General features: G+C 44.8%; 1 protein-coding gene across 1 annotated transcript; it reads right to left on the bottom strand.

Moving 5' to 3' along the window:
• Positions 1-35,352: 35,352 nt before the first annotated feature.
• Positions 35,353-135,230, bottom strand: NUFIP2 (nuclear FMR1 interacting protein 2). The gene is made up of 4 exons (XM_082246245.1): positions 134,876-135,230; positions 68,362-70,050; positions 39,273-39,305; positions 35,353-37,254 (listed from the first exon to the last, which is right to left on the bottom strand). The coding sequence occupies exons 1-4, from the start codon at positions 135,069-135,071 to the stop codon at positions 37,202-37,204; spliced, it is 1,971 nt and encodes a 656-aa protein (XP_082102371.1). The 5' UTR covers positions 135,072-135,230; the 3' UTR covers positions 35,353-37,201.
• Between the last annotated feature and the right edge of the window lie 8,949 nt (positions 135,231-144,179).

The raw sequence follows: 144,179 nt of genomic DNA, 5'->3' as shown, positions 1-144,179 counted from the left end.
ATCTCTTATGGTTACAACCATCAGATCGAAAACATATTACTAATCCAATTACCAAGCATTCTCTCTCTTTATGGGATAGACTAAAGACTAATTATAATTTACAGTCTACACACAATCCACTACAATCTTTTCTGAGAAATCCAGCCTTTTATCCGGCTTGGGAATTCCCAAATTCATTTCGGGCATGGTCTAGGTCAGGCCTGTCAAGGCTATTTAATCTGGTCTCTAGCTCTTCTATCTTAAGTTTTCCTGAACTTTGTGAATCACATCATTTACCACATTCAGAACTTTTTCGATATCTCCAAATTAAAAATTTCTATACCCCATTTATAACAAATGGTACCATTCTGAATCAGCTCTCTCAATTTGAGCGTATCCGTATCAACAACCCACACTCCAGAGGTCTAATTTCTAGCCTATATTCTCAATTGCTTAACAATCCAGACGTAGATACACCAAGCTATGTCAGGAAATGGGAAACAGACCTTGGCCGTACACTTAACCAATCAGAATGGTCTGAAATCTGGTCTGTAACGAAATCTTCTTCAAATATTATCGCAATTGAATCATCATACAAAAGGTTCTTTCACGATGGTACTTGGTACCAGCTAGAATAGCCAAGTTCACACCAAACTATCCGGCCTTTTGTTTTAGAGGTTGTATGGAAATAGGTACACATGTTCATATATGGTGGAATTGCTCAATTGCTACAGTTTTTTGGAAAGAAATATTCTCTCTAGCATCTAAAATGTTTGAAATAGATATTACTCCAGATCCGGTGATTGCCATTTTGAATTTAAAACCTGCATGCCTGACACGAAAACAATTCAAATTATTCCTTCAGCTTCTTAATGCCGCTAAACAAACCATAGCCAAAGCTTGGAAGACTACAACCTTGAATCTTGTAGAAATTAAACATAGGATGAATAATGCAGTATTACATGCAAAAATGGAAGCCATGGATTGCGATAAATTTAGTACTTTTATAAGCATTTGGGACCCTTGGATTAAACATGGCCTATCACCGGGTTTTGAGGAACAGGTTCTGAATGCTTGGTAGTTAAGACTTATATTTTATTTACTTTGTATTAACCTTTGTGGTACAAGTTCTATTCTCGATGCCCTCCCCTTTACTCACTTTACCCTACCCACACCCTGCTGACTTCTTACTTTTCCCTTTTTTCCCCCCCCTCAGCCATGTTCTGAATACCTTCTCAAAATCTTAATATCTCAGAATATCATATTAATAATTCTACCTTTTTCTTTTGTTCCTTCCTTTTGTGCAAATTTCACTATACAGTTTAACATTGATAACACTTCTGTAACAATAACAGTATTTCTACTTCTGTTTTGTAACTTGCTTTATGGCTGTTTTATAAAACTCAATAAAAGTATTGAACGAGAAAAGAACTCTCTGAGGATCTGAAAAAAAAAGAATTGTTGCTCTAGATGGCCTAGGCTATAAGAATATTACCAAGACCCTGAAAATGAGCTGCAGCACGGTGGCCAAGACCATACAGCGGTTTAACTGGACATGTTTCAGGAAGTAAGGCAGAGTCCAGTAAGTAAGGCAGAAGTAATGGATACGTTTTTTTTTTAATCAGCTATGAAGACAATGAGGCTCGGCACTTGTGATGTGTACTATGAGGAGCTATAATTGGTGCATCCATCTGCCCCTATCTACATCTCCTGCTGTATATATGGCCTGTCCTATTGGTGCCTGATATAAGGATTGATTATTGCGGATTGCATCACCTTGTGTCTATTGATCATATGGTCTACCCATTATTTTGGGGGCCCCCTATTTCTGGTAAGCAGCCATGTTTTTACATCCCACTCACGGGTGCTCTTTCCGATTTCCATCCATGCTGAGAAAAGGCCTCCTATCCATCATATCTCTGCTGAGACTTGTGGTTCATTCACCAAGTATTGCACTATTTGATGTTTTTGAGGAATTCTTTTTTTCTCCACTGACTATTTTTCCTTGAATGGTCATTACTGTATTTGTGGTGATTTCTGGACTTTATTAATATTGATTTAACTCAGAGTCACACATCTTTTATATATTTTGTATCTCAGGTCACATCACTTTGCACATCATGTTTTAATGTTAGCGCTACACATTGTACACCATTTGTGACTGATTTTGTCTATAGATCAGTGTATTGCAGCTTTCTATTCATTTATCACTTTATTCTTTTCCTTTCTATTAAATTATCACTTTATTATATCCTCACTAACTATCTCTACCGTGAGCCAACTTGTAGAGAAAGGAAAAGGTAAGTCACACTGCATACATAAAGAAATTACAGGACTAACTATCTCAACAGTTGAGCGAGAAGACCCTCCTAACAAGGGCGACCTTCTCAGTCCCTTCCCTGACTCCTCTGCTCCTCAGTATCCTGACCCGCCGAGTCTACTTCTCCCCCTCTTCCGGGAAATCTGCACCCTACCACTGACTACCTAGGCAGAGTTCTTATAGAAGTTAGGCACAGCATCTCCCTGCTGTCTCTCAGAACACTTCTTGTTAGGAAACAGGGCAAACCACTGGAGCCTGAGTGGCCTGCAATCCTGCAGAGTCAGGGAAATATGAAAAGGGGTCTTCCAGGGCACCCCCCACCAAATCTTTTGGACATAGTGGACGTAGTGTGCATAGTCTTTGGCACAGTATTTGTAATCCACAGAGATCCTGGCCCGATGGCCCAAGGGATCTTATAAATAGAACCATACTTCACTTTTAATAACTTGCATAACTTCAGAATTATATTTTGTCAGTTCCTTGGTCAGTTGTGAGGGCTAGCCAGCCGTGATTACATAGCCTTGAATAGCGAAATTGCAAAGAAATTTTCTCTTCCTTCTTTTTTTATCAAATGTAATACTCTGGGTGAGGGAACCTAACATAGGCACCCTGATTGTCTTTTACTCGGACAGACCAAGCATTGTGCCTTGACGGCCTTGAACCTCTCCTTCAGGTCAGCTTCTGGTGAGTCCCTATAGGGCTTGGGAATGAAGAGAAAGTCCCAGATGGCTTCATCACACCAAACGTCCCTCTGCTTTTCAATAAGTAGCATGACCTCTCTGGAAGCATAAGGATAGTCATATCTGTATCCTAACGCTACCTTGCGCTGTATCCACTTCTGCATTCTGGACAACTGGGGGAGGGTCTTTCTGTTGCCTCTCCCTGGCAGAGAAAAAGGGGTTTCCAGGAATCCAACACAGGTGGACCGCTCAAGGTGAGGTATGACTCCGCCATCCAGACAGGTACTAAATCATAAAGAAAATGTGACCGCACTCCGGTAGTTAAAATCAAAAATTAGAGTATATTTATTCTTCATCACAGGCATAAATACAAGACTGGTAAAACATGGGACAGGTAATAGGTTGATGCGTTTCACGACAAAACAAGTCGCTTACTCATAACCAATTACCAGTTTCTTCGTCCCTCCCTGGACCTTTCTCCGTTAAGCAGTTGCAGATTTTGTATACTGACACAATTTTCCTCCCTGCTTTCCAATGCCTGATAGAGTACATATCATAGTCAAGGTGGAAGGTTCCCATCATTTTACAGAACTGACTGGAACACTTGCGTTGCCCAGGGCAACCTTTCATGTGCACTTCAATCTTCATCCCACTCTCCCTACCTCCCGCAGATCTGGTCTCACACTTAGCTTGAGATTTGAAGAAAAGTTCTGGGCACAAAAATTGAGATTTTCTACTTTTTCTTTGGCCGTTGCCAGGGGCAACGACCCAGTAACCGATGGCGAAATCCCAGACAAGCCTCCAACTGTAGCAGGATTCCCAGCACTGAGACAAGAAACAGTCCGGCATCTTTGGTTTTGTATTTATTTAGGAACTTGGATGGGAGAAGGGAATGAGTGGGATACTCCTCTGGTTCAACAATATAAAATGGAATAGGACACTGAGAAAAATGCCTCTTGGCACTGACTAAATGCCGGTCAACGCCTGTTGGTGCTACTTAGTTCTGATTTTCTGCCTGTGAACTTGAACTGACTTCTGACACTCTCCAGTGATACAAAAGTCCTTTGCACTGCTCCCTTTAGGCCTCCCGCTGAGGTAGCTTAACTGTGAACACTGCTGTAACTCTCCGGGGCCCACACTGGCACCCCCTTTGCTCTTCAGGGCTTAAATTCAGGCACCTGATTTCTAATCTTCTACACAGGCTAGCTGGCTTCTGGATCCCTCTGACCTTCTGGAGTGGTCCTCTATCCTAGGCAGACCCCGGGGCAGTTTACAGTACTCAAGACACTACTTTCTTGGAAACTCCAGCCCCCACAGCTCCGCTTGGTCCTCATCACACTGGATTCCTCTCTACAGCTCAGCTCAACCCTCTGTCCTCTTAGGCCAGCCGCCTAGGTCACCCATTCCACGCTGACAGGAGTAGAAACAGCCATCATCTCCCTCCTGGGACTCTGCTTCCCGCCACAGACAATCTGTCATGTGCTCTCCTCAGACTTATACCCCTTCCCAGGATGCCTTGCGGCAGATTCTGCCCTCTCTGGTATAGATACAAGCCTTGGTGTGCTATAGTTTCCTCCACTGTCCAATAAGAACCCTCATTGGATGCAGTGGGGAAACTGCCTAGCCCAACAGTCACACCTGAGGACCCATGACAGCCTAGCTAAATAATTGTACCCTGCTGATAAGCAGACAAGGTCTCCCCTATAGGTTACCTAGCACCTACCTAGGAGGGTGCTACACAATGCTGAAAAATTGCCACTCTGGGACCAATTTGGACATTTTAACTTGGGGCGTACTCACTTTTGTCGCCAGCGGTTTAGTCATTAATGGCTGTGTGTTGAGTTATTTTGAGGGGACAGCAAATTTACACTGTTATACAAGCTGTCCACTCACTACTTTACATTGTAGCAAAGTGTCATTTCTTCAGTGTTGTCACATGAAAAGATATAATAAAATATTTAAAAAAACGTGAAGGGTGTACTCACTTTTGTTAGATACTGTATATACACATGATCATATGATCAAGGTGATGTAAATAATGATAGTGTGCACTTTGTGTTAACATACATACATACATGGGGGCAGTCATATTCACCTATTACATCAACAGGGTAACACAAGGGTTGTGCTTTACTACTACTTCTCACAAAAAAAGTCTTTCAATTCAGCCAACGCTTTGAAAACAATGAGTTGTGTGACTCATGTACTTAAACAGTTGTAAAGCAGAGTAATAGAAGTTGCCAGTCAACTCAGCTTCTAACGGTTGATTTACAGCAGGGCTCTCAAAACTTTCTAAATAAAGGGCTGTTTTTTTGACCATTAGACTTGAGGGGGGCCAGACTGCGGCCAGCAGGAGTGGACATTTTCTTTGCATCAGTGGGAGTAAACATCAGCACATTTCTTATTAGAGAGAGGAACAGTGCCCCATCGGTGGTATTATTGGGAGGAATGGTGCCCCATCGTTGGTATCATTGGGAGGAATGTCTACATTTAAATCCAAACTAAACTCCCAAAATGTAATAGGCTCCATGTACACGGGACGCTGGAAATGGCCGTTTAGGAGCAGTTGGGCGTTTTTTTCAGAAGCCCCTGAACCCATCTACATTTTATCTTATCTGTCCATGTACACCAGGTCGTTTACAGTCATTTGCAGGCAGTTGCGTTCAGGGACTTTTTTTAGAACGCAATTATTTGCGTTCGAACGTGTGTTTCCCGGTGTTTCAAACGCACAAACGCGTCTGAACGCGTCCGAACGCGATGACCCGCGTTTAGCGTTCGCGTTTTTCCATTTTAAAGGGGAATAATTTTTTTGACCTCTAGGAACGGTTCTAAACGCAAACGCCCCTAAACGCCCGCTAAACGCGGGTACAAACGCGTCTGAACGGACGTTTCAAACGTCCTAAAAATTCCAGCATTCAAAGGGACTTTTAACAACGTCCCGTGTACATGGAGCCTTAATGTCACAGCTGCTTACCTCTGTCTTTAGTTGTAGCTAAAGAAGAGAGTGCTTACCATAGCTAAATCTTAAATACAAGAGGTGTGGTGTGCAGACCTCTTTCTACACTAATTTATAAAAATAAAGACGCCCAAAAGAGGACTTTTGGCTGTCGGGTGACTTCATCATCCCTCGCCTAAAAAAAGCAAATCGAAATCTAAGAGCATTAGTTATCAGCAGATAAAAATGCAAGTTTTCCTGTCTAGGTTTCAGACAGAGGCACAATGGGCGCTGTAGAACATGGCGGCAGAGGCTAGGTGCGGGACTGTATTTGAGTGCTACTTTTTTACAAGTACATACAGTATGTACACATTCAGTATTTGTGTGCATGTACTAAATCAATATTTGTGTATGTACAGTATATACTGATTCTGTACATACAAATTCTGATTCCATACATACATACATACATACAGGGGTTGGACAGAATTATGGAAACAAGTACGGTAAAATAACAAAAAAGTTACCCAACATGGTGTTGGGACTGCTTTTGGCATCCAAGATGAATTCTCCTGGGAATTGACAAATATTGGATGGTTAATACTGGAATCTGATAGCACTCTTCGTGCAAAAACCTGGTCACAATTCTGCACAATGTCATTTTTAGGCTTAGATGGTTGTGGCCTGGACTTCCACTTTACTGATTGTTAAACCTTTCATAAGGACTCACCAACCCGCACCCCTAAAACACACACGCACTGGTGTGCGATGCAAAGGGGCAGTGAAAGATGGTGTGATGCATTGTTTCAACACATTTCACAGGTTTACTTTTTTTTTTTTTTTTTTACTTTATTGAAGGACTTGATGCTCTCCAACACTAGCGGCCTTTACTGGATGGACCAGTGTCTTTATTCTACCTTACCAACTATGAACCATGAAGTGTCACATAATGACACCTAGTCGATGCACCAAAGCATATTGCAGTGTGGTGACATACTAAATTTCTTATGCAGCACACAGCAACATGAAGATGTGAACGGGACATTGAAAACAATTGTTTGCATAGTGCCCAATGCAGATCGACACTGCTCAATAGACACAGCGTGAACACGGCCTTAGACCAGCCATAAGCGGTTTGAATTTCAGCCGGTTCAGCAAGAACTGTTGGTGTTCATGGGGAAATCCTACAACTTTTCTTACTAGAACCTGTGATGCAGGAAAGAAATTTGCACTGTCTAATGGCCTGCCTTAGCGTAGTACCTATATATCAAAATTTTACATCTTCTGACACACATTCTTCAGCAGAACTTTTACCAACTAAGTAGTGAATAATGTGGGATATTTCTCGTCAGTTCAGTTGAAGAAATATAGACTTCAATCGAAAAAAGTTTTTTTTTGAAGGGGTGTTTATACACTGTTAAAAAAATAAAATAAAGGAACACTTTGAAAACACATCAGATATCAATGGGGAAAAATATAATGCTGGATATCTATATTGATATGGACTAGGTAATGTGTTAGGAACAAAAGAATGCCACATCGTTTGATGGGAATGAAAATGATCAACTTACATAAGGCTGAATTCAAAGCCACCCTGAAAATCAAAGTGAAAAAATTATGCAATAGGCTAGTCCATTTTACTGAAATTTCATTGCAGCAACTCAAAATGGTACTGAGTAGTTTGTTGTATGGCCCCTACGTGTGTGTACGCATGCCTGACAACATCAGGCATTTCCTAATGAGACGATGGATGGTGTCCTGGGGTATTTTCCTCCCAGACCGGGACCAGGGCATCACTGAGCTCCTGAACAGACTGAGGTGCAAACTGGCAGTGTCGGATAGACCAAAACATAATGTTCCAGAGATGTTCTATTGGATTTAGATATGGACAGTGTGGGGGCAATCCAATAGTATCAATTCCCTCATCCTGCAGGACCTGGCGGCATACTCTCGCCACATGAGGCCAGGCATTGTCATGCACCAGGAGGAACCCAGGACCCACTGCACCAGCATAGGGCCAGACGATGGGTCCAAGGATTTCATCCCGATACCTAATGGCAGTCAGGGTGCCATTGCCTAGCCTGTAGAGGTCTATGCATCCCTCCATGTATATGCCTCCCCAGACCCTCACTGACCCCCCTCCAAGCTTTTCTTTCTGAACGATGTTACAGCAACGTTCTCCACAGCTTCTCCAGAGCCTTTCACGTCTGTCACATGTGCTCAGGGTGAACCTGCTCTCATCTTTGATAAGCACATGGCACCAGTGGTGAACCTTCCAATTCTGGTGTTTAATGGTAAATGCCACTGGAGCTCCGTGGTGCCAGGCAGTGAGCACAGGGTCCACTAAAAAATGTCAGGCCACCCTTATGAAGTCTGTTTCTGATTGTTTGGTCAGAGACAGTAACACCAGTGGCCTGCTGGAGGTCATTTTGTAGCGCTCTGGCAGTCCTCATCCTGTTTCCCTTGCACAAAGGAGCAGATAGCAGTCCTGCTGATGGGTTAAGGACCTTCTACAGCCCTGTCCAGCTCTCTTACAGTATCTGCCTGTCTCCTCTCAAATCTCCTCCATGCTCTTGCGCCGATGCTGGGAGACACAGCAAACCTTCTGGCAATGGCACATATTGATGTGCCTTCCTGGCGTTGGGCTGCCTGTGCAACCTCTATAGGGTTCAGGTATTATCTCATGCTACCAGTACTGACACTGACCCTAGCCAAATGCAAAACTAGTGAAAAACAGTCAGAAAAGAGGAGTAGGGGGGAATAAAAATATCAGTGCCTGCACCTGTAAAACCATTACTGTTTGGAGTTTGTCTCATTGTTGCCCACCTAGTGCACCTGTTGGTAATTTCATTAACATAAAAGCAGCTGAAACTGACAACCCCCACTGCTGCTGCTTAACTGGTCAGATTAATATGCCAGGAGTTTATTGATTCGATGCTATACTCTGATTAAAAAGTGTTCCTTTAAATTTTTTTTGAGCAGTGTAGTTATTTCACATAAGGTAATGCAGGCCTCGACAAAACCCGGGCGCCAGGTCCCATTTGCGACTAGAATTAGCGACCTGGCGCCTGGGATGCCCTGCAGAAGGTTTCCTGTAATTTTTGCACGGACTTCCGGGCCGTCCGAAAATTGAGGCCCCGGCTTTTCGGCCTACTTGAGATGAGAGGCATCCAATGGGAACTGGCGCCCTCTTGTGGTGGCTGGGAGTAATGACTGTTGTAATTACTGTTTCCACTGCCTGTTTGTTCACAATGCCATCTCCCTGTCCAGTTAGTTACCTTTGACAGGGAGTGTGGTTATTTATTATTAATTTAATTTATTTTTTAAATGTAAAAACTAAATAATATTTTTTTCTTTTTTTTTTATTAAAAAAAATAAAATATATATTTTTGTTACAATTATTATTAAAAAAATAATAAAAAAAAATATAAATATATATATATTATAATATCTTTTTTTTTTTTTTTTTCCTCATCGCCATGCCACAGCCGAAGGCCCCTTTCACACGGGCTGTCTGATCAGGTCCGCCTGTCAGTTTTTCAGGCAGACCTGATCGGACCCTTCATTCTCGTCTATGGAGCAGTAATCTGCAGCCATCTGATTCTGTCCGCCAAAAGCAGACGGATGGTGGTTTTATTTTCTATCTTTGTAATACGTGTAATAAAATCTATATATTTTCATACTCAAGTCCTGGTTCTTGCCATTGAAAGTCCCAATCCTCAGGGGTTATTTTTTGTTCCATATTCATTAGGGATGTTGGCAAGATTCCAGGTTTAAAACACAGAATCCGAATTTATCTTTTCTTTTATTTTCTATCCATCCCGTGGATCGGATCAGATGGCATCGGATGGAAAGAGACAGTCTGTTTTCATCCAATTGCGCTATAGAGGAGAGTGGCGTTCTAGTCGTATTTATGTGTAAATTTAGTATCCGTTTTATTAAATAAAGCTTGGTTGTTAGTTTAAAAAAAAAAAAAAAACTGGCTCCTAACTTTTTTAGCTGGCTCCTAGATTTCAGGAAAATTTGTCAAGCCCTGAGGTAATGTATGCCTTTCCTGAACTCTTGAAAATACCTTATCTTTGCTGACCTCTTTTAAATTGTTGTTTTGAACAAATGTGAAGTGCTTTCTAAGCAAATTGCACAAGGTTTTTCTCCAGAGTCCGCTGAACCTTGTAACTCACTGTTGGGACAATGAGGAAGGGGAAAAACAGCGGAAATGAATGGCACAGTTTAGACATGAAAACAATGGAAAGATTTAGGATACTTTGATATATTAACCCCTTTGTGACTTGCCAATAAAAACACAGTTTATGCATCAGAGGTATGTCTATTATATGCTGGGGATACCAATCTGTTATGAGGGTTTTAAGATAAAAACACTAGCAGTAAAATACTTCAAAAACATTACAGGACTAATTGGTCTCAACTCCCGGGGCACAGGAAAGCATACACTAGACCATTCAGGATTATGCAGACATTGTACTACTTAATGGTTCACCATTAACGTGAAAGTCTTCCAAAAATGCCGATTTAGAGTCCTGACCGAGATTGAATTCAGTTTTGAAGGAAGGTCTCAACTTCAGGCTTATTCCCCATCCTGGAGCTAACCTCTGCCCACTTACTAACCCCATGCACCATTAAAGTGCCTTGCTGGCCAGTCAGCGCTCACATACAAATGTGTGATGACATATTGCAATAGGGATAGTTATGGCATTTTTCCACTGCAAGTACCGGCTCGGCTCCACTCCACTCGGCACTGCTTGGCCCAGCTCAGTTTGCTTTTCCACTGCGTGGTATGAGTCGACACGTTTCAGCACTGTATAGGCTCTACTTGACTCGATTTGCTTTTCCACTAAAGTAGTAAGTGGGTGGGATTACGATTCTCTTACCAATCAGTGGCTAGTAGTGACAAACAATCAAGGCTGCATGCAAAGGATTGTGGGATATGATATAGGTACAGCCCGCTTGGAACCCCAACCGAGGTGGTACTGTTTAAGCGAGCCGTACCATGGAGTGGAAAAGCGTCGCTGTACCGAACCATTCTAACACGTACCATGCGGTACCACGCAGTGGAAAAGCACCAAACCGAGCCATACCATGCAGTGGAAAAGCGCCTATAGACTACTGCTGCTGCAGTCACTTAGGCCAGCATGACTGTTTATTTAACAGTCCCTCACTGAAAAGGTTTGCTTTTGAGAAATCACAAAGCTGCAGGTTTCTTTTTACACTCAAAATCTTGTGTTCAGAGCCTTGAGATTAGGGGGAAAACCATTACCTACCTTTAAGGTAAACTATAACGCGTTGGGGGCAATATAATTTTTTTTTATTCTATAGGGGTTTTTTTTTTTTTTTTTTTTAGTATATTGTACGATTTCAGCATATACAAGCTTTACTTGGCACAGGGCTTCGGGAGCACTATGCTTACAATTTTTTTTTTTTTTTAACTCCAAAGCAGACAAAAAATAAAACATTCCAATTTTATAAACCGTGATGACATTTTCTGAAATCCATCGCAGCAGTGAGAGTATTTTATACAACAGTGGTTGCCAACCTTGGCCCTCAGGGACCACAAAACTCAAAATTTTGAATCCTGCGTACCACTACCATGAATTTTATATGCCTTATACACACCCAATGTTCTGGCTCTCTGCCCATCATCACACTACTGCTTTACACAGACTCATTGGATCTCACCTTCTTATCCAGCCATGTTCTCAAGCTCTGTGGTCAGCTCTGCCATTGGAAACTCCCTCCTCCTTTACCTCCTGCTCTCTTTACTACTCCCAGTGCCTCCCGCTGAGTTCAGAGCAGGAACTACAGAGGAGGCATCAGGTATCAAGGTGCGCTGACAGTATTGACTGTCAGCATACATTGAGAACAACCCAGGAAACAACATTGTGCAGTAAACATCCACCAGAATGTTGATTTGGGGCAGAACCACCAAAATATGTTCTCACAGGCCACTGGTTGGTGACCGCTCCTATACTAAATGTACAGTACACCCATAAGAATGTAATTTATGTTACTCTGCAGATCAGCTTGCTTGCACTCACTGCTTTTCTGTAATCCAGCATTGATTGCATGATTGCATAACAGATTTTTTTTTTACCACTTCACTTTATTCCCTGGTTTACATTTAATACCTTATCTGCAAAAAAAAAAAAAAACATTTACAATAGTTAAGCGGTTACAGGTCTTCATTTCTTCAGAATTGTTATTTTCAGTTTAGCTAGTCCTACCTAAAATTTGTCTTGGAATGGTTTTGAAAAATTAAGCTGATGAGGTTCTTGGCAGGGCTTGCAAACAAAATATAGAGCTCAGGATAGACGTTGCGAGAATGACAGGAGGTGCAACTGTACCATTTAGTCAGGACTGCGTATTCTCCTTAAAAAAGAAAAAAAAAAAAAAACAGCATGCCATAACAAGGAGATGATCCTTATAATTAGGTCATATGGCTGGAGTTTCAGCCTAAAATAGAACTAAAGTGAAAAATTAACATTTATTTTAGGGTGATAGAGCAAGATTTTTTGTGTCGGATTTCACCCCAGCACGCATGCGGGGGGGGGGGGGGGGGGTGACTGAAGGGGATGATGTTGAACCAAGAAGAATTGCCAGAAAACATGGTAGCAATGGTGCAAAAGTGAACATGTGGACCTGTCAGTGACGGTCCGAAGACTAGGAAGCAATTTCAAATTGCAACTGAACCACTAGGAGTTTATGTAACAATATCAAACCACACATGTAGCAAAAAAGGTAAATCAAATTTATTAGATTTACTTAGTTCACCCCAATTAAGCATTGAAATGAAAAATCTATGGAAACATAAGTCTTAGGTTGCCAATGTAAAAACGCAAATATACAAACTATAAAATGTAATGTTACCTTCTCACTTCAAACACCTCACCACCACCCCCCCCCCCCCCCCCAAAAAAAAAAAGGGAGCACATACTGTCCAGCAATGCCTACATCATTAAAATAAAAAAAAGGCTACCCAACATTATCAAGTAGTAGAGGGTCAACATCATGCATGCTTAAAGAGCAATGTAGAAACATACCAGGGTCAGGATTGCATTTGCACATGCTTGTAGAGGATCACTTAAGAGAATTATGGTGTAATGTAAATGGGGATGTATTTGCTACGCAACTTTACTAGATTCAAATTAAATACGTGCATGTTTCCTTCAGGTTTAAGTCTTAATCCACAGCTTGACCGCCCTTCAAAAGGCTTTGAAACCAGCCTTATCACATTAAGAGAAGGCAAGCATTCGTGCTATACTCCAACCTGGAGAACTGGGAAGACTGGTCAATAAAAACGGGGTAGTGTGTACTTCAACCTATGTTTACAATAGTAAACACACTAAGTGCCCCCCTAAGCAAGCATTCTACGTACCCAAACATGCCCATCACCATAATGCATGTACCCTTGCCACCACACACACAGTGAACAGGACACAAATGAGAAGGCAGCTCGGCTAAGACCCACTGCCACAAAAACGTAGTCATTAAGTGCTTTGGGGACACCCGCAAAACCCAGTGCACCACTTTTTTTTTTAAACTAAAGTTTGCCTATAAAAAGTCTGCCATCTGAACGTCAGGTGCTTTATTTTTTGCCCAACTTGTGAACTTGGTCCTAAAGAAAATATTCAGGATTATACAAACATCTATTTTGCTACTTTGGAAACTGCAGGTGGGGGTAGGGGTAAACAATAAGGCTCAATGTGAATGAGCCAATTTAGAACTTAATGTTGTTTTGTCCTTGACACTTAGATGAGTGTAACCTCTTTAAATTATCATGCCTTTTTACAGGTGTTTATCTGCATAAATGCAGCATTGGAGTAACCTAAGAGACTAAGTTATAAAGACAAAGTAAAGGCTTTTCATTATGTTGCACTTTGCCTGATTTCACCTATGAATCATGAATACAGCAGCATAAATTTTCCATTAAAATTTTGCTTTAAAAAAAAAAAAAAGATTTAATAATGCAACTAAATAAAAACCGTCCAAACCTGTTCACAAAAACATGTACCTGTCAAAAGCAATAAGAAAATAGCAATATATACATTTTAACAATATAGTCTGTCATCACCCTCTGCTTTGAGATCACTGTTGGATAGAACCAGGATTTAAAATGAATTTCTTTTTAATTTTCACTAGTATAAAAAGGCAGAATATTTAAAACTTTACACAGCAATGCGTTGGGGAAAATATGTAGGAAAAGGTTTGGAGGCCAGCAGGACCTTTGACCATCTGTAAGATACAAGAATGATGACCCCAAATTAGTCTATGGACTTCGATTTTTGGATATGGAAGTAAACTGCAAGACACACACGACAAAGTCAGGGTTATAACTGTTGTAACAGTAACTGCAACAGGACTCAAGGGGGTTGATTTAAAGACAAAGACTGAACTTTGCATGTGCAGTTGCACTCAATTTGAATGTGGTGAAGTTTCACTTTGAAAAGAACATCCAATCCGGTGCAAGGAAAACAAAAAAAACTAACCGTTTTGCTTGAACATGATTGGATGATGGAAATCAGCAGAGTATTACCACAATCATTAAGCTTGGGGGAAAGTCAGTGCAACTGCATTTGCCAAGTAAATGGTCTACCTTTAGTAAAACAAGCCAGTGGTGTGGGATGGCATCTAAAGCAGGATATAGCAAAAACAATTACCTTGTGTCCAGCTGGTTAGCCAGAATGTTTTTATCCAAAACTGCAGTTTAGGCAGTTATAACTGGCAGAGCTATAACGGAAATGTACATTGGGAGAAAAGGATCTGCCATTGCTGACTGTATCAAAAGTAGTTACCTTGCTCTCTGCAGCTTTGATACTTTGAGTCACTGACCTGCAAAGTCTGAACTACCTACATACATGCTCCATTTTATTGTAACCATATATTCTCACTACAGATTTCCTTTAAAGTAGAAATGAGGAGAGTTCACATTCGTACAGAGAACTTTAAGAATGTTTGCAAGTCTCAACCTAAAAAGAACATAAACCTCTGGCACCTGTGCTACAGACGTGGATGACTGTTTAATCCCCCCCCAAAAAGTGATAAAATTAGAAGCGATTGTCTCATGTATAGCTGCATGCCTTTGTTACCACACAGGTCAAAAGAAAGAGTAAAAATAAGACATTTTTACTTACTCTACAAAAATATTTTAAAATTGCCTGGGCAAATTTGTTGGTACCCCTGGAAGTGTTTATAAAGCCCCGTACACACGCACCGATTGTCGGCCGTCTTTTGTCCGGTGCTGTCCTGTCGGTTGAAAAGTGCTAAAGACTGCACACGAATTTTGTCGGCCAACAACAGCCGACTGCAGAAGTGATGTCATGTGATGGTTAACTTTCCGTGTGTTTTCTCTTCTCTGAGCATGCCCAGTCTTGCTCATTGCTGTTTGTCGGCCGAATTCTGTACTGACTGAGGAACAATCGGCCGTTCTGGTGTTGGCCAATAAAAATTTTAAAGCCTGCACACCAGATTCTGTTCGGCCGAAAAGTCGCAGTCGGTTGTCGGAAGCATCATACTAACAAGCTGACAATCGACCATTCTGATCAGCAGGGGATTTGTGAGCAGATCTCCTGCTTATCAGAGCTGAATGAGACAAATTCCACATCCACGCCCAACAGACACAGGCAGATCCCAGTCAACTCTATGGGTGGCGACCATAAACAGACTGCTGATCGATTACACCAGGCTACCTCTAATTGGGCTTACAAAAACGGAAGAGGACCGCTTTTTCAGACTTGGACAAACTCAGAGGCAGACGGATGTAAATTAACATCCCCCTGTCCATAGGGCTCCATGGACCTTCCGATCAGGTCCACCTAATAGGCGAACCTATCAGAATGCACGTATGAAAGGGACCTCTTTTGTTAATTAGGATCACAAATATTTTCAGTGTTCTAGTTAGTCAAGTCAACCTATGTAAATGGAGAAAAATAGTCACAATTGTTTGTTCAGTGTGATGCACACAATGGTACAACAGACTAGAGAAAGCACAGGAAAGTTGTCCAAGGAAAATCAGAAATAAAATTAAATTATAGACCTGAATGTCAAAGGTAAATAAGACCTGCTTGATGTTCCTCTGTCTACAGTTGCAAATAAATGGATTTTTGTAAAATCTTACCGTAAAATCCTTTTCTCTTAGCTCATCGACAGACGTAGTCCTCGGTGATACACCACCTTCGGGTTATGTTACCTCCGCAGGAGCAGGACTAGACAGGAAATTAAAAAGCTCTGGCCACACCCTAGGGGCAGTCCCAGAGGGTATATCCTCTCTCTCTCTGCCTCAGCAAATCAGTTATGTGAAAAAGCAGTGCTTAGAGAATTTAACCCAACCCAACTCCAAAACAGAGGGGCGGGGACTACGTCTGTCGATGAGCTAAGAGAAAAGGATTTTACGGTAAGATTTTACAAAAATCCATTTTTCTCTAGCGCTCATCGACAGACGTAGTCCTCGGTGATACACCACCTTCGGGACGTCCCAGAGCAGTATCACAACTGAGGGGTGGGAAAATGGAAATCAATCCCAATCTAGAAGGCCCAACCGGTGCCAACTAGAAGTTTACAATGCTCATCCTTAATGATGAGACTCAACCAAAAAAAGAGAAAACAATTTTTTTTTTTTTTTTTTCAAACAGAAAAAAACCCTCGAGGTAGACCACCGGTCTCCTCAAATTGCGGCCTGCAAAACCTTGCGGCCAAATGAGGCATCCGCCGATGCCGTCACATCAATTTTATAGAATTTTGTAAAGGTATGTACCGACGACCAGGTGGCCGCCTTACATACCTGGACCACTGACGCCTGATGGCGAAAGGCCCAGGAAGTACTGAGCGCTCGAGTGGAGTGCGCCCTAACAGGGAACGGAGGACTCTGACCCTTAATAGAATAAGCCTGTACCACCGTTTGTCTAATCCATTTGGCAATGGTCGCGGCAGATGCAGGCAAACCCTTTCTGGGGCCATTCGTGATCACAAAAAGTGAATCCGTCTTACGGAATGATTCCGTAGCTTTCAGGTATACCCTGATTGCCCGAACCACATCTAAGGAATGCAACGCATGTTCCCAATGATGCTTGGGCTGAGGACACAAGGAAGGTAGTACAATATCTTCATTCAGATGAAAATCTGAAACCACCTTGGGAAGAAAAGATGGCTTAGGATGAAGTACTACCTTATCCCTATGAATCACTAGGTATGGTGACTGGCATGATAATGCAGCCAGTTCTGACACCCTGCGAGCAGAAGTAATAGCCACCAAGAAGGCCACCTTCTGGGATAGAGTAAGCAAGGGAATCTCCCTGATGTTTTCAAAGGGAGGTTTCTGTAGAACCGACAAAACCAAATTAAGGTCCCAGGGCGGTAAGGGCGCGCGGACTGGAGGAGCCAGGTGCCGCACCCCCTGGATGAAATTCCGCACCAAGGATTTGATAGCTAAAGGCTTCTGAAAGAAGATTGCTAATGCTGAAACTTGACCCTTGATGGTGCTCAAGGCTAGCTTCTGCTCAACCCCTTGTTGCAAAAAGGCCAATATTCGAGTCACCGAATAGGTACGTGGAGGAAATCCTAAAGATTCGCACCACGCAATATAAGTCTTCCATGTGTGATAATAGACTTTGCTGGAAGTCGCTTTCCTTGCTTTAATAAGGGTAGGAATGACTGAAGTAGACAAACCTCTGTCCTTCAGTACTTGGGTCTCAATGGCCAGGCCATTAAAACCAGCGACTGTAAAGCACGAAGGTAAATTGGTCCTTGAGACCACAGACACTCCCTGAGACGAAGTTCCCACGGAACGTCTGCGACTAACATGTCCAAGTCGGCCAGGCCGGCTTGAGGAGGCCAGCCTAGAATTTCTAGGACCACTGGCGCTGATTGGATCTGAACCAGGCGTCCCTAGAGGTATCTGGCCCCGACCATCCGAGAAAGTCTGGTCGTTTTCTGTTCCCACACATTTATCAGATACCTGATTGCTATCAGGAAGGGTGATCTTTTCTGGTTGAACCTCAGGGACCGAAGTCACCCGACTAGAGGCTACTTGGCCTATCTGGTCAACCAGATCAGATTCCTGTGAGGTATCGGGACTAATCTTAGGAAAAGGTAAAGAAAAAGATCTTTTCAGGGAACGGTAACTACCGCTTCCTGTGGTACTTAAATGTTGGAAGGGAAGAATCGCACCGGTAGTAGTGGTTGATGCTCGATCTAATGTCCTGAATACCGGTGAAAACGTCCCCCCACCCTGAAACCGGGTGGGGGCGCACCTTCAGGCTGTGTACTCCTTTGCTTCGGGTTTGGCTGGGTTGGTCCCCTTCTTGAACCCTCCTGGAGGAGTCTTGCCTTTCCCGCTAGTACCAGCCGGGCGCCCTTAATGGGCGGTAAAGAAAGGTCCTCGCTTGTTGCGAGGTCCCTTAGCTTTTGCAGCCTGTGGCAAAAAAGTGCTCTTGCCCCCAGTGGCATCCTTAATGATTTCATCTAGGTTGGCTCCAAATAGACGATTCCCCTGAAAGGGGAGATTGGTCAAGGTCTTTTTGGAACCTAGGTCAGCTGACCAGCATTTTAACCACAGCACACGTCTGAGGATCACTGCTAACTTAGATGCATGCCCTAATAGGGGAGTAGTGTCCAAGGCTGCGTCACAGATAAACCGTAGCCCTTGTATGATCTGTTCCATCAAATCAGATGTCTCCTGGGGAATATCTTTTCCCCTAAGATCTTGGCGTACCATTTTCGCCCATTCCGTAAGTGTCTGGGAAACTAGACCAATAACGATTACTGGTCTAAATGCTGACCCTATCAGAGAAAAGATAGTGCGGGACTCTGCTTCTATCTTTCGATCCACCGGATCCTTAAAGGACGAAGTGTCCTCCACTGGAATAACCGTGGCTTTATTCAGCCTGGAAATAGGCGGATCCACGACTGGTGGTACCGTCCATTTCTTAATGATGGATTCCTCAAACGGATAGCGTCTAGCAATACGCTTGGAAATAGTAAAGGTACGTTTAGAATGCTCCCATTCTCCTTTAATCTGATTACCAAAACATTTAGGTACAGGAAAGCCTTCGCCGCCGTGACCATCTCTGAATCTGAGTCAGAGGTGTCAGATGGTATAGGGGTAGGTGGGGGTCGCTTCCTAGACCCCCGTCCCTGACAGGCCGCCTCCACCCGAGCCACCATAGACTCCAAAATTGCTGTAAATGACTCTATACTCTGTGCACCGGCGGGTCCCGAGGCCCCCTCGAGGGAAACAGGTGGGGGAATATGTGTGGCAGGGTCCATAATAACTCCAGTTACTTCCTGGATAATATAATTCAAAAGTAAAGAAAAAAACTTTTTTTTTTTTTTTTTTACTTTTCTGACCCCCAGCGCCACAAAAAGCCCCTTAGTGTTACCTGCTTAGGGATCCCTATCGATCGAGAGAGAGAGAGATAGACCCCCAGGCTCACCACTTGATGCTCAGAGTTAAACTGCAACAGCTTACAGCGCTGTCTCGACAAACAGGAAGTCTCTTGGCTGGCTGCCCAGGAAGAAAGGAGGCGGCTCCGCCCCTCTGCACGCCTTCCGGCGCCTCCCCCAAGCTCCACGAGGTGTAGGATCACCTCAAACATGGCCGCCCCCATGCTGGAGACACGAGGCTACGCCAAAATGGCGGCCCGTGCGATCCAGCAAAAAAAATGGCGGCGGCTAAACTGAATAGCGGTGTGCTGCAGGGCACACAACACTCTCTCTGCATGGGGATATGGCGTGGTTGGCGGTACCGGCCCTGGCGGACCGCGTGGCCGTTCGGGAGGCCTGCTATAGCTGGAGATCTGATTTGGAAGGCAGTCTACATGTCCGTGGCTTCTGACTGGTAGGTAGCTTATACTTAACCCATAAGATTCCCAGAATGCCACAGATTACATCTTTAAAACATGTATACAATAGATTGTTAGCTCCCAAGCCAAGCCTCCTGGCTTTTGCACACATAAATCACACTCAAAGTAGGAGGATTTGTGACATGTTATAGGATAGAAAGGACTCTCTTACCATACAGAGAGGGGCCCGCGTTCACCACAAAACCCGTCAGGGAAAAAGGGGGAACATACTACTCACCATACCGGAACCAGGCGGGCACCAACTCCTGACAGTACCCCTCTCCACCGGGGCGGGAGGGCTGTCGACCGATACGGACGCCGTGACTCATGGTCTTTGGCGTTTCGGCGAGACGTTTAACTCGCGTGGACAGTCCTTTAATGGGACTTTGTCGCGGCCGACCCAGCGCGGAGCTATGGCCTGCACGCGCTCGTAGGCTGAACTGGGGTGACCACCGGATCTCAACATCCAGCCCGTCGCCCAGTTCAGCTTTCTTGCTTGAAGATCTCACAGGAACACTGGAGAAAAAAGCTGTCTAAAAAATCTTTTTAAGAAAAAAATCTTGCCAGGACCTAAGATCCCAGCAAGGTGTCTAGGTCCTTACTCCTAACTAGACAGAAAATAACTGATTTGCTGAGGCAGAGAGAGAGAGGATATACCCTCTGGGACTGCCCCTAGGGTGTGGCCAGAGCTTTTTAATTTCCTGTCTGGTCCTGCTCCTGCGGAGGTAACATAACCCGAAGGTGGTGTATCACCGAGGACTACGTCTGTCGATGAGCGCTAGAGAAAATGGGATTAGGACTTACCGTAAAATCCATTTCTCTGATGTTCGTTGACGTGTCCTGACACAGCGCCTGATTCTTAACCATTGGGTTACACTGCCCCCTACAGGAGTAGGACACTAGGGAGATAAAAGCTTGACTATGCCTACATGCAGTCCCAGGGGAATACACCCACTCTCAGCTATAGGCACTCAGTTTTGTTATAAGTAGTGTCAGAAGAAAGCCAACTCCACAGAGGGGTGGGTGCTGTGTCTGTCAATGAACATCAGAGAAATTGATTTTATGGTCAAAAATCCCATTTTCTCTTTCGTTCATTGACGGACACAGCGCCTGATTCTTCTTAACCACTGGGACATCCCAAAGCAGTGTTTAACATGGAGGGGTGGAAAAAACGTCAGAAAAAAATTTCCAAGGCTAAACCATAGCCAACCAGGTAACAGAGCTCAACCATAAAAAAACTGAAGCTCACTTGAAAAACAATACATCCTCAAAGAGGACCAGGTCCTCTAAACAGCAGCCAGCAGAACCTTGCAGCCAAAAGAATTATCCGCAGATGCCAACACTACCACTTTACAAAAGTACTTTGTAAAAGTGTGCACTGACGACCAGGTGGACGCCTTGCAAAACCTGCATCACTGACGCTTAAAGAAAGAAAGCCCAAGAGACACTAAGCACCCTAGTAGAGAGTGCCTATCCAGGGAAAGGATGAACCTGACCCCTGACACCATCGTCTATGTGATCCATATGGAAATGGTCATAGAATTGGACAACCCTTTGTGAGGTCTGTCCGGGAGCTCAAATAGAGAGTCTGACTTTCTAAAAGACTCCGTAGCCGCCAGGCTCACCCTATTTGCCTGGACCACATCCAAGACATGCAAGGCAATTTCCTTCAGATGTTTAGGTCTGGAACACAGGGAAGGCAACACAATGTCTTCATTCGAATGACAGTCAGAGAACACCTTAGGAAGGAATGACGGACAGAGGCAAAGCGCCACCTTATCCTTGTGAAGCACCATAAAGGTGGACAGGATAACGCCGTCAGTTCCGACACCCTGCATGCCGAGGTGATAAGCCACCAAATAAGGCCACCTTCTGGGGCAACGCAAGCAGGGAAACCTCCTGAATATTTTCAAAGAGAAGCTTCAGTAGAGCTGAAAGCACCACATTAGGATTCCTGGGTGGCAACCGAGCCTGCACTGAAGGAACCAAAATGTCAGACACCCTGAAGAAAAAAAAAAGTACACACCAGGAAGTGTGTGGCCAAAAAAAATGCCAGCACCAGGGCCAACACTCCTGTGAACACCCGAGGTGCGGAGTGGAGACCAAAGATCAGCTTTACAAACTGATAATGCTCCTTGACCATGGCAAAATGGAGGAAGCGCTGGCATCCAGCACATATTAGAATGTGCAGGTAGGCGTCCTTGATGTCGAAAGGGAGCAGAAATCCCCCTGATGTAGGGACACCACTACCATGTGAATGGACTCCATGTGGAACTTCTGTACTCGCACAAAGCAGTTTAGCGCCTTGAGGTCCAGAATTGAACGTACCTTGTCTTCCTTCCTGGGGACTGTAAAGAGGTTTGAGTAAAAAAAACCCTTGAAAATGTCGGAAGTCGGAACAGGAACAATCCCCCTTTGAAATAACTCTTGAACTGCCCCAAAGAGATCCCGTAAGTGATCTAGGGACAAGTGCAGGTTGGAAGTGAAAAAAACCTTTACAGAGGAGAAGACCAAACTCGTAGCCTGACCAAATAACTTCGTGGACCCACTTGACCTGTACCAGGGAGGTCAATGGATCCAGAAACCACCTAAGACGTCCCCCCCACTTCAGATACCGGTGAAGGTGCCCATTCATGCAGAGGCAGCCTTGTCTGCAGGTCTGGAAGAGCCCACTCATGGCTTGCCAGACCAGGACCTCTGGTGGAGGCCGACTTTTGATCCCTAATCTTGAGACCCTGAAAGACAAAGAGGCCGCTTAGGAGCCGAGGAGAATGGCCCACGTCTACGACAGGGCTCCTTGCCCTTGGTAGCCTGCAGAAGAGTAGAATACTCTTCCCCCTGTAAGACCCTTAACGATGTCATCCATGGAAGTCAGCAGAGTTTCACCAAAATCATCAAGTCCCCCCCCCCCCCAGATAAGGCACTTTGAAGTCTAGCCCGAAGACCAGCATTTCAGCCAGACAATATGCCGAAGGACCACTGCTGATACAGACAGCCTAGAAATCAAAGAAAATTGCATCAAAAGAGGCATCACAGAAACTGTAGCACCTGGACCAACAACTTCACTAGCTCCGCAAAGACAGGGGGAAGCCATATTCCCTTCAGGTCCCAGCGTTAAAAGCTTAGCTCACTCGTCAGAGTTCGCAACATCAGGGCAATAGTAATTAATCGGCCCAATTGCCGAACCAGCCACAGTGCACATATGGTGGGCCAGAGCATTCGCCCTCTTATTAGCCGGACCTTTAAAAGTTGGGACTTCTCAACTGGGATGAAGGTAACTCAAATTTGACCTGGAAACCGTCGGAGTCCACTACAGGTGGGACTGTCCACCTTTTACGCAGTAAATCTTTATAAAGATACCCAGCAAGCAAAAAAACACCTAGTAACCACTGCGATTTAAACAACCACACTATTTATGACAATGTTGTCAAGGTAAGCGGAAAGAGGAACACCCTCACCGCTTTGGAGGGCCTGTGGGTGCCAAAAGGAACTAGATGGGGCATCAGCCGCACCTCCATTTTTAAAAGTTTCACACACTGACACAAACCGTGCATCCACCAGCGCCTATTTAAGCGTGGCTAGAGAAGCAGAGGAATCATCCTGACTATCTGAGCACTCCGAATGTGTGGACGCAGACCCAGTTGTGTCGCTATATACGGAGCTCAGCCCGAAAACAATCAGGGGAGGCCGACTACGAACTCGCAAAGGGGACGCCAGCAAAGGGTCCAAAAATGGACCACCTATTGAACCCCGCAAAAAATAAAAAGCGGATTGCCCTCCATAGAGGACATAATTAGGACACAGCCCCCCTTAAAAGAGGGCAGCCCGTCACAGCGGACAGTGTACCCTTGCTAATGCCCCACGCAATAATGGCAGCAAGACTGTCATTAAAAATTAGGCGCCCCCACAGCGCCACCCGGTCCAAGAGAGGTGCGAAGCTGACAATATGGCCCAGCAGGCCCCGGTCCAAATGTTTGTGGGGGCCCAGCCGCAATTGCCCGGATCCTCAGCCCGTCAGATGCCCAAAGGAAGAGTGGGGGCTTCAGCTACACGCACTGGGGCTGCCCCCCAACAGCGGTGCCCAACTCGACTGCATGGCCCAGTAGGCCGCAGCCTAAATTTTTGAGGGTGCCTGGCCGCCAGCCCCAGCAGAGCCGACGAGTAGACCGCAAAGTTGCGGCAAAATTTTTGGCCAAATCCCGCCGCGTCAGGATGGCAGGGAACCCTGGCCAACCCTCCGCTGAGCACCAGGAAAACCAGGTCAGCAGCAACTCCAACCAGCCCTGCTTTAGAGCATGCGGCAAAGCCAGCTCATCACCTCACCTGGGAGGGGAGGGTGGGGGGCCAAAGGAGCCACAGTAACCAAAATTAGAGGGACTGGGGGGGAAAGGAGGGGAACCCGGGGGTCTGACCATCCCAGGGAGGGCCCACCACCACCCCAAAACCCTCCAGGGGTAAAGGGGGGGACAGCTACTTACCATAATAGGAACAGGACACCTCTCGATCGTAATTTGGGTGCTGCTGGCCAGAAAGAACAAAATAAAAGTGAAAAAAAAATCCACTTAAAATCAAAAAATTGCCAGGACCCCAACAAGGAACTAGGTTGAGTTCCTTCCCAACAAGGAACTAGGTCCTTACTCCTGACTAGGCAGATAAAAAAGTGCCTATAGCAGAGAGTGGATGTATACCCCTTGGGACTGCTCATGGGCGTGGTCAAACTTTCTGCAGTCTAGTGTCCTACTCCTGTAGGGGGCATTATAACCCAAAGGTTAAGAAGAATCAGAAGCTGTGTCCATCAATAAACAAAAGAGAAATTTTAAAAAGATCCATTGGAGTATATCAAACTTCGACAGACATTGTTGGAAGGGAAAAACTGACCCCAAATAAAACAGAAGGATAGTATGAACGGTAATCAAAGAGCCAAGGAAAATTTCCAAAAAGATACAAGCTGACTTGCAAGGTACATTAGCGTTGGATTGTACCAGCTTTCACTTTTTGAGTGACAGTGGACTCAAAAGGAAGGAAACCCCGGAGCACAGATGAAAAAAGATGTCTTTAAAGACTGGAACACAGTATCTACTGTATTGTAAACATCATAAGAGACTATGTTTTGGGGCTGCTTTGCTAGCTGGTATGGGGTGTGCCTTGAATCTGTGCAAGGCACAATGAAATTTCAAAACTATAAAAAGGAATTCTGGGGGGAAAATATACTACGCAGTGTTAGAAAGCTCTGCCTCAGTCAGAAATCAAGAGTCCCTCAAAAGGATATGACCCAAAACACATTCTAAAAGCATTTAGTAATGGCTAACAACAAAACAGAACTATTTGGAAAAGACCTTCAGCACTGGTTCAGCGTTGAAATCACGTTACTTCAATAGGATTTCAAAGCCGCACATCAGTGCGATTTGCGACTTAATTTAACAAAAATCTATACAAGTTGCAATGAATTCAGTAAAAAACTAGTGCAGGAAACTTTTTCATTATAGCTGCGACATGAGCCATTGGTTGCATTGTCAGAAATGCGGTGCAACTTGTCATGCGATTTGGAACTGTCAAATCACACCGAAGTGAACGAGGGCTCAAAGAGCCTTGATCTGAATCTTATCAAACTTCTATGAAGAGAGTTTAGGCATGCAGTCTGGAGAAGGCACCATTCAAACATGAGACAGTTGAAGCCCTTTTTAAAAAGAAGAGTGGGCCAAACTGTTGGCAGGTGCAGATATCCCCCTAAAAGCTACAGGCAACACTTGTTCACAGAGATCGTGCAACAAAAGAATTAGGTTAAGGGTCCCATCATTTTAGTACATACAATTTTTTATTTGCCCTTTTTTATATATATATATATATATATATATATATATATATATATATATATATATATATATATATATATATATATATATATATATATATACACACACACACACTTTTTTAATCAAATATCAAAAGCAAATGTCAGATTTTCTTAAGTATGGAAAAAAAACGAATGATGGATTCCAATTATTTTTGTCAGTTTGAGGTTTTGAAAATTTTCAAGTTTTTTTTTTTTGTCGGAAGGGTACCCACCAATTTGTCCATTGCTGTAAATGCACAGTTTAAATGCATACAGTATGTACAGTACATTGTACCTGCCAAAGGCTTTCTGCTCTTCCAGGCCTGAGATTTACATAGCCCTAGACAATAAAGTTTCACTGGTGACCAAAACTTCTCTACTGCAGTTAGGCAACACAGCTATGTCACCTCCTTGCCCTCAGCCTGCGATTGGACAGCAAAGTAGCAGCAGCAGCAGACTGGAAGATAATTATGTGATGTAGATACCGTATATTTTTTTTTAAAATAAATATAGAGACTTTGTCATTTTTCTAATCTGGCTAAAGTTTACCGTAGCTTTAAAATCAGAACATTAAAAAGCCCAGGCGTACAAAAGTTAGCCTAAACATCAAAGTGTATTACCACGTGAACATTGACATTTTTTGGGGAAATTCAAAAAAGTGTGATATTGGAACCTGCTTAACTCAGACTGGTCAAACTGCCACACAGTGCAGCAGTAAGGATGGGTATATACGGTACACATGCAGCCACTATATGGTGCATTTATTGCAGAGCAAATTATTAAAATTACGTTTTTTTTTTTGCTGTGCCCTATTCCTATTTAACAACTTGAGCTCCGGAAGGTTTTACTTTTACTTCATGACCAGATAATGTATTGCTATTCAGCACTGTGCTACTATTACTGGCCATTGCACGGTCATGCAACCCTGTACCAAAATGACATTTTTATCTTTTTCACACAAATAGAGCTTTCTTCTGGTGCCATTTGATCATTACCACTTTTAAATTTTTCTGCCAAACGAAAAAAAGACCAAACATTTTTTAAACCCCCCTGATATTTTCTACTGGGTTATAAAAACATATCCAATAATTAAAAAATCAAAGTCAAAATGTATTCTGCGTCTTTGAAAAACAAAAAAAAAAAAGTTAGTATAATAATTGGTTTGTGCAAAATTTATAGTGTCTACAAACTATGGTATATATACTGGACTTTACACATATATGACACCATACTAGTATTGATGGTGAACAGAAACTTTGTGAACTGTGATCATGTGGCGGGCAATCTGGTGTTAGCTGAGGTACACTAACAAACTGACATCAATAGTGACACTAATACAGTGATCAGTGCTAATACTGTACTCGGTCACTGTAATGACAACACGGGCTGGAAAGGGTTAACATTTATGGGCAATTAGGGGTTAACTATGAGCCTAACAATGTGTAATTTGTTCGGCTTTTACTTTACTATCTGTTTTCCCCCCAGATCGGCATTAAGAAGGAACGCCGCAATGTACAGGTACATTGCCCAGCCTGGCGCCTGCTCGTAGTACTGCTACTGTAGGCAGGTGGCAAGTAGTTAAATTAATAAGGACCTCAAACTATAAACCTTTCTGCCACCAGAAACTAACCAACAAAAAGGAGTGAAGATCAGTGGCACAGTCAACAACTGGGCCTTTGAAGATTTGCACAGTTCGTGGGTTTCCAATCCATTCACAAACTTGTCATACATGTCAAACTATTGTCATAGGTGTCAAAACTATGTCACTGAAACACAAAATTTCATAGGTGTATTATGAAATACTTTACAAAGTTCACATCCTCAGTGGAAATAAGGTCCTTGGAGAGAAAGAAAAAAAAAAAAAAAAAAAAAAACACGTTACATTTTTTTCAGCCACAATATGGAAAACAATCTTGAATCCGCTGCAGAGAAATGTTTTATTAACAAGTTATTGATTTAGAACATAATACTGAACAGTATGTATTAACAGTGATGTACATGCCTTATTTCAACCAATAAAAACTAGAGAAGTCTCCACACAGCCTTACAGCAGAGTGATCCCTCTGTTGCACATTATAGTTTTTAAATTGCACAAACAATAAAACATTTCCTGCAATTAAAGGCCCAGTAACAACAAAATGTAGAACACCAACTTCTTATCAAATAAAACATAGTATAAAAACAATAAAAAGGGTAAAATTGAGAATAATTAGCAAAACAATCTATTTTCTACTCAATCATATCTCCCCGATTAAACAGAAAAAAAATATAGATTATGTGACGTATGTAAAAACCAAAAATAGGGACGTATGTTCCATTTGATTAGCAGGTGACCAATTTTTGTATTACTGGCCTTTAAAAGAACCACTAAACCTAGAATACAAGTTGTCTTACAGACCAATTAAGAATTTGCATTCATTTTCATATTTCTGAAGATTTTAGGAACTTAGAACATATTTTTTATTTCTAGGTACATCTTAAAATCCACACAAGAAGGTGAAGTAGAACCTAACACTCCATTGACACCTGTTATACCCATCCTATGGACCTGGATTCACTTCAATAGACAAACTACACACTTTCACACTGTCACTGTTCCCTTTAGTTCAGCTTTAGAACCGTTTTGCATGTATACATCAACCTCCATTCCCCAAAGAACTTAACGGGAGGTGTCATTGCGTTGCAGACAACCACTGCCATCTCCACAGGATAGACATAACGAATATCAAGTCCTAAATGCTTGACGCCAGGGCACACGGAACCTAACAGTCTGGGCATACTGTGTCTGCACTGGAGTTGCCATCAGCAAGGTTACACAGGGAATAAACCTTGGCCAACTGTGAATAGAAGACTGATTGAATCCAGTGGTGACTGAGAAATAACTTTTATAGAGCCTGTGTGGATTTCACTCTGACTAAAACTTGTTGAATAACCACGTCCTGTCTGCAGTACAATGAACCCACAAGCAGCAATGTTAACCTTGTAATGCAAGAACACAAACCCCAAATAAAATTAAGGCTATCACATGGCACATTAGCAGCGAATAGTTTGCTGCGTTCAGAGGCAGTTTAATGCTATGTGCTAGAACTGCATACAATCTGGCCGATTACATGCAACCAGTTTGTTACAGTCAAAACTTCATAGAAAAGTCGACCCTGAAAACACACTTTGCTTCCAGGGTCAGTTGGAGACTATTACTCAAATGAGCAGTAGTGCCGACCATTGGTTTGTACAAATCTGACAGCCGCAGCTGTTTGCAAGGTGAGTATAGGTAGCGTTTACCACTGCCAGCAGGGATTTACTGAAAAAGTGGAAACTCCGGTGATCTGCTTCCTCCCCTCCCCCCCTCCGGTGCCCCATTTGGCCTCTTTCAGGGGGGAATGGGTACCTGTTTTTGACAGGTACCCTTCCCCACTTCCTGGGAGACTGCGCCGTGGCGTTGTCCCTCAGAAGTTCGGCCTCCTCCTTTTTCCACCGCTGCTGGGCCAATTAAAAAGCACAGCACGCTTTGCGCATGCACAGTAGGGAACCAGCAGTGAAGCCGAATGGCTTCACTGCCGGATTCCATTACCCTGGATGGCGGCGGCGGCACCGAGAGCCGATACGTAAATGGGCTTCGGGTGCCGACATCGCCGGCTCCCTGGACAGGTAAGTTCTACTATTTAAAAGAAAAAATACTGTAGCTGCTGACTTAATTTTTTTTAAGGGGGGGCGGAACTCCTCTTCATCTTCTCTGCCTCCTCCCCTCTCATACAATTGAAAACATATATACAAGTGCATCTCATAAAATAAGATTATCAAAAAGTTAATTTATTTAAGTAATTCAATTTGAAAAGTGAAACTCATTTTATATAGATACATCACAGAGGGATACATTTCAAGCATTTCTTTCTTTTAATTTTGAGGATTATGGCTTACAGCTAGTGAAAACTCAAAATTGAGTTTCTCAGAAAATTAGATTGTACATAAAGATCAAAAAAAAAAAAAATTAATACAGAAATGTTGGCTTACTTAAAAGTATGTCGTCAATGTACAGTATAGCATGCACTCAATACTTGGTCGGGGATCCATTTGCATGAATTTCTGCATAAATGCTGTGTGGCATGGAGACAATCAGCCTGTGGCACTGCTGAGGTGTTATGGAAGCATATATGAAGAAATTGTTTGCACACCAAAGGATCCAATAAAGAAGAAATGTCTTTATTCACATGAGTGGTACAAGGTACAGCAGCGTAGGAAAATACTACGTTCTTGTTCACTACACGGTTCACTGGTAGTGAACAAGCACGTAGTATCCGTGTGAAACGCATATACGTTTTCCTACCCTGCTGTACCTTGTGCCACTCATGTCTTCATTGGATCCTTTTGTGGTGTGCGACCAATTTCTTCATATATGCTTTTCCCGGGGACAAGCCGAGGTTCAGCACCCACTTTGGATTGTGGATATTGACTGGCCTGAGCAGCGTTCTTCCTCTTAACATTTTAGAGGTGTTATAGAAGCCCAGGTTTCTTTGATAGCAGAGTTCAGCTCATCTGCATTGTTGGGTCTGGGGTCTCATCTGCCTCTTGACAATACCTCACAAATTCTCTATGGGGTTTATGTCAGGCAAGTTTGCTGGCCAATCAAGCACAGTGATACCATGATCATTAAACCAGGTATAGGTACCTTTTGGCAGTGTGGGCAGGTGCCAAATCCTGCTGGAAAATTAAATCAGCATCTCCATAAAACTGGTCAGCAGAGGAAAGCAAGAAATGCTCTAGAATTTCCTGGTAGAGGGCTGCACTGACTTTGGACTTCATAAAACACGGTGGACCAACACCAGCAGATGACACGGCTCCCCAAATCATCACTGACTGTGGAAAATTTTTCATTTCATTTGGAAATCAAGGTCCCAGAGGCTGGAGGAATAGTGGAGAGGCACAGAATCCAAGTTGTATGAGGTCCAGGGTGATTGAGGAAGCCATGTCATCTAGTGGTGTTGGTCCACTGTGTTTTATCAAGTCTAAAGTCAGCGCAGCCCTCTACCAGGAAATTCTAGAGCACTCCAGGCTCCCCTCTGCTGACCAGCTTTATGAAGATGCCGATTTCATTTTCCAATACTTGCCACCTGCCCACACTGCCAAAAGTACCAATACCTGGTTCAATGCTCATTGTATCACCGTGCTGCTCTAAACCTCAAAGAATCTGTGGGGTATTATCTAGAGCCTTGGTCCTCAACCCTGGTCCTCAGGGCCCACTAACACAGTGGTTCTCAAATCCGGTCCTCGGGACCCACCAACAGGCCAGGTTTGCAAGATAACTAAATTACATCACAGGTGATCTCATTTGCTTCTCAGTGATTGCAGTATTCTAGTCTGCATCCCCCAAGGTAATACTTAAAATCTGGCCTGTTAGTGGGTCCCGAGGACCGGATTTGAGAACCACTGCACTAACAGGCCAGGTTTGAAAGATAACTGAAATACATCCCAGGTGATATAATTTGCTGCTCAGTGATTGCAGAACTCTAGTCTGCATCTCCCCAAGGTAATACCTAAAATCTGGCCTGTTAGTGGGCCCTGAGGACCAGAGTTGAGGACCACTGATCTAGAGGAAGAAGAGACACCAAACCCAACAATGCAAATGAGCTGAAAGCCGCTATTGAAGAAACCTGGGCTTCCATAACACCACAGCAGTGCCAGCGTCCGATCCCCTCCATGCCAGGCCACATTAATATCATAATCCATGCAAAAGGAGCCCAAGTATTGAGTGCATACTATAATGTACATGGACATACTTATCAGTAAACCAACATGTCTATTAAAAATCCTTTTTTTATTGGTCTTACCGAATATTCAAATTTTCTGAAATACTGAATTTTGGGTTTTCACTAGCTAAGCCATAATCCTCAAAATTAGAAGAAAAATGCTTGAAATATAGCACACTGTGTGTAATGCATCTATACAAAATATGTGAATTTTATTTTTTGAATTGAATTACTGAAATAAATTAACTTTTTGATGATATTCTAATTTTATGATGCACACCTTTTCATATTTGCATGGATGAACTTCCTAGATCCTTACCCATGCGCAGATCATTGCAGGTCTGTCAGCCTATGGTTACTGGCAGAAAAGCAAAGTGGTCTGCGTATGCGCAAAGGGATGCACAGCATGTCTGCATATGCGTTGGGATATCATTCCAAAATGTTTAATTTACAGAAACTATTGTAAGGGACTAAAATACAATTTGAACTAGGTAAGGCAAAGATCCTCTCCCTATAGAACTGGTTATGAAAGAAATAACTGTGCTGCTATGCTCAGCCCTTTTGCAATGCCAATTGCTTGGCTAGCATGCTTCCACAATGTTAAAAAAAAAAAAAAAAAAAAAGGACCACCAGCCATTGCTATTCCGCTCTTTGAAGGGCAATCCACTGCAGATTAATTTTGAGGGGGTGGCAAGCATTAATGCATGGGAAAGCTTCATTTATCCAGTGAGCTACAGACTTATAACCATTTTGCAGCTTGTAAAGATGGAGCCCCTGACTTGCACACACTTTAATCAGTCACTTACCCAAAAAATTATGCAAGTCAGAGGTTACAACATTAGGTCTGTTCCAGGTTAGCTGGGGAATGGTCACAGCTCATTAAAATTAGACTAGAGCTAAGCACTCCAGGCCTGTACAACAGCAAACATTTTGCTGAAATGCAAAGGTAGACCGCACTCAAGGCCCATTTACACTGTTGTGGTGTATGGATGTACGTTATGGTGTAGGTCAACATGCTGCGTTAAGGCAACCCATTTATTTTAATGGAAACGCACCAAAAAAGTTGCATATGCCATTTCTGGCAGTACACATCGGATTGCAAGTGCATGGAGTTGCCAATTGTTTTAAATGCCATTCCGAATGAATGGCACTGCACAAAACGCAAGTAATGTTTGTTGATGCTCGTTACTACAACATAATATTGTGAATGGGCCCTCATGGGGAAGAATGCTAAAATAAACCTAGGTGGAGGGAGGTGTGCCCCTTCATTCGTTTATTCAAAATGTCAAGCATTTTTACCTCTAGACCCTGCAGGAGTGATGGCACTCTATGGACACTGCATCAGAAAGCTTTTCAGGAATTTGGATTGGAAATGTTTTACATTAGGATAAGGTGTTAGGTGCTGCCAACACCCAGAGGGTTGTGCCTGGGACCACTGTGAAGAGTGCTTCGCTGGATTGGGAGCAGAGATGCTTCTGAGCCCCTATGCATACAATAAGCTTTTGCACCTGGAAATTTGTTTTAATTTATGAATCATACTTTTACATTTTTTATCTTGTCCCTCTAACAAGTATTTTAGGTTTAGTGGCTGACATATGTTTGATTCCCAAAATTTCAGTATGATGTATGAGACCATAAATATACAGACTATGTTGCAGACAAGACAAAGTAAAATGTCATTGTTTCATATGGCAGAGCTAAAACTAGCTTTAGTATGTTGCCAAAAAAGAAACATTGATAAACATTTGTCGCCATTTACAGGCACTGTGTATTTGAGCATTAAGATTTTGTCCCACTTCAAGGACTTAAAAAAAAAAAATAAGATAAAAAGATAAATTAAAAACGTATAGGCAACCTAAAAACTTGTTTTAACTGGTGAGCAGATGCTTTGAATTTCACCCAACCAGCTTTACACTTGTTGCATAAACTGGTGTTTCTACTAAACCAGAACAAAATAAATGCAACTAAAACATAGTGAAAGAAACAAGGCACAGGTACAGTACTGTTATCAAACACTAAGAGTTCTGTGCATGTTTCCTGTGCCAAAATAAATAACCGAAAACTTAAATTCTAAGCGTCTAAAACAAAAAATGTTGGAGGTGAATTGAGCAAGCAACATTTACAATGAAATGTTTCTCGGTGACAAATGCTTGCCATGAGCAATGTGCAGCCGTGGCAGCAAACCTTTTTGTTTTTAAAGTGTAACACCATCTTTTATTACACTAGTGACACATTTTATACTACAAGGCAGGCCAGTATTAGAATAAACCTTGTGAAATTCTATTATTTAACAGTTTGGTTCCTTTATCCCTTTATGCACTGTTAAAGTGGACCTTTTAATAAAATTTACATGAACTAATTACTGGTTACAACAAACAGTATTATTTTTCAAAAAAGCTCTACCTTTTATGTGGACCTTGCACTAAAACCACTTATTACATCAAGGTCCCCTTTACAAAACTACCTACCTTACGCCTGGCCCCTAGGCAGGATGATATCAAGATCCTTCCAGTGAGAGGCTAGGAACAAGAAGGATCTCAAATCCTGCCACTGTGCTGGAGTATCAGCTTTGACAGATTAGAGATGCTCTGCCCTGGTCAGAAGGATTGTGATGTCACTCTTGCTTAGCCACTAGGAGTGGCCCTTTACACACAGGTGTTTTATTTTATAATTTTGTATGAGGGTGGGGGCCATGATGTAATAAGTAAATACCTGTTATTGATTGGCCTGCTTTAAAAAGCAGCCTTTGAACTCTAGACAAGTAACTTCGCCTAGGCTAAAATGACATCAGCTTTCTACAGGTAGCAGGAAAGATCGCCTTCTCTACCCCAAAAAGCAAACTTCCATATTATAAAAAGCCACAAGGTGAGAGACAGCAACAGGGGACTGAAATGTGTCTAACATTTCTAAACACAGCAAAGAACTGCACAGGCACCAAGATGGCAGATGAGAGCATTGCCTTGGGGTGCTGTGAACTATGTTAAAGGATTATTAATCTGTAAGTTTTGCAATTTCACATTACCTAGCCTACATTCACTAAACAGAAAAAAATATATTTCTTTATGTTCAGTCCAATATTAAAAGTATCCATTGTGCCAAAAGGAAAAAAAAATGAATACATTAAATTACCATTATACACTAATGTAAACCTTTTCTAAAAGAAATAGTGGGGCTGCCATTGCTAATGTTCTGGGGGGGGGGGGGGGATGACTAGCTGCTGCACTGACCCCTGGCTTATATATCTTTTGAGTTACTTTACTGGTTCAAGTGTCATCAAAATCCCTCATCTGCATTACCAATTCTGAATTAGTGGCTAAAAGTATAGAAGGAAAAGGGTTAGCATGGCAAATAATTTGCAGAATGATTTGTCAGCATTGAAAGCTTTTAAGTGTAGATGGCTGGAATTGAGTCAAATTCTGAACACGCCACACTAGATTAAATGGATACTTCACAGCTTGTAAAATTTTAAACAGAAGAAAGCAGGTAAGGTATAGTACTAACAATCCCTGCTGCTGGACCCATCTTCTAGTGCCACCGTGCCCATTTGTTTTACTGATCACTAACATTTAGCAGTAAATGAGCTTTCAAACAAGCCCTCAATGACCTCTGTAGCCACAAGTACTGTGAAGCATTTAATCCTTAAAGAACACAACAGAGTCTGAAGTCCATTTGAAGCATTGTGAACATAACAAGGCTGCCAGAGGAAGCAAGGGGAGACTAGCTGCAATTTCAGCGTCACAGTTGTGCAATTTGATTAATTGCTCTACAGTACCTGGGGCTGCAGGAGGTCAGTAAGGGCTTGTTTTAAAGGCCATTTACTAGCTGTTAAGAAAACGTAAATATTTAAATGTCCATATCCCGAGGACAGGTTTACTTTAAGTGTAGACTGCTGCAGTCAGACAACATGGCTACAGGTAAAATGTGAACACTTCCTATAGGGCAAAATGGATACTTACAGGACGCACACGAACAAGTCCGGTTACTATTTGCCATCTCCCTTTCCGGTTTTAAATTTCTCTCATCAAAGAAAAGTGCAAAAAAAGGCAGAGCTACACTTTAACCTGATAAATTCAATAGTAAACTGGTACACAGCAACATCTCTACAACTGCTGTTTAGGGGACTTCTTGCAACCAAGAGATTAACCCCTTCAAATATTGGAGGGGCCCGCAACATGAAAAAATATTCTATGTATATAGCACCATTCAATTCCAAAAGACGTTTTGATTTTCATTTGCAGAGGCACTCAACTATTGCTTGCATAGAAGCCCAGCTCTGTGCAATCCCCAGGGTGCTCCGCAAGGCTGATCAAGATAAAGTAAACAGGCAAGAACATTGCCCAAAGACAAAGCAACAGTTATAAAGCAAAAATGCCCTAAAGGGAGGCAAATTAAAAGAAAAAAAAAAAAAAAAGTTTATCTAAACCTGCACCCATTCTGTTACAACTCTTCTAGTAAGTAACCAATGCACTGCAGGCCACTCTAAAGGAAAGGGTCAATACCTTTATTGCTCAAGTCCGGCTTCCAATATTGTCCCTCAAGTGAAGGGGGTACTGCCAACATTTTTAGAAAATCGTTAAAGACATTTGCAGCATACAGTTAAAAAGGAAAATGAAAACCCACGTCGCCACAAATGTTGCTGTAGTTGGTTGATATCCATGAAACCCAGGGAAACATAAAAGCAGAAAACTAAAAATCAAACAGATATTTTCAACACACAGTGGGATGAAGCAGCCATAGTGCAGAGCTGCCTCACTTAACTTGCTCCCCTTTTATACAATGACATCAAACAGGGAACAGATTTTACTCTTTATATATCTTTTAAATATATTAAATGCCTAAATAGATTACTTTATTTTGCGTTCGCTATTTTTAAATCTATTTTTATTTTTTTGCTTTTGTTCTTTACGTTTAAAGCATTTCTGTTTACTAGTCTTCAATGGATGGGACAAATTCCAAACGGTCAAACGTAAGAAACCTGCTTGTCCGAATTGTTTTTTTTCCAGAATTCAAAAAGTGCGTCTCCAGTTCCAAAAAATTGTGAAAAATTGTGTTTAAGACAGCTTTTTTTTTTTTTCCTTTTAGTTGTTACTTTTGAAGTCTCAGAAGAAAACAGAAAGAATTTTAAAAAATTATATATAAACTGTTATTTTCAAACCTAAAAATGTTTTTTTTCCTTTTTTTAAATATTTTTTAAGCAGGGATACGTGTTGTATGTAGAAGCCAGTAACATAAAGATACATAGAAAGTGAAGTATAAGACTGTGGCTGTTGGAATATTCCTCAAACACGATGTGCTCTCTCTGGTTGTTGGCAAATGAAGCAGATAATTTTTTTTTCTTCTTCACGAGACTCCACACAAGTTATCCCAATTGTAAGAGCATGTCTGCGAAGATACTTGTCAACTTTATTCACTTAGTTTTGAAGATGATGAAAAAAAATTTAATTAAAACAAAGTATGGTTTAAAGTGAGAAAAGAAAAAACATGTACCAGTGATTAAATCATTTTCTTTTTCCCCGGGAAAAGATGTTTTGCTTCCTGATTGGATCAAAGATTTTTGAAGAACATTGCTACTTTTAAATTTGTTTAAATAACTATATATTTATATATATATATATATAGAATTTTGTATACATAGTTATCTAAACAAAATATATATATATATTTGTATGTATATATTTATATATTTATTTATATAATTATATATCCAATGTCCTGATTCTATTTAGGTTTCTTTTGTGTTTGTTTTCTCTCCCTTGTGGTTAAGCGCACATTAAAGAAAGGGGCATGATAGCCAGATATTGTCTCTCATGCACTGATGAAATGACATAGGAAAAAAGCCAGCAATCCCAAGGCAGTAGTCTCAGAGATCAGGGTGGTCCATGGCTTCATTATAAGTGATTATCCTATTGGGATCTGAAAAAGAAACAAAAAACAATAAGTTTAACTTTGTGTAATAATTTTGTAATGATTGCCAAGCATAAACTTCCATATTTATTCTAACCATTGCTGATCAAGAAGTGAAAAAGTGCAGAGCTACAGTACCAGGTGAAAAGATAACCAGAGGCTTACTATGCACCACATATGCCCTGTGTTGTGCTAGGGGACACGTGTAAAGCCATAAATGACACTTTCCTTTGAAGCCGCTATTAATAATGCATAAAGATGATAGACATTTGAATAGAACCTTCAAGGTGAGCAACAACGCTCATCCACATCTCCAATTCTCTTAGCATTTCTAAAACAGTGCTCCGAGCTTTACAAGTGAATTGCCAGCCAGAATTGACACCTCCTATACTTTAGAGTGCAGCTTTTTACTGTGCATGAAGTGTGGTCCGGGTTAAAAATATCTGTACTCAACAAGATCAGATTCTGATCATGTAACCACTGACGGGAGTCACATGATCACTAATTCTTTGTACCCCTGGGCATTTCAAGCTATTTGAAGAAATGTTGTTGAAGTTGGGGGGGGGTTTAAAAATGACAGATTTTAACATTACACACTGTCCATCTATAGTGAGTACACCCCTCGCATTTTTTGTACATATTTTTACATCTTTCATGGGACAACACTGAAGAACACTTTGCTATGCTACAATGTAAAGTAGTGAGTGTACAACTTGTATAACAGTGTAAATTTGCTGTCCCCTCAAAAATGACAGGGGACAGCAAATTTACACTGTTATATAAGCTGTACACTCACTACTTTACACTGTAGTAAAGTGTAATCTCTTCAGTGTTGTCACATGAAAAGATATAATAAAATATTTACAAAAATGTCAGGGGTGTACTCACTTTTGTGAGACACACACACACACATATATACACATATATATACACACATATATATATATATACACACACATATACATACATACATACACACACACACACACACATACATATACACACACATAAATATATATATATTTGTGATAGACCGATATCGTTTTTTTAATACCAATATTTTGGTAATCGGATATCGGTATCTGCCGATATTTTCGGACATGTAAAAAAAAATTTTTTTTATTTTTCTAAAAGGTACTCCCTGTGGAGGGATCTGGGGGGGGTCTAAAAGATCCCAAACCCCTCCTCGGCACCGAAAAGCATTCAAAAAACACCAAGTTTGGCTGTTTTGAACGCTGTCAGTTTTTTAATTCGGCGCCGAGTACCCCGGAAGTTCTGTCATGAAATCACTTCCGGGTTTTTACATGAAAACCCGAGTCTTCTCTTCGGCAGGGGTGGAGGTAGGATGCCCAGGTCTCTCTCCCTGTAATGACAGCCGAGCGGCTTCTCAGCCGCATCGGTTGTCATTACAAGTCTGCCGACCGTCGGCTATGGACACCGGTACCAGGGTAATGCCTCCAGCTGCAGCCATCACTCCGGTACATGCACTTTCCCGAAATGTCGGCAATATCGGTAACCTCAGGAGCCGATTCCGATATACCAAGGAAAGTGCATATCGGCAACCGATATATCTAATGCCGAACCCTAATATACACATACATACATTATATATATATATATATATACATACATACACACACACACACACACACACACACACACACATGCGTACGAAGCTTGGGCTCTTTTGCAGGCTTTATTGAGATTCTTTGAATTCCTTTGAGCGTAAGCATTTTTTTTTTTCCCACAAACCCTCCCCCTCAGCTTATTTTATTCTAACTTCGAACTTGTTTGAACTTTTTCATGCTCTTTTGCGCGTTTTCCAACACTTTCTGCCTTAAGAACATATGGCTGCAACTCCTGGAAAAGCCATAGTGTGCATTTCACATTGGCTAACAGGGAGGGGAGTTTCTAGGCAGATAAAATGAGAGCTCAAAAGCCTGTAAGAGCAGCTTCTTTGGGCTGCAACGTGCATGAGCCCTTGCAATCAATTAAAATTTTGTTTTTAAATAGAGAGAGATTCTTACCTTGTTTTTGCAAGTTCAAAATAGATTCCATTTCTGTAAAGAAAACATAAAACACAGGTTAGGATGCTGGAATGAGGAAAGAGAAAATACTCAGGAAGGACATTCCTTCTGACAATCTTTTCCACGCCACATTAAAAACTGCAAAGCAACAAAGTGGTAAATAGTAGTTTATTCATGTTAATAGCAGGATAGATCAATATAGCATATTGACAGAATACAGTTGCTCCTCATCAAAAATTCTTTAACCACTTGCCTTCTGTGCACTTAAACACCCTTCCCATCCAGGCCAATTTTCAGCTTTCAGCGCTGTCACACTTTAACTGACAATTGCGCGGTCATGCTACACTGTACCCATATGAAATTTTTATCATTTTTTTCACACAAATAGAGCTTTCTTTTGGTGGTATGTAATCATCTCTGGGTTTTTTATTTTTTACAAAAAAAAAGAATAAAGACAAAAAATTTTGAAAAAAAAAAAAGTTTTTCTTATTTTCTGCGAGTAAATTTTGAAAATAAATTTTTCTCCTTCACTGATGTGCGCTGATGAGGCGGCACTGATGGGCACTGATAGGCTGCACTGATGGGCACTGATGAGGTGGCACTTATGGGCACTGATGAGGTGGCACTTATGGGCACTGATGAGGAGGTACTAATATGCTGCACTGATGAGCACTGAGAGGCGGCACTGAGAGGCAGCACTGAGAGGCGGCACTGATGAGCAATGATAGGCGGCACTGCTGGGCACTGAGAGGCGGCACTGCTGGGCACTGAGAGGCGGCACTGCTGGGCACTGAGAGGTGGCACTGCTGGGCACTGAGAGGTGGCACTGCTGGGCACTGAGAGGCGGCACTGATGGGCACTGATAGGCGGCACTGATGGGCACTGGCGGATGGCACTGGACACTGACGGGTGGCACTGATGAGCGGCACTGATGGGCAGCACCATCAGTGCCCACACTCAGTGCCCATAGTGCTGCCAGTCAGTGCTCATCAGTGCCTAGATGAGCAGGCACTGATGGGCACTGACTAGCAGCACTATGGGCACTGATTGTGGGCATTGATGGGGGGCACTGATGGCGGGCACTGTGGGCACTGATGTGGGGGCACTGTGTGTGTGTTTTTACCTTTTAGTAATCAGGGCACTGGTGATCGGTGCCCTGATTACATTGCTGTGTGTCCCCAGCGGCTGTCGGCTCCCCCTCCTTCCTCACACTGCAGGCTCCGTGTGAGGAAGGAGCGCCGGCGATGAGAGATGATCTCATATGTTTACATATGAGATCATCGCTCATTGGACGGCCAGATCACGTGGTGAATGGCCGCTGTGATTGGCCATTCACCACGATCTGTGATCGGCTGTGTCCAAGGGACACGGCCGACACAGATTTTCCCCGCAGCGCGCTCGCGGGAGCGCGCTGGGGGCGTGTCACTGGGAGGCCGTTTAAAAACGGCCTCCCGAAAATTCGAGTCCGCGCTGCAGCCGTATATAGGCTGTAGCGCGGACGGGGGGAGGTTAAGAGGTCATCTTTACCTCCATTAGAAACACACAAACCACTTTAAATAGATGTAGAAAATATAGTGGCACAAGGGCAGTAAAGATAGTTACATGAACTTTCTTCAGGGACTGGCTACATTCCCCAGATGGAAACAATGTATACAGAGGCTAGCAAAGGATTGTCAAGATTACCTACCAGCACAAAATCAAAATATGGAAAGTAAAACAGAACTTTGCTCATAATGGGGAAAATAAAATGATTCTAAAGGCAGAAGGTCTTTTTACCCTTAAAAAACCTTTTGCGTGCAGCTCTCCCAACCACCCCCCTAAATACTTACCCAAGCCCGGTCTTGATGCAGAAATGGCTCTCCCCATTTGGCAGAGGCAGCAGCAGGAGCCATTGGCATTTCAATCACAGCTAGTGAGAAGAGAAAGGGAGAGGGCCAAACCACACTGTGTGTCAATGGACATGCAGACTTAGTTTAGGAGTGAGAACGCGTGAGTCCCCACATAGCAGGCAGCTTGCTGTGGGGGCACTTGGCAGGAAGGAGGGGCCAGACCCGCTGGTGGGGGGGGGGGGGGGGCTGAGAAGAGGATCAGGGCTGCGTTGTGCAATACCATTACACAGCGAGACTAAGTATAACCTGCTTGTTATTTAAAGAAAATATGAGAATCGAATACATTTTACTTTACTGTAGAAACCCTAAGAAACATTTTGTTGCTATCCACGCACTCCTCTGCTACACTCAAGAGCTTCCCAGGTACTGCTAAATATTGGTTGACATTCCTTCATGCCTCCCCACAATGCAGCACTTGGTACATGTGCATCCCACTGTCAGCCTATGTCAGAAAGAGCACAAACCTAGGTAAATTTTACCTTGCTCAACACATGAATGGTCAAAGAAGAGGCTTGCTTTAAATACATTCTCAGAATCAGGTTATAGTCCAAACAGAGCAACATAGCAGTCACTGTACATACAACCTTTACCCATTTCTGGAGTGCCCCAAATCAAGAAGCCAATCGAATTTGCGCTCCTATTCCTTCGGTATTGAACTGTATTGTAATCGTACTGTCCCCCTTTATAGCGTAAAGTGCTTGCATAAACTGCTGGCGCTATATAAACCCTGTATAATAATATGTATGCACTATACTGTATGCAAGCAACACCCCCCCCCCCCCCCAGCCTAGGCACACATGATGGAACCTTCCATGTGTCAAAGTACATCTGAGGTGTCTATATAGTCTTTTTTTTGTGAGTAGGGAAGGATTGTAACCCGTTAGGCTTTACACCTATCCGGGGCTTCAATGATTTTAACCCTTCCTCACGATCTAAAACCTCAAATGTTTGCCATTAAGAGTCTTTAAAACACTTGTGATCGATGGGCTGTTTATGGCCTGGACTTCAAGTGGTTAAACCAAACTTACAGCTGCAGCCAAGAGTTTGGCGCCGTTTTTTTTTCAGTTGCCTCCCAGCTTTTTATAAAAAGGTATGATCCAGGTGTCTACAGAGCTGCCTGATTCCTCTTACTATACTGTGAAAAGCTGGCCAATTAGTGCTGGAGTTGCAGTGAATGGCAAGGGAGACATTACAAGGCTACTACAGCCCTGATGTCGTCATAAAGAGGAACTGTGCTCTGCCCATGCTACCACATAGCCCCCTTGTGGGAGTAATAAGAAAAAGTGTTAAATAAAAGAACACAATGAAATAGAAAAAAAAAAAAAACATACCACAATCCTACACACAAGGTGGACCCCTTTATGTAAACAGTGATTGCGCCACGTTAGGTATCACTATCCAGAAAAACGCATCTCAAAAAAGTTATATTGATATGCATTAAGGAGTGAAATAAGTATTTAAATCCCCTTTCAATCAACAAGATTTCTGGCTCCTAAGTGCCTTCTATACAGGTAACGAACTGAGATTAGGAGCACTCTTAAAGGGAGTGCTCCTAATCTCAGCTTGTTACCTGTATAAAAGACACCTGGCCACAGAAGCAATCAGATTACAATCTCTCCACTATGGCCAAGACCAAAGAGCTGTCTAAGGATGTCTGGGACAAGGTTGTAGACCTATACAAGGTTGGAATGGGCTACAAAGACCATCGCCAGCTTGGTGAGAGGTAGACAATTATTGCGATAATTTGCAAATGGAAGAAACACAAAATAAATGTCAGTCTCCCTCGGTCTGGGGCTCCATGCAAGATCTCACCTCATGGATTTTCAATGATCATGAGAACAGTGAGGAAATCAGCCCAGAACTACACGGGAGAATCTCGTCAATGATCTCAAGGCAGCTGGGACCAGTCACCAAGAAAACAATTGTCAACACAATACACCATGAAGGACTGAAATCCTGCAGCACCCACAAGGTCCCCCTGCTCAAGAAGGCACATGTACATGCCCGTCTGAAGTTTGCTAATGAACATCTGAATGATTCAGAGGAGAAAGTGTTGTGGGCAGAGGAGACCAAAATCAAGCTCTTCGGCATCAACTCAACTGTTTGGGAGGAGGAATGCTGCCTATGACCCCAAGAACACCATGCCCACTGTTAAACACAGAGGAGGAAACATTATGCTTTGGGGGTGTAAGTCGCACCCCAATTCTGGCAATATAACCGCTCAAATAGGTGCGACTTATCTCACGACTTTGAAAAAAGTTCCTGCACTACTTTTTTCCGATTTCATTATGACTTGCATAGGACTTCTGTTAAATGAAGTAGAGAGCTGTAATCAAATCGGAGGTGCAAATTGCACTGATCTGCAGCTTTCAAAGCCACACTCATGTGAGCTAGGATTGAAAGACCAAGTACAAATTGTTCAAATACTACTAATTTTGATCCAGAAATGGAGGAGGCAACCACCAATTTCTCTCTTTTTTTACATTAACTCTTGCTTTACTGAAGATGAATTCCAGGCATGCATGTTCTACATAGTTACACTGGTTCAGCATAGGACATACCTGGCCAATGCCTCTGAAAATCACTGATGCAGATACCACAACTTTAATCATCTCCACTTGCTTCCGGGTCCCGTGCTGAGTGTTTGGCCTAATGCACTGTGAATACAGGCAGTCAGCAGTTCAGCCCAGGTGCTATTCAGAGAACACTTTGCATTTTCCTAATTGATGCAAAGCGTTCTCAGGTTGGACGTGGAGAGGCGGGCGTCGAAGTCACACATTCCACCTTGTCCAATTGCAGAATGCTTTGGCTTCATTCAAGGGAGTCTACATACTATACCTGAACAAATACCCAAAACTCATCATCATAAACGATATTTACAAGGTCTGGCTACCAGTACAAAACCACTTTCCAGACTTCCAGGTGTACTGCTGTACAGAACGCAATGCAAATATTTTGACAGGTAGAACAGTCCCCGTTTATGTATTTAATCTGTGTACAGTGAGGAAAATTATTTGATCCCCTGCAGATTTCGTAAGTTGGCCTAATTACAAAGAAATAAAGGTTCTATAATTGTTTAGTGAGCTAGATGGACTTGTGTGTTTTTTCAACTTAACTATGACACTATAACTATTTAAATGTTTTCATAGGTGAATTGAGTCCCGGTTCACACTGGTGCGATGCGGGGAAACCCAGCGAATCCGTATAGATTCCCGCATTGCACCAGAATCGCAGTGGGTCACATTGAGATCTGCAAATTGCTGGGGGTGTCAATGTAAAGTTAATGACACCCCCAGATTTGTTCACAGATCGCAGTGCAAACCGACATAGTGATGGAAACATATCGCATAAGGGTGAACACGCGATCAGATTCCAGTGCGAACGGAAAAAGGGTCCTGCACCATTTTGGTATGAATGGAATGCGATTTCAGCCACACATTTTGTAAGGCTGAAATTGAATCACACAGACATCGCATGTGATGTGCAAATCACATGCTATGTCTGACATCAAACTCGTGTGAACCGTCACTAAGACCGAATACCAACTAAGAATCCAGAAAGGGAAAAAAAAAAAAAAAAAAACACCACGATACAAATGTGATAAATAGTTGCAGTTCAGTGAGTAAAATGAGTATTTGATCCCCAAGCAGGTAAGAGGTTTATTGTAGTTGGTCATCAGGTTTGCACACATCTCAGGAGGGATTTTGGTCCACTCTTTACAGATCCTCTCTAAATCCCTAAGTTTCTTGGCAACTCGAAGTTTCAGTTCCCTCAAGTTCTCGATAGGATTAAGGTCTGGGGACTAGCTAGGCCACTCCATGACCTTAATGTTCTTCTTGAGTCACTCGTTTGTTGCCTTGGCGGTATGATTTGGGTCATTGTCATGCTCATCCATGACCCATCTTCAGTGTTCTGGCTGAGGGAAGAAGGTTCTCTTTCAAGATTTTACAATACATGACCCCCGTCCATTGGCCCCCTCAATGCGGCAAAGTTAGCCTGTACCTTTAGCAAAGAATGTCAATCAATGGCGGCATATTGTGTTACTAATGGTTTTTTTGGTGACTGTGGTCCCAACTGCCTTGAGATCATTCACAAGCTCCTCTTCTGTAGTTCGAGGCTGATCCCTCACTTTTCTCATGATCATCCTTACCCTATGAGGCGAAATATTGCATGGAGCTCCAAACTGAGGGCGATTGATGGTTATTTTGTATTTCTTCCATTAGTGAATTATTGTTGGTTGGAAGGGGTAGGGGATCAAATAACGGAATTTTTGTAAAATCTTACCTGTAAAATTCCTTTCTCTGAGTCCTCCGACAGTCGCCGCCTCTTCATATTCGTCACATATGGGGTATTAGACTTTGCTCCGAAGGAGTAGCTAGGCAACAGAATATGTTAACATTAAAGCTTTTAACATATCCCACCCTCAAGGGGTGGTCCCCTCAGTCAATACCCTCCTACTTCCTGCAACCATATCTCAGTTTCAGTGGAATAGCAGTAGAGTATACAACCAAACCCCAAAAGAGGGGCGCGGGCGGCGACTGTCGGAGGACTCAGAGAAAGGAATTTTACAGGTAAGATTTTACAAAAATTCCGTTTTCTCTTACGTCCTCCGACAGTCGCCGCCTCTTCATATTCGTCACATATGGGGACGTCCCAAAGCAGTGCAAACATGAGGGGTGGGAAACGCATCCGCGCCGAAAGGCAACGCAGTCTCCGCATCAAAGAAAGGAACCTTACCAAAGGAAGGAAACCAGCTGGGCTACAGGAAAAATAATTGCTCAACAGGAGCAACAACCCAGGAAAAGACAAATAACCAGGGGATAAAAACTTATCCCAACAGCCAGAGGTCCCCAACAAGGGACCCTAGGGAATTGCCGCACTAAGAACCTTGCGGCCAAAAGGAAGCATCCGCCGATGCCTGAACATCTACTTTGTAGAATTTTGTTAAAGTGTGCACGGTCGACCAGGTCGCCGCCTTACACACCTGGGCTACAGAAGCCCCATGACGACAGGCCCAAGACGTACTCAGAGATCTAGTAGAGTGCGCCTTCACAGGCACAGGGGGAACCTTCCCCTGCAAAGCATAGGCCTGTTCAATGGTCTGCCTGATCCATTTGGCGATGGTAGAGGCCGACGCCGCCATGCCCTTCCGAGGACCCTCTGGAAGAACAAACAAGGAGTCCGTCTTTCGAAAGGACTCAGTCGATTTAAGGTAAACCCTTATTGCCCGAACAACATCCAAAGAATGTAGTCTCACCTCCTTTGGATGTTTAGGCTTCGCGCACAGCGAAGGCAAGACAATATCTTCATTAAGATGGAATTCCGAAACTCGCTTCGGAAGAAAAGAAGGATTAGGTCGCAAGACCACCTTATCCAAATGAACAACCAGATACGGAGACTTGCAGGACAAAGCCGCCAGCTCCGACACTCTGCGAGCCGAAGTGATCGCAACCAAAAAGGCGACCTTTTTGGACAACATAGACAACGAGATCTCCCTGATCTGTTCAAAAGGAGCACGTTGTAACAGATAGAACGAGATTCAAGTCCCAAGGGGGCAGAGGATCCCTCCTAGGAGGAACCAGATGCCGCACTCCCTGAACAAAAGTGCCAACCAAGGAGTTGGAAGCCACGGGACATTGAAACAGAACGGCCAGCGCAGACACCTGACCCTTTATCGTAACCAGCGCCAAACGCTGATCGACACCTGTTTGAAGAAAGGACAGCACTCGGGAAACCGAGTACGTGCGGGGTGAAAACCCCCTGGACTCACACCAGGCAAAATAGGCCTTCCAAGTACAGTAATAAACCTTCCCCGAGGAAGACTTCCTCGCGTTGATCAAGGTATGAACGACCTCTGGGGAGAGACCCTTCTCCTTCAGGACCTCGGTCTCAACAGCCAGGCCGTCAAAGCCAGCGACTGTAAAGCAGGATGGTATATCGGCCCTTGAAACAGGAGATCGTCTCGAAGAGGCAGACACCACGGGGCGTCGACCGCCAGATTCACGAGGTCCGCGTACCAGGACCGGCGAGGCCAGTCCGGTGCCACAAGAATCACCGTGCTGCGTTCCGAGTGTAACCTGCGAAGGAACCGGGACAGCAACTGAATCGGTGGAAACGCGTACATCAGCCTGTACTGATGCCACGGGGCCACTAACGCGTCCGACGCGTTTGCCCGAGGGTCGCGCGTCCTTGCTACGAACCTTCTCGTTGAGACGAGACGCGAACAGGTCCACATCTGGAAGACCCCACTTCGCGCACAACATCTGGAAGACAGCCGGGTGGAGAGACCATTCCCCCTGATCCAGGGTCTGGCGACTCAGATAGTCCGCCTGCCAGTTCTCCACCCCCGGAATGTGCACCGCCGTTATCGCCGGGACATGAGTCTCGGCCCAAGACAGAATGTCGGCCACTTCTCGAGCCGCCCGGGCACTCCTGGTGCCCCCTTGGTGGTTGATGTAGGCCACCGCCGTGGCATTGTCCGTCTGCACCCGAACCGGGCAGCCCTGCAGCCGGTCCGTCCAGCGATGAAGACAGATTTATCGCACGCAATTCCAGAATGTTGATCGGAAGGGAGGACTCCCCCTCCGACCAAGTCCCCTGGGCGGACAGAACGCCCAGAACACCACCCCAGCCCGACAGGCTGGCATCCGTGGTGATTACCGTCCACGAGATAGGACGAAACGACTTGCCCCCGGACACCATCGGGGACTGGAGCCACCACAGAAGGTCTCTTCTGGTGCGATGACTCAACGAGATTTGAAGATCCAAAGATTGAGGTCGTCCGTCCCACATGGACAGGATCTCCGCTTGGAGACCCCGTGTGTGAAACTGGGCGAAGGGAATCGCCTCGAAGGCCGAGACCATCAATCCCAGACATCTCATGCACGTCCGCAGAGACGAGTGCGGAACGTCCCTGAGGGACCTGACTTCCTCCTGAAGAGTTCCGAGTTTGTCTTCCGGCAGGAAGACCTTCGCCTGCACCGAGTCCAGGATCATTCCCAGGTAGGGAAGACGAACCGACGGACTCAGTGTCGACTTTGGAAAATTTATCGTCCAACCAAACTCCTGCAGAGTTTGCATCGTGACAGACAGGTCCTTCTCCAGAACCTGGCTGGTCGCAGACCAAACCAGAATGTCGTCCAGATACCCCAGGACAGAAATGCCCTGGGCCCTCAATAATGCCAGAACCGGTGCAAGCACCTTGGTGAAGACCCGCGGAGCCGAGACCAAAGGGCAACGCCACAAACTGGTAGTGATCCTCCGCAATGGCGAATCGAAGGTACCTCTGGTAACCCTCGAAAATGGGGATGTGAAGATACGCATCCTTCAAATCGATGGAGGCCATGAATTCCCCCGGAACCAGGGCAGCCACCACCGACCGCAGGGATTCCATGCGGAACTTGCGAACCCGCACAGAGCGGTTCAGAGCCTTCAAGTCCAGAATTGGACGAACCTTGCCCTCCTTCCTGGGCACGGTGAACAAATTGGAATAAAACCCCCGAAATCTGTCCCGATGAGGCACCGGAACCACCACTCCCTGAGCCCTCAGGTCCCGCACCGCCAGGTGCAGGTCCCGTAAACGCCCTGGAGACAGTTGAAGATTTGAGGGAAAAAATCTGCTCTCCGGCCGAGAGAGAAACTCGATCTTGTAACCAGATCGAACGATCTCCTGAACCCATCTGTCCCGCACGCGGGCCAACCAGGGTTGAAGAAAACCGAGCAAGCGTCCCCCCACCCCAAAACTGGGTGAGGGCGCCCCTTCAGGCCACACTGTTATGGGCTGCGGATCCGGATTGACCGGACTTCTGTTTCCCAGACCAGGGCTTCTTCTGAGAGCCTTGACCTTTGAACGGTTTGCCCTTGTAGTGCGACCGAAAGGCACGAAAGGACCCCTGAGGGGGCCGAAAATTAGCATGCTTCTTCCCAGAAGCCCCCTTAGCCTTGGGGAAATGGGGCAAGAGAGTGCTCTTACCTCCGGTGATCCCCTTAATCAACACATCCAAGGACTCCCCAAAAAGGCGAGACCCATCATAAGGCAGATTGGCTAAGGTCTTACGTGAAGATTGGTCCACCGACCAACATTTCAACCAAACCAGGCGGCGAGACAACACCGCCACGCTGTGCACACGTGCAGCCAACGGGACCAAGTCCGCATCACACAGATACATGACACCCTGGTGGATTTGATCCACCATATCCAGGGTCGCCGGCGAGGCCGAATCGGCCACTAGGACGCGCCTAAGCATCTGCGTCCAACTTGCGACAGCCTGGGCCGCCATGAGAGAGGCAAACAGAGCCTTAAGCATAGAACCCGTAACAGAATAAGTATGACGGGCAAGAGACTCCAATCTCCTATCCGTGGCATCACGGAACACAGGGGAATCCTCTGCAGGAATCGCAGTGGATTTGTTTAAAACCGCAATTGCGTGATCCACTGGGGGTGGCACACACCACCTTGCATCAGTGGAAGACGAGAAAGGATAACGCAGCTTGAACCTACTTGGTACAGCAAAAGGTTTGCGTAGATTGCGCCATTGTTCTTTAACAGCGCGCTGAAAATCATCATTGCAGGGAAAAACCTGCGGCGTCCTGCGTTTTCTCTGCGTCCCATAAGCCGCCAAGGCAGCGGGGGGACACACTTCATCCTGCAAACGCAGCGTTTGTTTTATGGAAGCAATCAATTCATCCATGATTGCAAGCTCTTCAGGCGAGCCAGGGGGAGAATTATCAACCCCTTTCAACTTCAGCCTCCACCTCGGACCCCACTAGATCCAGGGAGGAGCGGGACCCCGATAAGGAGGCCCCCGCCATAACAGCCCCATCACCTTCACCCTCAGAATCAGAGGAAAGAGAAACTCTGGGTCTCTTAGTAGATTGAGCAGCCACCAGCATCTGCACCTGAGCAGCAAGGCCAGCCACAATAGTGGCTAAATCCCCCCCTGGGGGGGAAACAGCGGTCCCCTGGCTTTCCACCAAGGCGGTAGGAAATTTGCCCTCCTGAGAATCCATTGCCCCAATATCAAATGCCGGATAATAAAGGGTTAACTGCCCCTTTAACAAGCGCGGCGAGCGCAGCCCACCGCACCACACACAAGCACAATGAGACCCCCACAGGGACAATAAAACTGACACAGGCAATGGATAAGAAGGATATAACCTGAGGAGACCCTCGCCGCTGCTGCTGCCACGATCGGTGTATCCTGGAGAAGAGGAAGTGATGCGGCCAGGGCGCTCTATTAAAGCCTATGGGAGGCTACAAGAAAATGGCCGCCATGCATGTAGACCATGCGGCCGGAGCGAGTGTAGGCAAAATGGCGCCGTTTGGCGCCGAAACCGCCGCTCCACAGTACAGTAATGCACACATGTTATCCATGTATAAAAAAACATGTTAGATCGCCGCAGCGATCACTGTATAGTGCCCAAACATGCCACAAAACATGCCCCACAGAACAAAGCTTCTCACACTGACAAGGCTGACACACACAGTGTCACACAGCTCTCCCCCCCCTTGCAGCCCACAGCATGCAGCCGAGAGATAGATAGACAAACAGTGAGAACAGAGGCAGGTTACACAGTCCCAGACTGACACCCCCCAGACAGACAGGTCCCCACATAGATACACTTACCTCACTGGCGTGGGGGACCCGCACAGGCGAACAAGCCACTGCACATGAGGCAGGGAGAGTCGCATACAAGACGCACAGAATGGGGTTTAAGAAACCGCACAGCGTCCAGTGAGGTAGCCACCTCACCAATCATCCCTGCACCGAACAGGGATGGGTCGTTCACTGTGCCAGGAGCGTTACCTGGCTGAACGCTCGATGGCAGGCTGGGAAGCCACTGACCCACGGCCTGCGACCAGGGGGATCAGCCCGAGACCCAGCCCGCATGATCCTCTTCATCAGAAGAACTAACTAATGCTGACAAAAAGAACAGCTAAGTAAAGGTAGAGAGAAAACTCAAACAAAAAATCAAAAAAGAAGAAAGAGTCTGGGGCACAAAGCCCCAGCACAGAGAGAGCCAGCCACTCCTGACAAGCTAGACATTGAAACTGAGATATGGTTGCAGGAAGTAGGAGGGTATTGACTGAGTGTACCACCCCTTGAGGGTGGGATATGTTAAAAGCTTTAATGTTAACATTCTGTTGCCTAGCTACTCCTTCGGAGCAAAGTCTAATACCCCATATGTGACGAATATGAAGAGGCGGCGACTGTCGGAGGACGTAAGAGAAACTTATTTTACTCACTGAACTGCAACTCAAATTTATAACATTTGTATCGTGCTTTTTTTCTGGATTTCTGGTTTTTATCATTTAAAATACACCTATGATAACTACAGGCCCTTCATTTCTTTGTAAGTGGGCAAACTTACAAAATTTGCAGGGAATCAATTATTTTTGCCACTGTATTTAGATTTTTACACAGAGTCCAGTTTAAAAGAAAAAAGGTAGGTGCTGCTGGAGCCAAGAAATAGTGGAGTATAGACGGACAAGTTTAGTACCACATTCATTTTTTTACTTCCACAAAAAAAACACCACCTGACCGTGCCAAAATGATAAGACCAGGTGTTTGCCTGCCCCTGTCATTAGTACCCTAGAAGAACCCTCTCAGAGAAAAACAAAGGTGCCATTGCTGACAGGGAAACCGATGCAGATGAAGCTGAGCTGAATTGAAGCTAGTCATTTCAACCTAGGAAACATCAGGTACTTGTTCACAGCCAGGGAATATGTGCTCCATTAACCATTGTATGCGGCCTTGGCTACTTAGCATGTATGGACAAAAAAAAAAAAAAAAAAAAAAAAAAAAATCGGCTTTCTAGAGCGTGCCAACATCTTCAGAGTAAAAAAAAAAAAATATCTCCTGTGAGAATAGGTGGACTTTAAAGGAACAACATGAGACGCATCCCCAAATAGGGTTTATAAAAAACGGAATTTTTGTAAAATCTTACCTGTAAAATTCCTTTCTCCGAGTCCTCCGACAGTCGCCGCCATCTCCATATTCGTCACAATGGGGTATTAGACTTTGCTCCGAAGGAGTAGCTAGGCAACAGAATATGTCAATATAAAAGCTTTAACACATCCCACCCCCAGGGGGTGGTCCCCTCAGTCAATACCCTCCTACTTCCTGTATCCATACCTCAGTTTCAGTGGAATAGCAGTAGAGTATACAACCAACCCCAAAAGAGGGGCGGGGGCGGCGACTGTCGGAGGACTCAGAGAAAGGAATTTTACAGGTAAGATTTTACAAAAATTCCATTTTCTCTTACGTCCTCCGACAGTCGCCGCCATCTCCATATTCGTCACAATGGGGACGTCCCAAAGCAGTGCAAACATGAGGGGTGGGAAACGCAGCCGCGCCCAAGGCAACGCCGTCTCCACAGCAGAGAAAGGAACCTTACCAAAAGGAAGGAAACCATCTGGGCAACAGAAGAAAAAAACTTGCTCAACAGAAGCAAAAACCCAGGAAAACAAATAACCCAGGGATAACAACATGTATCCCAAACAGCCAAGGAGCCCATACAAGAGGCTCTAAGGAACTGCCGCACTAAGAACCTTGCGGCCAAAGGAAGCATCTGCCGATGCCTGAACATCCACTCTGTAGAATTTTGTGAAGGTGTGAACGGACGACCAAGTCGCCGCCTTACACACCTGGGCCACAGAAGCCCCATGATGACAGGCCCAAGACGTACTCAGAGATCTGGTAGAGTGCGCCTTCACAGGCATAGGGGGAACTTTCCCCTTCAAAGCATATGCCTGTTCCACAGTCTGTCTGATCCATTTGGCAATGGTAGAGGCCGACGCAGCCAAGCCCTTCCGAGGTCCCTCAGGAAGGACAAACAAGGAATCCGACTTGCGGAAAGATTCAGTCGATTTCAGGTAAACCCTAATCGCCCGAACAACATCCAAGGAATGCAGTTCCACCTCCTTCGGATGTTTGGGCTTCGCGCAGAGCGAAGGCAGGACAATATCCTCATTGATGTGAAAATCCGAAACTCTCTTCGGAAGAAAAGAAGGGTTAGGTCGCAAGACCACCTTATCTAAATGAAGGACCAGATACGGAGACTTGCAGGACAAAGCTGCCAGCTCCGAAACCCTGCGAGCCGAAGTGATCGCCACCAAAAAAGCGACTTTTTTGGACAACATGGACAACGAGATTTTCCTGATCTGTTCAAAGGGAGCATGTTGCAGCACGGACAGAACAAGATTCAAGTCCCAAGGAGGTAAAGGTTCCCTCCTAGGAGGGACCAGATGTCGCACCCCTTGAACAAAGGTACTAACCAAAGAGTTAGACGCCACAGGACGTTGAAAAAGAACGGCCAGCGCAGACACCTGACCCTTGACCATAGCCAGCGCCAAACGCTGGTCGACACCCGTCTGAAGAAGGAAGGACAACACCCTAGACACCAAGTGCGAGGTGAAAACCCCCTGGACTCACACCAGGCAAAATAGGCCTTCCAAGTACGGTGATAGACCTTCCCCGAGAAAGACTTCCTCGCGTTAATCAAAGTGTGAATGACCTCCGGAGAGAGACCCCTATCCCTCAGGACCTCGGTTTCAACAGCCAGGCCGTCAAAGCCAGCGACCGTAAAGCAGGATGGAATATCGGCCCTTGAGACAGGAGATCTTCTCGAAGAGGTAGAAGCCAAGGAGCGTCGACCGCCAGATTCACGAGGTCCGCGTACCAGGACCGGCGAGGCCAGTCCGGTGCCACAAGAATCACCATGTGTGGTTCCGAGATCAACCTGCGAAGGAACCTGGACAGCAATTGGATCGGCGGAAACGCATACAGCAGCCGATACTGATGCCACGGGGCTACCAACGCGTCTGACGCGTCTGCCCGAGGATCGCGCGTCCTTGCCACGAACCTTGTTGTTCAGACGAGACGCGAACAGGTCCACCTCCGGAAGACCCCACTTCGCGCACAACATCTGGAAGACATCCGGATGGAGAGACCATTCCCCCTGATCCAGGGTCTGGCGGCTCAGATAATCCGCCTGCCAGTTCTCCACCCCCGGAATGTGTACCGCCGATATCGCCGGGACATGAGTCTCGGCCCAGGAAAGAATGTCGGCCACTTCCCGAGCGGGCACTCCTGGTGCCCCCTTGGTGATTGACGCAAGCCACCGCCGTGGCATTGTCCGTCTGAACCCGAACCGGACAGCCGCGCAGTCTGTCCGTCCAAACTTGAAGGCAGAGATTTATCGCACGCAACTCCAGAATATAGATCGGAAGGGAGGATTCCTCCTCCGACCAAGTTCCCTGGGCGGACAGAACGCCCAGACCACCCCAGCCCAACAGGCTGGCATCCGTGGTGATCACCGTCCATGAAAGAGGACGAAAAGACTTCCCCCCCCCCCCCCGACACCACCGGGGACTGGAGCCACCACAGAAGGTCCCTTCTGGTGCGATGGCTCAACGAAATCTGGATATCCAGAGATTGCGGATGCCCGTCCCACCTCCGCCTGGAGACCCCTCGTGTGAAACTCGGCAAAGGGAATCGCCTCGAAGGCCCAGACCATCAGTCCCAGACACCGCATGCACTTCCGCAGGGATGAGCACGGAACGTCCCTGAGGGACTGGACGTCTCCCTGAAGAGTCTTGAGTTTGTCGTCCGGTAGGAAGACCTTCGCCTGGACCGAGTCCAGGATCATCCCCAAATAGGGAAGACGAACCGACGGACACAGCGTTGACTTTGGATAATTTATCGTCCAACCAAACTCCCGTAGAGTCTGCACTGTGACAGACAGATCCGACTCCAGACCCTGGCTGGTCGCAGACCGAACCAGAATATCGTCCAGGTACCCCAGGACAGAGATGCCCTGGGCCCTTAACAAGGCCAGCAGCGGTGCAAGCACCTTGGTGAAAACCCACGGAGCCGAAGCGAGGCCAAAAGGTAACGCCACGAATTGGTAGTGATCCTCCGCAATGGCGAATCGAAGGTACCTCTGGTGACCCTCGAAAATGGGGATGTGTAGGTACGCATCCTTCAAGTCGATGGAGGCCATGAATTCCCCCGGAACCAGGGCAGCCACCACCGACCGCAGAGATTCCATGCGGAACTTGCGGACCCGCACAAAGCGGTTCAGAGCTTTTAAGTCCAGAATCGGACGTACCTTGCCCTCCTTCCTGGGCACAGTGAACAGATTGGAATAGAACCCCCGAAATCTGTCCCGATGAGGCACCGGAACCACCACTCCCTGAGCCCTCAGGTCCCGCACCGCTAGGTGCAGATCCCGCTAACGCTCCGGAGACAGTTGAAGATTTGAGGGGAAAAATCTGCTCTCCGGCCGAGAGAGAAACTCGATCTTGTAACCAGATCGAACGATTTCCTGAACCCACCTGTCCCGAACCCGGGACAGCCATGGTTGTGGAAAACCGAGCAAGTGTCCCCCCACCCCAGAACCAGGTGAGGGCGCCCCTTCAGGCCGCACTGTTGTGGGCAGCGGATCCGGACTGGCCGGACTTCTGCTTACCTGTCCATGGCTTCTTCTGGGAGCCCTGACCTTTGAACGGCTTGCCCTTGAAGTGCGACCGAAAGGCACGAAAGGACCCCTGAGAGGGCCGAAAGGAAGCATGCTTCTTACCGGGAGTCGCCTTAGCCTTGTGGGATTGGGGCAAGAGCGTGCTTTTACCCCCCGTGATCCCCTTTATCAGTGTATCCAAGGATTCGCCAAAAAGGCGAGAACCGTCATAGGGCAGATTGGCTAAGGTCTTGTGCGAAGATTGGTCCACCGACCAACACTTCAACCAAACCAAGCGGCGGGACAACACCGCCACACCATGTACACGTGCGGCCAACGGGACCATATCCAAGTCCGCATCGCACAAATACATGACACCCTGATGGATTTGATCCACCATATCCAATGTCGCCGATGGGGCAGAATCAGCCACCAAAACGCGCCTAAGCACCTGCGTCCAGCTCGCGACTGCCTGGGCCGCCATAAGGGAGGCAGAGCTTTCAGCATAGAACCCATAATAGAATAGGTATGACGGGCAAGAGACTCCAGCCTCTTGTCCGTGGCATCCCGGAACACCGGGGTATCCTCAGCAGGAATCGCAGTAGACTTATTCAAAACCGCTATCGCGTGATCCACCGGAGGCGGCACGCACCAACGCTCATCAGTAGCGGGCGTGAAAGGATAACGCAGTTTGAACCTACTGGGTACCGCAAAAGGCTTGCGGATATTACGCCATTGTTCCTTAACAGCGCTCTGGAAATCATCCGTGCAGGGAAAAACCTGCGATGTTTTGCGTCTTCTCTTTGTCCCATAAGCCGCCAAGGCAGTAGGAGGACATGGCTCATCCTGCAAGCGCAGCGTCTGCGTAATAGAAGCAACCAATTCATCCATGAGTGCAAGCTCTTCAGATGAGCCAGGGGGAGAATTATCCACCCCTTCAACCTCAGCCTCCACCTCGGACCCCACGAGATCCAGGGAGGAACGGGACCCCGATAGGGAGACCCCAGCCACAGCAGCCCCGTCACCATCACCCTCTGAATCAGAGGAAATTGAAACTCTGGGTCTTTGAGGATTGAGCAGCCACCAGCATTTGCACCTGAGCCGCAAGGCTAGCCACAATCGCAGCCAAATCCCCCCCTGGGGGGGAAACAGCAGTCCCCTGGCTTCCCACCAATGTGGCAGGAAATTTGCTTTCCTGAGAATCCATGCCCCAAAGTATGTGGAAGAATAAAGGGTTAACTGCCCCTTTAAAAAGCGCAGCGAGCGCAGCCCACCGCACACACACACAAGTACAATGAGACCCCCACAGGGAGAAAGTACAACTTGGGCAAGGATACAGGGATAGGGAGGTAAAAACCTGGAGAGACCGCTGCTGCTTCTGCCTCGATCGGTGGCTCAGGAGAAAAGGAAATGCTGACATGCAGAGCGCTCTATGAAAGCCTATGGAAGGCTACAAGAAAATGGCCGCCATCAGTGTAAACATGCGGCCGGAGCGAGTGCAGCCAAAATGGCGCCGAAAACCGCCGCTCCTCCACCTCAGTGAGGTGATTAAAAAAAACACCATAATGTCGTAAAAACATGGCGGACCGCCGCAGCGGTCGCTGTAATGTGCCCCAAACACGATATGATCATGCCCCACAGCACACAGCCAGTCACACATACACAGGCTGACACAGGCAGTGCAGCACAGCCCCCCCTCCTTGCAGCCAGAGAGATAGGGAATTTAACAGTGTGAACACAGGCAGGGTTACACAGTCCCAGACTGACACCCCCCAAACAGACAGGTCCCCACATAAATACACTTACCTCCTAGATGGCGTGGGGAACCCGCACAGGCGAACAAGCCGCTGCATATGAGGCAGGGAGAGTCGCATCCAGGATGCACAAAATCGGGGTTAAGAAACCGCACAGCATCCAGTGAGGTAGCCACCTCACCAATCATCCCTGCACCGAACAGGGATGGGTCGTTCACTGTGCCAGGAGCGTTACCTGGCTGAACGCTCGATGGCAGGCCGGGAAGCCACTGACCCACAACCTGCGACCAGGGGGATCAGCTCGAGACCCGGCCCGCACGAATCCTCTTCATCAGAAGAACTAACGCTGACAAAAACAACAGCTAAGTAAAGAGAGAGAAAAAAACTCAAACAAAAATCCAAAAAGAGAAAGGCTGAGACTAAAAGCCCCAGCATAGAAACATCCAGCTACTCCTGACAAGCTAGACATTGAAACTGAGGTATGGATACAGGAAGTAGGAGGGTATTGACTGAGGGGACCACCCCCTGGGGGTGGGATGTGTTAAAGCTTTTATATTGACATATTCTGTTGCCTAGCTACTCCTTCGGAGCAAAGTCTAATACCCCATTGTGACGAATATGGAGATAGCGGCGACTGTCGGAGGACGTAAGAGAAATCCAATTTATTTTAACAATTTATAAAAACAGCATTTTTTTATAGAAATTATTTGCGGATGTGTCTCATGTTGTGCCTTAAAAGTCCACCTATGCTCACAGAAGATATCCATGCGAGATTTTTCTTTACCTAGCATGCATGTTTGCCTACAATTTATCCTTCAGTTGCTTTGGATTCCTGGTCCTCTGCATAGGTTGTGCTCATACCAAAGAAACTGAAGGCCTTATTTTTTCCATTAAAGTGATTTTTTTCTAACTAGTCTGCGGCTGGATTGGCACTAGGTGTTGATCAGAAGTGAGATAGTATCTCTGCTGCAACAGCCCTTACACAAGAAGCTTATGAAACGTTATCAGTAAAAATGGCAAGTCAGCAAAACAATCCTATAACGTAATGTGTTTGTGGCATTTTGAAAACCGCTTTATTGAAAAACGACTGAGCTACAATGGCTAAATTCTAATTTATTTTTACACACACACACTAATATATATATATATATATATATATATATATATATATATATATATATATATATATATATATATATATATACACACATATACACACACACACTTTTTTTTTTAACTTAAAGAACTCCCAAAAACATTTAACATAAAAAGTCTGCACAAATGTCTCCTCTAGAACATTGTAAAAGGGGTCCACACATATAAAGTGAACTGATGAAAAAAAAAAAAAAAACACATGCTTTGATTATTCCGTTCTACTTTTTTTTTTTTACACAAGTGCATGATTAAAAAGTATTAAACCCAAAAACAAAAATGTAATATACTGCAGCTTACCAGTCCTTAGATGCAGCGGCTGCATTCATTTCACCTGGTAAACCTGTGAACACCACTGTCCCTGGATGGCTACCCTAAAGGCCCGTACACACGTACAGATTGTCGGCCGAAACTGTTCGGCCGATTTTTGGCTTGTTAGTACGATGCTTCAGACAGCGCACTTTCGGCCGAACAGAATCTGTTGTGCAAGCATTTAAATTTTTGTATGCCGACACCAGAACGGCCGATTGTTCGCCAGTCCGTACAGAATTCGGCCGACAGACAGCAGATTTGCAAGACTGGGCATGCTCAGAAAAAAAAAAAAACACAGGAAAGTTAACCATCACATGACATCACTTATGCAGTCGGCTGTTGTTGGCCGACAAAATTCGTGTGCAGTCTTTTGCAGTTTTCAACAGACAAGACAGCCCTCAGACAAAAGACGGCCGATCGTTCAACGATCGGTACGTGTGTACGGGGCTTTACTCATTCCACTGTATCTATGGAGAGACCCATGACTGGACTTGGCCTCACAGAAAAAGACAAGGACACTGCATTTCTGCAAGGATCAACAGGTATTTACTATACTTGCTGAAAATGTTCTTAGCCTGGAAAAGGAAAACTAATGCAGCCACCACTTCCATGGAATGGTAAGCTGTAATACTTTTAAATTTTTGCTCTTCAACGTAGACATCCTTAAGCGGCATTAATACAAAAAAAGTTTATACAAACGCATGCAGAAAACCACTGTTAAAAACCAAAACTGTACTATATTGTGGTTAACCAATCATATGATGTGGTGGCTGTATTAGTTTTCTTTTTTAGAAATGTTTCCCTTTTTTCCCCAGGTGATCTGGTCTGCATCACACCCCGTTTTAGATAGAAACCACTCTAGATGAAAGCACAGGGGGTAGATTTGGACAGCAGCACTGTCAGCCTGGGGGGTGGGGAGCGTTACAAGTATTAGCAGATTTAACTACAGTAACAAATTGAAACTGAACACCAGTTAAAACTTCATAATCAGTTACAGCAAACAATTGTTTTCCTTTGGGATAAAGATTTACACAAATAAAAGCTAATAAATTTAAGGCAACCCTGCCAGTGATAACTGGTCTGCCTCATCCATGTAACTTTAACAGCTGAAAAGAAAAAAAAGCCTAAAAAAGAAAAACAGCCATCACATCTAAGAATTAGTAAGCTGCAATAAAATAAAAGGTTTGCTTTTGGGTTAAATAATGCTTTAAGCTAGTACCCACATGCAAGTGAAGAGACCCTCAGGCTAGGTTCACACATCTTTGGCTGTGGTTGGCAGTCAATTATTAAAAAGGAGTTCAGCGCAATTTTGTTCACCAGTTCAGGTCAGAGCTGCACGGTTGTTTAGAAAAAAAAATTGTGATTTCAACTCACCCCCTGCGCCCCCCCCCCCCTCACCCCCTTACGATTTTAAAAATGGGATTTTTTGACTTACCGTAAAATCCATTTCTCTGATGTTCATTGACTGACAGCTCCTGATTCTTAACCATGGGGTTATACTATCCCCTACAGGAATAGGACACGGCACAAAAAAGCTTGACTCTGCCTATGGGCAGTCCCAGGGGGTATACATCCACTCTCAGCTATAGGCACTCAAGTTTTGTTACAGGCAGTGTCAGAAAAAAAGCCAACTCCACAGAGGGGTGGGTGCTGTGTCCATCAATGAACATCAGAGAAATGGACCTCTTTTGCTCATTGGCGGACACAGCTCTTGATTCTTAACCATTCTTCTTAACCATTGGGATGTCCCAAAGCAGTGTTACACATAAGGGATGGGGAGGAAAAAAATTCCCAAGGCTAACCATAGCCAACAGGTAACATGGGCTCATCCATAAACAACTTGAGCTCACATGAAAAAGAACAAAAAACAAAACAATACACCCTCAAAGAGGATCAGGTCCTCTAAACAGCAGCCAGCAAAACCTTGCGGCCAAATGAAGCATCCGCAGATGCCAACAAAGTGTGCAACGACAACTAGATGGCCGCCTTGCAAACCTGCGTCACTGACGCTTGATGACGAAAGCCCAGGAGACACTAAGCTCCCTAGCCTAGTAGAGTGCTCCTTGACGGGGAAAGGAGGAACCTGACCGCTGATGCAATAAGCCTGAAAACAACCTTCTGTCTGATCCCTCTGGAAATGGTCACAGAAGAAGCGAACAACCCTTTGTGAGGTCCATCCTTGAGCACAAATGGAGAGTCTGACTTCCTAAAAGACTCGTAGCTGCCAGGTACACCCCAAGTGCCCGGACCACATCCAAAGCAAGCAAGATAATTTAGTTTGGATGTTTAGCCTGGGACACAGGGAAAGAAACACAATGTCTTCATTCAAATAACAGTCAGAGACCACCTTTTCATGCGCGGCTAGAGGAGCAGAGGAATAATCCTCACTATCTGAGCACTCAAGGTGAGTGGATGCAGACCCAGTAGGGTTGCTATAAACCAAGCTCACCCGGAAAACATATTCAGGGGAGGCCTCCAACTGTGAAATCGCAAAAGGGACATTGGCCAAGGGCCCACGAATTAACCACCTACTGGACCCCACCAAAAAAAACCCACACACAACTAGCGGGTTGCCCTCCACAGAGGGCATAATAGGAACTAGCCCCCTTAAAAAGGGGGCCGTCCACAGTAATGCGGACATGCAGGCAGGGTACCCTAGTTTCCAACTAGTAGGCCGAAAAGCAACGGCTTAAATTTTCGTCCGGATTCTGCCACATGAGGTGCATACCGATGGATGCTAAACTATCTGCTCCCCAAGCCCAACAACCACTGCAGGGAGCCCAGAGCACATACCTGCCCTAGTCCCCAACCGTCAGGGTTGCAGGGAACCTGCTCAACCCCCCATCGTGGCCGACCTAGAGTGGAGCTGCGGTCTGCACGCGCTCGCTGGCTAGACTGGGGGGACCCTCCGAGTCTAGATTATGCAATCCGTCGCCCAGTCCGGCAATTGATTGAAGATTCTTACAGTAACAAAATAACAAAGATAGGGAAAATAATTATATTAAAAAAATCGCCAGGACCTGAGATCCCAGCAAGGAACTAGGTTCCAACTCCTGACTAGGCAGAAAAAAACTGAGTGTCTCTATGGCTGAGAGTGGGTGTATACCCCCTGGGACTGCCCATAGGCGTAGTCAAGCTTTTTCCAGCCTAGTGCCCTACTCCTATAGGGGGCAGTTTTAACCCAATGGTTAAGAAGAATCAGGAGCTGTGTCTGTCAATGAAAGAAAGAAACAGCATTTCCTCCATTCATACAGAGCAGAGCTGTACTCGCCAGCAAATGTTTATCAACATTGCCAAGGCTGGGAGATAACTATAAACACCATGCTTTACAATGTATTATTTTGTTCTTTTTAGATCAAAGGAATGAACTTCTGTCTGAGGGTAGTTTAACCGCTTAAAGACCCAGCCTTTTTCGGACACCTGTTGCTTAAAAGTTAAAAATCTGTATTTTTTGCTAGAAAATTACTTAGACCCCCAAACACACACACAATTTTTTTTTTAAGCAGAGACCCTCTTTATTCTAAGCAAAAGAATTGCCACTTCTCATTTTATCCAGAATCGTGCAGTTCTAGTTCAGGTGCAATTTTTTTTACTTGAATTTGCACCTGAACTGGACCTATACTTGCACAGGGCTCTTTAAAAACTGACCGCAGCAGCCCCGTACATGTGTGAGCCGCCTCTATTGCAAGCGGGTCCAGTTCACGGGTTATGCGAATCTGATGCAGTTCAAAAATGCAACCGATTCGCATATATATGAACCGGGCCTTAATGTAGCATTCAGGTCTGGGGAAAAATGCAGTGTATGAATATTTATATTAAAAAAGAATAGCGCACACATGCAAAAGAAATTACCAAATTTGAAGACAATCCATAAATAAAAATGGGAAATGGGTCCCACCATATGGCCATATAGTGCTCAAGCCCAACACAACGTCAAAGTACCCCATTATCAGTGGGTCCTACACTATCCATGAAAAAGATGAATCCAGCCTTTCTAACCCTTGGAGACAACACTCCTTGCTGGGAAAGATGTGCTAATGCACTACAAAGGACTCCTCCTATATCTACTTGATAGTGGACTCTGAAGTCTGGTCAAATTTTTTGCTTGTTTATGTATTCGGTCTGACCAGACTACCGAGGTTGAGCAACCCATCCCACCCCCCACACACACCTGTACTCCATCAGTGTCCACTATCAAGTGGATATAGGAGGAGTCCCCTGTAGTGCATTTGCACATCTTTCCCAGCAAGGAGTGTTGTCTCCAAGGGTTAGAAAGGCTGGATTCATCTCTTTTTCATGGATAGTGTAGGACCCACTGATAATGGGGTACTTTGACGTAGTGGTGGGCTTGAGCACTATATGGCCATATGGTGGGACCAAATCCCCATTTTTATTTATGGATTGTCTTCAAATTTGGTAATTTCTTTTGCATGTGTGCGCTATTCTTTAATATACATGTCTTTTGGTTCATAGCTGCACCAGCTTTAGAAATGCATGGGTATGCTCCCCCAAATGTTTTGCTCGTTTATTATGAATATTTATGGCTGTTGGGAGAGCAAGCCAAGCTTCAAGTATTTATTTAGAAAACTGAGAAAAATTATTTGGTTTGGCATACTTCGACTTGAGCAAACACTGTGTGAGCAACAATGATCATACTCCAGAAACTACTAACTGCATCCAATTCTAGATGACTGCATGGTCAGTACACAATTACACAGAAGGATGAAGCATGGATCTGAAGCCATTTCCGTTTACGTTTGCTTACAAAACGCATGCGTGTCCAAATGCAACAAGGTACTGTCGAGGCAGTATAACAATAATTGTCAAGAATGTAAACCATACTACTTCCTTTACCAGAACGCTCTTTTAAAAAGTACAAATTAACACAAGAACAAAAAACATAATATGCTGCATCTTATGTTTGACAAGTACAGAAGAAAAGGATTTCGGTAGGCACCATAAATCATTCTTGGAGTCCACTGAGGGACGAAGGAAGTCTTTCATCTTTGGGTTATATAGCCCCCTACTGGAGAACTGGACACAAACTGTAGGCCAGGCCAAGATAAACCCTTCCTATGAGCAATATGCTTCAATTTTGTAGCAAAGCAGGTCAGAGAAAATCAAACACACAGAGGGATGGAGGCCTGTGCCCCTAAATGGACTAGAGGAAAAAAGATTTTATGGCAAGTACAAAAATCCTACTTTTCTTTCTCGTTCACTGATGGACACAGAAGTCTTTCACTTTCAGCTAAGGAAAACCAGGCATCTGGTAATAGGTGAGGGTCAGATGTCTGGAGGTAACCAAAGCCACTGTCCGATGGGCAGCAGGGACAGAGCAAACCTCAAAACATGGCTCATTGTTTTCCTCAATGCTGAACATCGGGAAAGACCACAGAAGAAATGACATCAGTGCCCATTCCCTCAGCATTTACTCCTCCTGCGGTAGAAATTGGTAGTGACCTATTAACTGGAGGTAGCTTCAGGTGCTCAGCCCAACCAGCTTACTCACAAAGTCAGTCTTCAGGTACAGGCAAGTGTCGAGTAATGCCAGCGGCTATAGAGCTGGAAAGCAGACCACAGCTAACTTTTTATCAGAATGGAGTCAGCAAAAAGCCCCATGCAGACTCAAGGGCACAATGTGCAGTCAGGTCCAGATGCAGCACTCAAAGTCAGCCTGGGTGTCAAATATGGCTCAATCCATAGACAAAATTGAGTGAGCGCAGAACAAAAAGTGTGTGTTTTTCAGGACTACCAAGTGAAAAAAAAAAAAAAAAAAAAAAAAAGGTAGCCACGTTTAAGGACTGCTAAGCTGTAATATATTACATTTTTGCTTTGGGCTTTGATACACTTTAGCAAGCATGCGCTTTTATATCTTAGATGCTGACTAGCAGTGCCCAGATTTTACGGCTCATACAAGCCAAATATTTCCTAATTAGGCCACTTTATCACTGACAGACTGACCGATCGGGTATGCATGTCAGCTTTTTAGCTGGATCCGATTGGACCATCCATTGCTCTCTACGGAGCAACGGATGTGAGTGGACATGTGTCCGCTGACACCCGATACGATCTGCTAAAAACCGACAGATGGTGATCCATTCCCCATCCATCCAGAGGATTGGATCAAGATGGAACAGCCCATATAGAGCGGGTTGTCTGCTCTGGATTAGTGGAGTGGACACGAACCTGTCATCTGCCTGCTCAGCGGGGTTCAGTAAAAAGATCCCCTGCTGAATGGGCGGATCTGCTAGCCAACTTTGCTAGTGTGAAAAGGAGCCTTGGATCTAAAAATGTATATAGTGTCCTAACAAAAAAAGTACAAAAAGCAAAAACAGACACTTCATTTCTCTGGTTCTGGTAAGAAGTGTAGTAGGTTCAGAAACGGTGCCACTTTTACAGTTGTCCGTGCCTCCGTTAGTTTCCCTTCCCTTTCTGTGTGATTTTTAGGACAGGAAATAAAGGTTTTTTTATTTGTTTTTATTTCTGTAGTATCTCCATAAGGAACAGTTCCCCTCACTTTCTGCAATAGTTTCCACATCATACAGGAATTAAAAAAACTTTTCCAATTAGGGCCCAGCTAGTAATAAAACAAAGATTTTAATATTTTTACCTCAATTGGTTGTTTATTGTACCAGTTTAGTTTTAATATGAACTTTAAAAATAAGATGGATATGCAGAAACCAAATAAAAACTTTCACGAGCAAAGTTTTTTTGCAGCTTAGACACCCAAAAATAAAAAACACAAACTTTAGTTGGCATGTGTTAGTGAATGTGACAATTCCTTTATTTTTCTGACAACTAGACCCCCTCCCCCCCCCCCCCATCCCAGTTGCTGGGCTCTCCCGCTATTATAGGGAACCAGGAACATCAGTTTCTCAATCTCCTCCGCATGGAATTAAATAAACTGAAGGTGGCAAGGATTTTGTCACTTCTGGTTCCAGAGCCTTCATTCACTTGCAGATACAGACAGGGAATTGCTTTGATACTTTGGAGGGTGAGGGAGACATTGAGGTCTATTGGACCCCCAATGTCTCCATAAAAGAGTACTTGTCACCTGTTCAATGCTATCACATGGGGGGTTTGTTGACCCCTTGTGACAGCAATAAAGAATACATTTTAAAATGTATTTAAAAAAAAAATATTATATATATATATATATATATATATATATATATATATATATACACACACAACCCAAATGCCCGTTACCCCACACACACACACAAAACTGAAAACACAAGTGCAGGGTGCACACATATATGTAAACATACATTTGAGGTATCACAGTGAACATCAAAATAAGCAATAATACTAGCGTCATAGCTTGCAGTTAACTCTAAACTGTTAATTGCTAAAGGTTTTCAAGGCACTGCCTATGGAGATATGTGGTCAATGTTTTTTTTTTTTTGCGATATCATGGGGGTGCACACAATTTTAAGACATGGCATGTTTGCTATCTACTTACTTGACACAGCCCTTTTTTTTTTTACTAAAAATTGGGTATTTTAATGCATTTGCACAAAAATTCATTTTGATATATTTCTTGCTGAAAATAGTTTAAAAAAATAGTTGCGCTAACATTAGGCAACAGAAGAAGAATTTGCAACTACTTTTTTTTTTTCTACAAGGCCTCTGCTTTTTTTTTTTCCCCCACACCTCCTGTATTAGAGTGCCCCAACGCTGGATGAAGGAGCACAGCAGTACTGTCAGTCGGGGGGAGGGGAGTATTTGATGTAAAGGCACAAGTTTTTTTTTTCCAGCGATGTCCACGAGTTCCTAAGCCATCTGGGACTCTCTCCCCTGATTGGCTGAGACACAGCAGCGGCACCATTGGCTCCCGCTGCTGTCATACTCAGTAAGCCAATCAGGAGGGGGCGGGCCCGAACAGCAGCTTCATGACTAAATGGATACTCGTAGCTGCAGTTTGGCTCGGGTGCCCCCATAGCAAGCTGCTTGCTGTGGGGGGCACTTAAAAAGGAGTGAGGGGCCAGGAGCTCTAGCCAGACACCCAAGAAGAGGACCTGGGCTACTCTGTGCAAAACCACTGTACAGGGCAGGTAAGTATAGCATGTTTGCTATTTTAATAGAAAAGAAAAAAAAACAAAAAACAACAGGACTTTACAATCGCTTTAAGCACCCCTGTATACATCTGGAAGAGAGCTTGTTCTTTTGAAAAACAGATTTACTATTTACTGGCTGGATCATTAGATGAAAATAGAAGAAAGCCAAAAAAATAAACAAATGCAGATATTGCATTTAAGGTTTACTTTTAGGTTTAATACTACTTTAGGTAATTTTATGGCCAAAAATGCAGATATTTACATGTGTGCAAAAAAATTAAAACATGCTCTAGAGCAGAAGAAGTGGTTAATTCATTTAATTATTCTAAGCAAACTCACCTGTCAATCTAGGTCTCCATGCTTTTTTTTTTGAGCTATCACTTTGAAAATACCCCCTTACACTTCTAGTCATGGCCATCTTGAGTAATGCCTCGTACACACGCATCGATAGTTGGCCGTGAATTTTCGGCCAACGTCCGATCGGCCGATTTTCGGGTTGTTAGTATGATGCTTTCGACAACCGACTCAGACTTTTCGGCCGAACAAAATCTGGTGTGCAGGCTATAAAATTTTTGTTGGCTGTCAACAGAACGGCCGATTTTCCGTCAGTCAGTACAGATTTCGGCAGACAAAAATCTGATGAGCAAGACTGGGCAAGCTCAGAAAAGAAAAAACTCACGAAAAGTAAACCAGCACATGACATCACTTCTGAAGTTGGTTTTTGTTGACCAAGAAAATTCGTGTGCAGTCTAGAGCACATTTCAACCAACACAACAGCACTGGACAAAAGACGGCCGATAATCGTTGCGTGTGTACGAGGCATAAGAGTAGATGATTCAAATAACATTTGCTTACAGGAATCCATCTGTCCTTAGTTCAAGCATGCAGGCAGCAGGGTGTGCTTAGCCGAGAAAGTCCCTCCCTCCAGAAGAAAGAAAATAATGCCCATGAAGACTCATTGGATGCATGGCATGGATTTTGGCCTAGGCCAGAAACCAGGAAACAACTGAATACATGTTGAAATAAAAAAAATAACCCGCAACAAATAGAATACACTTTTATATTTACGAATGCTAGCAGCATAAGGATTAAATATAGGTAATGTTAATTGGGAGAGTGGAGATCCACTGTAAAAATGTATTTGGGTCATGAAGGTGTTAAAAAAAAAAAAAAAGCTGATATTTTCTAATCTTATGCCTAATTGGGTTTACCAAGTTCCCAGTATTTTCCTCACACTGCTACTTCAGTGACTGTAGAAGAAAATACAATATTAATGTTTTACTTATCAGAAGCCATTCCTGTTTAAAATCCCCTTTTTAAGACAGATTCCTTTTCTGTATATGGAAGTGCTAAGCAGTACATTTTTCACTTAACAATCCTTGACACTAATCAAATACACTGAATAGATTGAAAACACATTTTCAGTGAGAACACAGAACCAAACATATTTCACAATCTTTACCTTTAGTGTGATAGATAATAGCAGCCCTCAGGTCAAAAGAACCCCAGCTATCTTTGCAATCAAGATCTCCGTGGTACCTCTTATCTTTGGCGGAGGTCTGTAAAGTGTTTTTCAGGGAGGTCTGAAGAGTTACTTCTATTTCCAAGACCTTGGACTGAAACACTAATGAACCCTGGCTAGCAGCTTCTGGCTTTTGCAGCTCTCCTAAAAGTTGTGGTTCTAAAGATAACACAGTCCCATCTCCCCCTGACCCATGAGCTGCTTTCAGCGTGGCACCATCGGGAACTTGAGGGCTAGTCCGTTTTTCCAGCTCATAGGCCTTGGGGAAAACTGGGCGCTCATTTCCTGAGGAAACAATTTCAGCCCCCTGTGAAACCTGTGGGGAAGAGTGCTCCCAGACCATAGGTCCAACCTCTGCTCTGTCTGTTCCAGCCTCCGGGCCAGCACTAGGTTCATTTATAAAAGACAAGCCCCACTGATTCTGGAAAATTTCTCCCAAGCTATGTTGATTTGACTGTCCAGACGATTCTCCCTGCACCACCTCAGGCAGGGCATGTTGCATATTTGAAGAAAACGTAAAAAGGCCAGATTTCTTTTGTTCAGGGGGATTTGAAGAGGCAGGAGAGGATTCTGTAGATGAAGGCTCTGCTCCCCCAGGCAGTGTGTGAGATACAGTACTAGCAGCAGCAGCCATAAAACCCCCATCAGCTCCTACTAAAAGGGGTCCATTGGCAAAGTTAACTGTAGATACAGACTTCATGGCAGACATGGGAACCTGGGACACGCAGTTCGAAGCTGGAGTTTCCCCAGCTTGAGAAGAGAAAGGAAGGGAAGTGGGTGAGACAGAGTTGTTCTGGGCTGCTTTGTTGAGGTTTTCTTTAACTTTGCTTGCATAACTTATTTTGGGAACTATTTTAGCACTACTATTGTCAACTGGAAAAACAGGAGGTGGTTTAAACAGTGTCCAGGAGTCCTCTTTAGAGGAAGTGACTGCAGAAGCCTTCCCTTTGGGCCGGTCATCAAACTTTTTTCCAGCAATAGGTTTGGCATCTGAGTTTTTCCTCTGTATATCACCAGAGTTAGGTTTTCCCCGACCGATGCCTGTAGATCCAGGCTCACATTTCCAAGAGGCTTTACCATTGTCCAGTCGAGCTCCTCCCTTCTGCTCTGCAAAACCATCAGATTTTAAATTGTCAGAATCCAGCTTGATTTCAGGGTCTGACATTTTGCCAGTCAGAAGGTTGGAGTTCTCAGCAGGCTTGGCATTGGTACACTTAGCTTTCCTTTTCTTGGGTGTGGCATATCCACTCTCAGACCCACTGCCATCATTATCTGCACCTTTGCTCACATAGCCATTAGTTATAAAACCAGAGTTATTTGAAAGCAAACCATTTTGAATAAGCCCAGCCTCCACTTTTTCTGTGCATCTGATATCTTTAGGTTTGCTTTCATAGGTCTTGTCATTTTTTTTGTCCATACTGTTTTTTTGGAGCAAGGTTTTAGTCTTGTTACTCGTTTTGCCAAAGTTAATAGTCTTGGCTAAGTGCCTAGAATTGGTGTTAAGGTCAGCAGTGGTCTGCTGGCTGCCGTTCGTAACCCTAGAGGCAGTCTGGTTCGCAGATTTCTCAGAACCCGGGATCCTTGAAGGGTTGTGTCGGTCTCCGGTAGTACCATTTATCTCTCCATGTCCTACAAAAGACAAAAACAATGTTATGCGGTATAAATGAACATGTACAGAGTCCCCCATCCAAAACCTGTACAGCAGGTAAAAGCTCCAAGCCACTGGTGTATTTCACCATTAATAAAGAGAAAAAGAACTTTATAAAAATGCATGGACATTTGCTATGTAGAAATATATTGCCTCCAATGATGGGTGTCCCATATGTGGATCCTGCTGTGTCAAGTAAAAATCTGCTTCATTTATTCTGTACACTATATTACGCACCGAGCTTCCAGTGCCAAGACATATACGGGTTGATTTACTAAAACTGGAGAGTGCAAAATCTGGTGCAGCTTTGAAGAGAAACCAATAGGCTTCCAGGTTTTATTGTCAAAGCTTAAAAAGGATAAGTTCACCCTTCGTTAACACATTACATGTTACACCCTGAATATGGGTGTAACATGCAACAAACAGACTGGCCCCAGCTCTAAAAGCTAGTGGGGGGGCGGGATCTTCAGCATTAAGCATTCACAGTTCTCTATAAACGGAAAACAAGTCCCAAGAGCCTTTGCGGCTGTCAGCTTGTAGTTTTCAAGGAACTACCACGCACTATGGTAGTTCATGGAGTCATCCCTTCACATTGTATCTGCCTAGCCATGAGATGTACCAGCACACAGAAAGGTCTGCAAGAGACCTGCATGGCACCAGCAATCTGCTCATCGCTGGCACAATGCTTTAGAGGTCCAATAAACGAAAAATAAATGCACATAAAAGCTGTAGTTAGAAGCCGATTGGTTTCTATGCAGAACTGTACCAGGATTTAGTAAATCAACCGCACAGTTCCAGCTCAGTAATGATAGTGGGTTGCTCACACTAGCATCTCCTCCAATCACAAAACATCTTGTATTCTTTTCACAAGATGCACAGCATTCTGTGAATGGACAAGGGGAGACAAGGTACTGATAAACACCAGGACCTCTGCTCATCCATTTGCAGAACACCCTGTATTGTGTGAAAATACAAGACCTTTTCATATAGCGAAATGACCAAAATGTGCTTTTTCTTTCCGGAGCTAGTCCCTAAAATGCCACGAACTTTGATGTTGTGGGAGTATTTGTAAGACACCACCCACATCCTACAATGCTTAGTGTAAAATATCCAGGTACTAGCACAGAGGAGTGTCTATGCTCTCCTTCAGGGCAGCTCTAAAGAGAATGATCATGACCAAAGAAAAAAAAAAAAAAAAATCACCTTATGTCTGCATTCCTCTCATGCATAAAACGTAAAATTTCCAAAATGTTGCTGCCAAGTTTGTACCACATCCCAACATCAAATACAAAAAAAAAGTTACCCCTAAGGGAAAAAGAAGCGGGACTTTACTGGTACCAAGAGAAGACACTGTTCCTTAAAATGCATACATTTTATTTACAAACGTGTTAAATTAACTTTACAATTGGGCTCGGTTCACACTGGGGCAACCTGTCAGGCAACTTAGTCCCCTGATTAGTCGTGCCCTTTTCAGTGCAATGGAACCGTTCTAAAATCGGAGCAACTTAAGTCGCTCCAACTCAAAAAAATAGTGTGTGCACTACTTGGGGGCAACTTCAGAACGACTTACATTGACTTCTATTAAAGAAGTAGTTTGCAAGCTGCGATGAAGTTGCGGTGTGGCTTCAAAGTTGGGCCAATTTGAAGCCACGCTAGCGTTAACCGAGCCTTAGGGGATTCTGTATTCCCCCTCATACAATTATATAAGGTCCTTATCAACTTGCCATTTGAGAAGTTATGTATAAGATCTGAACTTAATATGCAAGATGTAATTGTATAAAGGGGGCATACAGAACCCCTAATTTCTTTTTCTTTTTTTAAACATATCTGGAAATAAAATGTATGAATTTTGAGCAATGGTATCTTCTCTTGGTACCAGTAAAGTCTCCCTTCTTTTTCCCTTTGTGGTAACATTTTTGCAATCTCGCACAACCAGCATAATCACAAAGGGATTGATTTGCATGCAATGTAGCAAAGACAACAAGAGCAAATAAGTGAGGCTAATGACCGAAAAAAAAAAAAAAAAAAAAACACTTTCATTAATTGAACGATTGACAAACAAGTCTAGAAATAGAGCAGCTGACCAAATCTAACAATAGGGTACAACTCAGCCCAACTGAAAGTAAAAGCAATGAGGTTTCTTGGTAAAGACTACAAATGCATTCAAAAACAGCATGTATATCTTAAAAGGGACACTAAATGATAGCCTTAGGCCAGCCATATACTGTTCGAATCTCAGCAGATTTAGCAGCCCGGACAGTTAATGGGCAGGCTGAACGTTGATCAATCAACTTGGGTACAACCAGCCTGCTAGATTGTCTTGCAATTAATGCTAGCGGCTGCTGTAGCTGCTAGGGATGAGCACCGTCTCCCTCGTCGGGAGCAGACAATTGCTCGGCAGGAGGAATTCCCTTCAACATTTTCTGTGTTGATAGCGGAATTATGCAAGTTTTTCCAGCAACCCGTAGTTGGAAAGAAAGAAATTTGCAGTGTATGGCCAGCCTTATTCTCTTAAAAGAATCCATACATTACATTACTTAATAGCCCCGTAATCTAATTTATCATTAAATTATTTCTTATTGGGTTCTTCTGCCTCCTTGTAATGTGCTTCGTGAGCTCCCGAATCTCTCCTCCCCTTGTTTTTTTTTGGAACAAGCAGTGCACGTTAGGTGTGGTCACTTGCACTGCTCTATGCACATTATTCGGGAGTAGAGCTTTGCGATTATATATATATATATATATATATATATATATATATATATATATATATATATATATATATAAATAAATAAATAAAAGGAAGAAGAGCAGCTAAAAAAGTTTCACAACATTGCTCAGCTAAGAGAAAAAATTTTTTTCTGCTTTCAGCCTAGGTTTATTTACACTGAGGCGTGCTTGAAATCATGCAAGCTCAGCTAAACACACACAATTTTAAACCAGCATTTTCAGTCCGACTTTAAGGGGGATTTCACAGACATCTGCACGGGTTCCTGCACAGATGTCTATTGAAATTGCCCCCCTGAAGTCGCCAAAAATAGTGCACAAACTACCTTTGGGAACTGGTGCAGCGCTGCACCGACTTGGATGGTGCTATTGCCGGCAATTGGCTCCGATTTGATGTGTCAAATCGGACCAATGTGAACGTGGGTTTAGAGAGGGATGAACTTCGGTCTGGAAATGGGGTCAGTTTAACCACTTAAGACTAAGGCCCCTTTCACACATGCTGTCCGTTTTTCATCCATCCGTTGACGGATGAAAAACGGACATCAATGCATCTCTATGTAAAAACGGATGACAACTGATGATCATCAGTTAACATCCGTTTTCATCCACTTCCGTCAATGTCCGTTTTTTTGAACGGATGAATGCCCTATTTTTCATCCGTCAAAAAAACGGATCGGACGAAAAACGGATGACAACGGATGAAAAACGGATGTCAACTGATGACAACGGATGAAAAACGGATGTCAACTGATGACAACGGATGAAAAACGGATGTCAACTGATGACAACGGATGAAAAACGGATGTCAACTGATGACAACGGATGAAAAACGGATGTCAACTGATGACAACGGATGAAAAACGGATAACAACTGACGAAAAACGGATGAAAAACGGATAACAACTGACGAAAAACGGATGAAAAACTGATGACAACTGACGAAAAATGGATGAAAAACGGATGAAAAACTGATACATTTGACGTGACTGAACTGATGAACTGAACGGACTGTATGTGTGAAAGGGGCCTTAGCCTTTATCTTACACTTGTTGCTTACAAAGTTAAAACCAGTATTCAAAATTGAGTACACCCCTCAAATTTTTGTAAATATTTTATCATATCTTTTCATGCGACAACACTGAAGAAAATTAAACTTTGCTACAATGTAAAGTAGTGAGTGTACAGCTTGTATAACAGTGTAAATTTGCTGTCCCCTCAAAATAACACACAGCCATTAATGTCTAAACGGCTGGCAACAAAATAGAGTAAACCACTAAGTGAAGATGTCCAAATTGGGCCTTAAGTATCGATATTTTGTGTGGCCATTTTGCGTTGCCTGATACATCTGGAAATGATTGCAGCAGATGCGGCCTGCCCCTTACGAGACCTATCCCATAAGGACAAACAAGGAATCGGATTTCTGAATCTACTCAGTCGCCGCCAAGTACACCCCGATTGTCCGAACCACATCCAGGGAATGTAATGCAATCTCTCTAGGATGCTTAGGACACAAGGAAGGCAACACAAGGTCTTCATTTAAATGGAAACCAGAGACGACCTTAGGAAGAAACGACTGGCAGGGACGTAGCACCACTTTGTCCCTGTGAACCACCAGGTAAGGTGACCGACAGGACGACGCTGCCAACTCAGACACCCTGCATGCACAAGTAAGGTGGCCTTTTTGGTGGCTATTATGTGACAAAAAAGCAGAGGGAAGTTCACAAATATTTTCGAAAGGCGGTTTTTGAAGAACCGACAGTACCAAATTGAGGTCCCATGGGAGGCACCAGAGACCTTACCGGAGGACAACAACAAGAGAAGGGCGCACCGACCATGTGCATTACCAAAACATAGGATGTGTACAAGCATGTAGAAAAATGGGAACAGCTCGCCTCCAGAGCACTACTCTACTGCTAAATAGTGTGATGGCGTCCACAAAGACCTGGTTTGGCTTACGCGTTTCCAGGGAGAACCCTCTTCCTCAGAGCCAAAATTGCCACTTACCAGAGGAGCACGGTGGCGTACCCCCTGAATGAAGGTATGAACCAAGGTATTTGTGGCCAACGGCGTTGGAAGAAGATTGCCAAATTTCACACGGACTGTCCGATCAGGTCCGTCTAAGTTTTTCAGGCATACCTGATCGGACCCTCTAGGTTCCTCTATGGAGTGGCGGATGTCCGCTGACAACCGCCACCATCCGATCCAGTCGGCCAAAAACAGACGGATGATGGTCCTAATTGCCATCCGTCCAACAGATGGAATCCGATGGCATCAGACTGAAATGGACAGGCAGTCCATTTCCATCCAACTTCCCCATAGAGGAGAGCAGGACTGTGTCCATGTTCGCTCTGCATAGCAGAGCAGACAGGACCTGTCATCCAACTGCTCAGCGGGGATTAGTAGAGAAATCCTCGCTGAGCAAGTGGGTTCCGCTTAGCAGAGGTGCACATGTGAAAGGGGCCTAAGGTGGCATGAGTTACTGGATCTCCTATCGCCTCCAACTTGCTGCACTGTCATGCCCTAGTGAGCCAATGCCCATCACACCATCAAGCCAAGTACACACGAGCCGAATGCCGGGCAACATCAGTTGGTTCATTAAAAACTGGCAGCTATTCGGCCAGTGTGTATGGCGGCTAGTCTGACAGAAGCCGGCCATTCGGCCCGTGTGTACAGAAGCCGGCCATTCGGCCCGTGTGTATGGCAGCTGGTCGGACAGAAGCCGGCCATTCGGGATGCACGGAAAAAAAAAAATTGGCTCCAAAAACTTTAGCTGGCTCCTAGATTTCAAGCAAATTTGTCAAGCCCTGCTTTAGGGACATGCTGTCCTACTCCCGTTTTTAAATAGTTTCTCAATACAATTAAATTGGTTCTAATGCTATAATATTAATGAGTTTTGCAGGATTACCTATTCAGAGTGTATATGGCAAAATGGGTCAACTGCAGAAAGACCAATATGTAGCAAGCAGTTATAAAACATTACCTGGTCACGTCATCTAAATGAACATGTGGTTATATTCATGGTATGCATCATGAAAAAAAACAGGTGAACAAACTAATTGTCTGCTTGATGACAATGTCCCTTGACAACTCAGGGAAATGTTACATCTTTCACGAATCATACAAATCTGTGATATCAGGAAGGTGGGATACATTGCTCCTCAGTTTTATGTAGCGGTATAAAAATAACACATCATAGGATGGGGATTGGCAACCCTTTCCAACTTCACACAAGGTCCCCAACACACTTCAGGTGTGTAGAGATGAATTGAAAAGCAGTCAGATCAGCAGGGACTGGTCACATTTTTAAATGTGTCTGGCTGTCCCCGTTTGACACAAGTATTTTGCTGAATCTATTTTGGTCGAACAGCCGCCCTGGAAAACTTTCAACAAACAGTGGCTGCATGCTCTGATTAGTGTATTATGACAGTGATGAGTCCCCGCTGTCAGAATACAATGCCACAGTGGGTAGGACTCCATTCATGGGAGTATCTGTTTTTTTAGCTGGCAGGCTAAAGAAAAAAACAAAGCAGCCAGATAACAGCTAAATACACAGATACAACACACATACAAGGGCTGTTTCACCTACCCAAGGATTTTAAAATTTGTCAATTAAAGGAGATGTAAATCCAAAGCTCGTTTGGCTTTACATCTCCTATAGATCACAGGAGAGCAGGCTGAAGTCCATTCTCTGCTGTCGGTCCAGGCACTGTCAGCATGATCACAGAGTCAGGATCCGCCAAGTGCCTGGACCGATACACCTAGCTCAGCCTTTCAGGGAGCGGGTGAAAGCCTGAGCCGGCTGCTCCCCGCCCCTCCACAGCACTCCAAAGAGCGAGTACGGAGTAGAGCAGAGAGCTACCGACTGACTCTCTGCTTGGGGAATGTATAGAACTTTAATTTATTTATTTTTTTTAAACACAAACATGATCCTTTAGCCCCCGTTCACAATAAGGCGACCTGGTCGCCTCCCATAGGGAAGCTGCGGACCCGTTCTAATAGGAGCGACACAAGTCGCTCCAACTTAGAAAAAGGGTCCGGAGCTTCTTTGGGGCGACCGCCATAGACTTCAATGTTATGAAGTCAGTGGCGGCCGCTCCGAGGTCGCGGCGCGCTGCTCGCACCGCGACCTCCGAGGTCGCGGTGCGAAGTAGCGTCGCCCCTATGTGAACGGAGGCTTACAATCACTTTACCAATGTTTAAATGATCAAATGAAGCTATTTATCATAGAGTTGTTTGGCTTTTTAAAACTGCAGCATTCTGATGTAAACAGAAATCACCCAAATGGTCCTGATCAAAAAAGTTTCCATCCCCTGGAATGTTTGGCCTTGGTACAGACACAGGGTGACATACAATAGGTTAAAATGACAATTAAAAAGTTAATTTTCCACATCTATTTTTTCATCTTATTTTTTGCGCTATAAAAAAGACAATTTTGAAGAAAAAAAAAAAAATAATAATGTTTAACTTTCTGCTCTAAAACATATCCAATAAAAACTAAAAAAAAAACCGTTCATCAGTTTAGTGCAGTTATTCTGCTACATATTTTTGGTAAAGAAATCCCAATAAGTGTGTATTGACTGGTTTGTGCAAAAGTTATAGCGTCTGCAAACTTTGGGATATACTTATGGAATTTTTATTTTTTTTCACTAGTAATAGCGGCAATCAGCGGACTTGTAGTAGGACTGCGATATTACGGCAGACAAAATCAGACACTGACACTTTTTGGGGATCAATGACACTATTACAGTGATCATTGCTAAAAATATACACTTTCGCTGTACTAATGACACTGGCTGGGAAAGGATTATCAAGGGGTAAGCATAGGGTTAACTGTGTGCCTAGCCAGTACTTGTTTTACTGTGTGGAAGGTGTTTTTGCTAGGGAAAGGCATTGATCCTTGTCCTTGCTTTGCAGGAGCACAGGATCAATGCCTTCCCTACTGACAAAACAATCTACTTTGCTTACAGAGGCGGATTGCTGTTCTGGCTCTCTGCCTGATGATCGGCGGGGCCGGCGGACAGAGTCCACAGTACCCGCAGATCAGCTCCCGTATTTATCACAGCAGGAGTCGCTGGCAGCACGCATGTGCCCCCCCAGACCGGGAAGTGAAGAATCAAGTACTAGGTACGTGATTCTGCACAGCAGAGCCACCATATACATAAATTGATAAGGTCGGCAAGCGGTTAAATTGCAATTTGTTTCTATGTATAAGTAGACAAAGTGTTTGTTAGCCCTCACGTGTATGCACTGAGCAAGCTAGATACTGAGCCATGGGGAGCAGAAAAGCACTGTCCAATAGACAAGCATAACAAGGTAGTGAAATTTATAAAGATGGAAAAGGACATTAAAAAGACATCCAAAGTCTTAAACATGCCAGTCAGTACTGTTCAATCACCTAAAAAAATGGAAAATTCAGGGGTCTCTTGATACCAGGTCAAGGTCAGTTAGACCAAGAAAGATTGCAGCCACAAATGCCAGAAGAAGTTTTCAGAATACAGTAACGGTTTTCTGGCATCTCGACCATGCAGCTAATTTTTGTTCAAGTATTGTTGCATTGTGCTCCTTGAAACAACCACACAGACTTTTTAAAGAGTAGCTTGTATTTCTCCTAAGATCCCAAATTTTCCACTTCTTAATAAAGGATTGAACAGTACTTGCTAGCAAATTCAAGGCTTTGGCTAGCTTTTTATATCCTTTTCGGTTTTTTTTTTTTAATGTTACATTACCTTGTTAACACGAGCCTTTGACAGTTCTTTTCGTCTCCCCATGGCTTAGCGCTCACATAAAATGCACTGAGCAGCAATGTTCCCTCTAATTTTTTACTGTGCTGAGCAAATAAAAAAATTTCTGAGCGCAAACCTTTAGACTGAGCAATTTCATCAAAAATCGTATATTGTCACAAAAAGTGCATGTTGCCATTAACTATGGGCTATATAGTTTGATAGAATATTAGTAAATCGTATTAACTGTTCACAACCAATTTTACAGTATAGTATACTGTAAAATTGGTTGAACAGTTAATACGATTTACTAATATTCTATCAAACTATATAGCCCATAGTTAATGGCAACATGCACTTTTTGTGACAATATACGATTTTTGATGAAATTGCTCAGTCTAAAGGTAATAGTAATAATAAATGTTCAATAGGTGACACTCATTGCTGGACTAGCCCACTGCCATGGAACTACAAGTCACAGCATGCCAGCTGGTCCTATAGCAGGGATGGGCTACCTCAGCCATTGTGGAACTACAGGTCACAGCATAACCTACCAGCTGGTCCTATACAGGGGTAGGCTACATCAGCCATTATGGAAGTACAAGTCACAGCATGACTTACCAGCTGGCCCCATACTTAGGGTAGGCAGCCTCATTTATTGTAGAACTACAAGTCACAGCTTAACCTGCCAGCTGGCCCTTTACCAGGGGCAGGCTACCTAGGCTGTTGTGGAACTAAAAATCACAGCATTACCTGCCAGCTGGTCCTATACTAGGGGGAGGCTTCCTCAGCTATTGTGTAAATACATGTCACAGCATGACTTGCCAGCTAGCCCTATACTAGGGGAAGGGAACCTCAGCTATTGTGGAACTACAAGTCACAGCATGAAATGCCATCTGGCCCCTTAATAGGGGTAGGCTACCTCGTCTATTGTGGAACTGTTTTTGTTTAAAATAATATTAATTGGGCTACATTACAGTACTGTAAAAAGATGAGGGGGGCGTGGCATTGCCTGACCTGCATGGAGTGAGTAGGACGTTCTAAGCGAGAGCTCTGATTTCCCTGGGTATGATGGTAGCGATCCTCCGCTCTCCCCAGCAATGTCTCCTGGCCGAGTTGGTTCTTCTGGTGTTTGACCACCAGCCGTGAGTGACTTGGCCCCCGCGAGCATCCCCCCCCCCCCCCCAGTGCACTTACCTCAAGGACGGTCCGGTCACTTTTCAGTCCCCGGCTTCCCGCGTCTCCGTCCTCCCGAGTCCCGGCGCCTCCTCCTCGGCCAATGGCATGAAGTTGGCCTTTCGGCCAATCAGGAAGCGGGAGGACCCACTCCCTGATTGGCCAGGAGAAGGATCCGTGTGACAATAGCGAATTTTCATTCGCTATTGTCACACAATGGGCGTGCTCTCGGGGCGCACGCTCTGCTCCCCAGCCGCCACTTCTGTGCTGTCTAAATAGGTGCGCGGTCTACATAGCTGCTTGCGCGGGACCATAAATTTCACTGCGCGTCCGCGCATGCGCGCACTTTAGGGGGAACATTGCTGAGCAGGCAAGATACTAACAAAATCATTTATAATTTATACACAGACACAAAATGCAATTTAAAAAGCCACAGATGTGGGAAATTACCCTTTATGTTCCATTTTAACCTGTGTGTGTCAATACCAAGGCCAAACATTCCAAGGCACGGAAACATGATCTGGACCATTTGGGTGACTACTGTTAAAGCGGTAGTATCCCGCTTTTTGACATTTTTACCTACAGGTAAGCCTATAAGGCGGCTTACCTGTAGGTACAAATAATATCTCCTAAACCGGCACGGTTTAGGAGATATTTACAGTGCATGCAGCCGCTCGCGCGAGCGGCGCATGCGCTCTGAAGGTCCGGGGGGACCTTCAATTAAGTTGCCGGGAGCTTGCCGGAAAAATCACTCCCGCGCGCATGCGTGGGAGTGACGTCATCGCGGCTCCGGCCAATCATCGCGCCGGAGCCGTCTCTTCCGGCCAATCAGCGCGCCGGAGCCGCCGAACCCGGAAGAGACGACGAGGGATCATGGCAGCGCCCGCAGCGATGTCCGGGGGTCCGTGTCGGGGCTTCGTTCTAAGGTAAGTTACACATAATGGGCTAGTATGCGATGCATACTAGCTCATTATGCCTTTGTCTTGCAGGTTTTTTTTTTTTATAGGGTTTACAACCGCTTTAAGAGAAGGATATAAAAAGGAGCCAATCAACTATGCGATAATAAATGGCTCATACGAGCACTATCCTCAAAGTAATATTAACCACTTAAGGACCGGAAGATTTTGCTGCATAATGACCAGGCTCGATTTAGAGATTCGGCACTTGGTTACTTTAACCAACAATTGCGCGGTCGTGCGACGCTGTACTCAAACAAACGAATAGAGATTTATTTTGGTGGTATTTGATCACCTATGCGATTTTTTTTTTTTGCGTTATAAACAAAAAAAATAGCAACAATTTTGAAAAAAAAACAAACTATTTTTCACATTCTGCTATATAACATTCAAAAAAAAAAAAAAAAAAAACATTTAAAAATCAAAATTTAACATTTTAGGCCAATGTTTTTGTTTTCTGCTACATATTTTTGGTTAAAAAAAAAAAAAAAAAACAATAAGCGTATTTTAATTGGTTTGCGCTAAAGTTATTGCGTCTACTAACTACGGGAAAGATCATTTTTATTGTTTTTTTTTTTTTTTTTTTTACTAGTAATGGCGATGGTGATCTGTGATTTTTTGTGGGACTGCGACATTGCGGCGCACAGATCGGACCCCTGACATTTTTTACACTTTTGGGGGAACCAGTGACATTACTACAGTAATAAGTGCTATAAATATGTACTGTTACTGTAATAATGCCCTTGGCAGGGAAGGGGTTAAAACTATTAATGATCAAGGCGTTAAATGTAAGCCTAGGGGTGGGATTCTAACTGTGGGGGGGGTCGGGCTTGTGAGATCATCACAGAGACATGTGATCCTATATAGCAGGATCACATGGTCTCTGATCACTTCAGGAAGAATGACAGACGGCTGCGTTTACATCAGCCGTCCGTCCTCTGTCAGCGAGGGGAGATCGCGAGTGGCCGGCGGCCATCGGAGCCGCCTGTCACATGCACTGGCTCTCCGGCTGACGAGTGGGACAGGAGCGCGCCGCCGGTGGCACGCGGGAGCCCCCTAGAGTCTCCTGAGCGAGCTATGCAGTACTATGTCGGTTTGCCCAGGAGCGGCCGCCTGCCGCAGTAAATCTGCAGTGGGCGGTCTTCAAGTGGATAAAGTGTTTGATTAAAAAAAAAAAAAACACATTATACTTACCTGCTCTGTGCAGTTGGTTTTGCACAGAGAAGCCCAGATCCTCTTCTCGGGTCCCTCGCCAGCGCTCCTGGCCCCTCCCTCCTGCTTTGGCTCAGCTCAGCCCCGTCCCCTCATTGACTTTGGTTAACAGCCAATAGTGCCTGCTGCTGTCTGAGCCAATGAGGGGGGAAGAGTTCGGGAGAGCCAAGGCTCTCATGCAACATCGCTGGATTGAGACTGGGCTCAGTTAAGTATTCGGGGGGGGGGGGGGAGCTGCACACAGAAGGTTCATAGAATGCATTAAGATATAATAAAAAAAAAAAAAAAAGCCTATTAGATTTTTTTTCCTCATGATCAGTGTTTTTTTTGTAACTATTTTCGCCAGCCGTATAGTAAAATGACAGCGGGCGGAATGCACTCTTGTTCTAGGATGACATATGACGTTGCCTCAGAACCGGCAGGCAGCGCGGCGATCACAATCATGCCGTGTTCCTAGAACACTGTTGACCCCAATCTAGGCTCTTTACCCATGTGATCAGCTGTGTCTAATCACAGGTAAACAAGAAAATGCTGTTTATTGGCTCTCCTTGGCTCATACTGACAGTGTGTGGCAAGGAGAGCTGATTAGCGGCATCTCCTTGCAGGGGAGACCTGTACAGGTAATCAGGGCACTGATCATCAGTGCCCCGATTACACTACAACCCCAAAAGTGCCCACCAGTGACACCAATTAGTGCCCATTAGGCTACGTTCACATCTTGGCGTTGCTATTTACAGGCGTTTTTTCAGGCGTTTTTAGGTTGACAAGTGACCAATGGAAAAAAATAAAAAAACGGATGTAATCTGCCCAAAAAGAAGCTCATGTACTTTGAGCGTTAGGCGTTTTGCTTAAAACGTCAAAACGCTCAGATGTGAACAGGGGCCATTGAAATGAATAGGATTTGCTTTGTCTGGCGTTTTTTGAGCTGATATTAGAGCAGAAAAACGCCTACATGTGAACTTAGCCTTAGGGATGCCAGTCAGTGCTGCCTTTCAGTGCCACCTAATCAGTGAAGCCTATCAGTGCACATCAGTGAAGGAGAAAAATTACTCAATTACAAAATTTACTGACTGAAAATAAGAAAAAAATGTTTTTTTTAATTTGCGTCTTTTTTAGTTTGCTAAAAAAAAATAAAATAAAAAAAAAAAAAACAGTAATTAAAAAAAAAAAAAATCACCAAAATAAATCTCTATTTGTGTGAAAAAAAAAAAAAGATAAAAATTTCACTTAAGCCTCGTACACACGCACCGATTGTTGGCTGACCGATCGGCTGTCTTTTGTCCAGTGTTGTTGTGTTGGTTGAAATGTGCTCTAGATTGCACACGAATTTTGTCGGCCAACAACAACCAACTTCAGAAGTGATGTCATGTGCTGGTTTACTTTCCGTGTGTTTTTTCTTCTCTGAGCATGCCCAGTCTTGCTCATCACATTTTTGTCTGCCGAAATCTGTACTGACTGACGGACAATCGGCCGTTCTGGTGACGGCCAACAAAAATTTTATAGAATGCACACCAGATTTTGTTCGGCCGAAAAGTCACAGTCGGTTGTCGGAAGCATCATACTAACAAGCCGACAATGGGCTGATCGGACGTTGGCCGAAAATTCACGGCCAACAATCGTTGCGTGGGTACGAGGCTTTACTTACAGGTTTGCAGGACCGCACAATTTCCATTTAAAGTGAGACAGCGCTGAAATTGGCCTGGGCAGAAGGGGGGGGGGTGAAAGTGCCCAGTAGGCAAATGCTTACCCTAACATCCACGATCTAACACTAACCTATTTAGCTCTGTAAAGAAGAAATCAGCATACATACCTTTTTTGAAGCAGATCTGATCCTGTCTCCAGCGGTAGAAATTCTGCAGCGGAGAGGACCGACAACAGCTGTGAAATGAATGGGGAGTGACAACACCCAAAGACTTATGCTAGCCATACACTAAACAAAAAAAAAAAGTCATTTGGACAGTTCTCTAGTTTCGGCCAGTTAACGGGCACGAATCGGTAATCAGTTGTGGTGTTTTTGATCCGAAAAAAAAAAAAAAAAAAAGACAAGTTTGGAAATTTTCTGCTGAATGAATGGTAAATTGAAAGGTAAATTGTGTTTGCACTAGGTATATGTGACAAAATGAACAAAAACACGGATTCAGTTATGTCCATTAACCACTTTACCGCTGCTCACTAGAGCTCTACTGCGGCAAAGTGGTTCGATAACGTCTGGCGACGTAGACCTACGTCGCCAGACATTCCCCTCTCTCAGCTCGCTCCCGCTGTATTCAGTCACAACGGGAGTCGGGCCAGGGGAGGAGCGGCGGTGATCACCGCCGCTCTTCCCCGATCGTCGGGGGAATCGAGTCTGGAGATCCGCCCGCTTGTGTAAACAGAGCGGGCGGATCTCCTAAGTGACAGACAGGGACAGATAGCAGGGTTCAGCATAGCTGAACATCCGATCTGTCCCTGTGTCACCTCCCCCTACACACGTCAGTAAGCACCAGGCATACATTAACCCCTCCCTCTCCAATAAAATTAACTCCTTCACTGCCAGTGTTATTTTTACAGTAACAGTGCATATGTATAGCACTGATTAATGTAGTAATATCACTGGTACCCCCAAAAGTGTCAAAAATGTCAGTCAAGGGTCCGATCTGTCCGCCGCAATGTCGCAGTCCCGCAAAAAAAAAAATAACACCAAAAATGACAGAAATATTTCCCTTAGTTAGTAAACGCAATAACTTTTGCGCAAACCAATCAAAATACGCTTATTGCGATTTTTTTTACCAAAAATATGTAGCAGAAAACAATTGGCCTAAAATGATTAAAAAAATTTTGATTTTTACATTTTTTTGGGGAAGAATTTCATATAAAAAAAATGTAAAAAATATTTTTTCAAAATTGTCGCTCTTTTTTGGTTTATAGCGCAAAAAGTAAACATCACACAGGTGATCAAATACCACCAAAAGAAAGCTCTATTTGTGGGTAAAAAAGGACGTAAATTTCGTTTGGGTGCGGCGTTTGCATGACCGTGCAATTGTCAGTTAAAGTCGCACATCGCCAAATCGCAAAAAGTGGCCCAGACGTAAGACAGCAAAATCCTCCGGTGGTAAAGTGGTTAAACGATTTATCGATCACTACATGATGGCACGATCGTTTGCTCTCACGGCCGAGTGTTTGTTTTTTGGAAAGGACTTTGAACGATTTTTCGGACAGTTACTATGGGGCTTCTGTTGTGGGCTGTCCTCTGCACCCATCTACACAGCTCAGTGAGGAATCGGGTCAGATCAGCATGAAAAAGATATGTATAGTGGATTTCTTCTTTACAAGGTTAGTGTTAGATGGAGGAGGTGTATAGATGCAGGGATCTTAGGGTGGACTCCAGGCCTATTGCAGGAACTCTGATGTTTAGTGAATGTGGTGCTGTGTGATATTTGTATATGGGACAGGTGTAGTCCCCGCTCCCTCCCTCCCTGTCACACACACCTGTCCCCGTCCTCCTCCTGTCTATGGAAGGAATGCCACCTCAGCACGGCTCGCTCAGCCCTTCCCCCGACCGGCACACGGCGGTGACACTGAACTCCGGCCTCGCTCTCCGCCCTGGCACAGCTCCCATCGGTCACCTTGACAGCCGACTCCCCAGTCCGAGGCTCAGCAGAGCGGCGGGGTGGAGGAGGGCAGCGCCTCCGGCCATTCCAGTGCCTAGCCCGATACAGCCGACCATACTGCTCGGACAATGACTGCCCCCCCTTCCGGCCTCTCACCACCGTGCTCCTCTCATCCCGGAGCCGCCCCTGCCTCCTGCAGGCCTCAGCACGGTACCGTCTCCCCTCCGTACACCATTCAGCGGCACCGTGCCGGAGCCAGGAAGTCTCGCGTCACCACTACTTGCTGATCGCGCGAGAGTCCGGCAGGCGCTGTACGCACGCGCAGCGTTGCGCGATAACGCGAGAGGTCAGAGTGTGAGCCTGGGGCAAGGCGCATGCGCGAGGTCACACCACACTGCCTGAGAAAGCGCAGCTTTGAACGTGGCAGCTCGTGCGTAACAAGCTGGAGAGTGTGTAGAACCAAAAAAAATCTGTTAACTTCAATAAAAGTCTGAGAAGGAAGCCTTTAGAGAAATCGGCCCCTCTTCTCTCACACAGCTGTCTATGGCTGGCAGACACAGACAACACCACATTGATATTTAAAGCGGTTGCATTCCGTGTTAAAAAAAACTGCAGGATAATGGCATGATGTGCTAGTATGCATCACATTCTAGCACATTATGAAATACTTACCAAAGCCCCCACACGGTCACCTGGACACCGCTGAGGGAGCTTACATGTTCTCTCTGCGTCTCTTCGGGTTCTGCGGCTCCGGCGCTGTGAGTGGCTGGAGCCACGATGACATCACTCCCGCGCATGCGCACCGGAGTTCACTTTCCGGCAAGGAGCTCTGAAGGTCCGGCTAGATACGTCAGACCTTCAGAGGACATGCGCTGCTTGTGTCATCGGCTGCATGCAGAGTGAATATCTCCTAAAATGAGCAGGATTAGGAGATATTAATTTTACCTACAGGTAAGCCTTATTATAGATTATTATTATTGGCTTACCTGTAGGTAAAAATGAAAACGCAGAGTATACGACCGCTTTAACCACTTCCACATCGGGCCATTTCTGGCATTTCACTCCTACATGTAAAAATCATTTTTTCTGCTAAAAAGTTTACTCAGAACCCCCAAACATTATGTATATTTTTAGCAGAGACCCTAGGGAATAAACCGGCGGTCATTGCAACTTTTTATGTCACATGATATTTGCACTGAAATTTTTCAAACGCGTTTTTCTTGTAAAGAAAATGGTTGGTTTTTTTTTTTTTTTTTTTAATTCATACACAATCACACCTCCGATAAGCCCCAGTTCCTGCACCTTCACACCTCCGATAAGCCCCAGTTCCTGCACCTTCACTCCTCCGATAAGCCCCAGTTCCTGCACCTTCACACCTCCGATAAGCCCCAGTTCCTGCACCTTCACACCTCCGATAAGCCCCAGTTCCTGCACCTTCACACCTCCGATAAGCCCCAGTTCCTGCACCTTCACACCTCCGATAAGCCCCAGTTCCTGCACCTTCACACCTCCGATAAGCCCCAGTTCCTGCACCTTCACACCTCCGATAAGCCCCAGTTCCTGCACCTTCACACCTCCGATAAGCCCCAGTTCCTGCACCGTCACACGTTCGATGGACCCCAGTTCCTGCACCTTCACACCTCCGATAAGCCCCAGTTCCTGCACCTTCACACCTTCGATAAGCCCCAGTTCCTGCACCTTCATTCCTTACGCCTTAACCTCCCTGACGGTATTCCAGAGTGTGGCTCGGGGGTCAACTTTCAGTACCAAAAGCGGTAACCCCGAGCCACACTCGGGATTACCCCAGAATGTTACTCCCCTTCCCTGCGATCCCCCGCCGTCCTCCCCGCCATCCTCAGTCTTTCCCCGCTCTGTGCACGGCCAATTGCCAGCACTTGCCTTCCGGTTCCCTTCCCTGCGAGCATTGCGACACGCCGGGTGGAACCGGCGGCAAACTCAAAGTGTAAATACACTAAATGACATGATACAAAGCTGTGATCCTAATGGATTACACTGTATCATGCCATTTCACCACAGGATTGCACCTGGTGACTTTTCCAGTGCCCTGCCTCTGCTTTTCCAGTTCTTTGTGCCTGGAAAATTTTGAACGACCATGGCGTCCAAAAAGCGGTTTTTTTTTTTGCGAAAAAAAGTGCTTTTAGATGAACCGTAAAACAGCGACACCGAAATTGAGTTACTTGAAGAACTGAGCGATAGCGTTTAGTGGGAAAATTCATCATCAGGTACGGAAAGTGACGACAGCGAAGATTCTGATGTCTCTTTCTGGCACATAGCTTGTGGAATTTGGGAAGTATATCAAAGGATTCTTCAGAATTTCCAATGGAGCGATGTGCCCGAAAGAGAGATCAGAATCGTCGCTGTCGTCACTTTCTGTACCTGATGATGAATTTTCCCACGAATCGCTATCGCTCAGTTCTTCAAGTAACTCAGTTTCGCTGTTGCTGTTTTCCAGTTTGTCTAAAAGCACTTTTGCGCAAAAAGAACGCTTTTTGGACGCCATGATCGTTCTCTATTTTCCAGGCACAAAGAACTGGAAAAGCACAGGCAGGGCACTGGAAAAGGCACCAGGTGAAATCCTGTGGTGAAATTGAATGTTACAGTGTAATCCGTTAGGATCACAGATTTGTATCATATAATTAAGGGTCCATGTACACGGGACGCTGGAAATGGCCGTTTAGGAGCAGTTGGGCGTTTTTTTCAGAAGCCCCTGAACCCATCTACATTTTATCTTCTCTGTCCATGTACACAGGGTCGTTTACAGTCATTTGCAGGCATTTGCGTTCAGGGACTTTTTTTAGAACGCAATTATTTGCGTTCGAACGTGTGTTTCCCGGCGTTTCAAACGCACAAACGCGTCTGAACGCGATGACCCGCGTTTAGCGTTCGCGCTTTCCATTTTAAAGGGGAATAATTTTGACCTCTAGGAACAGTTCTAAACGCAAACGCCCGCAAACGCCGCTAAACGCGGGTACAAACGCGCCCGAATGGACGTGTCAAACGTCCTAAAAATTCCAGCATTCAAAAGGGACTTTTAACAACGTCCCGTGTACATGGAGCCTTAGTGTTTTTACATTTTTTAATTATTGCCGGTTCCACCGGGAACCGGAAGACAGGTGCCGGCATCGGCCGAGCACACGGCGGGAGGACGGCAGGGGAAGGGGAGTTTTAAAATATAAAACAGATTTCCATGCAAAAGAATGTACCGCTTTTAGCACAGAAATCTGGACATAAATCAGACCGCCAGGGAGGTTAAACGCTCATCAAAACTGCCCATAGGGTGTTTGGGAGCATTTTTAACTCATCATTAACACCTGTAAAATGCCAGTCTAAAGACCATCCTAAAGCTCTTTAACCACCTCAATACTGGTCACTTTCACCCCCTTCCTGCCCAAGCCAATTTTCAGCTGTCGCACTTTGACAATTGCACGGTCATGCCAAAAACTGTACCCAAATTTTTTTATAATTTTCTTCACACACACTGATTTTAACCACTTCGGGACCGCCCACCATGTATTTATGTCGCTACTTTGATGTTAAATACCAGTGTTATGGCAGCAGAAAGCTATCATAACACCGGTATTTTTCTACGCGACCGACGGTCGTCTTTTACATAAAGGTGGTCCCAGCAGAAGATTTGCCACAGGATCAATTTTATGGGCAGTGGGAGAGGTGCCCACTGCTTCCTGGCTAATTTCCCCCGCTTACTGGAGCCGTCCGTAGCTGGGAAAATGACCCGGTCAATTTCAGTCCTGGGCAGGAAGTCGATTGAGGGCAAGATGGCCCCCACTCGACTATGGCCTTGGAGGACTGGAGCGATGTCATACATCGCTTCTGCCCAACAGTCCTATTTTTTTTTTTTACTTAGAAACAAAAAAACGAATTTTTTGTTCTTAAGTGTAGATGTGAGACCTGAGGTCTTTTTGACCCCAGATTTCACTAACCGGTTGCCGACCGCCGCAGTATTTACTGCGGCGGTCAGCCCTGGCCAGGCAAAGTGACGTATATATACGTCACTAGCCTGGGAGCCAATAGCGGGCGGGCACGCGCCACCGGAGGCGTGCTCCCGCCTAGGCTTGTTCACGGACACCTCCTTGCGTGTGACCGGCGGACCCGATGTCCGCCGGTCACTCGCGATCGTACGCTGTGAAGGGAGAAAGGCAGGCGGCTAATGTAAACAAAGCCCGTAAATTTTGGGTCTATAACCCATAGGCACTCAAACCATCTCATGTTCATTCATGAATTTTGTTTTCTGTTTCTTTTGAATAAATTGTGATATTTTACTTATTATGGTCATATGATTATCTGACTAGCCCATAAAGTCCCATACCTTTGGCCTGAGGCACCAAACACCTTTTAAATGTAAACAAAGCCGCCTGTCATTCTTCCCTGTGTAAAAGCACTGATCTAACGGTCCTGCTATGTAGGACTGTTGATCTGTGCTGTTACACACACAGCCACATCCCTGCACAGTAAGAAGCACGCCCCTAGGGACACACATAGTCACTGCATCTCTAATAAAGTTAACCCCTTCCCTGCCAGTGTAATTTTTACAGTAACAGTGCATATGTATAGCACTGATTACTGCAGTAATGTCACTGGTACCCCCAAAAGTGTCAAAAATGTCAGTCAAGGGTCCGATCTGTCCGCCGCAATACGGAGAAAAAAAAAAAAAAACACAACAAAAATATTTCCCTTAGTTAGTAAATGCAAAAACTTTTGAGCAAACCAATCAAAATACGCTTATTGTGATTTTTTTTTACCAAACATAGGTAGCAGAAAACAAATTGGCCAAAAATTAAAAAAAAATTTGATTTTTACATTTTTTTTGGGGAATTTCATATAAAAAAAATGTGAAAAATATTGTTATTTTTGCAAAATTGCTGCTCTTTTTTTTTTTATTATAGCGCATGATCAAAATATCGCACAGGTGATCAAATACCCCCAAAAGAAAGCTCTATTTGTGGGAAAAAAAAGGACGTCAAATTCGTTTAGGTACAGCGTCGCACAACCGCACAATTGTCCGTTAAAGTCACGCAGTGCCGAATCGCAAAATACCCCCTGGTCAGGAAGGGGGTAAAATCTTCCGGGGCTTAAGTGGTTAAAGAGGACCCTTCCTGCTTATTTTTATTACAAGGGATGTTTACATTCCTTCTGATAATAAAAAGGGACAGTGTAAAAACAAAAAAACAGCAAGATAAAGAAGAAAAAAAAAAATTGAAAGCGCTCCAAGATCGCGTGCAGAAGTGAACGCATACGCAATTTGAGCCCACATATGTAAACAGTGTTCAAACTCCACATGTGAGGTATCGCCGCGACCGTTAGAGTGAGCACAATAATTCTAGCCCTAGACCTCCCTCTGTAGCTTTAAAAACTTTCACAGGTTACAAATCTAGAATTCTAAGTACCAATGTTTGTCGCCATTCCACGAGCGTGCGCAACTTTGGAGCATGACATGTTAAATATCAATTTACTCGGCGTAACATTTTTCTTCACATTATAAAAAGAAAAAAAAAATTGGGCTAACTTTACTGTTTTTCTCTCTTTTTTTTTTTTTTATTCATTTCAAAACGTGTATTTTTTCCCCAAAAAATTGCGTTTGTAATGGGCCATACACACTATACAATGGTCTTTAGATTTTTCCCTTTAGATTTACCAAAACCATATAATATGAGGTCAAATCGAAACACTTTCAATTTGTATGTAATCAGGCAGGCCCTTGCACTACATAGAAAAGGTAAATCTAAAGGAAATCTAACAACAAAAGTTGTATAGTGTGTATGAGGCTTAAGACTGACCGCTGCACAAATACAGTGTGACAAAGTATTGCAACGATCTGCATTATATTCTCTAGGGTCTCTTTAAAGCGGAGTTCCACCCTGGGAAAGTTTTTTTTAATAAAAATACCCAGGGAAAGTCAGGGCTAGTACATTCCACAATGGCTAGCCTCTGATCTGTCCCGGGTTGCACTTACCTTTTAGAAGAAATACTTACCTTGAAAATGTATTGTCCAGCACTGTTACCTCAGGTGTGGGCAGCTTGAAGCCAGCGCGATCCTCTTCTGCGTCCTCTTCGGTCCCATGATGCACTGCACTGGCCCCGCCGTCACTTCCGGTGCCGCAGCGTCATCCCTGCACAGCTTCTGGGCATGCCCAGAAGCTGTTTAGCAAAGTATGACGGCGCCTGAACCGCAACTGACGTCGGGGCCGGTGCAGGCGCATGGATTCCTGGGAGCGATGATGTTCAGCTCCCAGGAATCATTGCAAGCCAGGAAGTGACGAATCGCCGTGGCCGCCGAGGGGAGGAAGAGGAAGTAAGGTGAGTATACTTTCTTCTAAACAAGGTTCATAAAAAAGAAAAAAAAAAAAATTGCGATTATCCATTTGTTTTTCAGGTGTCCCGGAGCAAGAAGATGGAGGTAAGTATAATTTTAGGGTGGAACTCTGCTTTAAATAAAAAAAATATACAGATGGTTTGGGGGTTCCAAGTAATTTTCTAGCAAAAAAAAAAAAAAAAAAAAATACTGATTTTAATGCCCCGTACACACGTGCAGATTATCTGAAGATTTACCTTTTCTATGTAGTGCAAGGGCCTGCCGGATTGCATACAAATTGAAAGTGTTTAGGTTTGACCTCATATATTATATGGTTTTGTTAAGTCTGCAGACAAAAGTCTTCAGATAATCTGCACGTGTGTACGGGGCATCACTTGTAAACAAGTGTCAGAAATAAGCCTGGTCCTTAAGTGGTTAATCACCGCCTTTTTTATTATATATATATATATATATATATATATATATATATATATATATATATATATATATATATATATATATATATATATATATATATATATATATATATATATATATATAAAAACAACAACAAAAAGACCAAACATTTTGAAATAAAACAAACACCTTTTTCTTCATTACTGTCAAAAAATGTTGTTATTAAGTCATTTCTCTTCACTGATGTGTGCAGATGGGGCTGCACTAATGGGGTGGCACTAATATGCAGCACTGATAGGCACAGGCTGGCGTTACTGATGTGGCTGCATTGTAATCAGGGCACTGATAATTAGTGAAGGAAATGCAAGGTCTCCTGGGATAAGCAATGCTGATAACCCAGGATGAATTTGTAGAACAGAATGTAAACAGAGGTCATCAGGAGGGGGCTGAAGAAGCAGGTAAGAGACAGTCGCTCCCTGAGGAGGAGGTAAAGGCATGAGAGGAGGACAGTGCCAGATCCATTAGGCTAATAAGTATGTGATTACAGTGGAAAATAAAAACTAAGTGAGGGGATTTTACAAGACATAACTTCCACTTAAGCCCCGGAAGATTTTACCCCCTTCCTGACCAGGGCCTATTTTGCGATTCGGCACTGCGTGACTTTAACAGACAATTGCGCGGTCGTGCGACGCTGTATCTAAACGAATTTGGCGTCCTTTTTTTCCCACAAACAGAGCTTTCTTTTGGTGGTATTTGATCACCCGTGTGATTTTTTGATCATGCGCTATAAACAAAAAAAAGAGCGTAAATTTTGCAAAAATACCAATATTTTTCACATTTTTTATATGAAAATCCCCCCCCCCCCAAAAAAAAATGTAAAAATCAAAATTTAACATTTTCGGCCAATTTGTTTTATGCTACCTATGTTTGGTTAAAAAAAAAAAAAAAAAAAAAAAAAATCGCAAAAAGCGTATTTTGATTGGTTTGCGCAAAAGTTATCGCGTTTACTAACAAAGGGAAAGATTTTTGTAATTTTTGTTGTTTTTTTTTTAACGCGTAATGGCGGCGATCTGCGATTTTTTTTGCGGTACTGCGACATTGCGGCAGACAGATCGGACCCTTGACTGACATTTTTGGGGTTACCAGTGACATTTCTACAGTAATCAGTGCTATACATATGCACTGTTACTGTAAAAATACACTGGCAGTGAAGGGGTTAACTTTTTTTGAAAGGGAGGGGCTATGTGTCCCTAGGGGCATGCTTTCTACTGTGATTGGCTGTGGCTTCAGATGTATGAACAGTGATCAACGGTTCTACATAGTAGAACCGTATGATCAGCCTTCATACACAGGGGAGAATGACAGGCAGCTTGTTTACACAAGCCGCCTGACTTTCTCCCTCTCCCCCGACGATCGTAGAGTCACACGCGCGGGGGGGGGGGGGGGGGTTGGGCGTGACCGCGCAGGAGCGCGCCGCTCGCTCCCTAGACCCTCACAAGCTAGCGACGTAGACCTACATCACTTTGCCTGTGAGGGGCTGACTGCCGACGTAGATCTGCATTAGGCAGTCGGCAAGTGGTTAAAGAGACCCCTGTCAACAAATGTAGCAGCAATACCGAACCAATATAACAGCCCGATGCCTCGTTCACACTGGTGGTCAGATGGGTTTGGAAAAAAAAAAAAAAAAAAAAAATTAGGTGTTTGAGCTGTGGTTTGACCACCTGCCTTAACCTAACATGACAGCCAAAGGATGTGGTGAACATGAGGCAGCAACATTTATACTACACCTCAAGCATGTCTAAGCATGGCTTGATAGGCTACAATGGTTAAACAGGGGTTGACATTACGCCCCCAAGCCACAAGTTAAATACCCTCTAAAACTGATCCACCATGAATCACTTTACAGAGGGTACCGCAAGTGTAAAACGAGGGCTCGCCCACACCAGCCCCATTGTGCTGCGCTGGGCAGAAATGCCCAATGTATACCCAAGATAATTTGCTTTACGCCCTATTGCTTTAGTTGATGTGGAACTTTGCCCTTCAGATTGTAATCCTGAGAAATAAGCCGACAGAGCCATAGACAAATGGAAGGCTTGGAAGCTGGACGACCTTTTTCTTGGGTCCTCAGTCAAAAGGGGAATCTGACGAATAGCAGTGACCCCTACATCTCTTCCTGCCCCTGGGTTGACAATGAGGGCTCAGTACAGAGGAATGATCTCTCTGTTTCTTATCTCTGCAAAGCAGGGATAAGAAACAAAGATCTGTAGTAAAAAGCAGCACACATTACAGTGTTAAGTGGGGTACACACTAGTAGAAAATCGGCCGAAAATTCCCATCCGAGGTAAAATCGTCCGATTTTCGCCTAGTGTGTACACAACTTTTAGCAACCGATGCCGACATTTTGAACGAAAAAAAACGGAGGAACAAACACCAAAATTTTTTTCGTCTGTCCCCAGACGACCGATTTTCATTTAATGTGTATGCAGTACGTCCGTGAAAAATCGGATACGAAAGACCACGCATGATCTGAAGTTGCTGACAACCCGGAAGTCTAGGAACAAATGTGCCAAAAAAAAAGAAAAATCGGACGAGAAATTTCGTGAACATTTATGCAATGTCAACTAAAAACGGTTATGAACGCTGAGAAGACAGAGAAAAATTGGAGGATATTTTGTCCGATTTTCGTCAAGTGTGTACGGCCCTTTAGGGCACACTTTACCCTTCCCCATCCAGTGTCAGAACAGGGACAGTGCATATTATTAGCAATGATCACTGTATTAGCATTACTGGTGATTTCAGCTGCAGTTAGTCAGTACCCCCCCACCTTTAGTTAGTTTTAGATTGCCCACTGCACTGATCGGAGTCCCATTATAAGTCGCTGATCAATGCCATTAGTAGTATAAAAAATGCCAGTATACACACACACACACACACACACACACAATATTTTGTAGGGGCTATAACTTATGTAAACCAATCAATATGTGCTTCCTGGGTAGCAGAATACATTTTGGCCAAAATTTATGAAGACTTTTTTTATTGGATAGGTCTTATAGTAGAATAAATAATCCCCCCGCCAAATGTTTAGGTTTTTTTGTAATTTATAGCGTAAAAAATGAAAAACCCAGTAGTCATAAAATACCATCAAAAGAAAAATCTATTTGTGTGAAAATAATTATATAAAATTTTGTTTGGGTACAGCGTTGCATGACCAGGCAATTATAGAACGGTCTGACTTATAGCAGGTTGATTAATCACTGCATCCAGCGAGTAGCCAATATAAAAATGCAGCTATCAAATGTGGCGACAGGTTCTCTTTGTAATTAAATCCCTCTGTCCACCTTTTTTTTTTTTCTCTCTTTTTGATATGATGAAGAACTTATATTTATACATTTATGTATTTATAATGTACTGAAACTACCAGAATAGTTTTATCCAGACTCCATGAGAAATATTAAAAGTTATTATAATCAGTCTTGCATGTGTTACACAAATTCTCCACAATGATCCTCTCCAAGGTAAAAGCTATCCATTACATCTGTACAAAAACAAATGTGTAGTCTGTGTTCCCTATATTCAATAAATCAGCAAATCTGATGAAAAAAAAAATAGCGATTTCGAAGCAATCATATGATAATCTGATCATTAGTACACAGCCTTTGAGAGCTGATCACGACAGTCCATCTGACATTATCAGAAAAGACAAAACAAACATTTTTATTGCACAATACCAGCTTGTATGATTTTCGGTTACTCCGTACAGTTTGTTTCGAAAATGCAATAGAATACATCACTCCCGAAGTTATATTCTGACGTACAAGAATTTTCATAGGTAGAGTAACCTCTTCATTTTTCGATATGAGACTAGCATGCCAAAAAAAAAAAAGTCGATATTCTTATTGTGTTCATGAGGCTTTAGCAACAATACCCGAACAGGTACTAAGATATTTCATATTCCTAATATGTACCTGCTGTACCAAGTACTTGTATAAAAAGTTGTCGTTTACAATCAATCAATTTAAGGTGTGTAAGGTGTAAATGAGTGTTTAGGCTAAAATAGGTAACAAATGCCCAGCTATGCGCAAACAAGCACTGAATGCAGAAATCCAGGAGAGGCATTACAATCTAGGGCTGCACGATATTGGGGGGAAAAAAAACGGAATTTTTGTAAAATCTTACCTGTAAAATTCCTTTCTCTGAGTCCTCCGACAGTCGCCGCCTCTTCATATTCGTCACATATGGGGTATTAGACTTTGCTCCGAAGGAGTAGCTAGGCAACAGAATATGTTAACAATAAAGCTTTAACATATCCCACCCTCAAGGGGTGGTCCCCTCAGTCAATACCCTCCTACTTCCTGCAACCATATCTCAGTTTTAGTGGAATAGCAGTAGAGTATACATTCAAACCCCAAAAGAGGGGCGGGGGCGGCGACTGTCGGAGGACTCAGAGAAAGGAATTTTACAGGTAAGATTTTACAAAAATTCCGTTTTCTCTTACGTCCTCCGACAGTCGCCGCCTCTTCATATTCGTCACATATGGGGACGTCCCAAAGCAGTGCAAACATGAGGGGTGGGAAACGCATCCGCGCCGAAAGGCAACGCAGTCTCCACATCAAAGAAAGGAACCTTACCAAAGGAAGGAAACCAGCTGGGCAACAGCAAAAATAAGTGCTCAACAGGAGCAACAACCCAGGAAAAGACAAAAAACCAGGGGATACAAAACTTATCCCAACAGCCAGGAGTCCCCAACAAGGGACCCTAGGGAACAGCCGCACTAAGAACCTTGCGGCCAAAGGAAGCATCCGCCGATGCCTGAACATCTACTTTGTAGAATTTTGTGAAAGTGTGTACGGTCGACCAAGTCGCCGCCTTACACACCTGGGCTACAGAAGCCCCATGACGACAGGCCCAAGACGTACTCAGAGATCTAGTAGAGTGCGCCTTCACAGGCACAGGGGGAACCTTCCCCTGCAAGGCATAGGCCTGTTCAATGGTCTGCCTGATCCATTTGGCAATGGTAGAGGCGGAAGCCGCCATGCCCTTCCGAGGACCCTCTGGAAGAACAAACAAGGAGTCCGTCTTTCGAAAAGACTCAGTCGATTTAAGGTAAACCCTAATCGCCCGAACAACATCCAGAGAATGTAGTCTCACCTCCTTTGGATGTTTAGGCTTCGTGCACAACGAAGGCAAAACAATATCCTCGTTAAGATGGAATTCCGAAACTCGTTTCGGCAGAAAAGAAGGATTAGGTCGCAAGACCACCTTATCCAAATGAACAACCAGGTACGGAGACTTGCAGGACAAAGCCGCCAGTTCCGACACTCTGCGAGCCGAAGTGATCGCCACCAAAAAGGCGACCTTTTTGGACAACATAGACAACGATATCTCCCTGATCTGTTCAAAAGGAGCACGTTGTAACACAGACAGGACTAGATTCAAGTCCCAAGGGGGCAAAGGATCCCTCCTAGGAGGAACCAGATGCCGCACACCCTGAATAAAAGTGCCAACCAAGGAGTTGGAAGCCACGGGACGTTGAAACAGAACGGCCAGCGCAGACACCTGACCCTTTATCGTAGCCAGCGCCAAACGCTGATCGACACCCGTCTGAAGGAAAGACAGCACACGGGAAACCGAGTACGTGCGGGGTGAAAACCCCCTGGACTCACACCAGGCAAAATAGGCCTTCCAAGTACGGTAATAAACCTTTCCCGAGGAAGACTTCCTCGCGTTGATCAAGGTATGAACAACCTCTGGAGAGAGACCCTTCTCCTTCAGGACCTCGGTCTCAACAGCCAGGCCGTCAAAGCCAGCGACTGTAAAGCAGGATGGTAAATCGGTCCTTGAGACAGTAGATCGTCCCGAAGAGGCAGACGCCAGGGGGCGCCGACCGCCAGATTCACGAGGTCTGCGTACCAGGACCGGCGAGGCCAGTCCGGTGCCACAAGAATCACCGTGCTGCGTTCCGAGTGTAACCTGCGAAGGAACCGGGACAGCAACTGAATCGGTGGAAACGCGTACATCAGCCTGTACTGATGCCACGGGGCCACTAACGCGTCCGACGCGTCTGCCCGAGGGTCGCGCGTCCTTGCCACGAACCTCTTCACCTTGTAGTTGAGGCGAGACGCGAACAGGTCCACATCTGGAAGACCCCACTTCGCGCACAACATCTGGAAGACAGCCGGGTGGAGAGACCATTCCCCCTGATCCAGGGTCTGGCGACTCAGATAGTCCGCCTGCCAGTTCTCCACTCCCGGAATGTGAACCGCCGTTATCGCCGGGACATGAGTCTCGGCCCAAGACAGAATGTCGGCCACTTCTCGAGCCGCTCGGGCACTCCTGGTGCCCCCTTGGTGGTTGATGTAGGCCACCGCCGTGGCATTGTCCGTCTGCACCCGAACCGGGCAGCCCTGCAGCCGGTCCGTCCAGCGATGAAGACAGAGCCTTATCGCACGCAATTCCAGAATGTTGATCGGGAGGGAAGACTCCCCCTCCGACCAGGTCCCCTGGGCGGACAGAACGCCCAGAACACCACCCCAGCCCGACAGGCTGGCATCCGTGGTGATTATCGTCCACGAGATCGGACGAAACGACTTGCCCCCGGACACCAACGGGGACTGGAGCCACCACAGAAGGTTTTCCCTGGTGCGATGACTCAACGAGATCTGAAGATCCAGAGATTGAGGTCGCCCGTCCCACTTGGACAAGATCTCCGCCTGGAGACCCCGCGTGTGAAACTGCGCGAAAGGAATCGCCTCGAAAGCCGAGACCATCAATCCCAGACATCTCATACACGTCCGCAGAGACGAGTTCGGAACGTCCCTGAGGGACCTGACTTCCTCCTGAAGAGTCCTGAGTTTGTCTTCCGGCAGGAAGACCTTCGCCTGCACCGAGTCCAGTATCATTCCCAGATAGGGAAGACGAACCGACGGACTCAGTGTCGACTTTGGAACATTTATCGTCCAACCGAACTCCTGCAGAGTTTGCATCGTGACAGACAGGTCCTTCTCCAGACCCTGACTGGTCGCAGACCGAATCAGAATGTCGTCCAGATACCCCAGGACAGAAATGCCCTGGGCTCTCAATAATGCCAGAACCGGTGCAAGCACCTTGGTGAAGACCCGCGGAGCCGAGGCGAGCCCAAAGGGCAACGCCACGAACTGGTAGTGATCCTCCGCAATGGCAAATCGAAGGTATCTCTGATGACCCTCGAATATGGGGATGTGAAGATACGCATCCTTCAAATCGATGGAGGCCATGAATTCCCCCGGAACCAGGGCAGCCACCACCGAGCGCAGGGATTCCATGCGGAACTTGCGAACCCGCACAGAGCGGTTCAGAGCTTTCAAGTCCAGAATTGGACGAACCTTGCCCTCCTTTCTGGGCACGGTGAACAGATTGGAATAAAACCCCCGAAATCTGTCCCGATGAGGCACCGGAACCACCACTCCCTGAGCCCTCAGGTCCCGCACCGCCAGGTGCAGATCCCGCAGGCGCTCTGGAGACAGTTGTAGATTTGAGGGAAAAAATCTGCTCTCTGGCCGAGAGAGAAACTCGATCTTGTAACCAGATCGAACGATTTCCAGAACCCATCTGTCCCGCACACGGGCCAACCAGGGCTGAAGAAAACCGAGCAAGCGTCCCCCCACCCCAAAACTGGGTGAGGGCGCCCCTTCAGGCCGAACTGTTATGGGCCGCAGGTCCGGATTGGCCGGACTTCTGTTTCCCAGACCAGGGTTTCTTCTGAGAGCCCTGGCCCTTGAACGGTTTGCCCTTGTAGTGCGGCCGAAAGGCACGAAAGGACCCCTGAGGGGGCCGAAAATGAGCATGCTTCTTCCCAGAAGCCCCCTTAGCCTTGGGGAAATGGGGCAAGAGAGTGCTCTTACCCCCGGTAATCCCCTTAATCAACACATCCAGGGACTCCCCAAAAAGGCGAGACCCATCATAAGGCAGATTGGCTAAGGTTTTACGTGAAGATTGGTCCACCGACCAACATTTCAACCAAACCAGGCGGCGAGACAACACCGCCACGCTGTGCACACGCGCGGCCAACGGAATCAGGTCCAGGTCCGCATCACACAGATACATGACACCCTGGTGGATCTGATCCACCATATCCAGGGTCGCCGCCGAGGCCGAATCGGCCACTAGGACGCGCCTAAGCATCTGCGTCCAACTTGCGATCGCCTGGGCCGCCATGAGAGAAGCAAACAGAGCCTTAAGCATAGAACCCGTAACAGAATAAGTATGACGGGCAAGAGACTCCAGTCTCCTATCCGTGGCATCACGGAAAACAGGGGATCCCTCTGCAGGGATCGCAGTGGCTTTGTTCAAAACCGCAATAGCATGATCCACTGGCGGAGGCACACACCACCGTTCATCAGTGGCAGGCGAGAAAGGATAACGCAGCTTAAATTTACTTGGTACCGCAAAAGGCTTGCGCAAATCGCGCCATTGGTCCTTAACAGCGCGCTGAAAATCAGCATTGCAGGGAAAAACCTGCGGCGTCCTGCGTTTTCTCTGCGTCCCATAAGCCGCCAAGGCAGCTGGGGGACACACCTCGTCCTGCAAACGTAGCGTCTGCTTAATGGAAGCAATCAACTCATCCATGATTGCAAGCTCTTCAGGCGAGCCAGGGGGAGAATTATCAACCCCCTCAACTTCAGCCTCTACCTCAGACCCCACTAGATCAAGAGAGGAGCGGGACCCCGATAGGGGGGTCCCCGCCAGAACAGCCCCATCACCTTCACCCTCAGAATCAGAGGACAGAGTAACTCTGGGCCGTTTAGTAGATTGAGCAGCCACCAGCATTTGCACCTGTGCAGCAAGGCCAGCCACAATAGTGGCCAAATCCCCCCCTGGGGGGGAAACAGCGGTCCCCTGGCTTTCCACCAATACTGTGGGAAACTTGCCCTCCTGAGAATCCATTGCCCCTGTATGCCAGACAACCAAGGGTTAACTGCCCCCTTACAGCAAGCGCGGCAAGCGCAGCCCACCGCACCACACTCAGGCACAATGAGACCCCCACAGGGAATATACAGACTGAATACAGGCAATGGAATACAGGAACAGAAGGATAAAACCTGAGGAGACTCCGCTGCTGCTGCTGCCTCGATCGGTGCTTCCAGGAGAGAGGAAGTGATGCTGCCAGGGCGCTCTATGTAAGCCTATGGAGGCTACAAGAAAATGGCCGCCGTGCATGTAAACCATGCGGCCGGAGCGGGCGCCGGTAAAATGGCGCCGTTTGGCGCCGAAATCGCCGCTCCACAGTGCATAAAATCACACACAATATTATCCCATAATATGGATACATGTTAGATCGCCGCAGCGATCGCTGTATATGCCCCAACATGCCATTAAAAACATGCCCCACAGCACACAGCTCCTCACACTGCCCAGCCTGACATACTCAGTGTCATACAGCTCCCCCCCCCCTTGCAGCCCACAGCATGCAGCCGAGATATAGGGAGACAAGCAGTGTGATTAAAGGCAGGTTACACAGTCCCAGACTGAGACCCCCCCCAGACAGACAGGTCCCCACATAGATACACTTACCTCACATGGCGTGGGGAACCCGCACAGGCGAACAAGCCGCTGCACATGAGGCAGGGAGAGTCGCAAGTCAAGACGCACACAATGGCGGTTCAGAAACCGCACAGCGTCCGGTGAGGTAGCCACCTCACCAATCATCCCTGCACCGAACAGGGATGGGTCGTTCACCGTGCCAGGAGCGTTACCTGGCTGAACGCTCGATGGCAGACTGGGAAGCCACTGACCCACGACCTGCGACCAGGGGGATCAGCCCGAGACCCAGTCCGCATGATCCTCTTCGTCCGAAGAACTAACTAATGCTGACAAAAATAACAGCTAAGTAAAGGTAGAGAGAAAACTCAAACAAAATATCAAAAAGAAGAAAGAGTCTGGGACAAAAAGTCCCAGCACAGAGAGAGCCAGCCACTCCTGACAAGCTAGACATTAAAACTGAGATATGGTTGCAGGAAGTAGGAGGGTATTGACTGAGGGGACCACCCCTTGAGGGTGGGATATGTTAAAGCTTTATTGTTAACATATTCTGTTGCCTAGCTACTCCTTCGGAGCAAAGTCTAATACCCCATATGTGACGAATATGAAGAGGCGGCGACTGTCGGAGGACGTAAGAGAAAAAGTACATTGGGATATTTGGTTTTTAATGATATATATCGCGATTTTCTCCCGGACAGTCTCCGGAGGAGGGATCAGTGAGCAGAGCTCAGCTCTCCGCCAGGGGTTCCGCCACACTTGTAGAACTTCTCCCGCCCGGACAGCCCAAGCCTTGTGTCGGAGCCGGAGTGTAGAGGAAGCGGGCTGAGTGAAATGTCCCAGCAGTAGTACGGTAGCAGCCTTTGTCCCCCGGTGCTCCTCCGCCATGCTCCGGACGTCTCTCCCCCCTCTCCTGCTGCTTTGCACTGTAGCGCTCTGCAGCCTCTCCGCCGCCATGCAATCCAGCTCTGCCTCAGTCTCCAGGCCGACCATTACTCCGCCCTGCTCCGCCCATTGTCTCTCCATTGAATCTATTTACAAAACATTACAGCCTGATCCCGCCCACCGATGCAGCCAGGAGAGACCAAGGGGCGGAGTAATGGTCGGCTGGATACTAGAGGCAGAGCTGGGAGGGCTGGATTGCATCGAGCTGGAGGGGCGGAGTTCCGATCACAGCCGAAAAGCAAAACGGATGTGTCAGCTGCCAGCACTGTGAGTCAGCCAGCACATCGACTATCGTTCAGCCCTATTACAATCTGTGTCACACATTTCCCTTGGCAGCTTCCCACACATGTAAGTTGAAGTATAGCTAAAGCCAAAACCTTTTTTCTTTTATGAACTGTATATAGTATGGAATTGTTAGGCTAGATGGGGGAAACTACGTGTAAAAAAAAAAAAAAAAAAAACACGCAAGGCAGTGGAGATCTACAGCAGGTACCAATGTAAAGTTAACGACACCCTAAATGCAGGTGGCACGTACACCATGTACCCAAAACCCAAACACATAAAAAGTACCATGTGATCTGGTTGCAGTGGGTTTCCAAAAATAGTGCAATGAAGTGCGATTTGAGCCCATTCAAAATTAATCCTATGCGAATCACACAGGAATTTGCAGTACATTCCTGTGTGATTCATACAATGAACCGGGGCTAAAAGCCCATCAGATACACAAGTATGAGGAAATCTCTCCAAAATAAGAGAATTCTTATCTTAGGTAGTTGTCACCAGAAAAAAATATCCCGTTACAAGATTTCCCCTTTTATTCTGGCCTCGGTAATTTGGGGGATGATGGTCACTAGAATAGATGAGATTATTCTACCCTGAAGAGACAGACAGCAATAAAACACCTGGCTGAAGTGCTAACCCTTCCAAAGATTTTGAGCACCTTAGGCAGCTTTCACACATATGGTCTGTTTGTCCATTTTTCATCAATCCGTTGATGGATGAAAAACGGACATCAATGCATCGCGTTGTAAAAACGGATGATCATCCGTTAACATCCATTTTCATCCGCTTCCGTCAATGTCCGTTTTTTGAACGGATGAATGCCCTATTTTTCCACCCGTCAAAAAAACAAATGTAAAAACGGACAAAAACGGTCCGTTTTTCATCCGTTTTTGCATTGGTAGTGGATGTAAAAAAAAAAAAAAAAAAAAAAAAAAAAAAAAAAAAAGGGACAAAAAACGGCGACCTGGAGGCGACTTGCATTGACTTAAATTATATGAAGTCCCTGCAAGTCGCGCCGAGGTCACGGTGCACAGTGTGCACCGCAACTTCACAGGTCGCCCCCAGCAAGTCGTGTCGCGCCAGTCTGAATGGGCGCTTAATGATGCCTATTGATAAGATACAGTGTACTATACGAGTCAGGATCGCTAGGACACCAAGCCCTTTAATAACAGGGGTCCAGTGAAGATACATCCAAGAATCTGACCCCATAGGAAATTATCTGTTTATTGTGGATAAAAAAAAAAAAAAAAGACTATTAATGTGCGGGCTCCAACTGGGTTCCTTCAAAAATTAGGGACCTAAAAGCAATTTTGTTTACACTGATCTTACTGTAAAAAGAAATGCCATGCAACAAAAGTCTTTGAAACATGGCTTAAAGAGGTTGTAAACTCGTATAAATTTTTTTTTTTTTTTTTACACCCTGCAAAAGAAAGACATAATGAGCTAGTATGCATCGCATATTAGCTCATTATGCAATACTTACCTCAGAACGAGCCCCCGCCGTGCCGCTCACTCACCTCTATGACGGCGACATGTCTAGTCGCCAGTCTTCCGGGATTGCGGCATCCGGCCATCTGATTGGCCGGAGCCGCGGTGACGTCACTCCCGCGCACGCGCGCGGGAGCCGACAGTCACGGCACGGGGCTCTGAAGGAACGGCACGATCGGCCGTTCCTTCAGAGCGCATGCGCCAGTGACGTCACTGGCGACATGTAAGGTAAATATCTCCTAAACGGTACATGTTTAGGAGATATTTACAGTACCTATAGGTAAGCCTTATCATAGGCTTGCCTATAGGTACAAGTTGTAGAGGAGGGTTTACTTCCTCTTTAAATACCTTTTCCTCAACCTTTTTACCCCCAAAGGAACCCTGCAAAACAATTTTCAGGTCTCAAGTATAATATATATATATATATATATATATATATATATATATATATATATATATATATATATATATATATATATATATATAAATAAATAAATAAATAAATAAATAAATAATGCTGCTAACCCAGTATAAGGCCTTATGCACACTGGACATTATCAAGACGTCAATAGAAGGATGTAGCTGTAGAATGCGTTTTTCAGCTTTTTTGCAGTAGCGTTTTTTAGCTTTTTTTGTAGCAAAGCTATACTCCAATAACAGCTCATGGACCAAAAACGTTGATAAACGCCAAATAGCCACGTTTTTCGGCGTTTAAGCTTTTAATCAGGGTTAGAGCGTTTTTACGGCTGAAAACCCCCTGCCAAAAACTGCTGATGTTGTCCATGCAGTATGTATGCATGGACACATAGGATAACATGCTGGGGAGTTTACTGGCTGCAGAAAAAAAAGTCAGACCAAAAACAGCCGCTGTAAAAACGCCCAGTAAGCATTAGGCCCAATTGATACCAAGGGCAGATTATTTTTGTTACAAACTCCTACAAAAGTAATTTCCAGTAATATTCTTGAAATTAATAAATTACAGCAGAAAATAATGCAGACATCAAAATTTGTGGTCTCCTCCAACATTAGTGATCAGTTTAGAAGCATCTTGCACCCCTGCATTGGCTGTAGGTGGGAGATCAATCCACCACTGCTCATGGACCCCCAGCAAATTCACCCTAGTCAAGAAAAATTAAAAGTACACTAGGATGACTTGAACTATTCTAAAGAGTTACCTCACCTTCAAGACAGATATTTGGATAATAAACCAGCATCAGTGTCTCAAACAAATCTTGAATATTCATATGATGAGTTTAGAGGTGCTGGTCCCCCCTTTCCTGACCTGCCGGGTTGCATGATCGGATAAGGGTCTGGTATGGATTTTCGAGAGGGACCCAACCAGACCCTATTGAGCATCTGTGGGGCATCCTCAAACAGAGGGTGGAGGATCACAAGGTCTCTAACATCCACCAGCTCCGTGATGTCGTCATGGAGGAGTGGAAGAGGACTCCAGTGGCAACCTGTGAAGCACTGGTGAACTCCCATGCCCAAGGAGGTTAAGGCAGTGCTGGAAAATAAATGGTGGCCACACAAATTGACACTTTGGGCCAAATTTGGACATTTTCACTTAGGGGTGCACTCACTTTTGTTGCCAGCAGTTTAGACATTAATGGCCGTGTGTTGAGTTATTTTGAGGGGACAGCAATTTTACACTGTTATACAAGCTGTACACTCACAAAGTATCATTTCTTCAGTGTTGTAACACAAAAAGAGAAGTATTTATAAAAATATGAGGGGTGTACTCACTTTTATAAGATACTGTACACATACAAAGATATAGATAAATATATACTAAATAAATACACATAATACACACACACACACACATGGAATAGACCAAGAATAGAAATAAATGCACACACACACACAGGCAGAGAAAGTCCATGTCGGTGTAGAACATGGGTGTCCAACCTTTTGGCTTCTCTGGGCCACATTGAGTGTAGAGAAATTCTCGGGCCGCATATAAAATATATACTATAGTTAAAGCGGAGTTCCGGGCACAGAAGTCATTTTTTAATAAACATACCCCCGGGACAGTCAGGGCTAGCACATTCCACAATGGCTAGCCTCTGATCTGTCCCGGTTCGCACTTACCTTTTAGAAGAAATACTTACTTATAAAATTTCTTCCACAGCGTTTCCATCTCTCTTGTGGGCAGCTGAAGCCGGCGCAGTCCTCTTCTGTGTCTTCTTCCGCGTCTTCTTGTCCCAGAATGCGCCTGCACCGGCCCCTCTCGTCACTTCCGGTGCGGCGCCGCATTCCTCCACAGCTTCTGGGCATGCCCAGAAGCTGTTTAGCAGGGGAATGCCCTGAAGTGACGAGCGGGGCCGATGACGTTCAGCTCCCAGGAATCATAGCGAGACAGGAAGTAACGGGGTGAGCCGCGGCGCCGAGGGAGCAAGTACTCTGAGGTGAGTATTTACGATCTTCAATTAAAAGGTGAGTAAACAAAAAAAAAAAAAATAACTATCCAATTCCTTTTCAGGTAATGTCGAACTAGCCGAGGGGCACAAAAAAAAAAAAAAATCGTTTTTGTGCCCGGAATTCCGCTTTAAGGTACATAAGTAAAAAAAACGCTGCTGCGCCCTTCCCGTACTGCCACGCCCCCAGCACTAATTTAACACAACTAGTGGATGATCCCCTCCGAGGCAACCTCTGCCTACAGTTAGTTGGAAGCCTCTGTGGCCGTGCCCCCGACTCAACTTCCTTCCTCCCCAGCAAAAAAATAAAAAAATTTGTTAGGGGGCAGTGGGCCACATACAGTATATAAGGATATTGGAGGATTGTGGGGCGGTTGGTGAGCAGATCGGTAGGTGAACCGGTAGAACCAGCCTGGGGGGGGGGGCAGTTAATATCGCATCGATCACACAGATTATACAATCCATAGCTGCCCCCTCCGTGCTACTTTCCCCAGCACTTACCCCCGGCAGTATCGTCTCCAGGGGATGAGAAGCCAAAAACCGGAAGTGAAACCATGACAAATATTGATTCACTAAAATCAAAAAAGTGGGAGGGTTCTGCAGCCCAAGGACAACCTGAATCAAGCCAATTAAAGCCTCAGCTTGGAATCACATGCTCACATCACATTTACGGATCTAATAGACACCCATTAGTCCAGTGCCCCGCACAGTGCACACACATTATGTGAAACAAATGAATGATTAAAAAAAAAAAAAAAAATGATAATAGGACTAAACAGTTTAACATAATAAAGTAGCTTTCTTCTTTGGAAAGCCCTTATGGACCGGCCGCCACTGCTCATAAGTAATGAGCAATCCAGTCCCCCACACAGTAGCATCCAGTGCATGTCAGGAACACGTGTAAATCATTCCACTGGTTTGGTGATCCCTAGATATTCGATTACCACAACTGACAGACAATCAAATCTGTCATATCACAAGATCTATTCTACGCTTGGGTTTATACCAAAAGCATGCCCATTGTTTACATGCACAATATGTTTAAAAATTCATTAGGTTCACCTAGCTTCTATGGAAGATGAAAGCGTGAGACTGCTAGGTGGCTTGCAGGCTCAATATAGACAGAAGCAAGCCTACATATTGACAGTGTGAAGAGACAGAGGAGTGGCGTGAAGCCGAAAACTACACAAGTGACTAGCTCTCCTGGGAAAATGGCTCCAAGGGTCAGAGGTCTAGCAGGTGTGTAAGAGCTCCGATTTCCCACTGCAAGACCCATCAGCCAAAGACCAACAGCAGACTTAGCAATTCAAAAATATAGTGTCACACATGCCAAGCAAACAAGCAGGACTTGGGAATAATAAAGATTGGAGTCTCCATGTTTATTCCAACTGATATACCAAAGGCATCATAGCATTAAAATATAGCACTGGACAAGTGTATACACGACAAAAGGAAAAAAAAATCTATTCACCTTAGTCAATATAACTAATATTGATAGTAATATAATAGTAACTCATGAGAAGTGCAGTGTATACACAAGGGCTGGCAAAAAAATATATATATATTTTAATAAGAATAAATAATATTATTATTATAATTATTAATTTAAAAAAAGGGGGGGGGGGATTCCTTATCACTACATCGGTTTTGGGTAAAGATGGAATGGATTCTGCCATTCACACATTTGGAGGTGGGTGGAGGAATTCTCCCTACTGCACTATTATATGTCAGAATACAGGAGGATGACAATATTAAGACGCTGAACAGAGTGGTACGAATGTGCATATGGCTCTAAATGTTAGAAACACACTTTTGTGCAAACCAATCAATATAAGCTTATTAGGGACTTTTTTTTTTTTTTACCAAAAATATGTAGCAGAAAACATATTGGCCTAAATCGTATGTTAGTGCAAATAAAAAAAAAGTATCACGGACAGTACTCAATTGTCTCTGTCGCAAGTGCACTAATACGGCTACAATTTTACATTCTTTGTTGGGTAGATCTTATAGCAAAAAAGAAAAAAAAATATGTTTTTAATTCTTGGTCTTTTATCGTTTATAGCGCAAAAAATAAAAACCTTCAGCCCTGGAAGGTTTTACACCTTAATGACCAGGCCATTTTTTGGGATTCGGCACTGCGTTGATTTAACTGACAATTGCGCGGTCGTGCAATGCCAAATACAATTGATGTCCTTTTTTCCCAATAAATAGAGCTTTCTTTTGGTGGTATTTGATCACCTCTGCGGTTTTTCATTTTTTGCGCTATAAACAAAAAAAAAAAAAAAAAAGGAAGAAGAGCACCAATTTTGAAAAAAAAACAAAAACACCAATATATTCCACTTTCTGCTTTAAAACATTGCCAATAAAAAAAAAATAAATAAAAAAAAAAAAAAAAAAATAATTTTTTTTAATTTATCAGTTTAGGCCAAATTGTATTCTGCTACAAATTTTTGGTAAAAAAAAAAAAAAAAAAGCGTATAATAAATCGGTTTGCGCAAGAGAAACGTTTACAAACTATGGGACAGATTTATGGACTTATTTTTATTTATTTCTTTTATTAGTAATGGCGGCGATCAGCGATTTTTAATCGAGACTGCGACATTGCTGCAGACAAATATTACACCAAGTGACACTTATACAGTAATCAGTGCTAAATAATCTGCACTGTTACTGTAAAAAGGACACTGGCGGGGAAGGGGTTAACACTGCGGATGATCAAGGGGCTAAATGTGTTCCCTAGATTTTCTTGCTAGCTGTGTGGGGGGGGGGGGGGGGTGGATTGAACAGAGGCACAGAGAGATCTGCGATTCAGCTTAGCTGAATCACACAATCTTTCCCTGCCTCTCTGACAGGAGAGCCGTCTTACATTGTGTACATTCCACACGGCTCTCCTGTCAGTTTTGCCAAAGATCGCAGGAGGCCGGCGGTGATCGAGCCCACTCGTCCCACAGTCTGCCTCCCGCTGTGTCTAATCACAGCGGGAGCGCGACTCCGGCGGGGTGCGCTCCACCAAAACCGCGCGCACATAATCACGTAGATCTACATGATTATGCGCAGCGGAGCCGCCCTGCCGCAGTAAATCTGCGTGGGGCAGTTGGCAAGTGGTTAAAGGCTAAGTTCACCTTTTATTAAATAAAGTAAGGCAATGCAGTTTTGGAAACAAACAATGGCCTGGTCATGAAGGGGATGGGGGTAAACCTTCCAGAGCTAAAGTGGTTAAATTCTGGAGGTAAGGGGAGAGGTTTGTAGTTCACCATAGGCTGCAGTCATGAATTGAAAATGCCACGCCACTAAATATAAGTAAGCATGGTCACCCCAGGAATGGTTATTACCTGCGGGATCATCAGGAGAAAATAAAGTGCAAAAAAGAGCATAATAAAAGAAAAAAAAAAAAAAAAAAAAAAAAAAAATATATATATATATATATATATATATATATATATATATATATATATATATATATATATATATATATATATATATATATATATATACATACATACATACACACACACACATATACATATACACATATACACACACACACACATTTTTAATAAACTCTAAAAAACACAACATACTGTAACATGGAAAAGCCATTAAGGAATACGGGGTTGCGTGCATTTTCCTCGTCGGAGCTCCCAAGACAAAAAAAAAAAAAAATGGAGGAATTACCTCCCCACCAGCTAAGGCTGCAAAGAATAAAACAGACCACATCACATGCCTAAATCCTAAAAAGAAAAAAAAAAAAAAAAAAAAAAAAAAAAATTATACACACACTGACTATGCAACATATAAACACGAGGGATAAATACTGGAACCTTGGATGACCCCAGTACTGCAACATGTTGGATTGTCCTTGTGCTATCAGGGAGTTTGGAATGTCTTTCTGCAGACTAAGCAGAGCAGAGTCATTTCTGACACCGAAAACACAGACAACACACATGGCAGGAACAGAACTTTAGAACTTATTTTGGAGTGTAAAATCCATACAAAATCCTTGATAAGAACTAATGGCAAACCTAAAGTGGAATTTCATGCTAAACCTAACTAATTTTAAAAACCCCCCCTTCTCCTCTCCTAATATCTATGCTGACTCACCTGTGTAAGAAAAGGTATATACTGCGTTTCCCCAAAAATAAGCCCGGGTCTTATATTCATTTTAGGTACAAAAAAATGCACTAGGGCTTATTTTCGGGGGATGTCTTATTTATCCCCGGTCTTCTCAGGAGTTGGCATCTCTGTTTAAAAAAACAAAAAAAAAAAAAAAAAAAAAAAAAAACACTAGTTACAGCCCATTCAGACTGGCGCGATCCGACTTTGAGGGGCGACCTGTGAAGTAGCGGTGCACAGCGTGCAGCGCGACTTGCAGGGACTTCACATAATAGAAGTCAATGCAAGTCACTCCCAGGTCGCTCCAAAGTAGCACAGGACCCTTTTTCTAAGTCGGAGCGACTTGTGTCGCTCCTATTAAAATGGGTCCTATGCTAATCAATGGCAAGCAACAGAGCGCGACTGTCAGGCTGACAAGTCGCGCTAGTCTGAATGGGGTCTTAAAGTCCTTATAAAATCATTGAATACGTTCTGTATATGGATTAAATAATGTCCAGTGTGTGTCTTTATGTAACGTTGTAGAAAATACCTTATTTACAGAGTAGATGGGCGCTCACATGACCCGCCCGGAGCTCTTCTTTCCCGCTCTGAGCGCTGCTGAGGGAGATGCCGGTATCCCCGCTGAGGTCAGCCCTGCTCCGAGCACTGCAGAGGGAGATGCCGAGATCCCCGCTGAGGTCAGCCCTGCTCCGAGCACTGCAGAGGGAGATGCCGAGATCCCCGCTGAGGTCAGCCCTGCTCCGAGCACTGCAGAGGGAGATGCCGAGATCCCCGGTGACGTCAGCCCTGCTCCGAGCACTGCAGAGGGAGATGCCGAGATCCCCGCTGACGTCAGCCCTGCTCCGAGCACTGCAGGGGGAGAGGTTGTTGACATCAGCCGGGAGGAGGAGAAGAGCTCCGGCAGGTCACATGAGCGTCCAGCGGTGCTGTTAATAAGGTATTTCTACATTCATGTTACATAAAGACACACACTGGACATTATATAATAGTTTTACAGCGCAGATTACATAATTTTTACAAAGGATCTAACTAGGGCTTATTTTTGGGGTAGGGCTTATATTGCAGCCATCCTAGAAAAACAGAGATAGGTCTTATTTGCTACGATTTGCTGCGATTTACACCTGTGGAAAAAAAAAATGCACCAATAACACAACCGCATGCGCATTTTCCATTCATTTAAAAATGGTTGCAAGTGCCGGTTCACACTTCCGCGTGTGCGGCGATCGCATGTAATATCAGAGCGCACTGCTCCTTCATTACATGCGATCGGATGTGCAGTGCGAATTCAGCCATACACTTTGTATGGCTAAATTCGCACTGCATCTGCACCAAAGACGCACATGTGGCATTTTTTCAGCCGCATCAGGATCGGATCGCACAGTGGTTCACACTTGTGCGATCCGATCCTGTGCGAACTGTCAGATCGCACTGCGATATGCGATATGCGATCAAACTGGGGGTGTCGTTAACATTTCATTGACACCCCCAGCGTATTGCATATGGCAGTGTGAACTGCCAGATGTGCGTTTGCGATGCGGGAACAGGCTGCGAATTCGCAGCCTTCCCGCATCGCACAAGTGTGAACCGGCACTAAAAGGTTTTTTTTGGTATTTAAAATAAACAAAAAAACATGTTATATTTACCTACTCTGAGCCAAGGATATACACAGAGCAGCCCCAATCCTCCTTTTCTGGGGTGCCCCCAGCGTGGCTCCTGGCACCTCCTCTTCATCGAATGCCCCCACGGAGAGCCGTTTCCTATGGGGGCACCCGTGCAGGCGCGCTCATGAGTCCTGCTGCTGCGTCCAGTGACACAGACAGCAGGACTCGGCCCTACCCCCCGGCTCCCATGTCACTGGATTTGACTGCAATCAATCTATCCAATGAGGACCAGAGACAGCGGCTGGAGCCAATGCGTTCGAGCTTATCACTGGAACAATCGGGTTCAGGTAAGAAAAAGGGGGCAGCTGAAGCAGAAAGGGTTTTTTTTTTAACCGCATGCAACATGCAGCACTTTTAAAAATGCAATTGACCTGTAAACAGTTTCATAGGTTTTGTGGTCATGCATTTTTCTTCCACTTTTAGCAAAGCAAAAAAAAAAAAAAAAAAAAAAAACCTGGACTAGTGTAAAAAGGGCCCTTACCCGTTTCAACCTGGTCACGTGATCTTTCCCCTGCAGCCACCACTGGTTGACACAGGGAAAAGAGATTGTTTGACAAAGACTAGATAGCCTTGAGCAGTGATATCACTCATAGGCTCCTATGGCCTAGCCATTGTAGACTGACACAGGCTCACATAACTAGACTGGAGTGGGCTGAAAATAGTGAAGTATATACATCTCTACTTACACAGTTAATAAGCATATGTGTTTGGGGGGGGGGGGGTCTGGAAAACGACTTTAAGGGGCAGTTCACACCACAAAAATGCACTCAGGCTACAATCCGTATGAGTTTTTGGTTACAGTTCACACCTGGGGCATTCCGGGGCATTTTTGATACGTTTTGCTGTGTTTCTAGAACAGTTCTGTGCAGAAAAAAAAAAATAATAATAAAAATGTAGCATGTTCTACTTTTTTTTCTGATCTGGGAAATGACGACTTGAATGGACTGCACTGGTGTGAACTAGGGCCATAGGATTACATGGAAAACTCTGTGCATGCATTTTTCATGCAGACAAAAAGATAAATAAGATGCACTGGACTGCATCCGGTGTGAACTAGCACTAAAGAGAGTAAAGCCGAAGGTTTTACTTTTGCACTCCTGTTACCCAGCTGTCGGCTGATGTGAACGAGCTTCTCGAGGCTGTTAGGATCCCAACAATAATGTTGGGATCCACCTAGATGTCCAATTTGCATCTGGCTCAACCTCTCAGTGCACTACTAAGAGCCTAAGCCAGTCACTCCTGCCCCATCTCCAGCCCAGTGCTCCAGTGACCCCTGGAGGGACAGAGCAGAGAGCCGGTGGCAGACAGTAATCTCTCTCTGCTCCGAGTAGACCGAGAAATGAACGAAGATTAGGTCATGCGATCGCTCAGTTGTTAGACTTAGAGCCGGTGGGGGACTGATGCTGCAGCCGTATAGGGGAGTATAGTTTGTAAGTAAGCATCACCGCCTGTCTGAAAGAGCCCTAATAATAAGAAAAGAAAAGGTCCAACTAAAATTACAATGCTGCCCCTCCCTCTCCCAGTCTAAAGCCTCGTACACACGATCAGATTATCGAACGATCTTGCGTCCGATTTTTGTTGCATCCTAGTCTCATAAGGAAAGTGAAGAGGTTACTTTCATACCAAAATTCCCATACGACGGATTTCAAACTTCAGAAGTGATGTCATGTGTTGAATTGTTTTGTATGTGTTCTTTCGTTTCTGAGCATGGCTAGTCTTGCTCTTCCGATTTTTTTCGGACGAAAACTGTACTAATTTAACGAAAATCAGACGTTGTGTTGACGTACCATAAAAATTTTATGGTCTGCACATCCAGATTTTGTCATCTGAAAATTAGTAAATCGGCTGTCGAAAGCACCATACGAATAATCCGAAAATCGGCAGATCGTTGGTCGGATGAAATTTTACTTCCGATTTTCGTATCGTGTGTACGGGCCTTAAGCGTTGCTGTATAGGGGATCATAACAATGACAATATTACAGCGCTTACACAAAAAACTCCAAAATACAAAAAGGTGCAGAAGTGCCACACTCCCCTCTTGTATCCCCACTCACCAGAAAGAATAGACCCACAGCTTTTAAGTCTGAGGGTCAACCAAATTTGTGTCTGGTGATATGGAATCCAGTCCGCTAAACAATTAAATCCGGTCCGACCAATTGCTGGTCTTGGGGTGACTTTAGTCACCTTTTGACTAAATGGTACCCATAGGGAAGTACAGAAAAAAAAAAATATTGTGCATAATAAAAATCATTTACAAGATTTGCAGAAAACACAGGCATATAGCAATATCAGAGGCTCTTCCAGGTTCACCACTGGTAGCGTGCATTCCACGGAGGACAGTAAGTGACGTCGCTGTGCAGGCCAGATCTGCCTTTGGAAGCTTGGTTGATCCCCAGACTGAAAAGCTGCGGGTCTATTCTTTCTGGTGAGTGGTCATGTCACATATATGACAATATCGTGTGTGTGTGTGTGTGTGTGTGTGTGTGTGTGTGTGTGTGTGTGTGTGTGTGTGTGTATGTATGTATGTATGTATGTATGTATGTATGTATGTATGTAATCTGAGATGGAAGGCACTGATGATGTAGCCCTTCCAGGATGTACAGTATGTGTATGTTGGTGTGCCATTTGCAGAAAATGGAGATGTACCACAACACTCCGTTTGCACCCTGAAAGTTATCCTAGTTGGAGATTGTCACCTCTAAACCAGTTCTGGTGAGCACTGTAAAATGTTGAATTTCACATGTGTAGGTGACAATGAGGGATGGGTTCAGGCGTCCTCTGAATTCACTTTTATCTGAAGGTCACACTCTTTCATAGTCCAGCGGAGCGGTGAATGACCCAGCTCCTTGCAGGACTAGGGAGAGCAACTTTAAGATTTGGACAAAAGCGAGTTCGGAGTATACCCAAGCCCATCTCTAGTGACCATGTACCATACCTGGACACATGGGGAGGTCAAATCCCCCAAGTGAGGTCACAAAAAGGAATTAAATGGGACAGGAAAGGTAACCTTTCCTTGCCTTGTCCAAACCTTAAAGGCTAGTATGTAGCTTTGTTAGATTGCTTTTGACCACCCATTGGCTTCAAAAACGATTGGAAACCATGCTTTCAGGCTCGGTTCTATTTTTGAGTCTTCTAGCAGGTGAGGTTACAAAGGAACAGTAATGCTCCAAAAGAGTCAATATTTTTCTCCTTAATAGAGATTGTTAACGATGCCCCCATATTAAAAATTAAAAGCTTTTCTTGCCTTCTTTGTCACACTAACATGACAAGCCCTGCTGTTTATTCTCCTGCTCACAGCAGCCTATGTGAGTTGGTTGTCACAAAGACTACAAAGAACTTCTTCTGAACTTCTATCTTATTGTGATCTTCCCAAGGTTTGGAGGTTTGAAGCTGCTTGTCAAATAGGATTGGATGTCTTGCTGATTACAGGTATAAAAAAAGAGAATGCTTTATACAGCAGTTCCATGTAACACGTGAAACGAATTTGATAACTGAAAATGTTATTCAGCCAATGCTGAAACTCTGTTAAGCGCAGTCCATTCAGACATTTTATTTAATTTCTTTTTTTCTTTCTAGCTGGATTACTAAAAATGCAGATCTTGGTGCTATACTCGCCTTCTAACTTAAAGAGGAAGTAAACCCTCCTCTGTAAGTTGTACCTATAGGTAAGCCTATGATAAGGCTTACCTATAGGTACTGTAACTATCTCCTAAATGTACCGTTTAGGAGATATTTACCTTACATGCAGCCAGTGACGTCACTGGCGCATGCGCTCTGAAGGAACGGCCGCTCGTGCCGTTCCTTCAGAGCTCCGTGCCGTGACCGTCAGCTCCCGCGGGAGTGACTTCACCGCGGCTCCGGCCAATCAGATGGCCGGATGCCGCGATCCCGGAAGACGGGCGATTGGACTTGTCGCCTGTCATACAGGTAAGCGGACGGCACGGCGGGGGCTCGTTCTAAGGTATTTCATAATGAGCTAGTATGCGATGCATACTAGCTCATTATGTGTTTCTCTTACAGGTTGCAAAAAAAAAATTGTATGGGTTTACAACCTCTTTAAGCGCAGTCCATTCAGACATTTTATTTAATTTCTTTTTTTCTTTCTAGCTGGATTACTAAAAATGCAGATCTTGGTGCTATACTTGCCTTCTAACCTTATATGTCTCCAGTAGTACTTTTACGCCACAATGGCACCTAGCAGGGTTATTCGTACAGGGGCACTTGAGATTTAAACTCCACGCAGGTATAATAAGTTACATTTGTCCCAATACTTTTGACAATATAATATAGGGTGTAAGTAGTGAATAATTGTTGCTTTCTTTGCATTACCAAACTAATAATTCCATTATTGTATTGTATGGGATGCATTAATGTTTCCAGCAAATTCTTCTCTCCTCCATTCCATCCCTTAAGTCTAACTTCAGGTTTGCTTTCACTTTAAATAGTTTGTTAGGGATAAATCATCTGTTTCCTTTACTTATAGATGAGCCTGCTGTCAGCACCGTATGAACTGTACTTCACATCAGCTAAATACAGTTTATAGACCTCTATTCCAGTAGCGGTAAGGAAACTTTGCTGCTGGAACAAAATTGAGCCAGACTAAAGTACTGCTCAACCATTCACAGAAAGCCATATACTTTTATCAGTGAATAAAAGACTTCCTCTGATTGGCTAAGGAAGAGAAGCTGGTAAAAGATTACGATTTCCAATGGGAGACTGAGAGACATGGACCACAGGTTTGCTGCAGTGCTTAAAGAGGTGCTCCAGTCATATGTGTATATTAAAACTCAGCAGCTACAAAAACTGTCGCCCTTTTCGTCCACACGGCATCCTAACATTGGGCACCCAGCTGTGATGGCTTACAGGTTCACAGCCAGGTGCCCACTGCACATGGGAAAGTCGTGCCGAGCATTGTGAATGGTCCTTCAGCCTTCTGGGACCTCTGACAAGTCCCAGAAGACTGTGGGGGGGGGGGGGGGGTGGGGATAGAACTTCTGGGAGGAAAAACAAACACTCAACTGTATTACATGCTGTTACCCATACCCGGGTCGCTAGGAAATTTGTTTTCTGTATTCTGCAAAATACCTGGTTGATCCTGCTGCTCTGTCTCCAATTCAACTAGGAATTTTGCAGCTGTGGCAGCCACTTTGCACATGCTCGGTTTTCAGCGATTTTCTATGCTGAGCATTTCCTCCTCATCACATCTGAGCAGCCCATGAGACTATAGAGTCACACATTTGGGCGCATACACAATGGTAAAGGACAGCCCACTCCCTCCCTCCTCCTCCATGCCCACTAACCAGCTAAAAACACAATGGGAGCAGAATTCTGTAAAGCAAAAATTGCTATATTTACCTATTTTGCAGCCGATCCGGTCATGTCAGGTCCCAGCATCAACTGTCACCAGCCGGTTCAGTGTGGAGGCGGGTGCAGGAGAGGCAGCTGACAACGGAAGCCCCATAGTAACTGTATAGGTGATGTCACTTCCTAGGCATTGTCGGTCCTCCCCTGCACACAGCTTCTGTCGCTGGATACCGGACCAGATTGGCTGCAGAATAGGTAGTATTACAGTGATTTTTGCTTTACAGGGTTAGACAGATTAGGTTTAGAATGTGGCAGGTTTAGCGTTTGTTAGCTTTTGCCTGAACTTGCACTTTAAAAAAGGAGAATTATACAAAAAAATTGATTACTTAAACCCACAAGTACTTTTTTTTACCACTACTATTCCTTTACATTGGCTTTTGAAATTTGCAAATGCAGCAATTGGATGAAAGGTTTAGCATTGGTAAACACCTTTTAAAAGATAAAAAGTGCATTTTAAAAAACAACTATATATGGATCAGACCAAAATGAGGGACAAATGAGGAGGAAAGAGGAAGAGGGACTTTGTTCCAAATCAGGGACAGTGCCTTGAAATCAGGGACAGTTGGGAGCTATGCAACTTAACAGTCTGTATATAATAAATGTTAGTGCTAATCACTAGCCACCTGCGTAAAAGATTATTTGTCTGTATTGATAAGACAATGTGTGTAATTAATTAAAACAAAGTGTGTGAGGTTTCTTCCTACCATTGAGCTGCAACGTAAGAAACGTGAGAACGTCAATTGTGAAATATTTATGTGTATATCGCGCTCAAACTGGTGACACACACTAGAGTGTATAAATATGTGCAAAAATAAATATATTTAAAAAAAATTATTATACATGAATAATAATCAAATACATTCATATTTAAAGTGCACAAAATTCTGTGAGGACTGGTATGTGATTTAAACAATATTGATGCAAAAAATATTTCGGCAGGCGACACCGCTTCCGCGCTCCACCTGCATGCCAGACAATCGGGAAATGGCGTGTTGCGGTCCACGTCCCGACGCATTTCGTCAGCACGAAGCCAACGTCATCAGGGGGTCATGTGCCGAAATATTTTTTGCATCTGATAACTCTCATATCTTTGAAGACATTGTAAGTGCAAGATTTGTTTTTAAATATTAAAACTTTTAAACGATACTGCACCATGGGAGCTTCTTTCCTTTCATCTCTCTCAACATAACTGTATCCATCCATCCGAGGCATCTTGAGGGTTGATTACACTATATCAGAGCTCTGTTCTAAGGATAAGAGAGTGGAACTTCCTACGAGTGGAAGTGGAATTGTCCCTCGTTATATGCCAGTGAGGTGTGAACTCTGTATCTGACCCCCTGTAAATAAGGGGTCTGATAGCTCTGGTAAGCTGCATGTGTGTGTGCATAGGGTGAAGGCAAGTGCACACTGCATGATCAAAAGTGCCTTTGTGAAAATTCCTCGGAATCAGGATACCCTTGGCAGCTAGTTTGCACTAGATAAATTGGAATTATCATATATTATCATATATCACAGATTATCTTTGCACTAGAATTGTTTAATTTATCACAGACTTGTTTTGCACCAATATTGTTTAAATCACATATATCAGTCCTCACAGAATTTTGTGCACTTTAAATACAAATGTATTTGATTATTATTCATGTATAATAATTTTTTTAAAATCTAGTTAATTTCATATATTTATTTTTGCACATATTTATTTATTTATTTATACACTCTAGTGTGTGTGTCACCAGTTTGAGCGCGGTATACACATAAATATTTCACAAATAACATTTTGTACCTATTAAAAACATTGGCAAGGTTATTTTTCCTGGCCTTTGCACAATTACTGATACACATTTTTAATAAATGATCCCGCTTACAGAGCCCATTAGAACTCTTGAGAGATACTCCAGTAGTGGTGTGAGTCAAGACTTTCACACAATGTAAGTACTCAAGACATTTAGGTTTATCACACTGTTAGGCATTGATGGTGATCACAATATATTTCACCACCAACGCTGTGCATGTGCTGGCTTGTAATAAAGTCAGATTAGCAATTACATCATGGTTAGAATTATGTTGAAACGTAAAAAGTAGGTAGAGCAAGAAACAATGAAGCTATGCAATGCAGGCAATCATCCGTGCTCTTCATACAATTTCAGTAGAAAGCCATTAAAAACAGAACTCCAGATAAAAGAAAAGAAGCAATAGCCTTGCATGTTAGTGCAACATAAAAAAAGAGCCAGTGGGTGGTTCAATCCAACATTCCCTCGAAGTTGAAATAGCAACTTGGTGTATACTCAAGGTTGCCATAAAACGTGAAGAGAAAGTCAAATAATGGTCATGCAATATTTTCACCATGAATGCTCATTTGAAGTCAGTTTTTGTTTTATGGGAGATTAACAGGTTTTTTTGCATATAAAATGTAAAAAAACTGATTTTATTTTTATGTAACACTATACTAGTGTTTAACCAAAGAAGAAAACACTTTCAATGTTAAAGTGGAGTTCCACCCATTTTTAATAAATTGGATTACATAGATGTATGTAATGCCCTTTAAAACGACTTAACAATGGAAAGTTTTGTTTTTTTGTTGTTGCTAGTAAATACCTTATTTTCTGCTTTATTTATCCTCTTCTCACTTCCGGGTCTGGTCGGCGATTACGTCATTCGGCGATTCGCAGTGTGTGCTGGGATGGCATGAAATCTCGCTTTATTATACAGGAGATGAGCTGCACTGCGTGCTCTGCCCCGCCTCCGCCCCGCCTCCTCTCAGTGAGCTGTATGTATGTAATTTATTGAGGCCGTGCTCCGTCCCGCCTCCTCTCAGTGAGCTCAGTGATATAATGCTTTCAGTCCTCGCTCACTGAGAGGAGGCGGGGCAGAGCACGGCCTCAATACACTATATACATACAGCTCACTGAGAGGAGGCGGGGCGGAGGCAGGGCAGAACATGCAGTACAGCTCATCTCCTGTGTAATAATGCGAGATTTCATGCCCTGAGATACATCCCAGCACACACTGCGAATCGCCGAATTACGTAATCGCCGACCGGACCCAGAAGTGAGAAGAGGATAAATAAAGCAGAAAATCAGGTATTTACTAGCAAAAAAAAAAAAAAAACTTTCCATTGGTAAAAGTCGTTTTAAAGGGGATTACATACATCTAAAGTGACAAAAATGGGTGGAACTCCACTTTATCTCAAAAAAGTCCCTTCCATTGCGCTCAGCTGTGATCCAGCCTCCTGTTAGAAGGTGGCCATGTACAGTATTTTCTCCATTTTCCCACCGTATACAGGAATATATCCACCCTCGCTTACTTGCTCCTGAGATCGACTAGGGATAATGTTCGCACAGGACCACAAATAACATGCACTGTTCATTCTAAAAGAATGGAAGTGAAGGGGAAAAGGAGAGGTTCAGGAGCTCATGGGAGGATGCTACAAGGAGGCTGAAAAAACATAGTAAGAAAAATTCGCATTAAAAATAGATTAGATTACAGGACCATAAAGTATTGGATGTGTATGGAATATTTTTGGAGAATAAGAATATCATTTAGGGTGACTTTACGCATGGAAAAAGCCTCCTGATTTGAGCATAAAAAGGACAACTTATGCAAGAAAAATGTTACAATATGCAAAGCTTTTGAGGACTTGATTTAGGTGTGTGTCACCAGAATTAATACTTTAGTCATCCAACACCTTGAGATGTGATATTGCCTACTAATGAGGGAATGACTAATGAGAGGACAATTATGAATTAGTATTGCTGAGCAAAATTATTTTGACATGAAACAGTTATTTACATGAGAAACCAGTTTTACATATTGTAACATCTTATTACTAGCACAATCGCAATATGTGTGTGGCCGGGGGGTGGGCGCAATTAATCACTGCTGTTTGTAGGTGCCAATATGGGGAGGCTGTAGGTGCCCTGAAAAAAAATCTGGATCAGATAGGCTGTAAAATCTCTTTGAAGAGCCGGAGTAACTAGGGCTGTTATTTACATTCTTGCGTTATATTAACCGACGTCATGTTGTTCATTTATGTGCATTGCAATAGGGCAGTCCACTGAAACGAACATGCAAAATAAATTGAATCTTCAACATTTTGGCAATGCACTATTGTGTGTTGTTAGGATGCTTTGGTGTGCCATTCAAAATGAATGGCACCGCAACACATTTAAAATGTGTTGCCACGCACTACAAATGCAATAGTGCAAACCGGCCCTCAATGTATATCCCAAAGCTGTTACACTCCAAGTTCAAAATATCCTTTTTTAAAAAGGGAAACATGGTGTCAGGTGGCAGGAGGGTGTAAGAGGATATCTTCTGGAGGGGCACTTTGGTAGGGGAGAGAACATGTGCTGGAAGGGGGATTGCATTTGAAAAATCGCCCACCTTCAAGTCCTCTCCCGCCCAAAGCATCCCCCCTCACGTACATATTTGACCTCCCAGCACAAGTTCTCTCCACTCCCAAAAGCACCCCCATACGTATCTGACTCCCCCACCCCCTCAGCACAAGTCCACTCCCCTTCCAAAGCACCCCCCCCCAGTACATATCTGACCCTCACCTTCTAGCACAAGTCCTCTCCCCTCCCAGTATATATCTGTCCCCCCACTCTATCCCACATTCTAGCACAAGTCCTCTACCTTCCAAAGCAAGCCCCCAGCACATACCTGAAGCATGGGCTTTGTTTAACCTTGCCTCTTAACCACTTAAGCCCCGGAAGGTTTTACCCCCTTCCTGACCAGGGCCTATTTTGCGATTCGGCACTGCGTGACTTTAACGGACAATTGCGCGTCGTGCGACGCTGTACCTAAACTAATTTGACGTCCTTTTTTTCTCACAAACAGAGCTTTGTTTTGGTGGTATTTGATCACCTGTGCGATTTTTTGATCATGCGCTATAAACAAAAAAAAAAAAAAAAAAAAAAAAAAAAAAGAGCGTCAATTTTACAAAAATAACAATATTTTTCACATTGTTTTATATGAAATTCCCCCAAAAAAAAAAAAAAAAAAAATGTAAAAATCTAATTTTTTTTAACATTTTAGGCCAATTTGTTTTCTGCTACATACGTTTGGTAAAAATCGCAAAAAGCGTATTTTGATTGGTTTGCGCAAAAGTTATTACGTTTACTAACTAAGGGAAAGATTTTTGTCATTTTTGTTGTTTTATTTTTTTAACGCGTAATGGCGGTGATCTGCGATTTTTTTGTGGGACTGCGACATTGCGGCGGACAGATCGGACCCTTGACTGACATTTTTGGGGTTACCAGTGACATTACTACAGTAATCAGTGCTATACATATGCACTGTTACTGTAAAATGACACTGGCAGTGAAGGGGTTAACTTTTTTTTGCGAGGGAGGGATTAAGTGTGTCACTAGAGGCGTGATTCTAACTGTGATTGGTTGTGGCTACTGGTGTAAGAACAGTGATTCTTACACAGGGGAGAATGACAGGCGGCTTGTTTACATTAGCCGGCTGCCTTTCTCCCGGTGTAACGGACGATCGCGAGTGCCCGGCGGGCACACGCACGGGGGGGGGGGGGGGGGTCGAGCGGGAGCGCACATCCGGCGGCGAGTGCTCGCTCTCCAGAACCTCACAGGCTAGTGACGTACCTATACGTCACTTTGCCTGTGAGGGGCTGACCGCCGCAGTATATGTACTTGCGGCGGTCGGCAAGTGGTTAAGCTCTTCTCACTGTAATGTTTGGCCACACCCATTTTACCACAGTGCGCTCCAGGCCTCTACCTCCCTCATTTTCAAGTTGGAATGTTCGGAGAATATATTTATTTTACATTTCTACTGACTACGTATTACAGTTGCTTTAGTACAGCAAGACAGACTAAGGGTCAGGTCTTTACTGCAGAAGTACCATTCTGACACATACAGTGGGTACGGAAAGTATTCAGACCCCCTTAAATTTTTCACACTTTGTTATATTGCAGCCATTTGCTAAAATCATTTAAGTTCATTCTTCTTCCTCATGAATGTACACATAGCACCCCATACTGACAGAAAAACACAGAATTGTTGACATTGTTGCAGATTTATTAAAAAAGAAAAACTGAAATATCACATGGTCCTAAGTATTCAGACCCTTTGCTGTGACACTCATATATTTAACTCAGGTGCTTTCCATTTCTTCTGATCATCCTTGAGATGGTTCTACACCTTCATTTGAGTCCAGCTGTGTTTGATTATACTGATTGGACTTGATTAGGAAAGCCACACACCTGTCTATACAAGACCTTCCAGATCACAATGCATGTCAGAGCAAATGAGAATCATGAGGTCAAAGGAACTGCCTGAAGAGCTCAGAGACAGAATTGTGGCAAGGCACAGATCTGGCCAAGTTTACAAAAAGATTTCTGCTGCACTTAAGGTTCCTAAGAGCACAGTGGCCTCCATAATCCTCAAATGGAAGACGTTTGGGACGACCAGAACCCTTCCTAGAGCTGGCCGTCCGGCCAAAACTGAGCTATCGGGGGAGAAGAGCCTTGGTGAGAGAGGTAAAGAAGAACCCAAAGATCACTGTGGCTGAGCTCCAGAGATGCAGTCAGGAGATGGGAGAAAGTTGTAGAAAGTCAACCATCACCGCAGCCCTCCACCAGTCGGGGCTTTATGGCAGAGTGGCCCGACGGAAGCCTCTCCTCAGTGTAAGACACATGAAAGCCCGCATGGAGTTTGCTAAAAAAAACACCTGAAGGACTCCAAGATGGTGAGAAATAAGATTCTCTGGTCTGATGAGACCAAAATAGAACGTTTTGGCCTTAATTCTAAGCGGTATGTGTGGAGAAAACCAGGCACTGCTCATCACCTGTCCAATACAGTCCCAACAGTGAAGCATGGTGGTGGCAGCATCATGCTGTGGGGGCGTTTTTCAGCTGCAGGGACAGGACGACTGGTTGCAATCGAGGGAAAGATGCATGCGGCCAAGTACAGGGATATCCTGGACAAAAACCTTCTCCAGAGTGCTCTGGACCTCAGACTGGGCCGAAGGTTTACCTTCCAACAAGACAATGACCCTAAGCACACAGCTAAAATAAGGAAGGAGTGGCTTCACAACAACTCCGTGACTGTTCTTGAATGGCCCAGCCAGAGCCCTGACTTAAACCCAATTGAGCATCTCTGGAGAGACCTAAAAATGGCTGTCCACCAACGTTTACCATCCAACCTGACAGAACTGGAGAGGATCCGCAAGGAGAATGGCAGAGCATCCCCAAATCCAGGTGTGAAAGACTTGTTGCATCTTTCCCAAAAAGACTCCTGGCTGTATTAGATCAAAAGGGGGCTTCTACTAAATACTGAGCAAAGGGTCTGAATACTTAGGATCATGTGATATTTCAGTTTTTCTTTTTTAATAAATCTGCAACAATTCTGTGTTTTTCTGTCAGTATGGGGTGCTATGTGTACATTCATGAGGAAGAAGAATGAACTTAAATGATTTTAGCAAATGGCTGCAATATAACAAAGAGTGAAAAATTTAAGGGGGTCTGAATACTTTCCGTACCCACTGTAGGTAAAACATGTAATAAGGCAGCCAAGGACTGTTACAAAATGCAAGACTACACAAAGAAATTCTCTAAATTACATTAGGAAAAATACAACACTGCTGACCGCCATTTCAGATGTGAGGGTCATTGGTTGTCTACTGGTGCTGACTTGACTATCAATGACCAATCTTGTGCCTCAAAATGGTTGGTTTGAATCAGAGGGGACAATCCTCTCAGGGCCATCCATGAAAGCAGTAAAACCGTAGAACAGCAAGAGCTGCCACCTATTTTTACTGCCCCCAACCCCAATATTAAGGATATCTTCCAAGTCCACCTGAGCAATTTGGCTGTCATCTGTACTAGGCCAAATCATAAGCTGCCGAGGCATGCCCCACTCACACGTATACAAGGGGTTTATAGACCTTTGGCTGTGGGGTATACAAGGGGTTTGTAGTCCTTTGGCTGTGGGGTGGAGATAACCATAGCCCCTTATGATTGGAAAAATACCGATGACAGCTATCCGACGGGATCGCTAGGGTGGGTCTGGACTAGGACCAGAAGACCATTTAGAGCTAAATCCACTCTTTTTTTGGTCTGTGTCTCCCTAATGGAAGACATTTCTCTCCACTTTGTATCCTAGAGATGCGACAGGAGAATTCCTCTCTTAGATAGATAGTTGCCAATGGAACAGATATCACCATTGGAGGACTTCTCCTCACCTCTTTGTTGCAATGACTACTGGAAAATTGTGACTTTCCTGTTAACCTGGCCATACATGGTTCAAAATGTGGCCGGTTCAGCAGGTACCGGAAGAACTTCAATCCATGTATATGCAGGGAGATCTACCGATGGACTTCTGTACAAACACCCCGTTGGATTTTTCCCCCCTTGATCAACGCTGCTGGCTATACCGGACAGCAATCATCAAGTGTACTCTGATGGTAGGGGGAAGTCTCCCTGCTGTCAGAATACAACAGCTTAGAGGGGAGGATTCCCCCCATTGACATCAAATACGTGGATCAGGGAAATCATTTTTTCGTTCAGCCGACTGGCTAAACGCAAAAAGGTGAATTATCTACTGGTTGCCTTACTTTCTGTATCAGTGACAGTGGTCAGATAATTAGAGGGGGTGAAACTATCCTGCAGGGACAGACAGCAGTAAAAGCTTGACAGAAGTTCTAGTCTTTCCATGCTCTATTCACAATAAAAAAAACTTGGTTATACAAACATTTTGTACCTTTCTTCACATTTTAGACAAGAGTAATAATGTGAGCAAGGGAATAAAGAGTAATTTTTTTTCTTAGCAATAATGATCTATTTAGAGTGTACAAGTTTTGGGAATCTGCAACAGAAGTGTCGATGCAAGCATTTCTATTGCAGAGAACTGTAGACTGAATGAATAACCCACCCCATGGCAAAACAAAAAAGTTTGAACATTAGTCACTGAACACAGAACATACCTAAAATGCTTGTAGAGGCTCAATATAACATGAAGACGAGTGCAACACCCATGGCCCCCCAATTACCCTGTTATATGCAATCACAAGGGTGGTGTGATCACTTCTGTTAGTAATAACTTAATTTCAGATTATACACACACACACACACACACACACATATACATATATATTTCCCCCCCCCCCCCCCCCCACTGAACAGATTACTAATTGGAGAACTTTCACAATCAGTCAAGTTATTGGTTTACGAATAAACTATTACAAACTAGAATGATTTCACTCTGTGCAGACACAAGGATGCAGTATATATTATTCATGATCATTCATAACCATGTGATATGTCATCTACTTTTCTGTGGTTGTAACCATGGTCAGGTGGGGCCAAATATACAGAAGGGTGACCTAACCTGACTGTATAAAAAGGCATATTGAGTGTTGTTTTTTTCACGTTTAATTTCAGTGCACACATTAACCACTTAAGCCCCGGAAGATTTTACCCCCTTCCTGACCAGGGGGTATTTTGCGATTCGGCACTGCGTGACTTTAACGGACAATTGCGCTGTCGTGCGATGCTGTACCCAAACGAATTTGACGTCCTTTTTTTCCCACAAACAGAGCTTTCTTTTGGTGGTATTTGATCACCTGTGCGATTTTTTGATCATGCGCTATAAACAAAAAAAGAGCGACAATTTTGCAAAAATAATATTTTTCACATTTTTATATGAAATTCCCTCCCAAATAAAAATGTAAAAATCAAAATTTTTTTTTAATTTTTTGGCTACCTATGTTTGGTTAAAAAAAAAAAAAAAAAAAAAAAAAAAAAACCACAATAAGCGTATTTTGATTGGTTTGCGCAAAAGTTATTGCGTTTACTAAGGGAAAGATTTTTGTCATTTTTGTTGTTTTTTTTTTTTTGTTTTTTTTTTTTTAACGCGCAATGGTGGCGATCTGCGATTTTTTTGCGGTACTGCGACAGACAGATCGGACCCTTGACTGACATTTGACACTTTTGGGGGTACCAGTGACATTACTACAGTAATCAGTGCTATACATATGCACTGTTACTGCAAAAATTACACTGGGAGGGAAGGGGTTAACTTTATTGGAGAGGGAGGGGTTAAGTGTGTCCCTAGGGGCGTGTTTCTAACTGTCATTGGATGTGGCTAGTGGTGTAATAGCACAGATCAACGGTCCTACATAGCAGGACCGAGTGATCTGTGTTTTTACACAGGGGAGAATGACAGGCGGCTTTGTTTACACTAGCCGCCTGCCTTTCTCCCTCTCTGCCCGAAGATCGCAAGTGACCGGCGGACATCGGGTCCACCGGTCACACGCGTCGGCTTCGTCGGGTACGAGCGGGGACGGGAGCACGCCTCCGGCGGCGCGCACTCGCCCCCTATTCGCTCCCAGGCTAGTGACGTACCGGTACGTCACTTTGCCTGGGAGGGGCTGACAGCCGCCGTATATAGTCGGGCATATATAGTCGGGCGGTGGTCGGCAAGTGGTTAAAGAGACATGGCCACCTTGCCCATGCAGCTCCAAGGTAAAAGGGGTTCTGCAATGATCCCCCTGACCCAATTATACTTACCTTACCAGTGTTCCTCCCTCCTCTGCGGCTGATGCTGAAATGTCTAGTGACCCTTACCAGGAAGAGTGGTGACATCACATCGATCATATAATAGTGCTTGGGCCTTCGATGGATCAAAAGTTGGCCTTTTCAGCACTGCCCTCCCCTCTGTAAACTGACCACGGTGTATCATGGCTGCTGAGCCCTGACACCGTGGTCAGGTCATGTGCCTCCATCATCCGCAGCTCCCCTGTCCTCCCTGCTGTCTGCTCCTGTGTCAGTGCCCCTCCCCTTCCCGTCCTGCTACTAAAATACATTTTATGAGCCTCTATAATCCTCTCTGTACCCTGATTACAAGTGGTCTGGTCTATGTGTTTTATAAAAACAAAATGCCGCCTTTACTGTATTTCAGAGCAGCTCCCGAAGATCACGTAACTGGCTGGCTCTCTCTCTAGCCCGCCTGACGCCAGCAAAGAAATCTCAGCCCCACCCCCTGCATCTGTCGGACAGGAAGAGGAGCAAGCTGGCCAGTCATGTGATCGCAGGGAGCCGCTGTGAAATATGGTAAAAGCAGCATTTTTTTTTTTTTTTTTTATAAAATCGAGACAGGAGCACTTGTGATCAGGGTACAGAGAGAATTATAGTAAGTTGTCATAGTAGGTTAACAACCACTTTAGGAAAAATAAAAAATACGATTACACATATACAAGGGCCGATTCACACTTGCCCATTTTCTTGCAGCAAAACTCATGCCCTTTTTCTATATAAAAATGCATTTCTAGTAGAAATCCTATACATTGCTATTTGGCTGATTCACAACTATGTGCGGCAATTTAGACAAAAATGAAAGAGAAACTACATGGGTGTGTATATAGTGACTTGAGCTGTAACGCACATGGAACAGTTTGAACCCAGCCTAAAAGGAAATCTTTTGAGAAAAAAAAAAAAAAAAACACAACAACAACAGGTTGCCGTTGGTGATCTCCTTCTGAAAAGGTTTGCTTTTGTTGGTTTTATTTCAAACTTTGACCACTTCTGGACCGGAAAGTTTTTTCCCCCTTAATGACCAGGCCATTTTTTGTGATACAGCACTGCCTTACTTTAACTGACAATTGCACAGTAAATAAAATTGATGTCCTTTTTTCCCCCACAAATAGAGCTTTCTTTTGGTGGTATTTGATCACCTCTGCGATTTTTATTTTTTGCGCTATAAAAACAAAAAAAAAAGTGACAATTTGGAAAAAAAAAACAATATTTTTTACTTTCTGCTATAGAACATTCCCAATAAAAAAAAATCATCATTTTAGACCAATATGTATTTTGCTACATATTTTTGTTAAAAAAAATCCCAATAAGTGTATATTGATTGGTTTGCACAAAAGTTATTGCGTCTACAAACTAGGGAAAAGATTTATGCCATTTTTATTTATTTTATTTTCACTAATAATGGCGTTGATCAGCAATTTTTAGCGGGACCTCGACATTGCAGCGGACACCCAAGTGACATTACTACAGTAATCAATGCTAAAATTATGCACGGTTACTGTACTAATGACAGGCAGGGAAGGGGTTAACACCAGGGGCAATCAAAGGGTTAAATGTGTCCCTAGGGGGTGCTTTTTAACTGTTTGGGATGAGCTTGCTGAATGAACAGAGATCTGTGTTCCGAACTAGGAGGAACACCGGATCCCTGTGTTCATTACTGGCATAATAGCAGTCTGTCGGGTTTACATTGGCAGACTGCCGTTCTGTCTCCACGGGGAGCAATTGAGGGTGCCCAGCGGCTTTTTGCGGCCGCCAGACCTGCTGGTTGGCTCCTCCTGTAGCTAATCGGTGCGTGCTCCCACTAGCAGTCCCGCGAAATGACGTACAGTTACATCTTCTCGCGGAACAGAGCCGACTTGCCGCAATATACAGAATGTACTGCTGGCGGTCGGCAAGTGACTCAATAGAAGAAAAAAAAAAAAAAAAAACACACACACACACACACACACACACACACACACACCACACTTTTAAGCAAACAGGGTTTCGGGAGTGTTGGATGCCTATTCCCCTGCTGTACACGGGTGTTTGCACCCACTACATCATTACAGGACACAGCCAGTGAGTGAAACCACAGTGCACAGTATGGGTCAGGGGGGTCTAGCATAACACTCCAAGGTGCGTGTTGGACACTGAAGATACTTGGTGTAACTCTTCAAGAGGGTATATATTCAAGGCAAAATGTAAATAAACTGCCAATTACTGCCCACAATCAGTGCCCATAGTGCTGCCAGTCAGTGCCTGCTCATCTAGGCACAGATGGGCACTGACTGGCAGCACTATGGGCACTGATTGTGGGCACTGATGGTGCTGCCCATCTGTGCCACATTTCAGTGCGGCATATTAGTACCTCCTCATCAGTGCCACCTCATCAGTGCAGCTTCATCAGTGGAGTAAAAAAATTTATTTTCAACATTTTCTGTTTTTTTTTTTTTTAAGAAATAAAAAAACCCAGCGGTGATTAACCACTGCTCACTAGAGCTCTACTGCGGCAAAGTGGATCGTTATTGTCTGGCGACGTAGACCTACGTCGCCAGACACTCCACTTTCTCGGCGGCGCGCGTGTGCCGCTGGAGGCTCGCTCCCGCTGTTTTCAGTCACAGCGGGAGTCGGGCCAGGGGAGGAGCGGCGGTGATCGCCGCTGCTCTTCCCCGATCGTCGGGGAATCGAGTCTGGAGATCCGCCCGCATGTGTAAACAGAGCGGGCGGATCTCCTAAGCGACAGGCAGGGTCAGATTGCAGGGTTCAGCATAGCTGAACCTGCGATCTGTCCTTGTGTCACTCAGTCACCTCCCCCTACACACATCAGTAAGCACCAGGCATAGATTAACCCCTCCCTCTCCAATAAAATTAACCCCTTCCCTGCCAGTGCCATTTTTACAGTAACAGTGCATATGTATAGCACTGATTACTGTAGTAATGTCACTGGTACCCCCAAAAGTGTCAAAAAATGTCAGTCAAGGGTCCGATCTGTCCGCCGCAATGTCGCAGTCCCGCAAAAAAAAAAAAAAAAAAAGAAAACACACCAAAAATGACAGAAATCTTTCCCTTAGTTAGTAAACGCAATAACTTTTGCGCAAACCAATCAAAATACGCTTATTTTTTTTTTTACCAAACATAGGTAGCAGAAAACAAATTGGCCAAAAATTTTGATTTTTACATTTTTTTGGGGGGAATTTCATATAAAAAAAAAAAAAATGTGAAAACTATTGTTATTTTTTCAAAATGTACGCTTTTTTTTGTTTATAGCGCAAAAATTAAAAATCGCACAGGTGATCAAATACCACCAAAAGAAATCTCTGTTTGTGGGAAAAAAAGGACGTAAATTTAGTTTGGGTACGGTGTTGCATGACCACGCAATTGTCAGTTAAAGTCGCACAGTGCCAAATCGCAAAAAGTGGCCCAGACGTAAGTAAGCAAAATCCTCCAGTGGCAAAGTGGTTAAATACCACCAAAAGAAAGCTCTATTTGTGTGTAAAGAAAATGATAAAAATGTCATAGGGGTACAGTGTAGCATGACCATGCAATTGTCAAAGTGTGACAGCGCTGAAAGCTGAAAATTGGCCTGGGCAGGAAGGGGGTGAAAGTGCCCTGTAGGCAAGTGGTTAAAGGAAAGGTACGTTTTACCAGCATTTAACCCTTGCAGTGTTGAGGGACCTACTACAATTGTAGTTTTTATGTAATTCCTGGAGTTTTGAGGCAGGTCAACACAATATGACCTCCAGGGTGAAAGTCCATTTTAAGATGCCAGTCATGCCGCTGTGCCGCATTTAGCGCCTATGCCTGCAGCCTGTCAAAAAAATACTCTGCGGCTGGAAGGCCTAAACCATAAACTGAGTGGTTTGGGGCTCTGTCTGTTCAGGGAGGACTGTGCAGGACACAGGCCTAAAGCTTTATTCATCCTTTACACAGGGCCCCTGGTAGACATATCTCAGCCCAGGGCCATACACAGGAATCCTGTGCTGAGAGGAAACCATTGGCTGTCCATCAATCATTACTGAACTGAATAATTAGGGGCTCTGACTGGATTTGCTGCATGCTTGTTCCAGGTCAGTGACAGAAAACAGGATCAGTGTGAGTGCCGGGGAACTAGAGATCTCAGAATGAAGTCAGCAATGGCAGCCTCCTTCCATAGAACTCTCTGGACCTGATGTATGAATCCATGCAGGAAAAAGGATGGCATGTTATGTAACACACACTGACACATCTTTTAGAATATTCGTGTGCAGCCTGCCCTGAGAGAGCTTCACACTGCACCAGCAGGCCGTGTGTGTCCTTATTAATACCACACATGGACCCCCGCCGGGCTGCTTGTAGCCCCGTCTAGACGTCCAGAGAACGGTAGGCGAGTCCCCGGCTCCAGCCCCCAGAGCAGGCCGCACCGACCAGCTGACTGGAGAGGGGAGGAGGAAGCACGGAACTGTCCGGGAGGATTCCATGAACCCTCTACAGCAGGCGGCCTTCCACACAGTGAGCGTAACTACACCACACCGAGCATAGGTGACAGACACCGGCCGAGGCCTGCTGATCATTGTCAGCCTGGATCGGTGACTGCACACCGCCATTTGGGGAGAACACTGCACAGTAAACACCCAGCACCAAATCATCGATCAGTCGCCACCATCACACACGGTGCTCTATAGATCAGTGATCATCGCCGTACAGTGTATGGCCTATAGATCAGATCATCAATAATAGATCCCCTATTGAAATGATATGGACTATAGATCAGTGATCATCAACGTACACTGCATGGCCCTAAAAAACAGATCATCAATATACACTATATGGCATATAAATCAGTGTTCATCAGTGTACACTATATGACATATGGATCAGTGCTCATCAATGCACATCATTTTGCCTATAAATCAAATCGTCACTGTACACTGTATGGTCTATAGGTCAGATCATCAATGTACACAGTATAGCTGATAATCGAATTCACACTGTATGGGCTATGAATCAGTGGTCATCAATGCACACTATATGGCATATATAGATCAGAGCTTATCAATACACACTGTAGATCAACTCATCAATCAGACATGTGTCATCAATATACATTATATGGCTTATAGATCATTGTTCATTAATTCACACATATAGATCAGTGCTCATATGGACTATGGGATCGTAACATAGTGTGGCCAATAGGTCAATACTCAGCAATATAAACTAAATGGCCTATAGATCATAGCTCAATAGTGTTCACTGTATGGCCTATAGGTTAGTACTCAGCAATGGACACAGTAATATATATATATCCAGCTTTTATCATTAAATGGCCTATATACCAGATCAGTGTACCCTATATATCAGCATTCACAATGTACACTGTATGACCTGTAGACCAGATCAATGTATACAGAGCTCATCAATGCACACTATGGCCTATAGATCAGTGATTATCAATGCACACTCTATGGCCTATAGATCAGTGATTATTGCTCCATGGCCTATATCAGTGATTATCAATGCACACTCTATGGCCTAAAGATCAGTGATTATCAATGCACACTCTATGGCCTATAGATCAGTGATTATCAATGCACACTATATGGCCTATAGATCAGTGATTATTGCTCTATGGCCTATAGATCAGTGATTATCAATGCACACTCTATGGCCTATAGATCAGTGATTATTGCTCCATGGCCTATAGATCAGTGATTATTGCTCTATGGCATATAGATGAGTGATTATCAATGCACACTCTATGGCCTATAGATCAGTGATTATTGCTCCATGGCCTATATCAGTTATTATCAATACACACTGTATGGCCTATAGATCAGAGCGCATCGATTCCCGATCACACATTGGGCCACCCATGATCTAATAATCACTTATTAGACCCCTCACGGAGCACAAAGCCCCCAGAATGCACCGTGCTGGCACTCAGTAAGAGGTTCGTGAGGTTAAATGGAACTTTGACATCTGCTAGAGAACACAGGGTGACAATGTATCAGTCTCTGCACGATCTCCCAGTGGCGGAAGTCTCCAATGTATCAGAATGCAGATGTCAGGCTGAGCTGTCACAATGTAGCAGACAGATCTGTAGGACCGATCCCGAGCTATCAGTAGAAATACATCCTGACACAGCCATCGTTCCAATGATAAGTACACTGATCGGCCCTATAACCTTCACACCAGTCACCACAATGTCCACCCGACCATTAAATGTGAATGCCAGGCTAGAGACACAGGATCCCTGTAGATCCCATACAGGCCACAGCCCAAAGAAAGGCACACATGTACATTGCATAGCTTGCAGCCCATCACCCCTCCCCCTCCAGTACCCTTTACCCCCAGTGCTCCCTCCACAAGCGGACCTGTTTTCTTCTGGTGTGCTTCCTGGTGCTGTAGGGCGTGTTTGTGGTCATGTTTTAGCGGCTTAGGCTGATATCGGAGGTTGCCCTCTGCTCCATGCTGCAGGCTGGGGGTGCTGTAGTAGTAGTAGGTGCTGTGCGAGGATGATGAGTGGTGGAGGTGGTGATGATGGTGGTGGTGGCCAGGCTGCTCCTCCATTGAAAGTGTCTGGGCTCCCCCTGTGCTGGATCCAGAGCACAGAGCCCCCTCTCTCTAGATGGGAGAGTGCAGATGTGCCTCCTTCACTAGGACAAGCCGGTTGGCTTAGGGACTTTCTAGAAACGATTGACTGTTCCTCTCCAGCAATCAGCCTCCTCCAAGTGCCTCTGATCCCCTCCCACTACCCCCTCCATGTATCCACCCCCACATGTGTCTCCTCCCCTCTCACCTTCCCTCCCTGCACAACTTTGCTTCTGCACGATCACAGGGCTGGGCTTCAACGTCAGCACTAGGACTGTACTTGTGTGCAACAGCACTTTCCACACACAGCACAGCACACACAAGTGTTCTTCTGCAGTACACAGCTTCATCTGGGATCACAGGCACTCATACTGGATGTGCATGCTGCTGATTGATCGCATGGCATGTGATCCAAGTCTGCAGTGTGTATGGGGGGTCAGCTAACAATGGGATCCCAAAAAGAAAGGAAAAGTTGTCCATATATGGTGTAGGTGGCTAGAGGTTGTGCTGCATGCATATTCAATTTGATCTGGTCAGTCCTGGGTACAAAGCAATCGCTTGTTTGTCTCATTTCCTCTAGACCTGCCTTTCCCGGCATTACAGTATTTATCCTGGAGAAACCCTTAACCACTTAAGCCCCGGAAGATTTTACCCCCTTCCTGACCAGGGGGTATTTTGCGATTCGGCACTGCGTGACTTTAACGGACAATTGCGCGGTCGTGCGACGCTGTACCTAAACGAATTTGGCGTCCTTTTTTTCCCACAAACAGAGCTTTCTTTTGGCGGTATTTGATCACCTGTGCGATTTTTTGATCACGCGCTATAAACAAAAAAAGAGCGTAAATTTTGCAAAAATAGCAATATTTTTCCCTTTTTTTTATATGAAATTCCCCCAAAAATAAATGTAAAAATCAAAATTTTTTAATATTTTCGGCCAATTTGTTTTATGCTACATATGTTTGGTAAAAAAAATCGCAAAAAGCGTATTTTGATTGGTTTGCGCAAAAGTTATTGTGTTTACTAACAAAGGGAAAGATTTTTGTCATTTTTGTTATTTTTTTTTTTAACGCGTAATGGCGGCGATCTGCGATTTTTTTCGCGGTACTGCGACAATGCGGCGGACAGATCAGACCCTTGACTGACATTTTTGACACTTTTGGGGTTACCAGTGACATTTCTACAGTAATCAGTGCTATATATATGCACTGTTACTGTAAAAATACACTGGTAGTGAAGGGGTTAACTTTATTTGAGAGGGAGGGGCTGTGTGTGTCCCTAGGGGCGTGATTCTAACTGTGATTGGCTGGGGCTTCAACTGTATGCAGAGTGATCAATGGATCTACATAGTAGATCCATGTGATCATCTCTCATACAGAGAGGAGAATGACAGGCAGCTTGTTTACACAAGCTGCCTGACTTTCTCCCTCTCCCCCGCCGATCGCAGAGTGGCCGGCGGCGATCGGGTCCGCCGGTCACACGCGCGGGGGGGTCCGTGACCACGCGGGAGCGGGAGCGCGCCTCCGGCGGCGCGCGCTCGCTCCCTAAACCCTCACAGGCGAGCGACGTAGACCTACGTCACTTTGCCTGTGAGGGGCTGACCGCCCACGTAGATAGTCGTGCGGCGGTCGGCAAGTGGTTAAAGGAGAGGTTTGGGGTATACAAATAAACCTTCATACTCACCCCTGATGCTGCAGCTGTCCCACGTGGGGTCTAAGCCCAAGAACTGAGCATTCACATGACCGCTGAACGCTCAGTAAAGGCCCGTACACACGTACCGATTGTCGGCCGTAAATATTCGGCCAATGTCCGATCGACCGATTGTCGGCTTGTTAGTATGATGCTTCCGACAACCGACTGCGACTTTTCGGCCGAACAAAATCTGGTGTGCAGGCTATAAAATTTTTGTTGGCCGTCAGCAGAACGGCCGATTGTTCCTCAATCAGTACAGAATTCGGCCGACAAAAATCAGATGATCAAGACTGGGCATGCTCAGAGAAGAAAAAACACACGAAAAGTAGACCAGAACATGACATCACTTCTGCAGTTGGTTGTTGTTGGCCGACAAAATTCATGTGCAGTCTAGAGCACATTTCAACCAACACAACAACACTGGACAAAAGACGGCCGATCTGTCGGCCAACAATCGCTGCGTGTGTACGGGGCTTTAAAGGAGAGGTTTGGGGTATACAAATAAACCTTCATACTCACCCCTGATGCTGCAGCTGTCCCACGTGGGGTCTAAGCCCAAGAACTGAGCATTCACATGACCGCTGAACGCTCAGTAAAGCCCCGTACACACGCAGTGATTGTTGGCCCACCGATCGGCTGTCTTTTGTCCAGTGTTGTTGTGTTGGTTGAAATGTGCTCTAGACTGCACACGAATTTTGTCGGCCAACAACAACCAACTGCAGAAGTGATGTCATGTTCTGGTCTACTTTTCGTGTGTTTTTTCTTCACTGAGCATGCCCAGTCTTGATCATCTGATTTTTGTCGGCCGAAATCTGTACTGACTGAGGAACAATCGGCCGTTCTGCTGACGGCCAACAAAAATTTTATAGCCTGCACACCAGATTTTGTTCGGCCGAAAAGTCGCAGTCGGTTGTCGGAAGCATCATACTAACAAGCCGATAATCGGCCGATCAGGCGGCGGCCGAAAATTCACGGCCAACAATCGGTACGTGTGTACGGGCCTTTAGACATACTGGATGTACATTGTGTTGATTGATTGCATGACATGAGATGCAAGTCTGCAGTGTGTATGGGGGGATCAGCTAACATTGGGATTGCAAAGAGAAAGGAAAAGTTTTCCATATATGATGCTCTCTGAGTGGAGATCAGTAATTGTCAGTTACTGCTCTCTACTCTGTCCCTCTAGTGCGCACTAGAGTAACAGGCTAGAGAAGGCGCAAGCTTAGCTGGCTTTAAAGAAAAGTTGTCTTATTTTTGTTTGTTTTTTTTATACTTATCTAGGTGGATACAGCATCAGTCCCCTAGCATCTCTACACTGAGAACCGAGTGATCGAACACCGCCAATCGCTCAGTTCTGGCAGCTCTCTGCTCTGCCCATCCTCGCTCACTGGAGTGCTGGGCTGTGGAGGGACGGGCAGCAGCCAGCTCAGGCTGTCAGCGACTCGGTCCAATGCTGCATCTGTCCCCGACACCTCTGCATTGAGAACCGAGCAATCAAACACCACCGATCGCTAGGTTCTGACAGCTCCCCGAGCAGAGAGCTGCTGATTGTCAGTCAGCAGCTCTCTGCTCTGCCCTCTCCTCGCTCACTGGATTGCTGGGCTGTGGAGGGATAAGAAGCCGCCGGCTCAGGCTCTCAGCGACTCGGTCTGATCTTGCATCTGTCCCCTGGCGCCTCTGCACTGAGAACCGAGCAATCAAACACCACAGATCGCTCGGTTCTGACAGCTCCCCGAGCAGAGAGCTGCTCTGTCCTCTCCTTGCTCACTGGATTGCTGGGCTGTGGAGGGATGGGAAGCCGCCAGCTCAGGCTCTCAGCGACTCGGTCTGATGCTGCATCTGTCCCCTGGCGCCTCTGCACTGAGAACCAAGCAATCAAACACCACCGATCGCTCAGTTCTGACAGCTCCCTGAGCAGAGAGCTGCTGACTGTCAGTCAGCAGCTCTCTGCTCTGCCCTCTCCTCGCTCACTGGAGCGCAGGGCAGTGGAGGGGAGAGAGGCAGCCAGCTAAGGGTGTCAGTCCAGGCACCTGGCAGATCCCGACGCCGTGGTCATGATGACGCGGTGCCTGGACCGACTTCTGTGATGTCAGCAGAGAGCGGACTTCAGCCCGCTCTCTGCTGAAAACGGGTCACAGGAGTGCAGAATGAACTGCACTCCTGTGATCCATAGGAGATGTACAGCCAAACCAGCTTTGGTTGTACTTCTCCTTTAAAGCGGAGTTCCACCCAAAAGTGGAAACTCTGCTTATCTGATTCCTCCCCCCCTCCGGTGCCACACTTGGCACCTTTTCGGGGGGGGGGGGGGGGTACCTGTTTTTGACAGGTATCCTGTCTCCACTTCCGTTGGACCTTGCTGCGGCGAGGTACGTCACCAGTTCTGCCTCCCTCCTCCTTCCCCCGCTGGTGGGCCAGTAAGAGAGAGCAGCATGCTTCGCGCATGTGCAGTAGCGAACCGGCTATGAAGACACAAGGCTTCACTGCCAGGCTCCCTTACCAGCAATGGGGGCAGCAGCACCCAACAGCCAATGGAAACATCGGCTGGGGTACCAACATCGCTGGATTCCAGGACAGGTACTGTAAGTGTCCTAACATTAGGGGGGCAGGGGGGTGGAACCATACACACTATAAGAAAATTAGAAGTAAAATTTCGTATGAAAAGCGATCTGCTGATTTTCTGATCGTTAGTATAGTGCTTTTGTATTTTTTTGTACGAAAGTTTTCGTATGTTGAGGAACCTCTTCACTTTTGATACGAGACTAGCATGCAACAAAAAATGAACTAATATTCCTCCTCTCTGGGCCACATTGAGTGAAGAGAAATTTTCTCGGGCCGCATATAAAATATATACTATAGTTAAGGTATGTAATCAAATGCCGCCGTGCCCCCCGCACTAATTTAACACAATTAGAGGATAATCAAATTAAATGCAATCAGTATACTGAGGTTTACTTCTTCTGAGAGACAATAAAGGAACACTCTAACCACCATGACCACTTCGGTGATTTGAAGTGGTCATGGTGGTAGGAGTCAGAAACACTGCACATGCTCGCCTCCCCCGCTCCCCTCAGCCTCTGCCTACCGTTAGTTGGAAGCTGCTGTGGCCATGCCCCCGACCCGACTTCCTTCCCCCCCCCCCAGCAAAAAAATATTGGCAGGGGGCAGTGGGCCGCATTGCCTGCGTTCTGGGCCGCAGGTTGGACATGCCTGCTTTAGACTCTCAGCTGTGTGCTGCGAGCTGGAGTCAATTGGCAATAAGTTAGCTAGGCAGATCACAACAATATGTTCGGGATCCTTCTAGAGCTTGGAGCGGCTCTGTGACATCAACTGATAGCAGACAATAGCCTGCTAAGGGCCAATTCACATTGCAATGCTGAGCAAAAGGAGAAATTTACTGCTCTGGCTGCTTTGCGTTGCCAGGTGCATTAGGGGACGGTGAGTTGTGCAATTCATTGCACCGCTCTCTCTCTTTTGTTTTTGTTTTGTTTTGTATGAGCTTTATTCGAAGTGTACAAAACAAACCGGAAGTTTTCCTTTTTTGTTTTTTTTGTAGACAGACTTTCTGGAGAATCATCTAGCATGTACTGAAAGCCCATTCACACCACAACACATTTTAAATGAGCTGGAAACACACTTCAACAAACAATAAAGCTCCCTTTTAAAAAAAAAAAAAGCACACCGCAAGGCACAGGGCATTTTATTTTGTGCATTGTGGTGCTCTGTAGTGCAAGTGCTCTGCAGCACCCGGAGAGAGCAGCTGGAGAGAGCAAAATCTGGTGCAGCTCTGCATAAAAACCCTCAGCTTCCAGGTTTATTGTCAAAGTTTAATTGAACAAGCTGAAATTTTAGAGAGATATAATTCTTCTCCTGTAAAAATCATTAGTAAGACCCAGGGCCAGTGCTTCCACTAGGCAAACTAGGCAGCTGCCTAGGGCGCATTGCCACCTAGGGGCGCAGCCATGAGTCAGCATTCTCTCGCCATCATGAATGATCCTTGGGAGCTGGGGGGAAGTGCAGCAGTGGGGGATGAAGAAGGGACAGAGGAAGATGCCAGGTGTCTAGGGCAATGGCGGAACTACCAGGCCCTGGATTTCCACCGTTGTTGGGGGGGGGGGCCCAAGAGGCAGGAAGGGAGCGGGGGGGGGGCCCAAGAGGCAGGAAGGGAGCCCACCGGAGTGCTGCCTGCATAATGATCCTCTTCATCTGGAGCTGAGTGGCCTAAACCCTGGGCAGGTTGTGATGCCCTTGTGACTGGAGGGCGGCACCTTTACTGGAGCAGAAGCGACGAGGTACCGGAATGGTCTGAGGAGGTTGGTGATGAAGGAGGTGCGGCGCTCTCTGACTGCTGCTTCTCCCTCCACCAGGAGCCAGTTGGAGCTGTGGTGAGCACTGTGGTCCAGGAGAGGAGCGTCCTGAGAGAAGGAATTTAGCAGGATCACAGTGAAGGAGGGCAGAGTGCGGGCCACTCTCTTCATACTGCCCAGTGAGTGTCCCCAGAACAGGGGATCAGGGTCCCTGGGTGTGACATGGAGGATCCCTGGTGTGAAAGAGAATTGGGGTCACCAGGTGTGCCATGGGGAATCTGAGTCATAAAGGTATGACATGGGGGATAGGGGTCACAAGTGTAACAGGGGTTTGAGGTCACCAGGTGTGCAGTGAGGAATTGTGACCCCTTGGTATGCCATGGGGGATTGAGGTCCCCAGGTGTGACATGGAGGAACATCATGGTCCCCAGGTGTGACATGGAAAAACATCAGGGTCTCCGGGTATGAGATGGAGGAGCATCAGGGGCCCCTGGTGTGACATAGAGGAACATTGGGGTCACTGGGTATAACAGCACGACATGGAGGAACACAGGGGTCCCTGGGTGTGACATGGAGGAACATCAGGGTCAGTGGGTATGACAGCACAACGTGGAGAAATATTGGGGTCCCAGAATGTGACATGGGGAAACATTATTAGGGTCCCTGGATGTGACATAGGGGACATCAGGGTCCCCGGGTGTGACATTGAGGAATATGGGGGTCACTGGGTATGAAAGAATTACATGGAGGAACCATCAGATCAGGGTCACTGAATATGACATAGAGGAGTTTTTAAACCCTTCCCTTTTTGTTTTATTTTTTTTTTGGGGGGGGGGGGCCCCGAGTAGCTGGTCTCGCCTAGGGCGTAAAATAGTCTAGCACCGGCCCTGGTAAGACCTGACCTGACACACAGGGGATGAAATGCCTCCGAGTGTAGGGACCACTCCCCGTGATCCAACACCGGTGACTCAGGTAATCCGCTTGCAAGTTCTCCACACCTGGGGTGTGCACATCAGAGAGAGCTGGAACAAACTTTTCCGCCCAAGTCAAAATTTCGGTCACCTCCCTGGCTGCCAAAACACTCTTGGTCCCCCCCTGGTGATTGATGTAAAAAGCTCCAAAACATTTATTGGTAGTTTGGACTCTTCTGCTGTCCAGGTTCCCTGGGCACAGAACTTCCCCAGTACCCTGCCCCAGCCCGACAAGCTGGGGTCCATGGTTACCACCGTCCAAAACAATGGGAGGAAGGACTTGCCCTGGCATAGTGCTGGAAAGTGAAGCCACCATAACAAAGCAGATCTTGTGTTGTGGCTCAACCGAATCAAAGTGTCTAAAGACTTTGGATTCTTGTTTGACCAGAATCTCTCTTTGCAAAGGTCTGGTATGGAACTGAGCCAATGGAACCGCCTCGAAGGTTGATACCATCAGACCCAAGGCCCGCATGCAAGTTCGCAGAGAGGACAGATTGTTTGCAAACAACAAACGGATCGCCCCCTGCAGCTTGTTTGGGGGAAAAAAGACCCTCGCTAAGGCTGAATCCAGAGTCAGGCCCAGATAATCCAGTCTCAAGGACGGCATCAGGGCGGATTTCCTGAAATTGATGGTCCACCTGAATTCCTGCAGGGAGCTGACAGTGATCGCCAGGTCACCCATCAGGGCTGAAGGAGAGTCCACTTTCAATAGAAGATTATCCAGCACCGCAATCCCCCCCGTTGGCGCAACAGTGCCAACACCGGGGCCAGTATTCTGGTAAACACCCTGGAAGCGCAGGGGAGACCAAACGATAACGCCACAAATTGATAATGTTCTTCTGCTACGGCAAGGCGCAGAAACCGCTGGATCCAGCGTAGATAGGGATGTGTAGATATGCGTCCTTGATATCTATGGAAGCCAAACAGTCACCCTGGTGTAGTGACGCCACTACCATTCGAACGGATTCCATTCGAAACCTCTGTACCCGCATGAAGCAGTTCAGAGCTTTGTGATCCAGAATTGGACGCACTTTGCCCTCTTTTCTGGGCACAGTAAACAGGTTTGAATAAAACCCTTGAAAGCATTCCTGAGAGGGAACTGGTACAATCAGCCCTTGCGACAGCAGATCTTGTACCGCCTCCCGTAGATCCCTTAACCGGTCTGGAGAGAGGCACAGGTTGGACTGAAAGAATCTGTCAGATGGATGAGACCAGAATTCGATCTTGTACCCTGATCGGGTCGGTTCCTGAACTCATTCATTTCTCTTGAATCAAGGAAGTCCAGGGTTCCGGAAAGAAGCGAAGATGTCCCCCTTCCCCAGAAGCGGGTGAGGGTGCCCCTTCATGCAGAAGAGGATTTGTCCGCAGATCCAGACTGGCCGGTCTTTGATTTACCTGACCATAGCTTCTTGGAATTCCCAGAAGACCTGAACAGCTTCCCTTTTTCTTGCGACCCGGAGGTACGAAAAAGCCACTTATGAGCATTGAACTAAGGCCCCCATCTATGACGTGGCACCTTGCCCTTAGAGGACTGAGGAAGAAGAGTACTCTTCCCCCCTGTAAAGTCTTTGATCAACTCGTCCAGAGAGGATCCAAACAACCTCTCCCCCAAATAGGAAAGATCTGTCAAAGCCTTTTTGGATCCCGGTCAGCAGACCAGCTTTTTAACCACACTATGCATCTAATCGCAAATCCCCACTGCCGACACTCTGGCCACTAGGCGAGCCGCATCTAGGTACGCATCACACATGAACACCAGGGCTTGAGCCATCTGGTCCATTAGTTCTAGCACCACTGGGGGGAGCTGCTCAGCTTCCAAGTTACCTCTTAGTAACTTCACCCATTCAGTAGCCGTCTGTGACACCATGACATTCACAAATATTGGTTTCAAAATGGAATCCGCAAGCACGTGCAGATGGCAGGATAGACACTCAACTCGCCTATCCTCAGGGTCCACGAAGGCCGGAGATTCTTCCACCGGAACCACAGTAGACTTTTTCAGCCTGGAAACCGGTTGATCCACCTTAGCTGGCACGGTCCACCTAGTGGACACTGCAACTGCAAAAGGATAACGTAGTTTAAAGGGCTCAGACACCACTAGCATGTGCTTGATGTGCCGCCAT

Source organism: Pelophylax lessonae (assembly GCF_965119305.1).
Source record: "Pelophylax lessonae genome assembly, chromosome: 2".
Lineage (NCBI taxonomy): Eukaryota > Metazoa > Chordata > Amphibia > Anura > Ranidae > Pelophylax > Pelophylax lessonae.
The sequence above is the reverse complement of the archived record's forward strand: the minus strand, read 5'-3'. Positions and strand labels throughout refer to the sequence as shown.

Excerpts from the sequence above, each read along its gene's own strand:
- NUFIP2 (XM_082246245.1), bottom strand. The coding sequence starts at position 135,071 with ATGGAGGAGCAGCCTGGCCACCACCACCATCATCACCACCTCCACCAC. Across the intron at positions 70,051-134,875 it reads AGCACACCAGAAGAAAACAG|GACATGGAGAGATAAATGGT; the intron begins GTCCGCTTGTGG and ends TGTCTTTTGTAG. Across the intron at positions 39,306-68,361 it reads TATTATCTATCACACTAAAG|AAATGGAATCTATTTTGAAC; the intron begins GTAAAGATTGTG and ends TTTTCTTTACAG.